This window comes from Anomalospiza imberbis, chromosome 10 (genome assembly GCF_031753505.1).
Source record: "Anomalospiza imberbis isolate Cuckoo-Finch-1a 21T00152 chromosome 10, ASM3175350v1, whole genome shotgun sequence".
In the NCBI taxonomy this organism is placed as follows: Eukaryota; Metazoa; Chordata; class Aves; order Passeriformes; family Viduidae; genus Anomalospiza; species Anomalospiza imberbis.
Window position 1 is genome coordinate 4153530 of NC_089690.1, and position 121896 is coordinate 4275425.

The window sequence follows — 121896 nt, forward strand, 5'->3', positions numbered from 1 at the left end:
TCTCTGATGTGGCTTAGTCACAGAACCATCCAAGAGCAGTGGCTGGCTGCATTCCAGCAGGAAGGCAGCAAGGAGCACACTAACAGGGTTTCAATTAAAAATAAAAAGTAATTTTTGAAGTGAGTGGATAAAATCTGTAATGTGTCTGGCTGTAGTGGAGTTAAGAAATGTCTTCCAAAGAAGTTTACAGACTTCATACTTTGTACACTGCTGTTTCAGTTAAACCAGGATGCCTGGATGTGGCTCTGGTTCTGAGACTTTCTGGGGTGGAAAATCTGAAGGAAACTTCCATGATTACATTTTTTCCAAAGATCCTTTGTACACTGCGATGTTAAGGGTTTGTTATCTTCTGTACTAAGCCAAGCAGAGATCAGGTTGGAATGCATCATCCTTCCAGTTGTCACACTACAAGCAGCAGCAGATGTGATTCTCAGTGCTTACACTGTTCTTACAGCAGGCCTGGCTTTGCAGCACATGGAAGCAACAATATCCCAGCTGCCCAGGCAGCCTGTGACACACCAGGTGTAGGCTCTGACAGTCATTGGAAAGAGAATTTACAGAATCTGTGCACAAGCTGTTGAACATTTCTTTCTGGGTTTTTTTTTTTGTTGTTGTTGTTTCCACAGGACCTGAAACCTCCCCTGATTCTACTGCACTTGATAATTCTTTCAACGAACAAGAATCCATTCAGAGTCAGAAAAGTCCTTTATCAGAGTCCATAGATGTGAAACCCTCTGAGATGTCTTTAGCACTCCCTCTCCCCATTGGGACTGAAGACCACCAGATGCTGCTCCCCGTGACAGGGAGCCAGTCCCCCTCATCAGAAACACTACTGAGATCTGCTGTGACCGGATATTCAGAACCTCAGTTTATTTTCCTGCAGCAGTTGTACTGACAGAGCAGTGCAGAGCCATCCAGGCAGTTTGGTAGTGAACTTGGAAGTGTTAGGTAAGATGAACACAATCAAACAACCAGTCGTGCTCTCAGAGTTGGACGTGTTCTTTGTTTTCCTCTGTGTAAAGACACCTGTAAGGCATTTCCATTGTGCAGTGCTGGGTTGTGCTAATCTACAATCAAATTTCTAATTGTGATTAACACTGATTTCCAGGAGATGATTCCGGCAACACACCTGCCTTAAGAATTCTCTGTTACATGTGTTAATGTGCTTTGGAGTTCTCTTCCCATGTTCCTGCTGATTTGATGTGTCACAGTGTCATTTGAGAACAGATATTTTAAGCCATAGTTGATAGTTTAGGAAGATTAGCCCAGAGGCATGGGGAGAAATCGTAATTTGGATGTAATAGTAAGCCTGCACGCAGGTCAGTGCTCTGCTGAGGTGCTTGCATAGATTTGCTGGCTGCCAGAAGTGCCATCTTCAGGTGGAGCCTGACCAGAGGGAAAGGTTTGGGTGTTATTTTCCTGACAAGAAAAGTAAAGGAGGGTTAATTTATGTCTGAAGTGTGGCAAGTGGGAGGGTCCTAATGGCATAGATACTCCTGGGTCTTCTTTCCAACAAATTGCCTTTCCTTGTTTGAAGTGAATCCAACATTGTTGTATCTTGTCTCAGATTTATTTTTCACATCCTTAAAACACCATGGGTTTGGCACAAATAGCAACAAAAGGAGAACTGGGACATGCATGTTGTAGATGAGGCAAAAAGATGCAGTGATTTAATTAGTGAGGCATGAATCAGAGCTTTAATTTTTTTTTTTTTTTTTTTGCTCTATTTCTGCTTCTTGTCCTGGACAGGAGGTACAAAAGAGGAGGTAAATCCCACTCTTCACTGTGAAAATAAGTGAACACTACATGAGGAGGCATTAAAGAATAGTACAACAAAGCAGACTGATATTCTTCCAGACAAGGTTTTGTTAGAGTTTGACTGATTTAATTAAAATTTTTTGTATTGCTTTACCTCTCATGTCACTTGTCCACAGTAACTGCACAAAACTGGTACCTAGCAAAGCCCAGGTAAAGACAGGCTTTATTACTAATAACAGACATATTTAAAAATCAACTTTTTAATGTCTTGGTAGGGTCATAAAAGACTAGGTGACAACAGAAATACTTTTCTACTCCATTTTGCCAGTTTGTGCCATAACAATTGCAAGCATTATTTATGTGTAATGAAACAGTCATGATACTGTACCAACAATGCATTTAAAGCTATCCTTTGTTGGTTATTTACTTGGTGCTAGCATTTATTTCCACCAATGCCTTGTGTCCAGATGCTGATAAATAGAAAAGCATAGAAGATACCTCTGAATTGATTCTGTTCTACATGGAGTAATAATTAATCTGCACCTTAATTAAATAGACTTGTGAAAAATTTTTCTTGAAGGATTTCATTTAAAGAGTCTGAAAATGGTCACTTGACTCCTGAGTGTGACTGTAATTTTTTTTTCTCTTCCTACATGTTTGTATTTGTAAAGTAATAGACCTTTTGCTGCTTTGTGTTGATCATTTTAGTATGGGGCATGTCTATAACCTGCTGCTTGGTTAAATTTTATGCTTTAATAAATGGTAGATTTGCTGATGAAGCCTACCATGGCCAGCAGGAGTACAGCCATGTTCAACAGGAGCATCCCTAATGCAGGAATCTCTCACACTGTCCTCACTGGAGATACTGCAGGGCCTTTAATTTCCTGCTTGTCTGTCCCACAACGCTTATGAACAGCTGATGTTCATAATGCTGGCAAATGACAGAGGATAAAGTTCTCTGGTATTTTATTTTTGGCATTTCCCCTTGTTTCTCCTCTTGTCCCTTTCAGCTTCTGTTGTTGGTGTAGCCCCTGAGAGATTCCTCAGCCTTTTAAGACTGAAGAACCACAAAATCAGGATCTTGACTGTGTGTAGCTTGTACTAAGCTTCCTCTTTGCTGTCTCTCCCTGAAAGTAGAGCAGAAACCTTGGGATAGACATAGCTTTAGTCATGGATACTGAGAAAGAAAACGCTGTACAACTGATAACTTGCATATTTAAACAGCTTTGGAAGACAAATTAATGATATGCTGCTGGTACCTGAGGAAAAGCAGCTCAGGATAAACATATCCAGGATAAGTGAACAGGAGAGAGAATAGCTCTGGAGAGAAACCTAAACAATAACTACATTCCTACATAGAAAATGCATTCCATAACAGTGTTTGTTTAGACTGGTTTTATATTTCTAAAATTATAGCTTATTACTGTATTCTTAGATTTCAGACTTTTTTAAAAAATACAGTGCTTAGATTTATACAGGATTTGTTTAGATACTTATAACAGTAACAGTTGCTTTATTAGTCATTTAGTTTTCTTTATAGACAAGAAGATATTCATTATTTTTTACAAGACAACAATTTTAACCTTTCTTAATAGAATACACAGGCTTGTAGTTTTGTCTTGGAGCAATAATTTAGTGACCTGCACTCTTTGAGTCCCCATCTGAGAATCTTGATTTTTATCCTCATCTTTTGTGAAGATATCTCAGCTGCTGAGGTATGATCTCTACCGACTGTATTCATTTACTAGAATATAGATTTTAAATAAATAAATATATATAAATATATATATATATATATTTGTAGGTGTGTTCAGGCTGTAGGTCTGAACCTACACCTGTACCTTTTGCCAGTAGGTGCATGGAAATCAGCTGCACATGTGAGTCCTAGGCTTAAGGATTCTGGGTTCATTTTGAAGTACAAGGCTTATAACAGTATTGGTAATTTCTGTAAGGGATTAATAAGGGAGAGCATGGAATCTTTCTAGGCATGTGTCCTTGCAAAAGAAAAGAAGGAATTTCAATAATTCTCTGAAGAGTAATACAAAGAATATGACATGTTTTGTCACACTGCTGTTTCAGTCAATTTTGCAATGAAGTTGGTGCAAGTTTTGCCTGAATAGCTTATCTGCATCTCTAAATCTCTGAACTGACTGTTTGATGGTGAGAATAGCTCCTTGTATCATATTTACTTCTAAATTAGTGCCTCTAAGTGGGCACAAAGCATGACAACCTTTCTGAAATCATGTGCTACAAAACAATTTTCAAGTACAGATGCGTCCCACATGAAGGATTTCAGGACTGTGATCCAGGAGAGGCTCAATAAGCCTTGCAGAACTAAGTTCAGATAAGGACTAATAACTGATTTTTTTTGGTTAAATTATTTTTAAAGTATCTGCCATGTATATACAATTTTTCCTCTGTTATTTGTATATACCTCAACTCTCACTTTTATAATTCCCTGGGAAGGGAGGGAGTTGTACATATTTAGCCTGAAGTGTTTTATGTTAGACTTTAATAAACTTGTTTTATAATTTTCCCTCACCTTGTGTCTCCTGTTTATAACTACAAGGGGTAGCAACAAAAGCAGGAGGGAACCAGTCAGACACAGCTCCTGTCACCACCCTGGCACGAGGACGATGGGGGCCCCTGGAGCACACAGGAGGATTTGTGGGACCTCTGCTGCACCCCTCCCCTTCCCCTCAAAAACTGGGGGTAAAATGCTGCCTTTCAGCAAGGTACAGTGAGGTCTAAATGCTGAAAAAATGGTTTTCAGAGCTGGATTATGTTTGCTTTAGCTTCTGAATAACTCAGAAAAACATGGCAAAAAGAATCTAGCCTATGCAAATTCTCTCACTCCAAAAAACACAAGATACATCTTCTAAGAATTTCAAGGTCAGAGGAAGTAAGAAATAAAAGTCTCTGGCATGGTCTTCTTTAAGCAATACAAGGTTTTGCACAAATGATTGTTTTAGTTTGCAGGAAGCTGTTTATACAAACTTTGGTAGGAATTACTCTGCAGCCCTTTCTTACAAAGGAATATCAAAGAAAACTGTAACACATGAGCTGTTTTTATGGATAGTGTCAGTAATGAAGAGGGTTTTATGGGCTGAACAAGCTGCTGTTAAACAAGAGTTCAGATAGAGTGCAAATACTTCAAACACATACACCAGCACTTTTAGATGCCATTTTACCTGATATGTTTTGATTGTGATATTGTTGCCATCTTATCACATCACTAAAACCAAAATACTGCTGTTGGTAGAGTTGGGTACCTGTTACCACCTCAGATTAATAAATGTCATTCATACAAGTAAATTAAAATTTAATTTGAGCAGTGAAATTAGACTTAACTTGATATACCTGACAAGGGAAAGAGATACATGTTAAAAAATACCTGTGTGAGTCTTGTAGTGGTATTCATGGCAAGAAATTCTGTCACCACTGTGACAGTACTGACACTATCAGAGTGTCACCTGCAATGGTCCAGAGCAGCAGCACTCAGAAGAGTACCAACACAGGCTTATCAAATGATTTCAAAATTTAGGAATGCTCATAGCAGATTCTTCTCAAGCTGCCATGTTTGGTGTACCCCCAACTTTTCCTTCTCTTTGCTGCATCTGTCCTGCTGAACAAGAGTTAAAATACAAGCTCCTCTCTAGGGCTGGTTGTTCACAGGGTGATGTATGGACTTTGTGCGCAACACAGTGACTGCAGGCTGGGAGGGCCCTGTGCAGGTGTGCAGAACAAACATTCCTGCTCTGGGCTTATCCCTGAGGATAAGCCTGAGTAATTTGTGTTTGGGGGTGGGGGCAATGAAAAAAATAAAACAACAAACCAACCAAACAACAACAAACCTCCACCTACACCAGCTCTCACAACTGCCCTGGTCATTTCAGCTGGGGAAGAGGTGTCCAAATGTCTTCCTGTTCCTACACTACCACAGTGATAATACAGACTCAGAACAGCAGCAGCTACACTGCTGCTTCCCAGCTATTTTTACTTTCTTACATTCTTCCCCTCATGCTTTTGCTCTTGTACATACAGTCACAGATCATTCTGGTACTTGATGCTAATATTTAACAGGGGGCTAACATTTAGAGGGGCAGAGGATTGCATTAATGAAAGGCTTGGAGCAAACCCCTGCTGTCCTGTTTGTTGACTATTCCTGTTCAGGAACATAAATTAAGTCACTTCTGCAGGAATGAGAAGAGTGAATGGAAGAAGGAAACCAGCAGAGTGATTCCCAAACTTACACAAACCATTAAACCATGTTTACCATTACATGCATATGTTGTCTTACTCATGTGTAGGAATTGCCACAGGGCTGCAATGATACAAATGTTTTTAGGCAGTTTTCATGAGATGAGAAGAAATGATAGCATCAGATTTAGTGGTGGTTTCTATTTGTAGTATAAGAAACAAGTACATGCTACAATTTAATCAAAATTCCATGTATATCCCAGCAAACTGGGTTCACCAGCTTTAAATTCTAGCATGGCTGTGGCTTAATGCTTAAGTTCACTTACCTTGATTTTAAAAAAGTCACTACCGGAAGAAGATCAAAAGGATGCAATTGCTAAGGAAAAGGAAAGAGTTCATGGAGAACAGTGCTAACAAATGGACTTACCCAAAGCTCTCAGCATCAGCAGGAATCTGACTGCAGAATGCCTGATCTGCTGCCCAGCAGCAGTCCTGGGTGTTGCTTTTGTCACTGTGCTCTGCCTGGCTACAAACCTTTCCATAGTCACAGACTTTTAATAGATGGAGCATGATTTAGCAACAAATTTTCAGGTCATTTGTTTGGTATTTTCTCTCTGTTGCCATTTCAAGCAGGTGTAGATTCCTCCTAGACTCAAACCCCAAAGAAACACCATGCAGCAAGTGTGATACTGATAGAACCTATTTTACTAGAAGCCAGGTAGGGAAAGCTCGGGCTCTGGGAGTGCCCACAAATGGGCCTTGCTCACAAATACTCCGAGACAGGGACGATCTCCAGGCCAGCGTTGGCGGCGCCGGGGGCCACGGCGGCGCGGCGCGGGGTCCAGTAGCGGTGCTTGGCCAGCCCGTGGGACTGCTCTGCCAGGAGAACCTCCCCATCCACCTTGTAGGGAACCACGTCTGTGCAGCCCGGCTCCAGGCGGCCCACCGCCATCAGCTCCGAGAACGCCTGGAATGAAGGAAACCGGGGATTTAACACGTGGCACTTCCTCTGCACTGCGGTGAAGGCTCTTACACATGGCACTTGGTCCCTTCCGTGTGCTGATCTCCAGGGAGTGTCATCCCAGCACCAGCATTTTATAACCACATTAAAAAGCCCAAATAAATCAGGTGTCTTGTTCACTAATTGCTGTAGTCTTCCCAACAACAGAAAGACAAATTAGAACACGCAAACCCCAGCCTTCTCAGATGAGTGCAGAACCAACACTTACCACACAGGTGCTTCTATCAATTTTGTTCCCCCAGATGTAAATATGGGAAAGTGTCATGTTGGAATGCATTGCCTGTGCAAGAGCTACAAGTCCTTTGCCAGTGATATTGTTGTTTACTATGGACAACCTAGAAAACAGAGAAAATGTGTGCCAAACCATAGAATTCCCATCTCTTAGTTAAAACTAATAATTTAACTATGACTTAGTCTTATTGTTGTATTTCATACATATATAGACCTTTTTTATTTGTAATATAATAATTTATTTGTATCAAAGCCAGTCCTACTCTAATATCTTTTTCAGGTTGCCAAAGGCAGTTGGCCTCTGGACTCATTCCATTTCTCAAAGCACTTTCCTGACTCTTGCAGCCAGGTTGCTCACTACTGCGTTCTCCAGTGTCAGTGACTTTGCTGCATGGTGGCCAGGTCTCATCTCTAGTCTGCTTTGAAGCCCAAGTCTTGGCATTTATCCAGGCTAAGCTTTGATCTTTGTGAAGTGGCAGTTATTTTTATATTAGTGAACCTGCAAGGCTTTCAGAGGCACCTCGCAGCCGCCACCTCCTCAGTCTGCTACTTAAAACTAATGGCTTCAGGTAAGACCTTTGATCAGCTTTTATGTCCTGCCGGTGGGGGCTTAACGCGGCTGCAAAAGACACCCTGATGGAGAGATTACAGCTCTTCTGGGTTCACCCGGAAGCGAACTTAAACAGAGGATTTTCTTAAGTGTTGAAGATCAGAACCAACAAATATAGTGCCTTATCCCAGCGTGGAATCTGATTATCTCAAAATTCTGGAGGCCTACAGCTCTTGTGTCTACAGCACCACGGGACCTGCGCTTCAAAGGCGCAGAAAGAGCCAAGACATCAATGGCCTCACCCCGCACCCTCTCAGAGGGACTGAAGCTGTGAGAGCTCTGAGCAGACCTGGGGCTCACCTCCAGCACCCCAGGGTGTCTCACAGGTCTTGGAGCAGCTCACACGGCAGCAGACACCGATGCTTACTAAAGAAATCCCACCCGATCTCTCACAGGTTTTTTTTTCCCCCCAAGAAGAAAAAATTGCCTAAAACATTTGGAACTTCCTGACTTTCCTGTGTTGATCAACACGAAGACGCGGAGCTGAGATGCCATTTCAGCCGCTGCAAAGTGCAGGTTTCTCACCTGCAGTCTCTGGGGAAGCTGTGCAAATACTTACGCCTGCAGAGTCCTGTTCCGCGTTGCCAAGGCCTCGCTCAGGTAAACGGCTCCAACGTCTTCGATTCGGTTTGCACCAAGATCCAGGATCTCCAGGGTTTGGTTCCTTTTTAGTAGCTCTCCCAAAAACTCCACACCATCACAGATTATGTTATTACTGAAAGAGAGATGCACATTTTTAATTTTTTTTTGTTTGTTTTTTTGAGTTGCTAAGAAAACTGATTTCTAATGTGCTACATTTAATCACTCTCACCAGCTAAGGTCAAGGTATCTCAGGCTGGAGTTTTCATAGAGGGCCTCACACAGTCGCTCTACACCAAAGTTTTTCATTTCATGCTTGCCCAAATGTAGTTCCACAAGAGAAGAATTACTCCTCAACATCCGAGCTATATGAACTGTGGTCTCCTCCTAGAAACATACACTCAATTTTATTAAGCTGGACTTTAGGATAAGATACAGCTGTGCCTCCGTAAAAGAGAGTTATGCAACTAACTGCAAGATCTATTCATCAGTGGAGTTCTATTTTGTATATTGTATGAAATAACCACAAAACCACATTTTATGATAAAGTTAAAAATGAAGAAAAAAAAAAAAGAGAAGAAAAATACTATAGAGATATTTGCAGTTTTACAATACTGTCTACATCCCTGCAAATATCAGTGAAGTATCAACATTTAATTATGTCTAATCAGTTTCCCTCCCTGATATTGCTCTTAAAAACTGAATGTTTGAGTAAGTCTTTGCTAACATTTGAAAGTATTTTGTAATGATGCTAATTATGTCATACAAGAATGAATTGGTCCAAGTTTTTACTTAATCTTGGAGATCTTTTCCAACCTTAAAGGTTCTGTTAATTGTATGCAAAAGAAACAGGACTTCTATGGGAAAAAATGTGTCCTGCCACTCTAAGGCAAAGAAGTTTGTTCAAAGTTGTCCTGTTTAGTTAAGAAATTAACTGAGTGAATACTGTGAGTCAAAAACAAAGGGAAAACCCAGAAGCCTCAGAAAATGATAGAGCTGAAGGTAGAAACAATGACAAATAGAGTCTCTGACAGGTCCAGACCAGGTCCTTACTGTTAGCAATAGCAGTAGCTTAAACCGACTTCCAGAGCTGGGATTAGGCAGATCAAGCCCAGCCTTAGAAAAGAAACAAAATCTGTTCAAACTGTTAAATTTACCTTTGGGAACTGAGGAGGGTCTGGCTTTCATGACAGTTTAATTTTGTTATCCTGCCATCAGGAGAACACTGATCCTGTCTCAGACAGGTGCCAGACAGGTGACTCCACCTCTAGCCAGCTCTGCAGCAGCACCAGCCACGCACAGAGTGAGACAGCAAAAGCACTCAGCCCAGAGAATGTGGGAATTGCTGCAGTGTCTTTCTTCCTTAGGCTCAGGTAAACAGCATCCTTTGTGCTCCCCCTTGTTTCCTGCTACACAGCGTGGCTCCCTCGCTCTGTGGGCCAGTGCAGGAAACTCCACGTTCTGACAGCAGAAGGAATACTTGCTTCTCCAACACCAGCCCCTCTCCATTAGCCCATTTTTTAATAAATGTACCAACAAAGCAATTAAAAAAAAATTAACCTTCTAGTTAAACAGGTGCAGTCAGTGACTGCACAAAACTCGTTACAGAAAAATAATATTCCTGCAATTTTGTGCAGTTTGTAAGGAATTCCAGAGAGCTGTGTAGTTCAGATGTCAATAAATACATCAGTACTGACTTGACATATGCCCCTCTCTCTGAGCTGACTCCACAGTCACTCACACACCTGTTGGCTGGGTAGCAAAGGACGATTTAGGTTTATGGCTTTGAGTGATTTGTTCTGTGTCAGGGCTATGGCTGTTGCTATCAGACACTGCAGGCCCTGGAAATGAAAATAAACTCTTTAGAGAAACCTGTTCAGTGTATAGATCAAGATACCAAATTGCCATTACTATTATTTCTGCTTCATCTACTCTGGAGGTAGAGAGATGGGACTACAGCAGGCAACTGCTTACAGTCACATAACAGATTTTCTGATAATACCAATGCCAACTGCCTATGGAATAGCAGAGTGAAATTAGACTAAGTAGTACAAATGACTTGGCAACTCAGAAAATAAAAAGCAAGAATAATGGATCTGAAAAATACTTGTCCATTCAATTGATCCTATATTTTGATTTCCCTGATTTATGAGGCAAAATCAGCTTATGTGTGTTCCCCTAATATTTATCCACCAGGTGAATTCATATTTAGTATGAATCAAGCAAATTTTGATTTTTTAAAAAAATATCCTTCTAATTTGCCCTCTGTTTTATATTTATGCTACTTTTCAAGTAGGCTGCTCTGTACCAAAGCCATCTCATTTTAAACCAACTCTAGCAACTCCCTACCAAGCACACACATACCAAGCTTTTGAATAAATCCCACACTGCCTACTCTTCCCTTGTTCATGTATTCATAACACCTTCACACTTTCTAAGGGGTATTTCTCCTTCTGGTTCAGAAGCAAATTCTGAATTTCCAGAAGACAAATGTAGGCTTTTAAAAGCAATCCACAACCTCCTGAGTCTCCCTGTGCAATGTGTAGGACGTCTCAGTGCCCAGCTCTAGGAGGAACCACATTGTCCAAGAGTAAATTTGGTGCTTTTCTACTCAATTCAGCACTGCTGTCCTTATGTCCTTTATGGCTCAAGCTCTGAGAGGAGCAGCAGAGCTATGGGATGAGTGACTTTCAGGGGTGGCAGCACTGCTAACTTTAGAAGGAAAAGATTCTCCAGGGAATGAGAAGTCCATTCTTCAAAATGAATTATACAGAACTCAGCTCAACAGAAAGGAACAGCAGAAAAAACCCTCAGAAAATGTGCAAGCCAAGCACCTGAATTCCTAGGGAGACACGATGGTCTAAAATATCCCCAGTTCTGTCTTCACAGGTGCTTTATGCAATGTGCCTTTCCAAGCACACATTGCAATATTATATATTCTGTTACCTCTGGCTGTCACAAAATCAATGACAACAGATGGCATTTCCCCTTAATTAAGCACTGCAGGACCCTTGTAATACCCTTGAAAGACTTATGTCTTATTGCTGATAATTTTACTGGGTTACTCACCACATCACAGTCTCCAAGATCCAACTTCTCTAAGGCCGAGTTCATTTTTAGCATTGAAGCAAAGAACATCCCACCTTGGTTTCCTATTTTGTTTCCAGTCATTTTCAGGTGCACAAGACTTTGATTGCTCTAGACAAAATTTTAAAACATATATATTCCGCTAAGATGGCCTGGAAAACAACGCTCTCCTTTTTTTTTATGTGAATTCTGCTGGTTATCACACAGAGACAAAACAACCTTCCAGAAGAATTGTGTCTAAGTGATAACACTGGCTCAGCTCTTGGCTCAGGCTCCCCTCAGTGGCACCAAATATGAGTCTCCTCATAGCATTTGCTCCTCAAGCAAAACTCCTCTATTTGAAAACTTTTCTTTCTCCCAAGTTCATGAATTTCATCACACTCATGAAAATAATCCAGGCAAATATTTCTGCCTAAATTGGCATCTGAGATACAAATTGCCTTAATACTGATTTAAATCTGGTAAGCCTTGTATGAGCCCAGCATTGTACATCTACTGCACAGCCTTAGTGTTTTGGAAGCCTGTCAAATTTAGTTGAAATCAGTTCAGGGTTCAAAGACTATAAAGGAGGAAGAAAGAGCTCATGTGAGTCTCCTTTCACAAACAACAAATCTTACACACAAGCCTCATTTCCTTGGGAAACCACATTAAAAATAACAAACTTGGGTTTGTGGTGCTGCTGTAAGGCAAAGTTTTGAAAACACGTCTCAGACATCTTGAATCAATACAAATATTGATGTCAAAGTACAGGCAAATTTAATTTAATTTTATGGGGCAAAAAAAAAGGAAAAAATGATGGCATTATCTATCCTGTAGCATAGCATTTTTCACACAGAAAAACCCAGGTGCAATAGTTGTGCTTTTTATCGACAATTACGTATTTTTATAGATAATGAAGTGTTAATGGCAGCACAGTGCAACTTCCTCTTGTGTGAAATCTGATTTCTGAAGTGTGCCTTGGGAAACCAGGCAATCCCTGTGACACAGCAACCTGCTGAATGGAGCAAAGACAGAGGCTCCTTTCAGCCAGCTCTGATGTTGGCAGCACAGCCAGTGCTGGTCATCAAAAGCAAAAAGATCAAAGGAGATGCCATTGCCTCAGTCTCCCAGGCAAATACTCACATGGAGTGCTCCTGCTATCAGCTCTGCCCCACTTGTGCCAATGTCATTGAACATCAGGTTCAGATAGTGCAGAGTGGAGTTCTCCTTGGGAGCAAACAAAGCGGGAAGCAATGAGAGGGTTTTTTGTTTTTTACAAAACACAGCTGTATTTTTCAAAAAGGAGGTACACATACAAAACTCTGCCCTTCGCAGCGTTTCAGGCAGTTCATGAGCTGGAGAAGTAGTTAAAGAATGCCAGATTATGTCAGGAGATGAGGGCAAGGCATAAAACCTGTCAAGGAGAGGGCCCTCACAGGGCCTGAGGAACCACCCAGGAGCCCTGTGCATGAGGCAGGTGGTCAAGTTCAGACGCATAAATTCAGGCATTCTGTGAACCTAACAGTGCCCCTCAAATTCTAGGAACACAGGCACAGGGTGACAACCCACTATTTTCCAGCTGTATCCCAGTGCTTTCACTGACAAAAAGGCTGCATTAAAATTCCCTATGTTTAAGCCTATAAAAAGGTGAACAGAGATCATAAAATAGCTGAAACAAACAAAGGCCCTGGCACACTTGGCACAACCATTACCCCCTTTGTTGAATTGAACTGTGAGCCTAAAAGCCCCATAGTTTATTCCATCATTCTTTTCTCAGGACACTGCAGCCAAATATCCAAAGGCCTTCTACCAGAAATTAAAAATCTCCACAGAGAATACAATCTGAGGCTGTAGTAGGATGGATTGGGATGTGATAGTCCAAGTTATTGGAATTTTGCCACACCAGCTCATTCTTGTCCCCAGTACAAATATTACTATAGACAAATAAATTACATGTTGCTGAAAGATAAACATCTCTTGGCACCTGGAGGAACATTGCCATGGTCTTTGCTCCAGCATCAGTCAATAAATTATAGGCAAGATCCAAACCTGAAAAAGATGAAGAATAAGGAACTTGACAAATGCATATCTGCATTGAACTGATCTCTGAACAAAAAGAAACAAAGATGAACTAAGGCTGAAATCAAGACTGATCACGTTTCCTTGTATTAGCACAGCAATGTCAAACACACAGGGAAAAATCTTACCTGTGACAAAGGCAGCTTGGCCCAAGACAGAGACAAGAACGCCAAGATCATCATCTGTAACTCTCGGCACAGGCACCAGGTGATTATTTCCAGCTAATTTTAATGTGATTCCTTTTGTACTTCTGCAGTAACATAAAAATGTAAGCACATGGGGAGAAGTGAAATGACAGAGAGAAATGAATTCTCTCTCCAGATCAGAGGTGTGGCCGTGCCTGCCCTCACTGGAGCTCTTGCACAGGGGATGATCCAGGCAGTACCTCAGCACTGCCCTTTCTGAAGGCACTGCTCATGCTTGTACTGAAAGCAGGAATAGCCAAGATGAAGGGAAGGCAGATGGAAGTAAAGATTATCTCAGAGGTTACCTCATCATCTTCTTTTTCCTTGCTCTTTCCTTTATTTACTTTATCCTGCCCTCAGGATCAAAACCTAACACAAACCATTTCATTTTCTCAGCTTTTTCCCCGCAAAGGACAATTAACTTTGATCCCAGCACTGTCCATGAGAAGAAGCAGTACCCAGACCCTTAATGAGAGAGAATTTGGGTGGTTAATAACTTGGCAGGATTCAGAGACAACTCAGGGAAGCATGAGCAGCTGGAAGGTAACTGGAGGCAGCTGAGGCTTTTTAAACAGGAGTGAGACACAAATAAGGGAGTCAGGATGACTAAACACTGGGCTTGGCTTCTTTAGGGGACAGAAAGGCACCGTCCTGTACATTTATCACTTTTTTTTTTTTTAATTTCATTGCTTGTAAAGCTGCCCAGAAAGGATATATAGCTACAAACTTCTGCCAAGATGATGTCAAGATGAGTCAAACCAGAACTTCAGCAGAAAATGTTAAATTTGATTTGTGTTTAAGCCTGAAACTGCATGAACTTTCTCATTTTTCAATTCCTCATCCTGCTACCCCGTTTAAGGCTTTCAGAAGCATCTGAAACACCCTGTTTGTTATTTTCTTACATTTCATCATTTCTATCAGCTTCTTGAAGCACACGAGCAATGAAGGGGTTTTCAGGCTGGCTCAAATTTTGACAGGCCTGCACATAATGCAGGTGAAGATCTGGAAGAACCGACATGACGTGCTGGAAAACAAAACCAAGTGTTATTGTATCATTTTGGCAGCCTAGCAACCAGGAGGGATCTGCACGGCGATACCAAAGGGCTCGGTCTGGAAAGGGTTAGAGCTCGTGGTGTGCGGTAACAGCTCCAGGAAAAGCATGAGGAAAACGGTGGGTGTGTTTTTGATGTGCTGCACTTGGTTAGAGCGCCGTGCTAATTATACCAAGGTGGGCCATTCACATCACAGTTGAACTTGATTATTCTTCTTCCAGCTCAGCATATTCTCTAATAAACTCAGAGATAAAAGTCTCTGAGCTAACAGAAAAGTGATCCCTTGTGGCAGCTGAGCCCCACAGGCCTTACCTGAGCGATGCCCACCTCTCCCCTGTCCCCGGCCCGCGGTGAGTTCGGTAACGGAGCCCGCTCCCGGTGAGGGTGGCCCGAGCCCGTTCCCAGGAGAATGGCCCCGAGCCCGTTCCCAGGAGAATGGCCCCGAGCCCGTTCCCGAGGAGAATGGCCCGAGCCCGTTCCCAGGAGAATGGCCCCGAGCCCGTTCCCGAGGAGAATGGCCCCGAGCCCGTTCCCAGGAGAATGGCCCCGAGCCCGTTCCCAGGAGAATGGCCCGAGCCCGTTCCCGGTGAGGGTGGCCCGAGCCCGTTCCCAGGAGAATGGCCCGAGCCCGTCCCCAGGAGAATGGCCCCGAGCCCGTTCCCAGGAGAATGGCCCGAGCCCGTCCCCAGGAGAATGGCCCGAGCCCGCTCCCGGTGAGGGTGGCCCGAGCCCGCTCCCGGTGAGGGTGGCCCCGAGCCCGCTCCCGGTGAGGGTGGCCCCGAGCCCGCTCCCGGTGAGGGTGGCCCCGAGCCCGCTCCCGAGGAGAATGGCCCGAGCCCGTTCCCAGGAGAATGTCCCCGAGCCCGTTCCCGAGGAGAACGTCCCCGAGCCCGGGCAGGGGTTGCCAGGAGCCCCCCGGGCTCCCTCCCCTGTGCGGGGCTGAGCCCCCGGCGCCGCCCAGACCCTGCGGGCGGGGCAGGGCAGGTTCCTCGCCCCACCCCAGAGCGTGCAGTTGCTCTGCGAGGAGCCTTTGCAAAGCTGTCCGTGGTTACACGGACCAGCTGCTCCTGCAGATTCCTGTGCTGGCCCTTTCCAGCAAATAAATCCCTCTGGTGATTTCACCGCTGCCCTCCTGGGCAGGAGGGGGTGGGCTCCATTTTCCTGCACTGCAGCACTGCCAGGAGCTGTCTGTGCTGGGTCTGTCTCGTGATCTCCTGCACAAACTTCCCCAGGTTTGAAGAATCTCCCTGACAGAGAGGGCTCAGACTGCCTGGAGGAGATCCCACACCAGCTCTGCTGCTGGCCCTCCCTGTCCCGTGTTTATGCGAGGAACACCACCTTACACACTGCGCCTGCATCCTCCACCAGTTAATCAGCGCCAGGACACTAGATCTGAGTGAAAAACGCTTTGATGCTATTCCTAAAGGAATGTGCACTCTGAAAAATGTATTTGTTCCTTTGTTTTACTTTTTATTTTATTGATACCTCCCTTTTGCACAATCCAAGTTCTCCGTTACAACCAAGTGTCACTTTTCCCTACCACAGTGAGAAGGGACATTGCACTGGTGCACACCTGAGCCTGGGTTCCTCATTATTGCTGGCATCTCAGTATTCAGGGAGGAAAAAGCAAGAACTGGAAACACTGACCTTTGTGTTGAATCATAAAGATGGAATCCTGACTGGAGGGATTGCTGCATTTTTTCGCATCTTTTTTTTCCTGTGTATGCTGGAAAATAAGAGCTGCATTTGCACAGAATCAATATGTCACAGAGTGAGCAAAGGGCAATTTAAAAATGGATATGATATTGTTAATGTCTTTAAATCTGTGAACATTTGCTGTTCATCAGATAATGAACAATTATTCACCCTTGGACTATGGTAAGAGTATTCATAGACATCCTTATTTTGGGCCTTAGAATACACTTTCCTTTTTTCTTAATGCAATGCTTTTTTTCCAAGGATTTTTTTTCACTGCAGTTTTCTTCTTGAAGATTACATTTACAGAAGTAGTAATTTATGCAAAAGACTCACTTTCAGATTTCATTAATTTAAATTGCTCTCAGCTGCACTATGCATACAAAGGAAATGAAGAAGCAGACTAATGTTTCTGCTGAGAAATAAAATTAAACCCATAAGAAATCTTTCCAGCACAGGAAATAACATAGAAGTCTTTGCCAAAATTTCCACCATACTGTGAGGTATAATGTGACATTAATGAGCAGAATTTTCTGTGTTCATCTATCAATAGTAATGCAGCTCCACAGATTTTTTTAGGAGATTTTTCCCTAAAAACAAAATTCCAAAGATTACTATTTAATTGACATAATATATCTTTTTAATGACTGTGTCTAGATACCTGTGGAGGTGAAGGAATTGCAAATTTTAAATGCCTTAGCCTTTCTGAAAATAAATGTAGTATCTTTCCAAAGGAGATCTTTCTTCTGGAGTCATTAGAAAGATTATAGCTGGGAGAAGATAAAGGAATTAAATGTCTGCCAGAAGACATAAGCAAATTGCAGGCAGGAACAATAGGAGGGGCAAGACCTTGTTCTGCTGCTAAAGTGAAATTCCATGGACTTCATCTGCTCCCAAATGCAGAATTGTAGGGACTCTTAATCTCTTTAGGTACATGGTGCAGCATCAGGCCAGAAATGTCAGAACAGGAATAATATCAAAGCTCAGCATTTAAAACTCATGTTGTCTCTCTGTGTTTAGTGATGATCCCAACACCATCACAGTTTATAAACCTTACTTATGCACTTTACCTCCAGAAATGATCAGTACCTTGTTTGGAAATGTGGACAGGCCACACACTTCTACCAGGACCTGCATTACCATCCTGTCTTACAGAGGTGTAAAAAGCTGTTTGAAAGAATCTCCACACTTTTGCAAAACTGTTCACTGATGTTTTGACAATCTGCAGTTACAGCACTTTGAATGACTGCAAGGTGTCAACTTCCTTAGTTGTACTGCTCGTCTCTGACACGGCTTGGGGACAGTTTGGGATGTGTCTGTGTATGGCAGGCTTATTTGAAAGCAGTGGGTCTGCAGGATGCAATTTCTGCCATGATTCTGGTTCTGACACAACATAACACCTTTGTTATTAAAAAGAACCATGACAAACATAATATTGCTATAATTCTTGCATGTCAAATTTATGTGCAACTATGTCTTTTCACAGCATTTGACAGGCAGACAGCTGTTTGTCCTAGACACAATGTCCTTGTCTAGTTTTTATTCTGTATTTCTCAGCTACTGTTTAAGCCCCTGAGTTTCATTTGCAGTGTACACAGAGCACCAAGCTGGACTGAGGCCAGCCACCGTGCAGGTTCAAAATGCAGAGTGGGTGGGAGCAGAACCCTTTGTTTAGGTCATCTGGCTGGTCAGAACCGCAGTGCTGCTCTCCCTTCCCTGGCCTCAGGGAAGGTGGTGCATCCTGAGGGAGTTGATGAGGAACCAGAGTTCCATCTCCAGGTAGTGCTCTCTGAATCTGCATCCAGGACATGGAACTCATTTCTGTTTAGCTCTTGATTGATACTGAAATCTCATTAACATGCTCACTGGCAGGAGAGAGCTGGGACTGCAGCAAAGTGGGATGGCTCTGTTCAGATTTTCCATTTCGCTGGGTAACTGAGGCTGTTTTGATTGTTTGGAAATGTCTAATGAAATTTTTTCACCCTAAGTGAAAGCAAAGAGGAACAGAGAGAAGGATGAATCAGAAACTGCTAAGGAGGAAATCATTGGAAGAGAGATTTCTGGGCAGACTGGCAGATTGACAAGATATTTAGTAGAGGTGATAAAAGGAACAAAAGCTTTTTAGTGGCAAAATTGGCATGACAGAATAATAAGAAAGCAAAGGATTGAGCAAGGCAAAGTTTCCCAGCAGTGGGTCTATCCTGGGCTCTGGAGCTGAGAATGAGGAATCCAGCTATGAAAGAACAAGAAACCCCAACACTGAATTTGAGTTCAGTTAAGAAGATGTCAGCAGAAAGTGGATAATAAAGGTAAACTGGAGAGAGAGGTTCAAGTGGGAAAGGATTAATTCAGAGAAATTCTCACAGAACAGAGAAAATATCAATTTCCCAGTTGGATCAAAGGTGAATTTAAGGAGGAAAGTCATGTGAAGACAAGTGATAAAGAGAACAGGTTGGTGTGATGCTGTTAAACAGACATGATGGTTTTTCCTCTTTAGAACAACTGTCCTGGCTTAAGTCGCTGCTTGAATATCTCTCTTGTTAGCCCTAAATGAAGCAGGGGCTCTTTGCTTTATTTCAGAGGTTTAGGATCCCACACAGCAATTCCCTGTTGCCCCTGACTGAGAAATGTGAGTTCAACTCACATTTCTCAAATCTGGGGGAGCCAAGTGCACTTTTCAAGTGGAACTGAAAGTGGAACCAGGAAGTCCAGGGTGACTCTTACATGAAATCATGGATTAAATGATCAATAGGTATCAGCACAGTCAGCTTCTGGTTATAGCCCTGAACAGGAAAAAGCTGATGTTGGACTGAAAGCTGAATATTGATCAGCATCTGCCAGGGAGAACTTGCTGAGGGGGGGCTTAGCAAGTTAGAAAGGTGCCACTGAGTGATCCTGTTGTGCCACTCCTCCAGGAGACTGCTGCAGCATGTAGAGTTGCTCAGAGCTAATTGAGCAGTACTTTATCCCTCAAGCTGCCTCAGGATTTCTCTAAGACTCCTCACTCAGTGGGCAGATCTAGTGTCTTTACTTCCTAAAATACCTTACCAATGAATAATCCCACCGCAGTCCTGGAGCTCACGTGTGGGTTTACATGCTCCATGACACATACTGTGCCAGAATTTGGCACTTATTGATTGCTCTGTAACCAAAATTCTTGTTGAAGTAGCAGGACATATTTCTGATTTAATGTACCATAGCTTTTTTCTTGCCCCGAGACTTGCAAAGACACCAATTAAGTGTTTCTTACCTTTATTTTATGCTGATTCTCTACACAGGACTCATCTACACTATGAGATAGCATCAAGGGCCAGAGCAGAGGCAGACCAGCTCCTTCTGTATTCTCCTTCCTGCACTAATCTATAATGTTGAGTTGTTGGAATGGATGCCAAATCTCCCACTTATGATTTAATTAATTCATAAAGAGGCAAAAGTTTGAGGGGAGAAGAAACTAAAATCTAAAACATGGAGGTTTCAAGTATTTTCACATTAGAGGTATTTTCTGAGGCCACATTCACACTGCCCACCCACCTGCATCAACACAAACCCCAGCCCCTCCCTCTGACCCCAGCACTGCTCTGTGGGCAGTGGCCTTGCCAATATTCACAGCGTGAAGATTGCGTAGTGTAAGCGTGGCCCAGAGATCTGAAAGGACAGTATGAAATGGAATGATCGATGTTGCAGAAGGTCAAAAACCAGTTTTCAATAACTGTGAAACTATTCCAAGGGATTATTAAAAACTGCAGTCTTCTAAGTCAGACACATGTAATGCTTGCTTCGTGTGCTGCTCCCAAAAGGCCTTTCAGACACCTCCAACCTTCATCAACAGTCAAAACGAATGTTTCTTTTGTTGGCTTGATTAAAGCCTTCCATTTTCTTCCTCTGGCACTCTGAAAGGGCCCATCTTTGCATGGCCAGCTCTGCCAAGGCTGGCAGCTGTGTCAGTGCTGCCAGCAACCCCCCGAACCATGGCCCGCAGTCCCGGCAGGACGACGGCCGGAGGCTCACATCCAGCTCTGAGAGTTCCTTGAATGCTCCTAAACCTTGGCAGAAAACAGCCCAGCCTTCATCAGAGATGTTGTTGTTATAACTCAAATCCAGCTTCTGCAATCTGGCTAAATGGCCATCTTGCCTCAGGGATGCTGCAAGAGATGACAGACACAAACACAATTAATAAATCCTGGTAACTGCTTTAAAAGCTTCTCAGAAAAGAGAATGCTATTTTAATACCTCGTTTCAGCAGTCAAACAGCAAGACTTAATTCCTCAGCAGCATAAAACCACTCGCTGCTGATCTCAGAAAGACAGTTTTATAACAGCTGAAGGAGTTTACAACACTTAAAGCACAGGCAGTTCAAAAGGAACAAAGTATTGAGTTAAAAGTGTGTGGTCACCTGAAAACCTTGGAGTCAGTTGGAAGGTGTTTACACCGAGTGCCAGTTGTAAGAGGCAGACAGACTTTACAAGGAGATTTAGAAAGAGGAAAGCAAAACTAGGTGAGGCTGCATGACTGACTACAACAGCCACCTCTCACTGTGGGAGGGCCAAATATATCCTAAAGGGGTCCTAAATATATGCTTGGCAAAGGAGACACCCATCGGGGGTGATGGTTTTTAAAGTCAAAAGTATTTGGGCTTCACCTCACCAGATTTCACATTCCAGGGCCTTACAGTTGTCACACAGCTATTGCCAATGTCAAACACTCAAACCCCTGGGTCAGGCCCACAGACTCAGAAGGATGAATATAAAATTAGCAAGTTTTTAAAAGGATCCTAGAATTTATTTCTTTAGCAGGTTCACATTTTCCAGTATTTCTTAGCAGCTGCTAAGAGGTGGGTGAAAACATTTCTGGTTTAATTGTCCCCCAGTAGTCCGACTCCAGAAACCCACCTAATGGTTGGGAGCTGGTAGCACTCCTGGCTGTCAGCACAGACATTTTCTCTAAAGTACTGAGCTGTAAAACAGCATCCAAGCAAAATAAAACTCCTCAGATGCAGCTTTAAATATTTGATATAAAAAACATTTTCTAAATTATGTATGCTTTCTTCAGGTTTTTGGGGTTTGTTTTTTTTCTTTTTTTTTGTTTTTTTGTATTAATAGATAAAAGTGCTTAAAGATTCTTTGCATTTTAGCCTTTTCAGCTTTTCCACTGGGCATGTCCAGGACACACAGAAAAATGAAAGCCCTTTGTGGGAAAAATACTCCCATATTCTCCATGTTTTCATTTGATTTATGCAAAACCCCACTGATTTATGCTCAGCCCATGGAACAAGCCCCTTCTGAGTTGTGGTCTAAATGCCCTAGTTCCTTTAGTGCTAGTAAATACCATGTTATACTTACTTAGAAGTGCCAAATCGTCAGCCACCAGGTTACAGCTGCTCAGTCTTAACACTTGAATCTCCGTTGCAAGCTTTAGTGCTCCCAAAAGCAGCTTTAGGTTCCCACCAACGCACTTATTCCAAGAAAGGTCTAATATCTCCAGTTCAGGAAGGTGAAGGGCAGCCTCAGCTGAAAAGATTAAGACCAACAACTTCTGCTTACTAAGAGAAAACAACATGGCCTCAACAGACACCTCACCTGCAATTCACCCATAAGTAAGATCCTAAGAGCCTGGTTGCTTGTGCTTGGAATAAATTATTTTATCCCAATGAAAGTCAGACAAAAAAAAAAAAAAAAAAAAAAAAAAAGGCTCTGGCTATAGAATCTACCAGGACTCTATGGAGAGGAGTTTTTATCTTTCTATTCACATTATTGCCTTGGCCTTGTTGCACTGAATTAATTTAATTTAACAGCTTGCTTTTAAACCATTTTATATCAATTTAAAGGCAGTGATTTTTTTTTTTTTTTTTGCTGTGAATTCACTATTTAAGGTGAGATGCTCTGTATCTTTTGACAGCTCTGATTTCCACAGTGTCACTCTTACATAACTGTAGTGGTATAAACATAATACTCTTTCTGCAAGGACCTCTGACCAGCTTAGCTTGCTACTGCTTCTGCTGGAGGCAGTCAAGTCTTACTCCAGGTTTAATGTCACGAGTAACAGTACGAAATACAAGTGCACAAGACACAGTAACTGAGAGATCCTGCTGTACTGAGATTTCATGTGCCATATGGAACACCTATCAAAGGCCACTAATCCACAGAGAGTTGCAATAAGTAGGCAAAAGAGGCTGAATTTACATATCCTGTGTTAGACTGGAGTTTTCTTCATGGCTGTGCATTATCTTTTCCACCACTGCAGTAATTTCTCCACTGCCCCATGCTGAACTCTACCCCAGAAATTTTCTACTGAAATTTTCACCTGCAGTGAGGTAAAATATCCTCAGTCAAAATTTTACCTCACTGAGTGAAGTGTTACATCCAGACTATGATTACAGCATAATACAAAATCATGTTTTTATTTTTTCCCCAAAATAAAGGAGTATATAAAAGCTCACTATCAGACAAAGGACTAAGAGAACTTCAACCCCTCAGGTGTACTAGAGGAAGGCATACAATTCTCTTCCCTTGCAACCTGGTCCCACAAAGCACTGGTTTCATCACAGGCTTTTTCACTCAGGACCTGAGGTATAATGTAACCATGATCCTTGGAGTTCAGCCAAAGGAGAAGGGAATGCTTTGTCCTACAGGGATTCACAGAGAATGGGCACACTTTAAAGAAACATTCCTACCTAGTGATGAAAGGGACTCTTCACCTAAGCCACAATTGCTGATGGTCACAGATCTCAGCTTTGGTAAAAACCTGAGCCTGCCCAGAAGAGGATCTGATGAGAGTCCTACATTTTTATTCGAGGATAAATTCAGCTCTTGAAGATTGGAGAGTAAAGGTATCACCTGGGCTGCAAAAACATGAAATATTTATTAGACAGTCACTGATCCATAACAAATGTGTAGTTATATATTTGCCTGACATAATTTCTTTTCTTTATAAATCAATCCAAAAGTCAAGGCCAGCCAAGTTTTTACACTCAAGTTCATGGTGAGTAATATTTTAGACCATAAATAGCCCTGTCATTTTCAGTAAAGCTGTTTCAGAAGTTAAGTATTCCATACTGTTTGGAAGGTTGTCACAACATGGCTTCCTGGAAATGTTCTGGGTGAAGTAGGGAATTTCCAAATGTCTTCATTGCTAACTGAAACTTCTTTGTCTTAATGTTATTATTCTCTTTTATAAAATAAATTAAAAATAAATCATGATTGTTATTACTAATACTGAATATTTCCTAAAGCTTCATCATCGTATCTTCAAGTTATCTTCTTTGTCATGGAAAATAGGACGTGGGCAATATAGGCTTTGAGTCATGGGATTTGTTGTTGTTAAAAGTAAAAACGAAGTTATGATAACAGGGAGAGAAAAATAAACTGTCTCACAAATGGATTGGGGAATGCCTTTTTCTTCACAGTAGTGTTTATAGTTGCATCAATTCAACCTGGAGAAAGCACACAGCAGCAGCAGTGCAAGATCTCCTAAAATCACCCTCTTCTCGGTGTGCTGCTCACCAAGGGAGTTTTAGGCAGTTATATTTCCATGCACATACCTACCATGGATCCATCCAACTTATACCACTGCGGGAGCTGTCCCTGGATATTTGCTAAATTATTGATTATCAAAAAAAAGCAGTGTTTGGTGGCAGTTCCCACATTCCCATTGTGGGTCTGAATCACGGCAGATTCAGGTCCGTAGTTCCACATGGGATGAGACACTCTGAGATTTCCTTTTGTTCAGCAAAAAAAAACATTCCATATTGATCAAGAAAGCTCTCCCCCATACTGCCTTTTCAGAGCTGCCTAATGAAAAAAGTACTGAGCTCAGCTCTTCTGCCAGGCAGAATCTTTTATGTCTTTGAGATATTTTCAGAAGACAAAACCAAGATCCATAATGAATTTCCTCAACATGTCCTTACACAAAACAGTCATGTCCTCTTCTGTGACACAGCACTGGTGAAGATCAAGGACTTCCAGATTTTTCAAGCTGGCCAAATGAGCTGTTGATGCTTTAAAGCCGCCACCAATCTCTCTGTTACATGAGATGTCTAATTTCCTTAGCTCTGTGAGGTGCTGTAAAGCAGTGTCTGAAATGCAAAAGGGAACAAACACTCTGGTCACTGGCTGCCACAACAGCCCAGGTCAGGGCTTTGGCATCTATTTTGTTCAACGTCAAAGTTTGCACAAGGTATTGCAGGCAAAGCTCCTGGGCTAAGCTTCAGGGTATAATCACAGCAGCCATTCAGTAATGCAGCAAAGCCTCCCTGTCCATGCAGCTCCATTCTTCTCTGGGAGAGCAGGTGAAGGTGAGGCCAGCTCATCCCCCACATCCAGTCAATCCTCAGCCTTTTGCAGAAATTACTGCTGCATGTGTTCATTAATGCCAGTTGTTTTGCCACATCCACTAGGGACAGACACAGGTAACAAGACCATTTCATGTGGCTTCACTGGACACTTTAAGTGGTAATGGTGAATTTGGATTTCCTTTGGAAAGCAGGATTAGCTTGTTAAAGGTTGGCTGGCCTGTCTGTGTCCTTGTCTATGTTCTGTCTGGGGAAAGAGGAAGCACATCCAGGGAGCCACAGCCCTGAGCTGGGTCTCAGATAAATGGTGTGGAGGGCGACTCTCCCCACTGACTTTCACAAGCTTGAGCTCAGGGGAGATAAATTCAGCTCCTGCTGAAAGGCCCTGTAGTCTTTTACCAATCCTCAAACAGCAAATCGTGATTGCCCATTAGTACTGCCAAACCATCAGCAAAATCCCACCTCATTGCCTTTCTTAAATGGTTTTCAGATGTACAGTTTATTCAGAATGAAAGTTTTCTGAACATAAAGTCTAACCTAAGCCCTGGAGGCTGTCTTGCTTTAATCCACACATGTGCAAGTTTAACTCTTTCAAGCCTGGCACATTTTTCAGATCCTGAGCAATAACCTTCATGCTGCAGCCAATGTTTTTGTTGATAGAGATATCTAATACTTCGAGGTTTGGGATCACATTTAGAAGTTCAGCTGTAGAAAAAAAAAAAAAGAAGAAAAGAAAAGCAGAATTGGTAATTGTCTAGAATACATGCAGATGAACCCTAAAAAAATACAGCACTATGATAAACAGGAAGACGTGGCCAGGGTTTGCCTGTATGTGTGGTTTGGACTTGCTAAGTTCCTGTTCTACCTAAACAACCCAGTAAAATAAAGACTGCATAGGAATAATGAAAATCTGTGAAAAACACTCATAAAAATAAAAGTGAAAAAATACAGGGACTGTTAGTAAAATGCAGAGGAATAAAAAGCAGAAATACAAACAGAAATAATTTTTTCTAATGAAAACATATAGGAATGTCTGTTACATATGGGGCTCCTCCTGCAGTGGAGATGAGAGCCATGGGGCTTCTCTTTACTGAGCAGACACCTTGTAAAACACACAATGAGATAAAAAGTCCACACAGGATTAAGCTGCTATGGTGAGAGGACAGAAGGGAAGGGTGGTCACTCCTTGCCAACTCTGCCTAAATTCCCAGTCCCCAGAGCTTCTTTCCAGTCCCATGGCTAATTACATATTCAGCTGCTTAATTTTAAGTAATTAGTGTTGGAAATTCTGGCACACATTTTTTGCTGAAGGTCTCAAAGGATCCAGAAACCCTGGACCACTGAGGCAGCCAGACTGTGGTTTAGGTCTTCTCAGCCCTCCCTCCTGTGATTAGAGAGAACAACTTTCTTCTTTGGAAGGAAGTGCATTAAATCCCCACATCATAAATACTGTTATAATGCAGAACTTGAAATAAATTAACTTTTCACTGATACTGAGCTCAATACAGCCATTATCTAAGTCAAATAAGTTCCATTTTTGTGAAGCCAGCCTCAGTCCAGCTCCACGGACACACATACCAAGGGATTCTCCATCCTTTGCCGTCAGGTTACAGTCCGTAATTTTCAGACATTTTAATTTGCATCCTTCCTGAAGTTTTTTTGTCAGCAGTGATAGTTTTCCACCTATGTTACTGTTCCATGATAAATCCAGTTCTTCAAGCTGAGAAACAATTTCAAATGCCTCTCCTGCAACAGAAGTCTAGAGTGATTCATTCTATGTATCAATTTCATTGCAAACAAAAATGCAGGTTTGGAATATATTAAAGAGGAAGGTTAGCTCCTTAATACTCAAATTACTTTATGATTAATGTCTTGCCAGGAAAATTGTTAAATAAATGAATTATTGCTTCTGCAGCAATGTGGTATAAAATCTCACATTGTCTAAGGAGCAACATAGATCACAAGTCATTGTCACAGTGCACACAAACCTGAAATTTATTCAGGTTCCCAAACCCTCATCAGGCTGTTTGGCCTGTGCTGGGACCAGAAAGTCCAGTCTACAGGGAAATCAATACAAGTGACAAGTCTGAATTTACTGTCCTGGAGAGTTCTGCTCTGCTTTATTTGGCAAATTTCCAAGATCCTCTGTACTGTGTACAAAGGTCATTTTGGAGGCAATGAAAGAATTCCTCTCACAACTATTTCTGAAACATGAAATTTTCATTTCTGACAGGAATTTCTAACCTGCTTCATAGGAAACCAAGATGAGCATTGTTTTGACTTAAACTAACTTTCCCATGATTTCAAGGCAGACAGAACTGACTTTTACTACATTCAGAAAAATCAGCCTTTTCAAGGCTTCACACACCTGTCAATGTGAACTGTGTTAGTTCTTATTTGAAATACTAACATCCCACTGTAAAATCCAGCTTCCTAACTTCCTTTCGTAGAGGAGGGAGGCAGAGCATATTTGCATAAGCTCCTTCCCAAAAATATCAAATAATCAGACCATATGCAAATGCAATTTCAAAGTGTCATACACAGTTTTTTGATCTAAAGTCTAACAATTGAGAATTGTATTTTAACAGTAATTTCCTTTCATGTCTATGTGGTTTTCATAATTAATTTTTCACAAAAGATTTATAATAGAGAAATAATTACTTCTGTAAGTGAATATCTGGGTTGGAGAAGAAAGGTCACGTCTCAGTTTTTATTTTTGCACTTATTTTAAATGATTGCCTCAGTGTTGAATACTGAGCAATGCTCTACAGTTGAGAAGTGCAGCATAGCCTGTTTCTGTTTGACAGGAGTACTATAGATTTCCAGACATATTTTCCTCCCAGAAGATAAATAAAGGAATATAACTCCAGGAATTGTTTCCTATCACGTTTCACAGTCAAGCTCTGAGCAACCACATAGAATAGGTTGATATTATGGTTATATTTCAGACATCGATTTCTAAGCAGGATGTGCTGAGTCCACAAGAGGCCACATTTCTGCAGAGAGATGTGGACAAGGTCACACAGCCAGGATTGGCCTAAAAACACAAGTTGTTTTCAAAATCACAGGCAAAATCGATGCAAACTGACTGTTGCTATTCCACGTGTCAAGGGCATCACATTTTGTCTGGAAATTCAAGTTCTGTGATCAATTTTGTGTCTGTCCCAGCAGAAGCTAAACCAAACTGGGAAGGAAACAGCACTGAAGAACCTGGCAGAATGAATCAATTGGAAAAATAACCAATAAAAATCAAAAGGGAAAAAAAAAACCCAATAAAAAAAAACCAACTCTATGAGAAAGGCTTGGAAAATAATTAAATAAATTTGAAAAAAATAGTAGAAAATTAAATACAGATTTCACACTCATCAGAAACACAGCAGTTATTTTCACCAGCTTTTGTATAGATGCTTATTTCCTCCCCAGAAGATTGCATGACTCACTTTTGATCTACCACCATATATGTAATTTTATTTCTGAACCTTTCCTGGAAAAGGCTTGGATATGAATGACATAAACAAAGCCCAGCTTTATAACTCACATCCAGTTTAGAGCTTTCAAAATAAGCAATAACTTTTATAATTTCTAATTGATTATGTTTGTCCTTCTTTTAAATACAAACCACAGATCCACTCCGGAGTAAACTCCAGGCCCAGAGGTGACTCTGTGCCAGAACCTGAGTGTGTAACACCACCTCAAAAACCTTTCCATCTCATGCTTTGCAGAAAGCAGGGTGCAGGCACCCCAAGCAAAGAAGAAAGCAGAGGAATACGCTTCTCCCAGACTTGAAAAAACACCAATTAATAAAGCTCTGAGGCAACACTTCTGGATTTAAGATTTCTCCCAAAAGACCATTGGGGTTTTCATGATGAGCACACACCTCTCCTGCAGCTCCAAGACCTAAGCTGACCCTGTTGTGATTGACTCTGCTTCTAGGCAAAAAAAAAAAAGCAATCCAAATGTAAAATATTCTTTCCTGCAAATAGGACTAGATTCTTTTCCCTTCAGAGTATGAAAGCTTCACACCCTGAGGAATGAACTCTGCAGAGCTACCTAAAGGTGTAAGGTCACCCATATGCCCAAGTTTCTACTGTTTCACAGCAGGAGTTTACTTTGCCCAGTGTGGAAGCAGCAGGAGTAGGATGTAGGAAGAGATGAGATGGATTACATTAGCCCCAAGCTGTCTGGAAGTAAATGTAAATGAAATCCTGCACCTAAGGAGATGACATCCTCAGCTGTCAGCCTGCAGTTGTTAAGTCGGAGGACTTTTAACAGGTTCACATGATGAAGATGGGCAGTGAGAGCTTTCAAAGTCCCTCCAGCACAACCATTCCAGGACAGGCTGATCTCTTCCAGCTCCGGGAGAAATGGCAGTAAAGAAGCTGTAAGGAAAGAAAAGAAAAACCTTTTCTGTTTGCACACCCTGGATATCAATACATCTTGAGATGTTTTCAACAACCAATACAGAATTATAAAGCCATGACAATTTGTACCTCACTTTTCTTATCTGTATCTTAAGTGTAAGGACATTCATCTGCTTCACGGACCTGGATGATTTCTATATTTATATATATTACATAATTGATATAATTTATTAATTAATATCTCTCAGAGACTTGGGACCATTAGATGACATGTTAATATGGCCTGTATAAAAGAAAGGCAAGGGAAAAGAAGAGAGGGAATAGTAGAACAGGCAAATAAAAATTAAAGAAATACATGAAGTGATTAGTTGAGTAAAATGTGCATTTACCTAGCTCTGTTATATCTGTTGCACTTAGTGCACAATTATTTAGATCCAGATTCTTGCTGCTGGGTTTCTTTCCCAGTTTCTCCATGAACTGGTTAAATCTCTGCTCACCAGATGGTGACTCTGCTTCAGAAGTGAGATGTGAAAGTCCATCTGAGCAACAAAGAAATAGAGCCCTGGTTACCTCTCCTAATAAACACAGGGTGTAAAATCTGCCTGAGGCTGCCAGGTGAAGACTTTAGAAAATTAATTAAATCTGACAATAACGCAGGCTCTATTTTTCATCAGTGTGGACCAACAACCTGACTGATAAGATCACTATAGATCAAAACAGTACAAAGGTTTTGCTGCATTTTCATATAACATCTGTGTAAGTTAGTTCCTGCTTTTCTAGGCTTTGCAAAGCAAAAACGTACAGAAAATAGTAATCCACTCTCTGCTGTGAGTAGCTGCCCTCTTATCATTTCCCCAAACTGACCCAGACCCGTTAGGACAAAGGACAGGGTTCTAAGCTTCAGCTTCCATCTCCTTTGAAAAATAGTTCCATTTTCTCTGGAGTGGATGTAAAGAGTGTCATTGTGTGTGCAAAATAACATCCATGAGGGATCCCCATTCCCTTCCTCTGCCCAGTACCAAGTGATAGGAAACATCTGCTCCTGTTGTCTTCAGACTGCTTTAGCAGGCCAGAGACCCATCTTAAATACAACAGGCCAAGCTACTGCTCAAAGCTCGGCTCTGAAACCAAATTAGCTCTGGAACTAATGAGCTGACTTCAGCACTGACTCTCACACTGCAGTCCAAGAGAGAAGTCACCCAAAAGCTTTACCCTTCCTCGGCAATGTAGATCTAACTCCTTGCTTAGCACCTCTCAAATCAGAGGGTACATCCTCAATAATGTTCCAATCAGAAGTAAATCCTGGCTAGAGGATAAACTGTAGACAGCAAGTACAGGATTTTGGCTAGCAAGAAAACAGCTGATTTTCTATGATATTAAAATATATACACATACACTTGTGTTTCATTATTGTACCAGTATTACCCTCGACAGAGAGATCTTGCTTTTCACTCTGATCATCAGCTCCATCGTTGTTTATTTCTGTTTCTTCAATTTCCCTTATGTCCTTGCCTTCAGATTTCCCAGAGTCAAAGCCCTTGAAGAACTGTTTGATGGCTGAAGGCTGCTCTTTCCTTTTTTCAGGAGCACACTTCTTTCCTTGGAACTGTTTTATTACAAAGTCAAATGGGGAACTCTTTGGGTTGTCCTCTTCATGTCTATCCTGCCAGTTCTGGTCATCTTTCAGGGGATCAGCAGACAGAATTAGTGTGAATTAGAATTAGAATTTGGTAATATTTACTCTTGCTTACCTTTTTTCATAATGGCAGATGCACTGAGAACTTGCCTTCGTTGCCTCCATCCAGCCATATACCATAGCCATGATACTAGTGTTCAAGAGCAGAGCATTTACAATCACAAAAAGCTGAAGCAATGTTTAAAAGCTGGCATTAATGTGTTGTCACAGCTGTATTCCTTAGAAATACGAAAATGGTACAAACCAATGTACCTTGATGTACATGCAGTAACTGAGCTGTAGAGCAATCCTGCTTTCCCTGGCTGGGATTTCCTGCTGTACAGAGGCATTATATTAAACAAAAAACCTACCTGTCTTTTCCATGGCTGCACCTGAGATTCCCTTTCACACTTTTCAGGTTTTACAGCACTTTCAGGGTTTGTGGGATAGGTGAGCCATGACATGCAAACAAAACCTCACTCCTTTCCTTAATAGGAACTTTCCGTGCAGTTTTCTCTCACGAGTTTCATGTCTTCATCAGTTTGACAGCAGCAGCTGTGCACAAGTGGTTTGTGGGCTCTTTCCTGATGTCTCTATTCCTCTGTTCTCTATCCCAAAGTCTGCCGTTCCTGGCGTTGAGGAGTCCATTTAAATGCTCCCATCAAGTCCCAGCTGAGATGGCTCTCAAGGCAGAAATCAGGAAGTGGCAGCAAAATCTTCGCCACTGCTCACACAGCAGTGCATGTCCCTGAGACAGCTGTAGTTAGGAGAGGCTGAGTCACCGTACAGATCAGATTACAAGAGTACCTGAAGAAAAGCTCTTTGTTTTCCCACCCCTTTTGTCCATACTGGTCAGCAACAGTGCTGGAGGCACAGCTAGTAAGAAACAGGGAGGACGGACACTCCTGATCATTTTAGGAGACACAAGAGGAGAAGTCACAATCATCTTCTGGGCAACACCATGATACAACATTACAATGCAATCATTGGACACACCTTATGTGTACTTCATACTCCAGTACACCTTTTTTTTTTTTTTTTTTTGTCTGTCTGTCCTGAAGTCTGATTTCCTCAATGGTGAACATCACAATTTCTGTTTGAACCATACTCATGGCCATTTATGCTGAATCTCTTTAGCCTTGACAATCTTTTTCAGTCTATGAGGTCTTGCCTTTTGCAGGCTAAACCAGCCAAACCCTTCTCCTCTCATGTGGCAAACTCTCCATTTCCCTTATCATTTCCTGCTCACCTTTGTCTGCACCTGGTGCAATATAATTTATACTTCCTTAAATACAAGAGACCATCCACTGTCTGTATACAGTCTGTATACACTAAAGACATATGCAAACTGGAGGGATTTTGGTGGGGAATGTTAAAGCTGGTAAACAAAACCAACAATTCATTTGCAACCAGCTGAGCAGACATCAGCCTGAGGAAGAGCTTGACTCAGGGTGAAACTAGACAAAGGATTCAGACAGGGTGGAATGAGGCACAGGGTGCTGCAAGGAGTCAACAGGGTAAGATGAGAAGAAAAAGTGAACATCAGGAAAATCCACTTGCCCATGAGAGGTACCACGCTGGGAAACATTTACAGCAGCTCGAAATGCACAAAACCATTGTGATCAACCATCTTTCCCTGTAGAAAAGGAGGACACACTTCTATTCCCAAACAGAAAGGATGTCCAAGTTGGCTTTAGGGTTTTCTGACACCAGGAGTGGCTGTCCTCTCTCTGTTTCTGAAATCAGCATCTCACTACAGAGCTGTATCCACATCAGGAATTTGTGCTAATGCACGTGTCCAGGCATCTCAGTTATGCAGACAGTAGAAAATCCCAGCATTTCTGTTGGTGAAGAACTGAATTTAACAGTCCTTTGCTTGTGCTTAACAACAGAGTGACTGGGAATGAAGCAGAGACCAAGCAACCTGTGTTTGTGAACATGTCCTGGGCCCTCCTGGCCCAAGACTTCTCAATGTCCTCTGCAGTTCAGTGAGAACAAGGAATGGGAATATTTGATAATCTGTGTCCTGTGAAACGGGAAATCTTTAAGCATGTTAAGCACCAATTACAGTGGTTAGGCTGGGCTAACTCACATGCTCTGACATCAGTATTTCAGGTGATGTGCTGCCAATTCAGAAGTTCTTTCACCACTTGAGTTGAGTTCTTTCACCACTTTTGAATGACGGTGACAATATTCCAGGGCACTCTGACAGCATCCCTGTAATCTGGTGAGAAGGGAAACACAGTGACCTGGTCTCCTCTTCCTAAAAAGCAAATCCTTACCTTTTTTCACATCAGCTATGAGAGAAGAGATGCCAACAGGATTATCCCCCCAAAAAAGCGAGGTGGCTGCACTAGGCTGTAAACATGAGCAGCACTTTGCAATAGGCCCAGGCGGAGCTGTGAACGTATCACGACAGCCAGGCCCAGCCATGCCCTGTTTGCTGCTCTTCCATCTCCTCCCTGGCACACTTCTGAACAGGTGTCCTGCTCCTGCCTGTCAGAGCCCTGTGTCTGCTTCCTGCAGCATGTCATGGACAGCACAGGGCAGGCTTAGCTTTTGGAGTTTAAAAATAATAGACGCCTTCCCCTTTCTATCCAGTTAAATGGCCTGTGACCATCTGCCAAGTGCTCAGTGTCACACTTGTTTATATCTGCTCTTCCCTCTGTCTAGACCTGGGGCAAGGTTAGGAACAGAACCAATTTTGGAACAAAATAGTTTAAGTTGCATCCCACACAGCATCCATCAGGGAGAGATTAATGTGGATTTTTGTACTTTGCCTCATTGTGACTCCTTAATCCGGCATATATTCCAAAGAAATAATGCCATTAGAGGATTAGTGCCACAAGTTCATTTGAAAAAAAGGATTTGCAAACACTGAAATCCTATATTCTATGTGCTTAACCACTGAGTATCATTTTGGGGATTTCCTCTCCCTTTAGTAGTGTCTCTTTCAATGAAACCCAAGCAAATCAGCAACTCTGTTTTGGATGGCCCTTATTATCCACTAAAGGAAAACAAACCCCCAAGCATCTGGTTAAAATAATAGAGAGCCTAAACACACTGGACTAAACCCATCCTTGCTATCATACAATCACAGTTACGTCAGGGAGGCATTCGGCCTTATATTTATATAGACTGTAATGATTTGTGATATTTATCTGTTAGACATTTTGATAATCTGAGTGCTGGAGCACTTAATAACACTGTGACCCTTGTTTGCTTCCATGGCAGTTCCCTTCCCCAGCTTTGCCTCTGCAGGATTCTCTTGCTTGGCCAGATTTGTTGGGGGAAGTTGTATGGAGCAAGGAATTGGTGGGGCTGGAAAAACGTTCATTGCCCCATGGTTGACTTTGGCAGTTCAGGTGTCACACTCTTGAGCTGTGCTGACTCAGAACACAAGTGTCAAGGGAGGGTAAGGGAAGAGTGGCCTGGTCCAGCACCAGGTTTGCTGCCCTCATCTCTCCCAGCCACATGCATCAAACCATGCTCTCCACAGCTCTCTCCATCCTTTCTCTCCTGCTCTGTCCCTTCCATTCATCCTCTGGCTTTGACCCTTCCTAGCAGAGGCAGGGGAATTCAGCCTTGCCCACACAGCTGGGAATCCCTCAGCTGGCATTGATGCTGTGCTGCTTGTGCCAAACCTCTGTGTCACCCACTAATTTGATGTTGACTTTCTTTATAGCCAGGTGATCCACAGAGCTGCAGGGACTGGCTTTAGGGCCAGACAAAATCCTTCAGAAGAGACTGCACACACAATGGGCTGGAAGGACCATTCCCCAGGGAGTGCCTGCCTGCCCTCAAGGGGCTGCACACTTGGCAGGACAAGGCCAGGTTCAAGGCTGGGTTGGACAGGGCTTGGAGCAACCTGGGAGAGGGGAAGGTGTCCCTGCCCATGGCAGGGGTTTGGAACTGGATGAGCTTTAAAGTCCCTTTGAACCCAAATCATTCTGGGATTCTGTGATAATCTTGCAAGGGCTAGTGCTGGATGAACTGGTTGTGTGCAGAGCTGTGTGACAGCCCCTGTTGTCACTGATTTATTATAGCTGCAAGAATTCCAACCTTTGCGTATTCCAGCACGAGCAGCTAAACACAAACTGTAGAATTCTACACCATATTCTTTTTTACAAAGCCGGAATTTACATTACCTCCTATTAAATAGTAGTGACAATAAGTAGATGGAATATGCATTTTGAATTCCATAAAAAGCAAGACTTATAGATCTACTGCAGCAAATGTACACTTATGCACCCAGTGCAGATACTTTTAACACTCAGATATCAAGTTACTCCTTTTAAAATGGAGCTACACAAACGCAAACTTAACTTTCAGTCTCTATTACAATATACTAGACTGACAGAGAAGATTTTCAGTCTGGAAAATTCTTTTTGGTTGAACTTCTGCCAGGATTAATCCCCTTTCAGTTAATCATTTACATGAATGGGCAATCTGCAGAGTTCATGCAAGGCCTGCAAACTATATTAATTACTAGAAATCTAATTACAAATCAACAGAGTCACAGGATCAGTGTTACCTCCATACGGTACCATCTGGTATAATGGAGCTGGATAGTTCAGCAAAACTCCCCATTACATTCTGTGGAACCTCAACCTGAATGTGTGTTGCCAGAGAGAGCAAGTTGATGCAGATATAGGAGCTGGTTATAAACCATTTTTAGGGTCATCCTTAATGACACCATCCAATCTCTGTATTCTAGCTGCTGTTTCAAAAGTTACTACTAAAAAAAGTATTTGTTCAACACTTTTCTTTTTGAATGCAATACCAATGCTGTCATTACTTGCCTTTACACATCCAAAAATATCCTTAATCCATACAAAAGGTAATGAAAAAAAATCACTAAATAAGCAAATATGAAAACATGTCTACCATAAAATGCTTTCATTAAAGGTATTATGTGTGTTGTGATTTGCTTCACTAATTATTACTCCAATTTAAAAGCTATGTCCAGAAATTCCATAAATGACAGGAACATGGCACAGTGCAGCTTCCATTAAAATTTAATTTTGCCAATACATTTTATCTTTCAGCAAATGGTCAGTTTGAAAGTTTTGACCAAAACCTATCAGTCTCGTTTTATACTGTGTTAGCCAAAAAATATTCAGGTCTTTGAAATCTCAACTTGTATGGTTTTACATCCAGACCTTCTAAACCATTTGGATCCAAGGTCACATAAAATCCAGTATTCTTTCCACAAACAGTGTTTGGTCAATTGACTTTTCTAAGGAATTCAAAGGAATTTTCAAGGGTTAGACATATTTCACCCCTGAGGTCCACTCACTGGCTTTTGGAATTGAGATCAGCCGCACTAAGTAAAATTGAGTAGCTTCAGTTTTGCCCGAAGTTTGGGCTCCAGTTCTCCCTGATTAATTCCCAGATTTCCCCTGGGAATGAGAGAGCTATGTAATCCACCTAGTCTCTCCAAATTCTCTCAAGAACGGTAGTAAATGTAATGCTTTTCCACTAAACAACCAATCATGTTGCAACCTGTTCCCTTTGCAGTATCTGCTGACCTTGTCAGTGTGAATTTAGTACAGGACAACACCAAAGGTGGGCACTTTTCAGTGTCCTGCAGCTCAGGAAGGAGCAAAATCATCTACCCTGCAACCAAGGGATTGGGGAAAAAATTAACTCCCAAGGAGTGTCCCAGCTTGAAGGACATTCTGCACAGCCCAGTCCATTACAGTGACACTCACACAGGTTTGCCTGTTCCCTCCTCTGGTTGTTTTTCAATTTCTTGTGGACCAAGACCCCATTTCCAAGGCAGTGTGACACTGTAAAATCTGGTGTTTGTTTCGAATCTTAGGGCACAGCTTCTGTTCAAGCTCATTCTTGGACTGCTCCCAGACTTTCTAACCCATCCATCAGACCACCCCCTCTTCACTTTGCTTCTGGCAACTGTGCTCTTCTAGATTAGACTTTTCTGGGGGAAACGTGGAAGGAAGTAAGGTTTAGCTAAAGAATCTGATATGTCTGAACACAGATTTAGTGTTGGAAAAAGACTGACCTGTGATAAATAAGCCATTTATCAAGTTCTGTCTCTGTTCATTTCATGATATATCTCCATTAAAGTGGAGATAAGTAGATTTTTATCTTGCTCCAGTAAACTTGGTAAGAAGAAACAGAGATTATCACTCTTTCACAGATTCCTCACTTAGGACAGACAGTGTTTAGAAAGAATGGATTAAAACCTGCTTAAGCTCTAGTTTAGCAGGTTCTCTACTTCTACAAATCCATTTCAGCACTGCATTTTGGTAACCAATATAATTCTTGAACTGTCTATTAATTATTAGACAATTATTAATTATTAGACAATAAAATTGCCTAATACAATTTTAACCTTCCGTTTTTGAAGACCATAAATCCCATCAGCTGAGCTGTGTCTGCCACTGACTTTGTTAAAAGGGAACAAAAGGGCACATCCTGGTACTTCAGGAATTGAGAAAGATGGGTAGTAGTTGACATTTCTTTGGAAATTAATTGAGAGAATCTTCTTGTTCTTAATTCAGCTTTAGAGTAATACCCAGACTGCCCAGAACTCATTAATTTCTGTTCATAACTAATTTCCTATATGTCTCTCTGTCTCTCCTTTGGTGGTTTGCCTTTTTTCCTCAGGTGAAGACACCCAGCAGGAACAGGAATGCTGAGGGACACACAGACCACGGTGTGATAGAGAAATGCTCTCCTGCCTGATGCCTGCAACATCCAGGCAAGAACAACTTGCTCTTCCCTGGAGAGGGACCACTGAAGCCTCTTCATGAGCGGTGCTTGTCACAGTTCACTGAAGCGCACAGCAATGCTGCTTCTGTGCCAGAATCCAAGGGCTACATGCCAGAGATCTTGTGAAGCAGTGTCTTTCTCTCCAAACTTCCCTCACTAGGTACAACATGGAAAAAGAAAATTGATCTTATTATATTGCTGGGTTTGTTTCTACGTCGGGAAGTAATTTTTTCTGATAATGAACTTTTTGTGGTTTTCCTGAGATGTGATTCACGTGGACTAAAACATCTAATGAAAAATGGATGCTGATGCAAGTTTTTACTTTTATTTATTTGGCCAACCCCACACCTTACATAGCATTTGCTTCAGCCTCACCCAGACAATCTTGAAAAAATTCCAGTAAGAAAACATTTTTCAAGATTACCTACTCATTACATTTCAAGTCACAGGCAGCTACGAATTGAGTGGACTGAACACAAGGTGAAAATGATCTTTAAACGTAGAATGCTCCTTTGCTTCCTTGTCTGCCTGTACATGCAAAGATTTGGACAACTACATGAAAACTATTCTCAGTTTATTTTAACCGGTTTCTAATAATTTAATTTTTTTAAAGGAAGACCTAAAATTCTCTTTTAAAACCCAGTAGTGGATTTTTAAAGCAATATTTCTGGGTGTGATTTTCTTCTGTATAAAGAAAGTCCAGGCAGCAACAAAATAGCCACGATGGGATTTAAAACAAAAATATTTAGAGACACAGTCACTTCAAAAACTTTAAATAATCCCACATTAAAACAAATATATTTTGTGTTATAAAAAAGAATTTGTTTTCTGTGAGGTTGTGCAGAGGTAGAGCAGAATTACACCCCTTTGCTAATGATAACACTTCCCCGAGGGTGATTTTCAATAGGAATGAGCCCATTTGCCCCAGGTTTAGGCACTGTGTTAGTGTTTTAGAGAGAACAAGGGGCAATATTTTCTTGTTGCAGCGAGCATCTGATGAATTTTAGGCAGGTGATTAAGGATTAACAAACATCTCATCAAGTGACACAGATATTGGAAGAAACTAAGCACTTGCTGACATTTCCAAACTTGCCATTTCTAGGCGTTGGTTCTGAGAGCCAACTCATGGCCAGTGAGAATTAAAGAGTAAATTGCCGGCTTGAGCAGTATAACCCACTGATCCCTGTGTTAGCCTCACAATATGCTTAACAGGATTTCCACCTTGCAGCTCCCCCCAATCCCATCAGATACACAGCTCTGGGGTATCCCACTTCTGGGATAACTCCTTGCCAAGTCAGAAGTGCACCTGTCTAAAAACCAGTATAAATAGGTAACACAAGAGGGGAGAGCCAAGCAATTCCAAACCTTGTCTTGTATTTCTTGTTGGAACAGGAAGATTTTAAGTGAATGCATCAAGCATCTTAAAAGCTAACAAGGGCTTAGCAGGTTAAATGTGAAATAGGTTTATCAGCTCAGTGTAGTGCTCTTCATGTAATTATGTTTTTACAGCCTGGTTAGGGGATGGTATTGGAGAAGAGCTTGTGATGTCAGAGTGGGGAGGGCTTAGGAGCAGGGATGAGAGCTAATCAAGACAAGTTCAGTTTGTATTTAAAGTCAAGTCAGCGTTAGTTAAGACAGTTTTTGACATGTTAATCTTGATGTGTTTTAAAAGCTGCCAAACACATTAGTGAGGCAGCCTGGAAGGAAGACTCATAGAGAGGGGACACACTTGGATGTTCATGGTGGCTTCATTGTACCCAAAACTAAGGTCTGCACGATAGACGTAAGTATAAATGAAATAAAAAGTGCTGGGTTTTTAATGTAGATGGTGATGAATCACCTGTTAAGTAATACCAAAAGGTGCATGATTTTTCAGATTAAATAGGAAAGGCTTGTCTCACAGCAGAAATGGAGCAGATCAAAGCAAATTTGTTTGTGGCGACTTTATTTAAGAGCAGCACTTGAGTAAAGTTAGGAATAGGCAGCGTGGTATGGAAGAAGTAAATGATGTGATTAACTCAATTCTGATTTCTCAGCATTCTGCTATAGGTATTCTTATGTGTAAATAATTCTGCATATTCAGGTGCAAATACTGTATTTGTTACGACATAACTGGATCATTTTAGAAATATTTCAAGATCTGTTTCACAGACAGAGGATTTTACTTTGGGAAGGCATGTCCTTGCATACTCGGTATTTTTCTAGAAGACTTTGGATTCAGATTGCATTTCTTGTTATGTATGTACAATTGTTTCCCTGTCTCATCTATCCATAACAAAATATTCTTAAAAGCTAAGTGTTTATTAATATATTTATCTTAATCTTTGTGCTAATTTATCTTTTAAAGTAAAACAGAAAAATCTCAATATTTTATAGTTATTTCCTGGAGCAGTGGATTTTCCAAATCAGTGTGCAATCAGAATTAATCAAGGCCATCATCACAAGATATATTTGGCTGCTTTAGTCTGATGTACCTACATTAGATTTACCCAGTGAAAATTTTGGCTATATATGTGTAGACATCAGAACAAACCCCAGTGCTGGCAGCTTTGTGGAACACCAGTGTACACAGTGGGATATTTTTTTTTTTAATATCTTAAGGTAATGAGGGTTCCTTACATTTTGTTATTATCTGACTACCTGGGCAGAATTAGCTGTAGACTGAGAAAGGCTTGGGCACTATTGCATTGTCTCTGGAGTGGAAAATTCAAGTTCCTTAGCTAGAGAACATGTGAATTTCCAGACCTCCACAGTGCAGCAGAATATGGAAAGAGTAAGGGAGGGAGGCAATCCTAACTCAAGTAGTTCTCTCATGGTCTGATCCTTCAAACTGGAGGTGAAGATGTTCAATCTGTTTGAGATGCTGAATTCTGAGCCTGTTCACAGGGTCAGGTGTGCAATTTTACATGCTAATCTCACGAGGGGATGAAGTTTGTATTAAAACCTGTGACTTCATACATGAATTTGGATAATAATAGTGGGTTTAGTATCTGACATCTGTGACATATATATATTCTAACATACCTGCAAATATTTTTTAAGACAGGTATGTACTGTATTTTGCTTTTTAATAAAGAAACTTGACCTGAAATTATTAATGATGGAAACTCACGTCATCTTGATTTTCTTTAGTGGTGGAAGACTCATCAAATGTAGGATTTGGAAAATTCGAGGGAGTTTTGCTGCAGTATTTAATATCCTAACTGAAAAGGGCAGGTACCAACGATTCAGTAAAATTTTCTAGATTCAAACTCTTAGCCAGTTAAGTTAAAGAATTGCTAAATTAAAATAGTTTTAAATGGTCTAACTAAAACTTGTTCCTCTTTCACCTACCTGGTTACTTTTGGCACTGAGAAAGTTGTCATTTGCACTGACGTTGCATCTAAAAGTGAGACACAAATCCCACTAAAATACAACTGCATCTCATTTGGAAATACCAGCCTGGCCCTCCAACGATCAGAAAAATTTCTGTCCCATGGTGCCCATTTCCAGTATTCAAAAATAAAATTAAAAAGCAACACATTTATTTTTAATGCTTTAAAAGTAATAATTATCAAAAAGTAAAAACCACAGTTTAGTTTCCTTTTAACTGACACTGCTTTTGCCGTATTTTGCAATCTCTAGGCTTCTGAAAGAGTCTAAGAAAGAGGATAACGTTTCAAGTGTCATCCCTAATTATGAAATAAATCCACAAGGAAAACAAATGACATCATGCTTTTATCTCTGTGTATATAACTGATGTAATAGGAAGACCCATCCCTTGTAAATGCCTCCCTGTGCCAGTTTGCCAGGATCCAGGGCGGGTGCAGTGTCACTTTCTCCACTATTTTCATTAGTTCTTGCCTAGCTATTGTACTTAGTTTTGTAACAGGAGTTGTTAGATCCCTCAGAGTGATCCCAGAGGAGCCTTTGGGTGCTGCCACAAACACAAATCTCAGCCCTGTGCCTGTGCAGAACCCAGTCCCGTGGCCACAGCGCCGAGCTGGGAGGGAGAAGTGCCTGGCACAGTTCCCACCTCAGCTGCAGACTGTCCTGGATCTCTGTGCCTCCGTGCCACATCAACCAGCAGGAACTCGGCTCCCTTTTCCCCTGACGCTGTCAAGGCTTTGCAGACCCTTGCTGTGTGTTTGTGCATCCCCACCTCTGTGTTTAGCCCATGCCTCAGCCTGAGTGCTGCCTCAGTGGCACAGTCTCCCCTTGCCCGCAGCCATTCCAAGGGGAACAAGATGAGCTTTTGTTATGAACCCAGCTTAGCTCCTGAAGGATTGAGTTTGCCAGCACTAAGCCTTGACTACTGGCTGAGAACAGTGTGCTTAGAAAACAAAGTGACTTGCTGCTCACAATTTTACCAATCAGCTGGCTCAAGAATGGGCAGGTCCGTGTCTCCCAGTCAGTGTGAAGGCATGCAACACAAACTCTGCTGGCTGACACACACAGTATAAATAGTTATTTTCCTGTCTTTAGGGAATGTATCGTTCTCAATCCAGTTTTAGGATTACACTCTAATCTCAGTCTCTGAGCAGTCTGTGCCCACATATCTAGGATTAGAATTTAGCCCCACAGCCTCTCCAATGGCACCTTACTCCAATTAAGAAGACGTATTTCATGCTCCTGTATGACATAATGCTAGCATAACTGGTTTTTTCCTTTCCAAAAGTTGTTTATTTTGCTGATTGTGCTTTCTGGAACAATTACAATCTCTAGTTTCATGACCCTCAGCATAGATTCAGAGCAAGAACCCTTTATCCAATAATTAATAACATTAAGACTATTAATAATATTAGAATATTTATTTTTTAAAACAGTACCTGATTTCTCAAGCAATCAGGTCAGCTTTTTCTAAAAGGGAAGCCAATGGAAATGCAAATGAGATTATGTATGTCTTCATTCATATGTTTCTCTCATAAGCATGAATACATGTTTATATTTTGTGTTTGACTGATTTGGCTGACACAAGTTTACCTGAGCATTTTAAAGAATACTCAGCTTCTTCCAGTCTGTGGAGACACTGCTATAGTTCACTATACATGGACTTTAAAGAATGCTAATTCCATGTGTTTGATGTAAATAAAAGCAGTATTTGTAAATGAAATCTCAATGCATTTAACTAAAAAAACAAGTCTTCCAACCAGTGTATATTATATATGACTAAACCATATTTTGACCAAGCAATTGATAACATCAACATGTAGACTGCTATAGACATGTTGAAACTGTTGCATGATTAGATTTGGAAATGCTTCTGGTTCATGAAGTTCGTGTCTTGCCACTTCTCATCTAATAAATTGAGACAGAATTAGTCCTGGGTGAGTGGTTCTGCCTGCTGCCAAGAAGGGTTTGCTAAGGGTAAGACTCTAAAGGCAGAGATTAACTTGTCTTCATCCCTGTAATGTGCTGTACAGCCGGGATTTGTGCAATAGGATCAGAGCAGAGCCATATATGAATCTAACACTGGACAGGTGGTGTGTATGAATTTATATGAACCCTGATGCCAGATTTTGAGCTCCTCTCAAATCCCAGCTAATAAATGTATCAGAAGTGTACTTTCCCTGTTCCCTCACAGATCCTCCTCAGCTGGTGTGGTTTCTAATATGTGAGTTGTTATGAAAAGAGTATGAACCTAAACTACCCTAAATTTGACCTGCAAGTCAGAACCCCAGCTAAGTAACTGAAAAAGGTGTTTTTTCCAAATGGAATAACATGGATTACTCAGGTTCAGTACTTCCTCCTGACACAGAGATACATAAAAATCTTTATATTAGGTTTTTAAGCTATTTATCCCACCTGATCATTTCAATACTTGACTAACAGGAAATTCAGGGAAATAAAGTAATTTAATACAGATAACACATACAAAACATGTCCTTTAAAATAAGTTTGAACCATATGGATATTTTGCCATTCAATTTAGAGAAAGAGATGAGAATTCTGGTGGAAATAACATCTCAACTTTATATCACAAATACCACAGTTATTTTTATGCATCTGAGAAGAAATTCAAGATAAGTTAGACAGGATTGATTGGCACACTAATGAAAAAACCAAAATGATTGCATGAAGCAACTCCAGTGAAAACCTCACTAAGGAATCAAACCTTCCTTTTGGCTTTATAATGATTCAAAAACTGGGTCAGTGGAAGCAGTAAGCTACAGCTTTAGTGGAAGAAGATACCAAAGAACTTTTCAAATCATATTATTCCATGAGTTTTTCAATACTATATCTTTTCCATGTGAAACCAAAAGACCACATTTTCTACCTTTGCAAGGATAAGTTGTTTATCTGATGCACATTGTCTGAAATGGTGGTCTGTGAATCTTGGTCATCTGGTGGATAATAATTGTCAGTAAATATGGATCACTTTGCTGTGGATGCTGCTGTAATCAGTACCCTACATTCTGGGAAAATGCCAACATTTAAATGAAAACCTCATATTTAAATAGAAGTTTTAAAGAAAGTTCTTACATAGTTTCTGCTACATCTCTTAAAGGAGGCAGTGTGAGACTGCCTGTCAACAGCCTTCACATCCAACACAAAATCCAGACTTATTTTGGGAACAACAGACTACACAGAGAACACCACAAGGATACTGGTGCTACTGGTTTCTAACCATTTACTGCTGCTTGCTTTTGGGTGGATGTCTGTCAGAATAGGCAGGGAATATGGGATCCCACAGGAGGGATTTGGTCCAGAACAGATGGCTCTTTTCCCACCAGGTTTTCCATGATTCTACAATTTAAAGTTGCATCATATAATTTTAGTCACAGGTGTGATTTTAGGGGGAAGCATAGAAGTTCTAGGAAGGCCTGATGAAGAAAGTGTCTTTTACTTGTGTGTCCTTTTCCCACACAGGGACATTTCTCCAGGGAAAAAAAAAAAGCACATTCACAACTTTGATTTAAACAGGAGACTGACACATTCTAGCAGTTCCTAAAATGCAAAAGTGGCACAATGTGTCAGTCATCTGAGAGACAAACATGTGCCACTATTAAAATTCTATATTAATTTTATTTTTTTCCCTGATTTACTAGAATAAACAGGTTGAAACCCCCTGGGTCCTTTTTCCATTATGCTACCTGAACCTCTGATGGTTTCTTTGCACCTTCAAAGAATCACAGAACAGTTTGGAATGGAAGGGGCTTTTAAGGCCATCTAGTCCAATGCCCCTGCAATGAGCACTGACATCTTCAGGTAGACCAGGTTTCTCCAGAAAAAAAGAGCCAGATAAAGGCCAAAGACCAGGCTGTAAGAAGGGCAGCATGAAGTTTAACATTTCAGTTTGCTTTGCAGAGTGTTCAATACAGAGTCTCTATCCAAGAAAGAAAAGCACCTAAATGGCTCACTGAACAATATGGTATGGCAAATACCATCATCCCAGTTTCCACCTATTTTTTGAGCTGTTGAAAAGTTTAGTCCAGCACTAAATCGCTTTAGTACTGAGCTTTAAAGTGCTTTAGCAGCTCAGAAGCACTTTGGCTGCTCAAATGCTCTTCATGAGCAGCATACAGCATCCTAAATCGCTTTAAGTCTAAAGTATCCTAAAAAAAAGGCAAATGGAAACATGTTCAGATACAAATGTCACAAACAAAGGCCATGGTGCTGGTCTGGGATTTGACAGACTTGTCTGTTGCCAGGAAGACCGGAATCTTGGCCAACACAGAACCCAACATCTACTCTTACAAATGTAAAGCACTTGTTATTTGCAGGAACACCAGTGGTATGGTCTAAATGCAGCCTCTTCTTTCAGTGTAAATGGCTGAAATTACTCACTTGTTTACCTTTTGGTAAACTCATTTTGAGACCAAGTATTTCCCTCTTACCAAAGAAATGGGAAATCCCTTAGGCACGTGAATTATATTGATAACTATCACTTAAATTATTTTAAACTCATCAATAGGTCAAAGGCAATAAAAGAAGCTATAATGATGAATCTAATTTATAAATGACTTGGGTAACGAAACACAGGACTTTCCTCTAATCTCATTTTTGGATAAGGAACAGTGTTCCTGTCTTTGCATTTCCCTCACTGTTACCTCTACCAAATGCTGGCTGAACTGGAGCTGTAACTATCTGCAGCATGAGAACACTTCAGCATTACATCTTCCTTCTTTCAGAAGACAGAAAGAATCCATTTCATCAGAGCTAAATGGGGATGGAAATACACCTCCTTATTTTAAAGAAGAATTTTAAATTATTTTTAAAATCTAATCATTTGCTGTGCAAGTCTAGTGCGAGATGAATTTACAGATGCTCCTGATTCAGCCTTCAGAGCCAGCCTGCTCCCTCTGCCAACTCCTCAACTCAAAGCATTCCATACCGGATAGCTTTTTAACCTCCAGACTCTGGGTTACAGGACTTGCTTCCTTTACAATTATTAATTATGTATATTTTAATTACATATATTAATTTGTCATTAATCTGAGTCTTAGTGGTTTTATCACTGTTTTCATCACTACAAAACATGTTCTTTTACCTTTTTTACTTCAATTTGGCAGTCTTCAGGGGCTGATGTCATTTGGAACAGGTAATTTCTACAATTTCATTCCATCTGCTTCACTTAGTTTACAGTAGACAGGGCTCCAAACCATTACAATTCTGAAATTAAACCAAAGCCACCTGCCTTCCCAAGTATGAGGACATCACTGCTCTCAGACACACCAGGGGCTGAAGGCAAAGGCTTGGGCTTAATTACCTCCTTTTGAGCAGGTGTTATTTTCCAGCATCCTGATTTTCCTTGCATTGTAGGATCCAACAACTCAGTGTAAGCAAGGGCAATATTTGCATTGTCCTGAAAGCTGGAAAAGTGTTTTCTACATGGAAAACACTACAACCCAAGGTCACAGAAGGGTCCAGCTGTGACCCGCTTAGCTGGGAAACAACCTGCATAACCTTCTCTGTTTCTCATTGCTGAATGTCTTATTCCTCTCTTTGGTGCTGCTGCTTCAGTTCTTTACAGCAGCAGAGTTGTTGCTGTCTCCCTGCAGCATGACTCCCCGGGAGCACATGAGGAAGATGTCCATCCTGGGGGAGCAGGGATCACTGGAGGAAAAGCACCTGTACCGGCTGGCAGGCAGCATGGCAGCAGGAGGTGAGCAGTAAGGACCCCCACTGCACATGTGGTTATAGCATTGCTGGCATCTACCACCTACAAGAAACAGCCAGCAGCAGGTTTGATGTCTTTAAAAGGTTATTTCAAATTTATCCTAGGAGTAACTGCAGAAATACTTTGCTTAAAGTAATTAAAATTAATACAGAGAGCTCTTGGAATTCAGTATTTGATTGAGATGCTGAGCATCTGGAAGACAAGCAAATGGCACACAAGAACTCAGAACAAAAGCCATAGCTGAAAATTATGATGTTCTGGCTCACCATTGTGGGCTTTTTCTTCTAGAGCTGCTTTCTCATGACAATGCACATTCCACGTAGTATGATTTTTCTCAAAATGAACCTGTATTAGAAATGAAAACCCTCTCAAGCAGAGAACTTAACATCCATAGCTATCTTCTGTTTCATAGTATTATGTAAATTATTATTCATTGTAATTTGTCCTTTGATACACTTGACTGAGCACATCCTATTTATTTTTACTGCAGTTTGATTGAATAAATCTACAGTATTTAAACGAAGTAGTTCAGGTGTCAGTGAAAACATGTTTTCAGTTGCTGCTATTAAAAAAAAAAAGGTGTGAATTGCACTAGAGGAAACAAAACAAAACATAACTTTTTTTTTTTTTTTCTGGTAAGGTTATACCGCAGCCAGAATCACTTCCTAAGTTACCCCACTGAGAGCAGAACTGTGTGTGCCTTGCAGAGCTGCGGCAGCGGCAGGAGATGCTGATGAGGAACCAGCTGATGGCAGTAAACCCGCAGCTGATGGGGCCGGGCCAGCAGAGGATGCAGGCGATCCCCGCCCAGTTTGAGCCGCGACTGGTGGACAGGTACCGGGCAGCAATTTCTGTTCCAGCACTGCACGTAATGGCTCTGTGTGTGCTGCCCCTGAGGTTGCAAAGACCTTTGGTTACTCTTAACTAAACAAAATCCTTTGCATATCTGAATGGGTTTTTTTTTTTCCCCTCTCAGAGATCTGCTACCTTCATCTGAAATGATGGCCTCAGCTGACCCCAGACAAATCCACATAGCATCCCACCTGGGACCCGCAGTCCCACAGCACCCCAACATGCCAAACCTGTTGTCCAACCGTGTCTATCCAGGCCCAGGTAACAAAGCACCCTCTGCCTCCTGAAAACTGGGACCATGTGGATCAGAAAGCCAACTGCACCTGCTAGTTTTCCATAGGTTTATTGGTAGTGTCAATAACAGTTTTGTTTATTTTATTTAGAAAAACAGTCTCACTTAGAGGTGGCAGCCTATGCCAGGTTAGGTCTAAGCATGTCCATTTTACCCTTTGTTAAATACAGTTCTCAAACTTTTGCATGTTTTTATTCCCTTTATTTCTTTTTGTATTTTCCAAGCATTTTCACACCCAAACAAAAGGCTATAGCTGAAAAAATAGCTCCTCGTCAACACTTTTTCACTACATTTAACTCTTCCTCTTATATGAGGATTGGCTACTTTATACAGATCATATGTTCTAATGATAATACCACATGCCACTTAATTCATGTAGGACAAATACAAGTCCTTTTTAATAAAGGCTCAAAATTAGAGGGCACAGCTCCAAGGGGAAGGCTGGACATCACAACTATGGCATTCATGTCATGCTGCACAAAAATTTACATATTACTTTATACAAAGTGAGCTTATGAGTTTTTCTTTGAGATGAGTGAATGTATTTTCAATGTACATCAATACACCAAGAAAAATTTCTGATTCCAGGTTTTTTCCCAGCCTTAACATGGATCTCAAGAGGAAATGTAATTTAAAATTACACAGCCTCCAGGTTGAAAGCAGCCTTGAAGGAGCAGGTTTGCTTTGCTCAACTGAGGGCTATTATTTTTTGAGCAGTTATATGTACTTCAAAGGCATATGTCACCAAATAAAACCACCCTCTGTGGTTAATGGCAGGTATTCCTAACTACAGATCTGATCCTGAAAACACCTGATGATGGACTTCATGTTCTTTCTACATATTGCCACCAAAACAATGACAACAAATAGGATTTAACTTGCAATCCTATCACCTTCCTGGTGAAGCCCACAGTTGAAGACTTACAAAGCTTTTTAAAGTGTCTCTGCATTGCTTTGGGGGTTGTGCATTTGCACGAGGAAACCAGTGAATTTTAAAGATTCTTTTATTCCCCTTCCTTTTAAGGATACAGCTTTCTGCAACCAGAATCCATGGAAGCTGTGGCCAGAAGACAAGAACTGGTTCAAAAGCAAAATATTGCCAGGTAATCAATAGCAAGCTTTGCTCTGTGGTGCATGCCAGGATTAAAGCAGCAAAGTGATCGAGATTGTTTTTCAAGTCACCCAAAGAAGCAGAGGGCCCTTGAGTATCAATTAAGGCCTGAACCTACTGACTTTCTGCTTGCCCTATTTTGCTTTTATTCTTAAAATGATGTAACAAAAATAAACAAACCCCTTTGCTTGGTTAAGGAAAAGAACAAGTTACAGCCACAGCCCTTGAACTGTGGATCCAAACACCCTGAAGTTACAAAAGTTCAGAAACAAATTCAAACTTTGCAGCTGTGTGGTATCACACACAACACTTTAGGCCTGTAGCTGGGCCCTTGGGATGAGCAGCTGTGTCTCCACCCTACCAGGGTGGGCAGCTTTCCTAGTTTGACCAAAGAGTTGGAATAGCAGAGTGACTGTACAAAGTCCAGTTATTTGTACCCATTTCAGTGTAGTCAATAGCTGGTTAAGAGACAACCAGTGCCTTCCCTCATGGCCACACCATTTCCACAGAGGAACTCTAACCTCAGCCACTCCCGGACTGGCTGCACTACTCAGCGGGAGTGTCCTTCACACAATGAGACTAAGAGGAAAGAACAGCCAAGTTCCGTACATTCATTGGAAAATAATTATGACGGAAGTGTTTTGAGCTCTTAAGTAAGCAAAGCTTGATTACTGAACTCTTCCAAGCACAAGATTTGCATCAGCAATGCATTTCCTATAGCTCTTCCCACATGGCAAAAACCCTGAGAAAAACAAGTGAAATAACTAGCAGCAAACATGGCCATCTCATACAGCCACACCAGAGCTGGTGCCACCTGTTCAGGCTCTTCCCTCAGCCCACCAAACAACAAAACTCCAACATGAAGCAGCTCACCTACACCTTAAAAACCTTTAACCCCAGTTTTTTGCCACCCTGAATTTCCACCCTGTTCACACAGCTTTCTGCAGCACAGAGCACCTTTAGGGCTGCACTGGCTCCTTTCAGCTGTTCCAGAAATCAGGAGTTGACAATCTCCTGCCCTTGGTGCAGCTATGCTGCTGAGCACCTGGGTTCAAATCCTTGTTCTCCAAGGGACTCTGCATCATCCCAAAGCTCTGTTTGCTGGTCCTGACAGGAACAGACTATCTCAGGTGGAGGAGGAGACAGGAATGTAATGTTTTCTGCTGTTTATTGCCACCTCAAGAGCTGGGTGGGAGTAACGACAATCAGGCAAAGCATACAAGGACACGGTACATAGACAAAACATTTCCTTTGTATCTCTGAAAGCAGAAAATCAGTAAGTTGGAGGTTGTTTCAAAGATTAAAAGAAGGCAGAGAAAAAACCCTGAATGGTGTGATCAAATAATTCCTCCTCATACCAAAAATCTGTATAGATGGCTTTTGCCCAAACTGTTCTCCTGACAATTTTACACTCTCCTGAAGATCAGACTCTCTGTGACCTGTTATACTCATTGCAGTGTTAAGAAAGCTATCTTGATGCACTTTAAAGTGCTTTACTTCACAGGCTCTTTTCCAAAGATGCAGAAATCCCACTGAAAGCTCCTCACAGCTTTAGGAGCTCTACCTTTCTGTTTGATCACTGGCCTCGCTCCAGAGAAAGCTGATGCAAAGGTTGGTACAGCAGAGACAAATAGTACTATTACAAATACAATACAAATACTTGTATTCTCTGTATCCCACTGGCAAGCCCTCCCATCCACTATGACAGGAGCAGGAAGCTGGCACAGACTTTGGAGCATTCATCCAGAAGGAAGGAAATCAGTTGAACACTTCCCACCAGGATCTCACCCTTTCACACTCTCAGAACCATGCTCAGGTGCCAGGCACTGTGGAGGGTTACTCAAGAGACTTAGCATTAGCTTACTCTGAATAGATGCACACGTTCCATAGATTAATATCATTCTTGTTCTTTGTAATTTACAATATCATTGGAATTTTGCATTTTTCTGTACAAATTTCTGAGTGATAATATAAATGAATTATTTTCTTTAGTGTTCAACCCTTATGACTCTGGAGACTGTTTTCCAAATGTGAATATAATCCTCATGTCTGGATTGCCAATATGCAAAGAACACTTTTTTGTCTGAAGTATTTTCCAGAGCCATCATATGGAAGATATGTTTTCCCTTTCTTTTAGCTTACTATCTGTATCTGATAGCACATTAAATACAGCCAGGTTTGCCATTCCATCTGCCGTTTGTACCCTCTCACACACAGCAATGTAGGGGAGGCACAAAACAAGCAGTACTCTTGCCTATTCGTTTATCTGAGTTTTATTCTGCTGCTGAAAAAAAAAAGAGGTGATGAAGGAACTGAGCTGCCCTAACTGCTCATGCTCTGTGTGTCTCTTAGAATGGAAATGGAGATGAGTGCTATTTTTCAGCAAAAGGAAATGGAGAAAGCCCATCGGAAAGGACTCCTGGGCCTGGAAGCCCCTTTCCTTTACCACGGGATGCCAGCGAGTCCCATTGCTTTCCGTGGCAGGCACAGACTCCCTGAAGGGCACCTTGCCAACGACCTGTATGTCCATCGTACCACCCTGGATGAGATCCATGGCAACAGCATGCTCATGGCAAGCAGCCCCTACCCACCAGTCACCACCCTGCAAAGGGAGAGGGGGCGCCGCCCAGGGAGAAGAGCTGGGAATCACAAAACTGCCGAGGGCAGTGTCAATGGCACAAAAAACCAGGCAGATGACAAATCCACGGACTCTGCCTCAGCTGCAGTGGATGATGAGAAAGAAGACAAGAAGGAAGTAGAGGTGGAGGCACCAAACAAACACGAGCAGAGCAAAAACCAGACTGAGCCAGCAGTAGTTGCCAAGAACTGCAAAGAGTTTGAACAAGGCTTGAGAAAAAACTGTGCTACTCATGAAATTCCTACTGAAACCACCAGCTGCAGCAACACAAATGAGAAGGAAGCCAACAGCTCCTGTGCTGCTTTTGATGACAAGTACCTGTACCCTTCTGCAATCCCATTCTCAGCGTTACCATATGGATTTCCAGTGCCCAACAACCCATTGCTACCTTCAGGTTTGTCAGATCTCCAGATTAGAGTGGTATGTTGATATAATCTGGTTTTATTGATTTGGTCTCTCAATTCTTCCCTCTGTTTAAGTGAATTTTTGGTATGGTAGAGTCATTGCAACCAAAAGTAGAATTCTAATGCTGCAAAGAGCAATATCTGTATTCAGTTCTTGTTTTAAAAAGGAGTTTCAATTAAAATAAACAAAATTACTGAATGAAGTTGTGAGTTAGCCTCTCTCTTCAGCCCACAACTTTTCTATATGTCCTAACTCACAGTAGTCAGTATGGACTAGCAAAGGCTTGGATTTGTTCCACTGAAATATTAGTCAAATTAAAGTAACAGTAAAGTCTAAAGAAGAAAAAGCACTGGATAATGCACTCATTAGAGGAAGTCCTACAGCATGATTTGTATGTGTAGTGACTGGTAGGTACAGTGCCAGCAGTAAATAAAAGAAGCCACGAAAAAAAACCCCTTCAGAACCAGGTTCTGCTCCTTACCTGGTGATTTTGTCTACAACTCCTCTATCTGCAAGTGACTACACCCTGCTGTTAATATATTAGGTTCTGAAAAGGTGTAAAAATTCTCATGATAACAATAATTTCCTCCTGATTTGCCAGCAAAATTCTACCAAGATAACTTCTGTGTTTCCTCCTCAAAGGAGCTCATGGCCTGATCCTGAATGGAGAAGACCTTTCTTCTGTTGAAGACATTCGCAAGTGGACAGTTGATGATGTGCACAACTTCATTGTCAGCCTCCCAGGCTGCTCAGATTATGCCCAGGTGATTATAAACATTCACCACATTTTCAGGTCTTTAGGACCATCTAGATTTAAATGTCAGCCAGCAAATGTAAATGTGGGAGGGTAGTTAATTGTCAAAAAATTACAAGTATAATAGTAATTTTCTTTGTGCAGTTAGGAGATGAATACAAAGATAAAACAGTAAAATTATTATTTCTTCTTTTTATGGCTTTGTTTATGTCTCAGGGTTAAGTATGAAAAATAACAACCAAAGTCTATTTTAGCACAATATGATGTGTTTTATCACTTCATCAGATATTTAAAGACCATGCTATTGATGGAGAAACCCTTCCACTGCTAACAGAGGAACATCTCTTGGATACAATGGGATTAAAACTTGGACCAGCATTAAAAATCCGCTCTCAGGTATGATCATTAAATGTATGACAAGGTGGTGAGTCACAGAGACATGAAAGTGCCAGAAAATGACAGAAGGGAATTTTTCCAAACTAAAGCACTTTCTTTTCCACTGGTAAGGTAACTGCCAGAATACTGGGAGAAAATAAATTACTCCAGCAAAGTTTTCTTTTGCTTCCCTGTATGTTACCATGGCATACAGGGAGACCGTAAGGAATATGACCATACATTTTTCAGGGACAGATTTTCCCTCTCTGCAGTTTTCTGCCCTTAATTTCATCCACTAGTATCAACTCTCTCTGTGTTTCTGTTGTTGCTGGTTATTTTCCTTTCTTTAACCCCTTGTACTCTCTCAGTCTTCTCTCTTTCCAACCACTGCCCCACTCCTGACTGGCAGTTTGCCTCCCCTTTGTCCCTGGGTGCTGCAGCACCTTGGTAGCAGGAGGATGCTGCTGTCAGGCCCAACAGTCCTAAGCTGGGTATTGACAAGCTCCTTCTACAACCTGGGCCTAGAAAAATATGAGAGTGAAAATGGAATATAGTTTTTTTTACAAGAATTTGATAACACTTTGAGATGCCTGGGATGTCCCTGGTGCTGCTGCACCAGAGTCAGCTTGATGTTTAATGGCTTTAACGGCAAGAAGTAATTGCTGCAATTGTGCCTTTGTCTTTAAAGGTGTCCCGACGTCTGGGCAATGTGTTCTACATGATGAATGTCCCTCTGTCCGTGCCCCTGCCTCCTGCTCCAGGGAAACCCTCGGAGCAGCCCTCTGACATGGCCTCCCCTCTGCACTGCAACAGCAGCGGTGACACCCTGGACAGTCCCTGCTCCCAGGACCCAGAAACCTCCCAAGCGGTGGAACAGATGGTTTCAGAAAGCAGGGAAAATCCATGTGACACAGCTGGATCCCAGGCTGACTTCCAGATGATTGCTTTCCAGAAAAGTTGAGCTAAATCCAGGACACAACGTGTTTTTAATAATCCAGGAACCTCTAGTTACAAAGTATTTGAGAAGAAGCTACAGCCTGAAACCACTGTAAGGCTAGGGCTGAAGGAAATAAATTGCCAATGCAGCATGAGGAAGTGTTGTACCTGAAAGGCATTCAGAACTGCAGCTACAGGTTAGTTCAATTACTTTCAAGTGCAATTCATTGAAAAGAATACCAGTAGAGTTTACAGGTAAATCGAATTTTTCATTGCAGACCAGAATTATCACTGAAAGCTGCCAGATACTCAGAGTGCACTGTGTGTCTTACAGTGTGTTCCAGTGGGCAGGTGAGAAACTATATGGAAAGGTCACAGCTTCCAAACATAGCTGACTTCTGCTTCTGTTGAACAAAATTTATGCAGAACATCCATATGGAATTCATTGGGACAGTATAGAACTACCTACAGAATATAGAGAAATGTACCCCAGACTCAGCAATTTGAGTTAATCCATTGCTATTCCAGAAATAAGCCCTTCTAAGTGCCTGGCAAGGGTATACAACTTATAAAGATACACAGATTGAACATGAAAATACCATGTGTGACAGCAATTTTAATTATTCCAAGGCATTCTTATCATCAGGGCTGGAATTTGCTTTTCGTGACTGCAAGAGTCATGAAAATGAGATGAGTCACCAGCCTCTGCCACTAAGGCCAGTCACTGGGACAGTGACATTCCCTGCAGGCAGCAGGCTCAAAGCCACCTGGTTCCTGCCAGCCTCTGCCATCAGCTTCACATCAGCTCACCAGGGCAAGACATGGAAAGCCCTTCCCTCAGCAGCACATTCAGTGTTCTTCACGTTGGAAGAGGCCATCAGTTTAGCCTGAGAGCTCCCTTTTCTCTGGAAAAATATGGTTTCCCCTCACTTCTGCTACTGATGAATCATTATCTCACAGCAAACAAGGACATGAAATTGAGCTTTTAGCTAAGGACAAATCCCCAGCATTTATTGTGATTCCTGTGTGACTTATCCTTGCTCCCTTTTTAGGAGTTTTGTCCTACATTGGTTTTCCATGCAGACTTTGGAAGTCAGTACACTTCCAGTCTCCTCCCTCAAGAACTCTTCTTTACTCCAGAGGATATACAAATATCTTTGACAAAATCTAGTTCTGAAATTGAAGCTTGATTAATTGTGGACCTGCTGTATGTTGCTACTTTAGATTCTCTCCCCTTAGTTTAGTTTGTGTGGTCTCAAGTACTGAACCCCAAGAGATATGAAGCTGTTTAGATGGTGAGTGGCTAAACACGAGGAGGGGAAGTATTTCCATATTCTATTTTTTTACTTTAGCCAGAGATAAATTGTTTTATGTCTTTGTTATATTTGTGCACCAGATAATTTGTGATTAGGTGTTTGCAACAGCAACCTTGGATGTCCATCTTACCATACTGTCCAAACTTTGCAGCCTTTGGAAAAATGGCAAATATCTATATTCTTTTTATTTTACAAAAACAATTTCTAACTTACCTTTTATACAATTGACGATCATGTTGACAGTGTCACGTATCTGATTAAACAGAGTTAATGACTTGGTTTTCTAATGGCATCCTACCTCCTCTCTGTGTGAAATACTCGACTCAATCCACATGAGACCTTCTCCACCCTGGAAGAGGAATCTCTGACACTGTCCAGCGGAGTCAGGCCAGGAGATGTCGCTGCAAAGCCACTCGGTCACCTGCTGTCCCTCCGAAGGGAAACGCAGCACACCTGAAATACCGGGGACAAGTTAAGGGCGAGGATATGACAAAACTTTACCTATTTTTCTAAACTAACAGCAGAAAAGCTTGACTTCAAGTCCCATATGCCAGGGAGGAAGGATTGAATGTGGGTCTGAAGCATGTGATTATTTTTGTAAATGGGTCAGACATGAACAATGCCAAAAGCTGAGCAAGTTGGGATGCAAAGTTTGCAGACTTGCATTACTTCTGCAATTAAAAAAAAAAAAAAAAATCAGACTATCCTTTGCACATACTTCTCAAAATGACAAAAGGAATTACTTCATAGCTTCCTGTACTGGGGGAGATGTGCTGCAGCAGCCAAAATGCAATAAGCCCTGAACGGTAAACAGCTGTGAAGTGAAACAGGAAGGAAAGGGATTTACCTAAACAGACATCATAGTTTCTATTTCTAATGGAGGAAATACCACTGGTAATGAATGTTTCCTCTCCTACAAACACTTCAGAGAAAATGAAAATAAAAGGTTAAAATAATTAAAAAGTACACAGAATCAGTAGATGGACCAATATTTCCAGAGGTTGATGTGTTTTCAGGAATTGTGTTTATGTGTAAACTTTGAGGCCTTACTGATTCTCCTGTTATTTTTGGACATTTATTGTTCATTCCAGCTGCAAGGGGCTTCAGGTATCAACCACAAGTACCTAAGAAAGGTGGCAGAACTCTGCCTCCTAATAACTTTCTGGTGCCTGTGCCACTACTGCATTCATTTTTTCTGCAATGAAACTCAAATCACAGTGGGATGCAGGTGATGTGTTTTAATACATGTTGCATCATTAGAAATGTTTCATTTAACATCTATTGCTGTGTTAGTCCATAGCAGTGATGCAGTTAATGAAGAAACAAAAATCAGTGTTTTTTATTAGGTGTTGTAGAAGTTCCTGATTTTGTCTGTATCTACAGTAAATGTGTGGACTCCTAGGGACAGAGAATTCCATTTAAAATTTTTTTTTAATAGTGCCAATGTTAAAGAAAGGATTAATAAAAAGGTATAACAAACATATGGCAAAATAGTCCTGTATCATAAATAACAGATTTAGAAAAGTCCTGAAGAGGAAGAAATGGCTTGTCTCTCCTACAACAACCTGGGTTTCTGGACTCATGTAAGTTGCAGATGATGATGATGTGGAATACAAACTCACATGGAAGTAAATAGATAATTCTCTGATCAATTTTCCAGGTGAAGGATCTCTAAAAAATTCTATAATATTGCAAAAGTCATGCAGAATTCTCACCAGGTCCAAGTCAGGCAGTCACTTTAATCCAGCACACAAACAGGACATAGGAACAGGAACATAGGTTCACAAGGTGATGGTATTTCAAGCTGACCCATACCCATGGGCTACCCACTAGCTACTTTATAAAATTTTATATTCTAAAACTTTATACAAGTGTGACTCTGCCACAGAACAGTTTTCAGAATGTTAAATTATCCTTTGAGTGTGAAACAGAAAAAATAACCCACTCTGGTTTCTAAAATCATCTCTAGTTTTTAACCTCGCTAGAAATTTCTCGTATTTTCAACTTTCCAATTACCCTCGTACAATGTTGATTGGTTGTGCAGTGTTTTGAGTCACCTTCAACATCAGAAACTTTACAGGAAATCATCCAAAACTAGATAGAGTTCTTGTTTTGGTACCTTGCCATGCTAATGTTCTACCTAAGCCCTTTATTATTTACTGGAAAATAACAAGTCTACTTTACGAGGCTGAGTGTTCATAGAATTACAGAATGGCTTGAGTTGAAAGGGACCTTAAAGATCATTCAGTTCCAAACCCCTGTGTTCATCAGGGTTCAGCTGCCTCTGATGGTTGGTTTTGATTAGCTCTTCATGCTGTAATAAATAGCTGTAGCTTTATTGCTATGGCAATTTCAGTATAATAATATATGCTATATTGAGAGAAAAGCTCACCTCTCCTTTCTCATTTGTTAGGCTCTGGGGGGTTATTGCAGTTGCCATGCTCCCTTCTTTCTTTGGGAAGGCTTTGCTCCTCCTATCACCTGTACTGAGGCCACAAGAACTACTCTGTTGATTTGGCCCTTATGCTGTCCTTTCCTTTGTCCCATTCCCAAGTTTACCCAAGTCTGTTTTTTTCCAGACAGACATTAGTTCTGCTACTATCCCCATGCTCTTCTTGAACCACTAATTTCCCTGTGGGTAAGGATGCAAATCTTTAATTCAGCCCAGAGTACAGAAGAACCTATTGTCTATGCTGTATGGAGAATGATGCAGTATTTTTCCCTATAGCACAGCAAAGGCTTGAATAGACATTTTGATTTATCAAAATTTAAAACACATATAGCATCTGTGTATGTGAATTACTGACATACAGATCAATCAACCTAAATGGCAAAACAGAAAAAGCACCACTGACCATGGAAAAAAAAAGAAAGCACCAAACCAACCTGGTTCTTTGTTGAAGCCTTGGCTCATCAGCCAATCTTTGCTGATTATCTTTCTGTTCCAAGGTTCCAACAGCTTTGCTGGAGGAGCACTGTGCAGCTGGGATTTGTGGGACTCCAGCAGTCCCTGAACACTCTGCAGTGGAAGATGGTCTATAAAGCACTCCCTGGCTTCTAGTTCAACCTGTTAAATGGAGAGATGTAAACTCAAGACTTGCATCCTAACATTAAAAATATTTTAAATTCAAACACTTGTAATCATAACAACAAATTTATGACTTTATAAAACAATAACAGTTAAGTTTTTAAGGCTATATCTTAAATATTGTAATTCTTATCCTCTCCTCCTGCCACTGGCAAAAACAGAGATATAAGCAAGCCTTTTTTATATAGACTTTTCCCTAAAACCTCAGCTGGTTCTTCCAGAAAATGTATTGATGTATTTTTCATTTATGTGTCCATGTACATGCTCACTGACTCCATCATGGTCTGATTGACAGTGGTCTTTAGAAAGAGCTGATGTGCCAACCCATATCAGGAGATGTATCCAGTTATTCACCAGTTACTGCTCAGATGAAATTATATTCTTACAATGAACAAAGCTGGTATTAGAAATAGGTGCAAATAATTACAGAAGAACCACAGTAATTAGTTCTTAGTTCAATTAGGATTTTTGACAGTTATTTGTATCTAATAATTCTGGGTTGTATAGAAATGAAAAGGAACTTGCAAGAGTGGAAGTATTTAAGAACTTTCTTAGTGAAAAATAATGATGGAGATTTGTCTAATAAACCTTTGTTTTTCTGCTAAATTAAAAGCTAAGTGGCCAACTAAATATTTATAAGCTTTTGAGATGGAAGTGACTCAAGATATGTCTACATTGGAATATGTTTCTGAGTTGTGACTCATGTATTTGTGGGTGGATTTTATCTGAACCTTTCTTGACAGTGTGTGATGCTGTGCAGTACAAGGCCCATATTCTTTATATTCTGAGCCCATTCAGTGTTGAAGCTGACTGGATGAAAAGGGAGGTCACTCCAGAGCCTGCAGCATGCTACCATCTGTAGATAACTGAGGAAATGGCTCCTAACAGATTGCTGAGGAATTCCCTTCCCTTCCCTTCCCTTCCCTTCCTTTCCCTTCCCTTCCCTTCCCTTCCCTTCCCTTCCCTTCCCTTCCCTTCCCTTCCCTTCCCTTCCCTTCCCTTCCCTTCCCTTCCCTTCCCTTCCCTTCCCTTCCCTTCCCTTCCCTTCCCTTCCCTTCCCTTCCCTTCCCTTCCCTTCCCTTCCCTTCCCTTCCCTTCCCTTCCCTTCCCTTCCCTTCCTTCCCTTCCCTTCCCTTCCCTTCCCTTCCCTTCCCTTCCCTTCCCTTCCCGGATTATCTGTGTGTCCAGAGGAGAAGCTTCTTGCAAGTTTGTTTGTTCAACACCACCTAACTCAGTGTCCTACCCTAGAGGTCAAGAGAAGATACCTAAATCAGAGCACAGGAACAAAGCAATAATGCATTCAGGATAATTCCTTTATTTCCAGGGTCCTATCTCCCAGACAAACAGAGGTGATGCCTATATTTAATGGTAGCTCATTAAGTATTTTCGTTCCATCAATGTATCCAGCTGGTTTTGAGCCAAGCTTCCAGCATCCATAATGCTGTATTTGATCACACAACCGGGGTAAAGAAGAGGGAAAAGAAGTTGATGAAATGCTGTTGGTTTGGCTTCAGTTGAAAGAGGAAACCACTCCACTTGTATGCAACATCCTTCTCAACAGTAATTCTGAATCTACAATAAACACAATGGCAGTTGGCTTTTTATGGGCTGTGTCTTCACTGCCTGGTTCTGCAATGCTTCTTTTTGCAGCCTGTCCCACAGCTGACAGACACTAACCCTAAATACAAGCTGTTTGAACCTCTCCTTCCACTCCATGGCTTCTCTCCTGCTCTGCCATTCTGATGACTGAGAATAAACATGTTCCATGTGTGACCCAGTCATGATCTGCTCTGTACTCCAGAGTGGCAGGAATTCACCATCCACAGCCTTACACATTCCCTTGCCCATTTTCCATCCCTCAGTCCTTTCTTAGAGATCTGCTTGAAGTGATGGGTTTGATCCCTGTGCTGGTCCATGCCCAGCTGTCCTGGGAAGAGCTTCTGCAATTTAGTGTTTCACAAAGATGAATTAAAATTTCTGAAGGGAAAAAAAAAATACATTAACGAGATATCCAAGGTGCTTTTCTGGCAGCAAGTAGCTTGATGTACTGCAGATAACGTACCATGCCAAAAAAAAACCCTGCAAAATGAAGAGCTGAGCATTGAAATTGGGTTTGTGAATCAGCAATAGATTCAAAGAGACAGAGGGTATAGAGGAGTAAGACCTTAAAAGAGCCCAAGAGTAGAAGTATAAGGGATGATGACCCATCAGGTGATTGCACCCTTCAGGAGGAGGCCAGACTGCATCTCCCATGGAGCAGGGAGTTTCACAGCTGAGGCTCAGCTTGTGCCTGTGCAGGGAGAGCAGAGGGGTCAGAGCTGCACCATTGCCAAAGCCCTTAGTGCAGCCATCGTGTATTATTAGCATCTGTAAGTTACAGATGGCTGAAACTTCTTCTGCAAGAAAGCCTCCATGTCAGATGTGCTTTTATGTTACTGTAAGTCAAGTACATGAAATCACTGTTAAAATTATTGCTAACTTAAAGCATGTACTTTTTAATAAATGCAGTCTGCCTGCTTTTTACGAGGCATTGTTTTATTGTAACCATAAAAACTTCAATTCCCTTTACCTAGAAGTTCATCTTTTGAATTACACTTTTCTAGTTCACTCACTCTGCAGTCAGTCAGCTTAATTTGTAACTTGTATAGATTTTCTGCCCAGCAACAGCAAAAGGAAAACATTCAACAGAAAAAGATGTCGTACCAGAAAGAGCACAAAACCTGGCACTGAAACGGAGGGGCAAATATGCTGCTGGAAGTGTTTTTAGGTTCTTAGCTGCCCAGTTTTTAGTCTGAGAGTTCCAAATCATAGGAAGAGAAAGGGGCAACAAGATTTGAGGGGACTTTACAAGACAATGCAGCACTGCACATACTTTTCCATCCCAAAGTGCCAGGGTGTGGTTTGGAAACACAGAGCCAGGATAAATGATTATACGCTTTGCTAACTCCAGTGACCTCATAGCACAAGTATGTGGGACAACCTCTGGCAAAAGGCCCTTCTGCTTTATATAGGCTGCTTTCTGAATCTAATTCTGTAAGTATATGGGGTTCAAGTAATGAGTTTGTTTAAATAAGTACCAGTTAACAAAGACGTTGCATTGAGCATCTTTAAGGCCTTACCTCCTGTTTCAGTGTGTCAAAACTTAAACAGACTTTTACAGCCAGAGCTGGAGCAAGGTCAGGGGCTGAGAGAGGAGAGAGGCTGAGGGGCTCTCAGTGGTGCTCTGTGACAGGACCAGGAGCAATGGCCGTAAAGTAAAACACAAGAAGTTCCACCTCATATGAGGGTTAATTTCTTCACATCGAAGCTGGCAGAGCACTCGAACAGGCTGTTCAGGTAGTTTGTGGAGTCTCCCTCTGCAGAGCCATTCCAAGCTCACCTGGACGCGTTCCTGTGTCACCTGCTCTGGGTGACCGTGCCTTGGCAGGGGAGCTGGACTGGGTGATCTCCAGAGCGCCTTCCGGCCCTGACAATCCTGTGGCGGTGTGAAGGGAGGGCGGTGACGGGAGGGTCTCTGTGGGGCTGAAGAACCGAGGCGAGGTGGTGAGGGCTGAGGGGCTGTGCCGGGCTGAGGGAGGTGGTGGGGGGCTGAGGCGGCATGAAGAGAATGAGGGACCGAGGCGGGATGGAGGGCACTGCGGCACCGAGCCAGGGCGCTGCGGGGCGGGGATGGACCGGGGCGCTGAGGGGACAGAGGGGAACCAAAACGGGCCGGTGAGGGACCGAGGCGCGTGGCTGAGACCCTGAGGGACGGAAACGGGACGGTGAGGGACCGAGGCGGGGCGCTGAGGGATGCAGAGGGCACGGTGAGGGACCGAGGCGGGGCGCTGAGGGATGCAGAGGGCACGGTGAGGGACCGAGGCGGGGCGCTGAGGGATACAGAGGGCACGCTGAGGGGCCGAGGCGGGGCGCTGAGGGATGCAGCGGGCACGGTGAGGGGCCGAGGCGGGGCGCTGAGGGATGCAGCGGGCACGGTGAGGGGCCGAGGCGGGGCGCTGAGGGATGCAGAGGGCACGGTGAGGGGCCGAGGCGGGGCGCTGAGGGATGCAGAGGGCACGGTGAGGGGCCGAGGCGGGTGGCGGAGGGACGGAAAGGGCACGGTGAGGGACCGAGGCGGGGCGCTGAGGGATACAGAGGGCACGCTGAGGGGCCGAGGCGGGGCGCTGAGGGATGCAGAGGGCACGCTGAGGGGCCGAGGCGGGGCGCTGAGGGATACAGAGGGCACGGTGAGGGACCGAGGCGGGGCGCTGAGGGATGCAGCGGGCACGCTGAGGGGCCGAGGCGGGGCGCTGAGGGGCCGAGGCGGGGCGCTGAGGGATGCAGCGGGCACGGTGAGGGGCCGAGGCGGGGCGCTGAGGGATGCAGCGGGCACGGTGAGGGACCGAGGCGGGGCGCGGAGGGGCGGGGCGCGGTGATGAGCGGAGGCGCCGCGGGCGCGCCCCCTTCCCGCCCCTCCGCTCGCTCCCGCCGCCTCTCGCGAGGCCGCCGCCCCCCCCGCGCGCGTCACCGGCGGAGCGGACGGGGACAACATGGCGGAGCGGCGGCGGCACAGGAAGCGCGTCCAGGTACCCGAGGCTCCCTCTCCTCTCTCTCTCTCCCTCCCCGCCCGCTGGCTTCCCCTCTCCGTGCTTAGAGCGGCTTCCCCCGCCGCCTTCCCGCCCGACGCTGTTGCGAGGTGGCGGCTGCGGGCGGCCCGCGGTGAGGGAGGAGAGCGCCCCAGTCTCGGGGCACCGGGAGCCCCTCAGGCCGGGGCCGGAGCCCGGGATGGCAGGCTCTCCTCAGAATTTTCTAGCAGCTTGGTAAACGCTGTGAAAACAGAATGGTGGAGCTCAAGTAGGAGCGTTTCGGGGCTGAGGGGCGGCCAGCGGGGCCCCCCGGCACATCAGAGGCGCCCCCGCTTCATCCCCATGGGCTCTGCGCCCTCAGAAGTTCTTCGTCTCTCCATGACCAAAAAAATGACATTCGCAGCTGTTCCCCATTTTTAATCGCCGTGTTGTACTCAGGATCTCTCCCGTTATCAGTGCTGAACAATAGCTTAGTGCGGGTAACACCAAAACAGCCGGGAGCTTCACCCAGCGTGTCCGGCCCAGGGATCGTAAGCAGAAGACGTGGGACAGATGGTAAAAGTATCTTAAAGGCAAACGTGCCCCAACCAGGAAGTGATGCGGGAAGGGAAGGAAATTTGTGTCTGGAAAACATAAACAAACAGGCGTGCCTATAAATAGACCTAATCAGCTTTGAGATCGTGTTAAAATGTAGTGATAACTGTGTGGTGACACTGAGAGGCAAACTGAGGGCTGCTTCGGTGTTTTCACTTACCTGGGAGCCCGGTATGTCGAGGGGTAATTTTAACAGGGAGTTTTACAGAGTTTTCAATGCATGTTTTGGGCATACTTACAGTATCAGTGACCATAACGCTTGTTGCTGTTATGTGTTATCAACACTCAGTTAAATAGTGTTTGTTTGGGGTTTATTGCTCTGCTGTAAGAGCAGATAATATTCACGGGAGAGATCACAGAGCCATTCAACAATGCATGCCTCATATGTCACCCTTCTGCTTGGCTGCCCTCTCTCCTTTCTCATCCTTCCCTTTCCCAGCCCACTTTCCCTTCCCCCAGGAAGATGGAGATCTGCCTATACCTGTAAAGGTTCCTTTTTCCCCTTTAATTCCAATTATCGAGGCAGGGGGAGAAATGCGAGGAATCATTAATCAAAATCTTGTTGAATGAGCCCTATCCATCACAGCATTCAATGAATTATGGCAAAACATCACAGAACTATTCTCCTTTTAACATTTTTATAGGTTGTCCCTTTCCAAGGATGACAACAGCTCTGTAAAGCACCCATCAAATCAAATTTAAACATAATTTAATGTTTGTACAACACCCAAAGGCTGTGGTCTTGCAGGCAGTTAAGCACATACTTAATTTCCAGCCTGTTAGCAGTAGAAGTATTTCCCAGATTGTTAGTAATTAAATCAATGTCTTAAATTTTTAAAACTTAAGGTCGTGGCCTAAATTTGTGATCTAATTATGCAAATAAATGTGTATCATCATAGGTTCCTAGTGTAGGTCAACAGCAATGGGAAGACCAGACAGTGGACAAAGAATACTGGTGAATGCCCAAGGGGTGTTCTTAATTGGTCAGTGAATAAAACAACTCATATTTCTCTTGGTAGTGGGTTTTGGATTTCATTTTTCTTAAGCTTTTTGAACTTCACTGGTATATTTGCAGTGTGATTATCACGTTTTTCAGGCTCATGCTGCAAGTGTCTTCTTTTAAGATGAAGTGTGGGATTTTTATTCGTAGGTACTTCTAGTGTTTTAGCAGTGTGTACTTAATTTAAGGTGATGTTGCCCCCCTAAAGAGATTATTTATTGTACTGCACACAAGTCTGACATCTGAATACCCTGTATTTCTTGACAGGAGTGAGGTTCTTGAGAAAAGTTGGTGTTTTTAGCTGTGGATGAGGCTGATGTAATGAAGTTCACTTAGAAAAACCATGGGTGCAGAACCTGGGTGTGGAATGAATTTTTGTAGGATTTTATGCCTGCCATCAGGATTAGAATCATGGAAGTTGGGTCAGATAGCTAGACATGAAAAAAGACTCAGAAATAGTTCAAAGTTCTGTCTAGGCTGCTCCACGTTTCCCATCGGAAGCAGTCACAGGAAGGATGTGTTTTATGGAATGCACTTTCATCAGAAGACACATTGCCCAATGTGTGTTGCATAGCTTAAACTCTTCCTCTGAAAGTTACACAAGTTGAACAAATTTAAAGTTCAGAAGTTTGAACAAAGATATTTCAGAGGTAAATTTCTCCAAGTGTCATTCCTGCTGGTAATTTAACTGTAATCAAAATGGAGATTAATTCAGACATGCTGTAGTGAAGGGAGGCTGGTCTGTAGGATGGAGATTGCTTACCCAGTGGCTCCCACATGATTCAAATGTCTGAAATCAAGAATGCTTGCTGTGTATTAAGGACTTACTGACAGAAAAACAACATATGTTGTCTAATGGCTAGTTTAATCTTTTTATTTTAGACAAAATACATCTCAATAGATGGGAGATGCCTTTGAATGCCTGTTACTCCAGCAACCTGATCAAAGCTACTTCGTGTCTTGGAACTATACTTTTTTTCCGTATGTGTCCTGAAATATTCACTTAACCACAAAATGTTCAGTGTTGTTTCCTTTGGGCCAGGTAACACGTGGCACTGTGCTGGCAGCTCTGCATTTTGACTGTTAAATAGGCATTAAGTTTTCATTACCTTGGCTGCATTCCACATGCACAGTTTTAGTCTGCCCGTGTCAGGTTTTGGGCTGATCTTTGCGTTGGGATTAGCAGCACTTGGTGTCGCACCTTGTTGCTATGTCCTGCACTCCAGAAATGTTAATGCACATAAATACTGCTCCTGAAAAGAGAGAAAACAGCTCTTGGGCAGTTTGGGGGTCAGTGTCTCACTGCAAATTGATGGCTGAGGTGGCATCAGTGACATTAATGACAGGTACTTTCCTTGTTGACTTTTTTCTGGTGATTCAAGTTCTGAGATTCTCCTGATGAAGGACATCTACTAATCATTAACTCTTGTAGCCTGCAGTTGTGTCCTGTTACAATTTGGGTTCTGCTGGAAGGAAGATGCACAGCTGCAGAGCTGCATTGCTGCTCCTCTGCTGCAGTTTTATGTGAATGACTCTGAAAAGGATATGCTGAAAGGACAATGCAATGGTTTTCCAGTAATGTATATTTTACTCCAGCTTGGCCATTTGCTTAATTTTCTTCATAAATTCTAGTAAAGATGAGTGAGATGATAACAAAGGGGACTGGTTAAATTATGTCTTTGAAAGCTGAGTGGTATCAGCTGATAGAGGAGGAAGAAACAAAGATCAAGGGGGCAAAAAAAGTAGAAAAAGGGGAATTAAAAGTAGCAGCCTGACTTGTCATTAAAACAAGAATCAGTCTTTTGGAAATCTTGAGTTACATTTTTGGAGGTGGGAAGGGAAAAAGTCAAAACAGCTGGCCTGGGGTTGGAAGGGGACTAAAGCTGGCATGTTCTGGCCTCAAAATACTATTCAAAATACTGTACATTGCTCCTTGGATCTGTTTTAGAACTCTGTATGTTTACAGAGTTCTGTATGTTTTGCTCAAAAAAATTAGCAGTGGTTAAAAAAAAGAGGGAAGAAAACAGATACTTCTGTTTTCCTAGGATATGGACTGCAAAACATCTGCTAATCTTTTTCTGTAAAGAAAAGTTAATGTTTTGTAGCCTACACGTGGCCACAAAATCCAGAAGAACTGGTCTCTCCACATGGCTCTGCCACAGTTCCTTTTGAGACCTGGGGCAGTCCTCGTACTGGTCATCAATGGGCAAGTTTATGTTTGTTAGTCACTGAAGAAAACAAGGATGTCCAGAGAGCAGCTCCTAACAGCCTGGTGTGTTTGTTTCCCCCTAGCCACTCCAGTCATGCCAATTTCTGTGCTTTTCCTTTGTCTATGGCATGTTGGTTTATTTTAGGCAAAGTACAAATACCTCAGCAGCACCCAGTACCCTGCCACAGAACATCCACTCTGAGATCCTGACAGTCAACAGGGAAGGGAAAAAGATAATCCTGCAGTTCAGCCCAAGCACTTTGAGAGAAGAGTGGGCTGATGCAGTTGTAGAGTCTTTATAATGAGGTGTGTGGAATGGAACCTGGGCTGACACAGTGTCATTTTTGTAGCTTCTCAGCTTGAAAAACAGGCACCACATGATAGATATGCTTAAATTTCTTCTTTTCCTTATCTGAAAACTGTATCAACTATTAGGCTTCAGCAGTCTGCTTTGAGGGATGGTGTTCTGAAAATCTGAGAGCAAAGAAATCAACTAGATATCGTTCCATTGTAATAAAACAATTTTGATGACCCTTTTGAAACAGAGGAGCATAAATCCTTGTAATGCTTTTGGCTGCACATGGAATAACTTGTCTTGCTAGTGACACTCATCATTTACTCTCTTCTGATTTTCCAGAAACCTTGTTTGTTACCAGGTTGTGGAAGGAAATTGGTCTGTCTTGGGTCATACCTGTCTTCTTGCAACTGTGACTCAAAGAGGGAATGAAATGAGTGCAGTTTTCAAACCAGAAATGTGCTCTGCCCTTTTGTCATCCACTGAGTGTTCCAGGAGTAGGAAAACCTGAATAAGTCATGCTTGGGTAGAGCTGAGGGGGAGAATTCAGTGGCTCAGTTCAGATGTTATTTTGATGTGTTCAGGCCTCTCTGGTGCTGCAGTCCCAGCTGGGGGTTGAATTAACTGGGAACTGCAGCCATGCATTGAAGTGCAGAAGGGACTGTGCTGTACTTTGATTTGGGAGATAACGGTAAGTTGGATTAGGACTTTCCCTTCACTTCAGTGAGTCTGGAAGGTCCCTGGGTTTGATTGTCCTTTTATGAATTCATATAGGGCAGAATTCTGATTGAGAATTATTCTTAAAAATTTAAAATGTCTTTGCATTTCTAGCAAGTCACTAGGCTGAGCACTGCTTTTCCTGTCAGCAGGTGGAGTTCTGTCTAGACAAGTAAGAAATTTGGTTTGATTTTATTTTTAATGGCCAGAGTTTGTAAGTCACCAGGGATTGTAAATCTCTAAATTGTACATGCTGTCTAGTGACAACATGGGCTACTTTTAAAAACTAACACAAAATTTTGTTGAACTGCAACTTTTAAAAGTTGTGCCTAGAGTCATGAACTTGCCATTGCTTTGGTTGATTTCATTTATTGATGGAATATATTATTTTCTGTCAGTCTTTTATTTTCACATTTTAACAGAAGCCTGGCTCTGCAAACAAAGGGATGAAAACAGGATGAAAAATGGGGATTAAATTGCAGGGGACACTTTTCTCAGAATGAGCTCACTTAAACTGTGGCAGTCTCTCTCACTGGGAAGCTTTTTTTGTTTGGGCTGTTATGAAACTATCCCTCATGGACAAAGCAACAGAGAGAAAGGAGCAATAAAAAAGAATCTCCTGGTGCCAGCCCCTGCCTGTGTAGTGCATCACATGACCCAGCAGGATCATAAATATTTTAGGAAGAAGGAGAAAAACCACCTTAGCAGAGGAATTAACACTGATGAGAATATCTGCAGTTTCTGTGTTTTACTGTCTGTGCTGTGAAGAACATTTGCCCTGTGAATTGTTCCAAACTTGATTTGCTGACAGGAATTACTAGAAAAGCAGTGTTTCACACACAGTTGCTGCCTGCAGTCCCCAGTCTGCTGGAGCCTTATCCCATGTGGCAATGATGGGACACAGTCACTTGTTTTATTTCAGTGCACTGGAACCCCTTTTGTTGCTGTTCAGCTACTCTGGTACCAAGTTTGGTGGCTTGGTTTGATTTACAGTATAACTGCACCATGTAAGAGGGCCTGAAACCACAGAACATAATTTATGTGCATGCATGCACTGTCAGGGAATAGTTTTCTTATCTGATGTTCAATACAGATTTTTTAAATTTAAAAATAAAAAAAAAAAAAAAGGATTGAACATGCAGAAGGAGGTAATATCCATTTGAGGACTTTTAGGATCATCTGGCCTAATTTGGGCACGTTTTTGAAACTACCTGGAGAGTGAGCATATTTCTGCTTTCATGTGGAGGATTTAGACTTCTAAAAAAAGTCTCAGAACTAAGGACTATGGAGTCGTTTGGTCATTTGGATACCTTGTGTCTGTATTATTCTCTTCAAAATTCTCCTCAGACAGGAAAAGCAACAATCTCCTCTAGAAGGATACTCATTAACCAGTTGGTTTTGGAAGTTAGCTGTTGAAAATTAACAACTTTTACCATCTGAATCTTTTATTGTGATGTAAACACATCTATTTCACCTTGCATTTCCATTTAGCATGCTGCTTGTGATACTATGATTATACATCTTAAAAGCAGTAATGGAGGTTGTATATGTTTATTGACCTTTAGGAAAATTTGGTCTTTAAATAGACTCTGAAACTTTTATTCCTGTAAATGACCAATCTGATTTGTGGTTGATATAATCTGTTTCTTCAGGCAACATGAGAGGAACAGGTACAGAAAAGGCACTGCAGTGTGGAAAGCTGTCCCATGTTTCTGTGTTACTCATCCACAAATAGCAGGGGGGGGTTGGAGAATTAAACCTTATGGATTGAAAGAATTTACAAAAAAGAATTTTGAGGAAATTAGTGTAAGTCAGTTTAATATCCCAGCCTATGGTTTCTTCCAGAAATATTTTTGTGAAGCAGGAACATTAGAAAGTTCTTCCATTCCCTGCTTGCAAATATTAGATCTTAATTTTACATAACTGAAAATGCCCATCTCCAAAATGCCTTATACATCTCAGAGTTCTCTTACCTCTCTGCAAGGTGGTAAAAGCACAGAATTTGTGAATGTGTGCAGACTTCTCATTAAACATTGGTTTTGATGTTCACATTTCATCCTGCTGTGCTTTCCTCCTGATGTTCTACTCTGTAGATTGGAAGAATCTCTTCAAGGATACTTTAAAGTCTCATTCTGTAGTTGTGCAGTAGGCAAATAAACTTTCTAGCCAAATCTTTCAGCTTTTTTTCAATGTGGTTTTCTCCTTCTCACATGAAATCTAAGCTGCTCTGTGTTCTGAGTGCTTACATTGCTGTCATTTCATACACACTCGTTCCTTACTCTGCTTTTTCTTTGTTCCCAGCTTCACAACTGTTTCCATCCCAGCTGTGTACCTTAAGCAGCTTCCCATGTGCTGCTTTTCTCTTAGGCCTTCCTTTAGTTTGCTCTTTCTACAGATCTGCTAAAGGAGTTTGTCCTCCTTACCTTCAGTTCGTCTGACTTGAGATTTGCTGCTTTTTTTCTTACTGTAGACAGAAAGCTCTCAGGAAAAAATACTTTACCTGTTTTCACATCCTTTATGTTTTATTTGTTATTTATATATTGCTGTGAAGTAACGAAGACTTTGCAATATCTGATTTTTTAAGCCCAAATGGGTGATTTTTTAATGTGTTTAAAACTGTATTAATAATTTTTGACTTTCCCACTGTAGGAAGTTGGTGAGCCATTCAAGGAGGAGAAGGCTGTTGCTAAATACTTGCGCTTCAACTGTCCAACAAAATCCACCAACATGATGGGCCACCGAGTTGATTATTTTATTGGTAGGGTTGCTTTTAACCAGAGAATTCAAGTTTCTTCTAACATTGCACTTGGAGGGTGGGAGAGGCTGTTTTATTTTTATTAGTAGTACTTTATCTAATAAGTACTGATCCTGCAGTTCGGTTTTGAAAACTTATCTAGGTGTTAGGAAGCCATAAAATTAATCTCACTAGCCTGGAGTAAATGCAATAAACCTTTCACTCCGTGGTTTAAAGGTGTGTGATGTCAAGAGGAATATATTTCAGAATAGTGACTAGTCTTACTTGAAAGGCTGAAAGGATGTGGAACATCACCAGAACAGACTGGTCATTGTGGTTCGAGGAACATAGACTAAATGTTAAAAATAATGTTGATTTGAATGCATTTTAATTCAGTTTTTTTTCCTCTAGCTTCAAAAGCTGTGGATTGCCTCCTGGATTCTAAATGGGCAAAGGCCAAGAAAGGAGAGGAGGCTCTCTTTACAACCCGAGAGTCTGTAGTTGACTACTGCAACAGGTATGACCCAGGCTACTTCTTCAGTGTCATTAATGGCTGTAGCTGTCCAGATGTCACAGTTATTTAGGAACCAATGTCACTTGGGCTTCGTGCATCCTAAAACCTTAGTGGTTGTATGCAAAAATAATGATTGTAATGATTTATATTGCTGTGATTGAGGGTGGAAATGGTGTAGTTTCATTATTTTTGTTCCTAGAACTCTCTCAGGCTTTCACTGCACTGCTTGGGGCAGCAAGGTGAACCAAAGGAGTTTCCTGAATTTTGCCAATATTTGAAGTTAGTAGGGTCAGAGCTCTCAAATCTCTCTGTCCCTGCTGTCTGAGGAGGAGAATTCTCTACTGCTCTTCCTGTTGGGAATTCAGCTGTGCTCCTTTCAAGGATGTTTCTAGTTGGTGACGACCTTAAGAATATCAAATACTACATCCTGCTGCCCTGCTTGCCATATATTTATATCTTTATATCTCCATACATAAATAGATAATATATGCACTTGCAATAAGGTCTTTTTATAGCTGACAGGAAGGGAAGACTTGGCATAGGTACCAGAGTTTCAACAGAGCAGTTCTGTTCATTGTGCATCACTTACCTGTGATCTTGATGAGCTGTATGTCCACTTCCTTATTTTTGCTATGAAATATGTTGACATGAACTTGAAAATAAATATTGCAGGAATTGCATTAATGGGAAAGATAATTAAATGGATCAGGTGGGTTGCTGTATCCTACATCTTGTGTGTTCATTTATATCTGCAAAATGCTGCCACAGAAAAGTAGAGTTTTTACCCAGTTTTGAACAGATGAACCAAAAAAAGCAAAGCAACAGGCAAGACATGGGATAAGTAGGTCTGGTGTGTGTAGCTGTAAATAGAGCAGATGATTGTGACCTTGCCTTTCAGTCATGCTGGTTGTGATTATGTTAGAGAGATTATCTAGAATGGTGTCTAATAACATAATTGAGTGTAAATGTTGTTCTCACAGCTGCTCTTAAATGAATCATTTAACTTATTTCATTTTAAGACTCCTGAAAAAACAGTTCTTTCATCGAGCACTGAAAGTGATGAAAATGAAACCTGACAAGGATACAAAGAAAGAAAAGGAAAAAGGAAAGGCTGAGAGTGGGAAAGAAGAGGAGAAAAAGAGCAAGAAGGAAGGTGGCAAAGATGAAAAAACGAAGAAGGAGAAAGAAAAGGAAAAGAAAAAGGATGGTGAAAAAGATGAGTGTAAGAAGGTAAGTACTGTGTGTAAGAGAAGAGACAAACCTGTAACAAATATATCAGAGGATTGTTAACATTGCACTGGCTCAGAAGTTGATTATTCTAAAATATGTCATGCTTTATTTTCCTGTTTTCATCTCTAAAATATGCTACTTTTTTTTTCTTTGTTACCTTTGGAATTTGTCTTATTTTGATCTAGGTCAAGAAAGAGGCATCAGTTGGCTTTTGTGTACCTTGTCATCTTTTAATGTGGGCTGAGTTACTCAAAACCTGTTTCTCTCCAGTGGCAGCAGGCAGGGAGGCTGTGTACATCAGTTACCATAGAATGACACATGTGCATGTGACCAAACATCCAAACCAGTGCAGCTGCACCAGTGAAACAAACAGTGTTTGGTAACAGGAATGTTTGGAACGTCACATTTGGTATGTGGGGCCTGTAACTGGCTGTGTAACAGTGCTCCATGACTGCCTGCTTCCTGCTTCCTTGCACTTGTGCTTCCAAGTTTAAACTACTACCGCTGTACAGATTTTAATGTGGTTTGGGTTTGTTTTCACTCCTGCTTGGTTTTATTACTTATTTATTATTAGGAGAACAGAATTTCTAAAATGCTGTGAAACTGCAGGAGAAACTTGATGAGTGAATATGGTGTTTCTTCTACATACAGTGCTCTGAATCAGTAAGAGTTAGTAGGATAGTGGTCCAAAGATATTCCCATTCAAACATTCCTAAGTGAAATAATGGCACATCTAGTGAGAGTTACAGTCTGTCTACAACAGTGTGGCTGTCCAGAGAAACCTAAATGGTGAATAAAAGAGTTCTAAACAGGACAATCCCACTGCAGTCCCAGCCCAGTGTAAGATTACCCAATCCCTGAGGTACTGCAAAATGCTGATGATGAAAGTAATGAACTCCTCCTTTCCACTCTCATCAGGGGAGGTACATTATTAAGTGTATGCTAATTTTTAAACTAATCATTATTTATTGAACAGATATTTAGTGGATTATATAAGCCAGTGAGTAGGAACTTGAATGAAACACAGGACCAAAACCACAAAGTTAATTTCTCACAATGAAGTAAGCAAAGAGAAGCAAACAGGAGACAGAGAAGAGGAAGCACAAAATCCAAAAAGAGATTGAGGAGTACAAAGAATAAATGGGCAGAAACTGATTCTGCCAGGATGTCCCTTTGGTAAATATGGCACTAAAACAGCAGATAATTCTAACAGAGTCAGTGGTGGTGAAGTGTTGTTCCCTGTTCTTGATCCCTGTACAGACTTTCTGTTAACAGCAGCCCTGCTTTGCTGGGCATTTAATCACACAGTGTAATCCTGAAGTCATAGTCTAGTCCTTAGACACTAAAAATGAGATTTCTCTTTACTTACAAATTTCCTTGCTTTTTGAGGTACCCAGTTGATAATAAATAAGAACAGGAGGAAATATAGTATCTTTACTTTAAAAAAAAAACAAAAAAGTGTGAACATGATCTTAAGTTTGTGAAGTTACCGGATTAAATATATTAACAGATACTGTAAATTAAATTAAAATATATCGCAAATATAAAATTTAAAACATTATATTTTGTAATTTTTATATATAATTTTTGTATATGTATTTTAATATATAATATTTTTAATATATTAGATATCAATAAAATATTTATGTTTGTCCTCAGGATGACACCCCAGGAACACCCAAGAAAAAGGAAACTAAGAGAAAATTTAAACTTGAACCACATGAAGACCAAGTTTTCTTGGATGGAAATGAGGTAAGATTTATAGGTGCTTTTCCTCTCTGGGTGTCACCATGCTTTTGTCAGACAGTACCATAATTTACTGGATTTCTGCAAACTCCTTCTTGACACGTTGTAAGAAAAATTAATGGCAGTGTGGTGGCTGATCTTGAAACCAGATTTTCAGATGGTTCAAGGAGGTTAAAGACAGGTAAATAGAGGATAGTAACTTTAAAAAAAATCCCAAAGAAAACTTCCTTACCAGTAGTTGAGGTGTTGGTGGCCATGAGGTGAAATGTTTGTCCTCGGGGTGGATTCAGGGGCTGGTGGAGCTGACCCTGCCTGGGACAGGAGGGTGGGACAAAGACTCCTGAAGTCCCTCCAGCCCAACTCATCCCAAAGCCCCTGCCATGCCAAAACTGTTGTAAGCCAAACAAGCCTTCCAGGACACCATGTTCAGTCGCAGGAGGGGAAATAAAAAATAACTGCCTGGCTTTGTGATCTGAGCGGACAGGCACCCTTTGGCATTCCTGAATGCTCATCCTGGCTTAACCACTGAAATTGTGGCCTTAAATACTTCCATGTGCTTTGCTGTTCTGGAAGACAAAGAATTTAATTATTTACCAGCTCTGTAATGTACAGAGTCACATTTGTACTTCCCACATTTGGGATAAGTGGTAAGTTTTACTGCACTGTCTGTGGCTGTACTGGAATCTCCCCCAGGATTCTTATGTTCCTTTGGTTATAAAACATACATGGAAGCAAATTCTGTAAATAAATCACTTGTGCAGAAAATGTGTTTCCCCTTTGTATCTTGATTTTACCTTTCTCAGGTCTTCTACACTTGCTTTGTTCGGTTTCATCCCATCTCATGTGGAATCACACCCAGCTCTGATCCTCCCTGTTATCTTCACATGAGGTGCCCATTCCAAATGAGGCTGCAGCACAGTATCTGCAGTACCACAGTAGTTACTGCTTGTCTTAACATCAGTTACTTCTCTGTTTATTAATGAGCTGACATTTTTTAACAACTGTAATTCACAAAAGCTTTTTTTAAGTAGTAGCTACTTTAGAGCCAATTCTCGTGTATTTGCATTCGAGCTGGGTTTTTCCCTTTCCTTCATTATTTAGCACTTAGAAACACTGGATATCACAAACTTGTTGCCAGTCACCATCTTCATCTTGCTTGGGCTCACGGAACAGCTGACTGGCAGCAGCTGCACCTGAATGCAGTTAACTTTGGCACCCTGTGGGAAGCAGAATGTTAAATATTTATTGCCTCACACAGAATCACCGCTGCCTCCCAGGTGCCCTTCTGGTAGTTGGTATTGACACATCTGCAGTGAGGGTTGCTGGTTTCTAGTAACCAGCAGCTTATTTTCATAGTTAGAAGCTCAGATTCAAACTGTTTAGTTTGCTAAGAAAAAAAAAACACAGATTTTTCTAGTTCAGAAAATCCTGCACTTTACCAAGAAGTTTTTCATTTCTGGTTGAGCAGCTCAGACTCAAATGGATCCACAGTTCTCACACAGACATTTGGCTCTGAGAGTTGCAGCTGTAGACGTAGAGGTAACAGTGCTGTGGGACAGAGGGTACAGGGCCACTGATCTGAGCCCAGCACAGGGCCTGCAGTGGGCATTCCAGCTGCCTCCTTTGTTCCAGGCATGCAATATCAGTGTTTTCTTATCAAAGCTCACAGGACTTTGTTTCCACTTAGTGGACTTGGGAATCTTTTTAATTTTTTGCATTTTTTTTTGCTTCATGCTGAACAACATTAATGAATAAAGAAAGATACAACCAAACCTTGATTCAGTGATATTTCAGAATCTTGCATTTTCCCATCAGTTCTGCTGTCTGATTGTTTTCCTCAGGATTACATCACCTGTCAGTTATCCCTCCTAGGAATCACAACCCCTTGCCCTGCCCAGGTGCTGACCAGAAGGCCTTTTTCTCAGCACCAAGCATTGCAGCCTGGCAGTGAGTGTTTGGGTGAGGGAATACAGGAGATGTTTATCAGAGAGCTTGTTCTGAGTGTAAACCATGTCATTTCTATTGTAGGTCTACGTGTGGATCTATGACCCCGTTCACTTTAAAACTTTCGCCATGGGACTTGTACTTGGTAAGTCAGAGTAGACACACGTTGTTTATTTCTGTTGCCTTAAGCTAACCAGTGAGTTGTCCAGTGGGCAAATGTGGGTTATGTAAAAATATGAAATATGTTATGAGTGATGCATTTCTGACCCTAGAACTTCTATTTGTGTAGAATAGGACAAATCAGCTAATTTTATTTTTTTAATCTAAAATAGTATAGATGTTAACTGAATCTAAGACACTACTTTGAATGAGCAGTAAACCTGGAACCTCTGCACATGTACCAGGAAAAACTAATGCTGCTTCTCGTGCCTCTGTCCTGCCCTCCCTGCTCAGTGATTGCCGTTATAGCCGCGACCCTGTTCCCGCTCTGGCCAGCCGAGATGCGCGTCGGTGTTTATTACCTCAGCGTGGGCGCCGGCTGCTTTGTCGCCAGTATTCTGCTCCTGGCCGTCGGTGAGTGTCGGCAGGCGGGGTCTGAGAGGCAGGAGGCACAGCCCAGCTCTTCCCCGAGCTCGGAGCTGGGCGCTGCCGCAGCCGGGTGGGTCCTGTGTGCGCTTCCCTCCGGCCAGCGGGTGTCACAGTTGTGCCACGGGAAGAGAGAGAGCTCAGGCTCGTGTCACTGTCGGTGTTTCCTGTGTAGTGCAGATTCGTTTCCTGCCTGTGTTTAAACACAAAAGTGCGGAACAAACCCAGAACTGCACACAGAAACGTTAAGAGGCGAGAATGGTGTCACCGGGATTTTAAAGCTTTCTGTGGCGGAGGGGTTAAGAGCTAAATGAGAGATAAGATCCATGGTTAGTGGGGTGGAGGAGACGCGGAAAGAACAAACTACTCCACAGAGCTATTGTGGAATGAGGGGTTTCCTCCCAACACCCCCCAGTCCCTGGCTGGGGGTGGGCATTAGCAGTGAACATCTCTTACAGCATGGTTGTACAGTGTGTGTGCCTTTAACAAAATCCAAACTTGCCTTTGTTTTCACACAGCTCGCTGCATCCTTTTCCTTATCATCTGGCTCATCACTGGAGGAAGGCATCACTTCTGGTTCCTGCCAAACCTTACAGCAGATGTGGGATTCATTGACTCCTTCAGGCCCCTGTACACCCACGAATACAAAGGACCAAAAGCAGACTTAAAGAAAGAGGAAAAAGCAGAATCCAAAAAGCAGCAAAAATACGACAGCGAGGAGAAATCAGATAGTGAGAAGAAGGAAGAGGAGGATGGAAAAACAGAAACCACAAGGAACTCGGGAACAGACGGCTCAGGAGGAGAGCGACATTCAGACACTGACAGTGACAGGCGTGAAGATGACAGGTCCCAGCACAGTAGTGGCAATGGAAACGACTTTGAAATGATCACAAAAGAGGAACTGGAACAGCAAACAGATGAAGGGGATTGTGAGGAGGAGGAGGAGGAGGAAGATACTGAAAGTGGGCCTTCACATGGAAAATCATAACTCACTGTGGTTTGGGACTAAGTATGTGCAAATGGTTGGATTTTCTTTGTTGGCTGATCACCAAAACATAGACCATACAGTAGCATCTTTGTTTGCTGAAATATCTGTGTTACCAAACAGTTTTATATCTAGTTCCTTCATTTTTTTTAACCATTAACTTGATTACTCGGTACTATGTTAATCATTAATATCCATTTACGGAAGTTTTATCAATTTGACAAGTTTTTTATTGATTGATAGATTGCCCAGATTGTCCTCAAACATACTGAAAAGCATCATTTCTGGTACTTGCATAACTCGTCAATTAGTTTAGCTTCTCAAACTTGCTTTTGTAAACCAGGTAAAAGTTGAATGACCAAATCTCAGATTATTCCTAGTTATCCTCATCTGATAGTTAGGTAAAGCCCTTCTTAGCCCACAGCCTTCTTGATATTTTTCTTGATTTTGTTTTCAAAAGATTATGAGAACTTTCCTGAGAAAACTAGTTTTAGCAGAAGCATTTTGCTGACAGTAGAGGAGCTGGTAGTGCTGAATTTGGCTGCAGTGTTCTCTGTTTCTCCAGCCTGTGTGCCAGCAACTGAGGAAATCCAAACTGGTTTTGTGCATCCAGTGCAGAGAGAGATGTCATCTCCAGCAGGTGAAGGAAGCAGCATGGTTTGGAAATGATGGCTGTTTTCTTTCTCCTGCTCCATCATAATTTGAAAACAAATGTATTCTGTACATAATTTACAAATAAAGCAAACCATTTTCTTTAACTGCTACTTATTATTTAGATATTTGATCCAGCATTCGGTTTGTATTATTGAAGCCATGTTGTGGTGTATCTATCAGAGAAATGCAAGTCGAGAGGACCTCACAGAGTATTTGTGTATGATTGGTAGCTGTTCCACAGAAGCTTTAGTTTTGTGCCAACATTCCATGTATTTGAGTAAATTGATCTTTATTAAATGAAAGCAAACACCAGAGCTGTATGGATGCCTTAATGTTGAACCTCTCTGTACTCTGGAACTGGAGTAGTTTTAAGCTGGAGAGGCAGGAGAGCGTTGGTCTGCTCGCAGAGCTGGGTGGCTCAGAGCTGATGTGAAATGACCATTAGTAACTTGTTTGTAAATCCCTCGGAGGAGCCGCTGCCTCTGTGCAGGACGGACTGGAGGTCTTGGCTGACTGAGCATGGAAGAAGTTACAACTCAGCCTCTTTCCTCTCAAGGACTTTATGGATTTGATTGTCTTCCCAGCCCACTCAGAGAAGATGAGGGTAAGATAATTTTTTTTCCTATCTTAAGTTGCTTCCCATCCTTCCAGCGTCAGCATTTTGGATGAAGATACCAATTTTTCAGATTGTGCAAATATATACATCATCATGGTTGCATTGATAAACAATTCATGGATATGGTGTATTTGCTTCTTAAATCCTGAATAGTTACTGCATAAGAAAACAGATAAATTGGATCACTTTTTTATTAATATAGCAAAAAAATTAAAGGACCCATTAACTAAACAGATTGACTCCTGGCCACTTGTGTGTTATCACTGATTCAAAGGGCTAACGAAGTCCTGTTGTACCTGAGTGGGGTGTGCACATTGTGATGGGGAGAGCAGAGCCTGCACTGGGGCATCACAGGGCAGCCAAGCCCTGGACAGGGTTTTAAGAAGTTAATGCAGTGGTTTTCAGTTATTTCAAGTACATTTCCTCTTCCATGTGAAATAACATCTTCAGGGCCATGCTGAGCAAATCAAGTGGAAACAGTGAAATAAAAACTCTAATGTTGCCCCCTGTTCAGGGGGTGTGTGCCATGTGCCAGCCCTGCCCACCTGGGGAGAGCTGTCTGGGTCTCAGAATTAACCATCAGACACTTGTGCTGTCACCTTGACAGAGTTCCAGGCTCCTGCAGCCTAGAAATGGAATTGGCCTTAACTCCTCCCTTGATGTGCTGTGAACAGCTCTGATCTCTGAGGTGGGGTAAGAAAGATCTGCTCAGTGGTTAAGGAAAGAACTTCATGACTCATTACTATAAGCTTGTTCTCCTAGAAATATCCCCCAGGTACTTCTGAAGCATTTTGGAATAATTTAATCAAAGAAGTGGTCACAACATGCCAGTACTAGTCAAATTATGAGTGGACCTAAGGTATCATGACAAACACTTCCAGCCCGAAGAGGAAATCACAAAAGGACTTGTCCACCTTTAGATTTTTGTATCAGGCATTTCAAAGTTCTTAATAATTTTAATTTTTGAGAGTCTATGGTGACCTCATGAGAACAAATTAACATATATTTAGTTTAAAAATTACTCAAATAACTACACTACTAAAATGTCCTTCCTGCAATAAAATTTTATGTTGGTCTTATTCCTCCCAGTATAATTTTCTGGGTTTTTTTCTTTGTAAGAAGATATGATTACTCCTGTATATTCTTTTGAACTAAATAATTACTGGTAAAACACAAATGAGTATTAATGCAGATCAGTATTTAGTAGGGATGTTACACTCAAGTGTGCCCTGCTCTGGTACAGATAGAGTAACCTCAGCTCACCTGTTGGGTTCTGGGGTCCTTAAACAGGCAGCTCTTTCTCTAGCAATTAAACAATTAAAATTATTATTTGATGAACTTGCTTATTTCTCTATCTGTAGAAAAGTTACAGTAGTGGGGAGGTGATAAGGAATTCTCAAATGGTAAAGTATGTTCATTGCAGCAGATCAGGGGAAGCATTTTTGTTCCCCTACTGTGGATCACACAGCAGATTTTTCTGGTGTTTTGTGTAATAAATAGGAGATAGATAGATTAGATGGATAGATAGATAGATAATAGTTATTTTGGCCTTTTTCTGTTTGAAATAACACTGACTGAAGCTCTCTGAGCATCGTACTGCAGGAAGAAGGGCAGATAAAGAGAACTGGAGAATGTCTCAGTTCCTCAGTTTGCTCTCTTTACACTTTCCCAGGACTCAGGAGGGGTGGCAGAAGCATCTGCCCCATGTAAACACTGAATGTAGACACTGTAAACATGAACTGCAGAAATGGAAAACACCTGCCAGGCTTAGCTTTCCTCTTCCTTCCTGCAACCCCCAGCAGTTCTCACTGTGGCACTGAGCCCCATGAGCCTTGCCAGGGTTCTCTGCAGCTCCTCTGAGGATGTAATTCTTTCCTAACGGGGTCACAGGGACAGCAAAGCAATGTTCCAGCCTCACAGCTGGCATAAAAAGCCCTGAGCAACAGAGAAACATCCTCTTCCAGCTGCAGGGGATGGACGGGCAGCAGTTGGAAGCCCTGCCAGAATCCCTCCTGGACCTGTTGGCAGAATCAGCTCAAGTCAGCTCAGTTTTCAGAACAATCCTCTTTCCTCTCCTCTGCCCTGCCCTGTGCCTCCCTCAGGCAGCTGCTGAGCTGGGCGCCCCTTGCAGTGTCCATGCCAAAATTTCTATTTCCCACTCCAAACATAAGCAATTTACAAAATAAAATACACCTGGAAAATGCCTGGAAAAAATAGAACAGTGGAAAATGTAAGTGTCAGTATGTGCATACCTGTTTCCCTCCCTGGAGAGGCCATGGTGAGGACAAAGACACCTTTTAGGCTCTGGGACACCTAAATGAGCTCTAGGTCCCCAGGGCCTGACTGTGGATGACACAGCCCAGCTCTTTCTAACAGGGACTGATCCTTCCCCTCCCTCACATCCCCAAAATTTGCCTTCTCCTGACTTAGATCAAATCTTCCAACAGGAAATTCTGTACATACTATTTCCTTGAGTTTTAGAAAGGTTGTGTTTTCCTTACTTATATTTGAGTCTAAACTCTTCAAGCAGTTGTACTGGGATAAATTCAGAGTAGATCCACAAATCCGAGCCAGCACAAAACCAGAGCAGGAGACAGATTCTGGAGAAAATTTCCTGCTCACACTCAGTGTTCAGGACCTGCATGTCTGCCCTCTGCTCCTTCTACCTTTTCCCAGATATTCCTTTCCCAGTTGCTGTGGGAAGAGAGGGCTGTATCCCTTATTCATTAGCTGACATTTCATCCAGCTACTTCTCAAGCATTTTTAAAGCCAAACCTTGAATCATGCATGTTTGAACACCATTCTTTGTTACACTCTTTGTATAAGAAAGTCTGTATCAAACATTTCCCAAGATCCAAAGCAGCTGAGATGCAACTTCTCAGTGGTTTTCATGCAAGGCTTAGCACAAACAATAGTGCTGGACTCACCTTTTAGCTCCTGTTAGGAATTACAGTCTGTCCTGGGAAAGAGTCTCCACCTACTCGCAGCACTGCTGTGATAGATGTGTTGACTTTTAAATACAGCAGAGATAGATCAATTCTCTTGGAGACCTTTAGTGAAGGAGCTGGTGACATTTAACTCTGCAGCCAGGCTGACCCCCAGCTCACTCCAGGGCATTCCTCAGGCTGCTGAGGTATTTTGTCTAATGAGAAGGACTCACTGATTTGATTCTCAGCCTTTCTGATCAACTCCTCCCTACAGAAGCAGAATAAAACAGGAGATTTTTAGCTGTTTTATTACTGTCAGGATAAGCTGATGTTTGCAGAACACTCAAGGCCTGGGACTCTGGTTTCTAACAAACTTCTACAAGGCCAAGGTACTTAATTGTTGAGCATCATTTATGACTGACTCTGACCAAATCCTGCCCAGGGAGCAAGAGCAGAGTGGTGAGAGGTGGTCCAAGGCACTGTGCCCTTCTCACTCAGAGCACAAGGAGAAGGGGGAAACAATCCTGTCAGTGTAAGTGAACTGAGACTGAAGCAGCTGCTGAATGTTTTCAATAGACTTCCTGGTAATGGCTGGTACAATTTCATTAGAGCTCCTCGTTTTATTTAATAAAGCATTGGATTATTTTATTTGTAATTCAGCAACAGGTGCAGGAAAACAAAAGGCACATTTCCTGATAGTGTCCACAAAGAGTCCATTACTGCCTGGCTGACACAGAGGCATTTGCTTTGCCGCGTGTGGTTTTTTGTGGGTTTTTTTTTGTTTTTTTGGTTTTTTTTTGCATGGGAAAATAATGATCACAGAAAAAAAAAATGTTTTGTGATAAAAGACTTCTGAGAGATGAATTACTTTAGAGTTAGCAACAGCACTGTGCAAACGGTTTCAGTGCAAGTTGAAGTAAAGAGGGAACAGTCCTGGGTAAACACTGTTACTGCTTTAGATAAAGATCAAAGATTTTCTGCAGGTGGTAACAACCATCAATCCTCATCAGGTACAACAGAAGGCAAACACAGAAAAGGCTCGGCCTGTGATCCCTGGAAGTCCCCTGGAGCCTGGATCTCGTGAGGGATGGAGGTGCTTAGGAGGGAGACCCTGGCAATTTATCATTGCTAATCAATAAAAACACAGAGCAGAGCCCCAGGTGACTCTCACTGGCCTTCACAGTAAATTCTCATTTTCTCTTTCTGACATGTGAGTGTTCAACCAGTAATTAAGCTGTTTCGATGGGGTTTCGAGTTCTTCACACTGAAGGTGAGATTGAAATTACATCTCCCCCCTTTTTAGCTTCCTTTTAAATGAAAGTGCCACAGCAGAATTTGCTTAAAATTGAAGTCTACCAAGAAGTAGTAATATACTAAAAGGTTACAAAAGATTTTTAGCTCTGCTTTGTGAGCAACACAAAGAGAGTTTGATCACACCCTGCACTCCATGTTTGCTTCAGTGTTAATTTTAGTTTTGTGTTACAGTGACCAGTAAACCACGAACTGGGTTTTTACAATTACTGGTTCACGTAATGCAGTTTTTAGGGCCTTGCTTTTACCATCTTTTTTCCAGTTCCTTGAAAAAACATTTGTGTCAAAGACAAAAACCCACCAACACTGCAGTGACACCACGAGCAGCAGGAAAGGTGACACCTTGTGTGCACGGCAGGGACACAAACCAAGGAAACACCACTCCGGCTGACAGCAGCTCTGTACGGCATTTTCTGGATTTTTTCGAATAAGCAGGATTAGAATTCTATTTTTAAAAAGCCTTCAAATTAAAATTACATTGGAAATGTGTTTCTTGCTCCTCTACAAGATCTTCCTAAGAACAAACTTGTTGCTTTTAAGATGAGCATCTCAAGTGATCAATATGAAGATCCACCACAGCCTGTCTGTGCTGTTGAAAAGGTTCTTGAAAAATAAAACATCTTGCAAATGGGATATAAGTCAAGCTTTTTTTTTTCTTTAAAAGTAAAGTTTGTTAAAAATAAAGTTGGTTAAATAGTTTACTGGTTACATATTCTATTAGTTAAATATTCTATTAAAATTATAAAATCTTAATAAAGTCTGTCTCTCTGAGCCCTGCAGCCTTTCAGGACCAGCAGCTCCACAAACCACTGGCCATTGCGAAACTCGGGTTGCTAATCCAGTGCTGACAAGGCACAAACCCTAACAGGGCATTAAACAGGCTCAGCTGGGCTACACCCAGTTAAAGGCACAGCCAGGGAAAAGGGGAGGATGCAGGCAAGGCTGTCAGACTGGCACTCATCCCACAGACAAATGTGCTCCAGAGAAGATTCCACAGGGACGTTCCAGCAGTCCACTGCCCTGGCTGTGGGCCATCCTCCTCCAGAGTGAGTCACCCCCAGCCCCTCGCTGGGAGTGGGAATGTTCATCATCATCATCACCTGCAGAGTTCACAGCGTGCAGCTTTCCCCACACACGACACCAAAATGCATAAAATGCATTCATCTCCCTGTCTTTGCCCACGGGGCTTGAGGTGTCCCAAGATGCCAACAGAAATTGCTTGCAACGCATAGAGGTGAGGTTTAAATTTATTCCTCTGCTCAACACAATAAAGGCCCAGGTGACAATGAACTTCTGAAGCACAGTCTCAAACAGGAAGAGCAGGGGGAAAGTAAAGAGCTCTATCTGCACAGGAAGCACAGCCCACACCTCCTTGTAAAGGAGTTGTACTCGTTATTTGCACCTGTCCCTGTCTGAAGGAAACCTCCTGCCCTAATCCAGGCAGCAGCAATGTGCAGGGATTCTGCTGGTCCCTACTGCTCTTTCTCAGTGACTTCAGAGGCTGCAGTGACCCATGGGGCTGCAGTGCTGAGCTCCAGCGCAGCAAGGACAGGGCAGAGCCCAACCCCTGCTCAGTGAGGACAGTTTGTTCAATCACTGCTTCTTTCAGAAAATTTTTGTTAGATTTGAAATTAGAGGTAGTCCTTTTTCTTGTTCCTTTTCCCTAAGGAAAGGACCATCAGGAAACAGGAAAGTTCCTTTCCACTGAGTTGAACAACAGAACCAAAAACATGAGCAACCAGCAGCAGGAAACAGCCCTGAAGAAGGAAGGAAGCCTCTATGCAAATATCTTAAACAGAAAACACAGAACCACTGCTTGAGCTTTTAACATACAAACAGCTTTTAGAAGAGATTCTCTCTATTATTTCCTGTACCCCTTTCCTCGAGGAGGAGTCTCCTGTCTTGTTTTTACACACAGCTGCCTCCATGCAAATATAATTCCTTAAACCTTTCTATTGCTGCTCATGGAGATAAATGCAGCCTCTTTAACCAAGCAGGATGGGCTCAAGATATTATTTAGCACATGGTGCTTGTCAAGTATCTGCAAATTTTCCTGTGAAGGAAGAGGCAGCTCCTGACTTAGCAAGGACCTGCCAGCACCAAGCCCTGCATTTGATTTCCAGGATATCCCTCTTGTACCTCTGGGATGGAAGATGAGATACAGCACTCAGGAGCAGAAAACAAGAGTAATCAGTGAGTTAAAAGCAAACTTTCAAACAAGCACACAGTGGTGGAGGGGAAAAGGGAAGCTGAGAAGTAGACACAACACGAAAAGGGGATGTAATGTGGGCAGAACTGTGCTCTGTGGGCCCCACTGAGGAACTCCCCCAGAAGGCTCACTGAGCACAGAGCTGACTCAGGCTGGAGTTCACACACTCATTGCAATTTTTATCAGCAGAAAAAATGTCTAAAAACTGTCCCTGTGTCCTCCTGGCTCCTCCTTCCCAACATCCAGGCATCTCCTGACACAGGCCTGTGCAGCAGTTTCTGCAGTCAGAAAGAGAGACATGAACAGAAACAAACCCAGACATCCAAACAGTTCATTTGCTCCTACTGGGAAAATCACTTCCATTGCCTTGCCCTGGGTTAGAACTAAGAAGAAAACAACTATGAAAGCATCAGTATTCAGATACTTGTGGGTGGACTGGGTGCTCAGAAGGTGCAATACCTCTGTCAGGTGTAAACATATTCTTATTACACTCCAATTTGTGCGACAGTCCTAATAAACACTGTGTGAATAAACAACTATGGCCAGCATGAATGCTGCTGAAGATTTCTTTAAGCTGTCAGGTTTTACAGAGTACTGATCATCTTGTTTTTCCATAAAAAACCCCAAACCTAACAAACAGCAGAACCTTTTTCCCCCTCAAGTTCTTTAATCCTTAAGATGAACCATGGAAGGGGGGAGGAGAGGGGCAGGAAAAAATAGAGGGGGGGAAAAATCACAGGTTACATCTGAATTTCATTCCAGAGAGTTAGTTGCTTTCAGAAGTCCTGCCAGCCACTTGATTCTTTTGTACACACAGATCATCAAACAATACCCACCGTGTGGGCAAAGGCTTCCCAGAGGGAGCATCCCGTGTTCCCTGCCATGCAGCCAAGTCCTGAGGGACCCGAGGGCTCCTGCTGAAGCACCCTCATGCCCCACCATCGCCTTTTTCCTCCACACACATCGCATGTTTGGAACCCAAAATATCTCTCTGCCACTTTTGTACGGATCTGGGCATCCCACCATGCTGCTCTCGGCAGTGGGGCACCATGAGGCTGCTTCACCTCCCATTGCTAGGGGATCAAACGCAACACGCGGAACCTGTTCCCCAGGGCAGTTATTTTGTGTTATATGTACCGCGTGTCATATGTGCTCTGTGTTATATGTGTTATTTATGTGTGCTAAATGCTATGTGTTACATGTGCTCTGTTATTTGTGTTATTTATGTGTGCTAAATGCTATGTGTTACATGTGCTCTGTGTGTTATGTGTGCTAAATGTTATGTGTTACACGTGCTATGTGTGTTATATGTGTTATGTTTATTGTGCTAAATGTTGTGTTACATGTGCTATGTGTGTTATATGTGTTATTTATGTGTGCTAAATGCTATGTGTTACATGTGCTATGTGTGTTATTTGTGTTATGTTTATTGTGCTAAATGCTATGTGTTACATGTGCTCTGTTATTTGTGTTATTTATGTGTGCTAAATGCTATGTGTTACATGTGCTCTGTTATTTGTGTTATTTATGTGTGCTAAATGCTATGTGTTACATGTGCTCTGTGTGTTATGTGTGCTAAATGTTATGTGTTACACGTGCTATGTGTGTTATATGTGTTATGTTTATTGTGCTAAATGCTGTGTTACATGTGCTGTGTGTTATTTGTGTTATTTATGTGTGCTAAATGCTATGTGTTACATGTGCTCTGTGTGTTATGTGTGTTATGTTTATTGTGCTAAATGCTATGTCTTACATGTGCTACATGTGTTATATGTGTTATTTATGTGTGCTAAATGTTATGTGTTACATGTGCTATGTGTGTTATATGTGTTATGTTTATTGCGCTAAATGCTGTGTTACATGTGCTACATGTGTTATATGTGTTATTTATGTGTGCTAAATGTTACGTGTTACATGTGCTATGTGTGTTGTGTTATGTTTATTGTGCTAAATGCTGTGTTACATGTGCTACATGTGTTATATGTGTTATTTATGTGTGCTAAATGTTAAGTGTTACATGTGCTATGTGTGTTATATGTGTTATGTTTATTGTGCTAAATGCTGTGTTACATGTGCTATGTGTGTTATATGTGTTATTTATGTGTGCTAAATGTTACATGTTACACGTGCTATGTGTGTTATATGTGTTATGTTTCTTGTGCTAAATGCTATGTCTTACATGTGCTCTGTGTGTTATATGTGTTATGTTTCTTGTGCTAAATGTTACGTGTTACATGTGCTCTGTGGGTTATATGTGTTATGTTTATTGTGCTAAATGCTATGTGTTACACGTGCTATGTGTTATATGTGTTATGTTTACGTGTGCCATACGTTATGTGTTATATGTGCTATATGTTATGTGTCACGTGTGTTATATGTGTTCTTGATAGCTGTTACATGCTATATATCTTCTGTTACGTGTGTTACGTGTGCTATACGTGTTACATTTGTTATGTGTTACCTGTGTTATGCCCTGTTTCCCTCGACAGGAGCCCGCCCTGCCGCTCCCCGCCCGCCCGGTCCCGCCCGGTCCCCGCGCTGGGGCGGGCGGAGGTTGCGGCCCCGCCGGGCGGGACGCGGAGCGGCGGCCGCAGGTGGGTGCCGGTGTCGGGCTGGGACAGCCCGGGCGTCCCCTCGGTGCCCCCCGGGCCGCCTCCCTCCCTCTGGCTCCGGAGAGGAGCAGGAACCCGCCGGGAGGGCCGGGGACAGCGGCGGAGCCGCGCCGGGAGCGGCGGGGACGAGGAACGGGAGGCGGCGGCAGCCGCGGGGTCCTCAGTGCAGGATGGGGGCTGTGCCGGCACGGCCCAGGACAGGCGGTTCCTCCTTACTATTATTATTATTATCATTATTACTATTGTTATTATCTTACTGAACGGGACCCTGTTTGCGCGCAGGCTCCCCCCTTTCTGCGGGCACAAGTGCAGCATCCAGCACACGAAGACAAAACACCGGAATCGAGCCGTACGGTAAAGACAGATCAGGTTTCAGAGGATGCACTTGTGCAGATGAAGAGCGAAGCGGCCAGCCCAGGTAGGCTTGTAAACAAACTCCATGGATGCTTCTCAGGTTGTGCTGCCAAGGACTTGTAGTTGCTCTAGCTCTGCTCTCAGGACACTCGAACTCAAACGTGCACTAGCACAAATGTTGACTGACTCTGGAAACTGGTCACAAAATGCAGGTGTCTGCTTAAATCGAAGCAATTCGCTGTTAACACAGAGCTACGAGTCAGTTCCTTTTTACAGCTGCCGTGGCTCCTCGACTCTTCTTTGCTCTCACTGGGATCATGGACACCATCCTGCTTCTTGAAGGAGAGAGACAAACTGTCCATGCTGTCTTGCTGCCATACACAGAGCCACCCTATGTTCATTTTCCATAGGAATTTATACTTGGAAAAGAGTTGTCATAAAGAAACTTGTGCAAGTCTGAAGGGAAAACCAGCTGTTCTGAGGTCTCTGTCATTGTACTTAGAGATGAACAAAAAAGCCCAATTCACTAATGGAGCCCTTGTGCTTTGGATTGTCTTGGAGTTCCAGGATTTTTCCACCAAAAAAGGAGGTGATGCTTGATGCTTTTTCTGCTTTCAAGATATTTCTGCAGTCTCGATTTCCTACAGATTCTACGAGCATAATGAACTGTGAGGCTGTGCTGCAGCATCTCCTGCAGTGTCTTGTACGATTTCTGTGCTGTAATTTTTCAGAATATGCAGGAGCTCTGAAACCTCCATCCCTCTGGCCAGCTGGACAGAAAGACCTCTCCATGCCTTCTAAAGGAAAGGAAGATAGTCAGCCTTTTTTCCTAAACCTTTCCTTGGATCATTAGCTAGAAAAGTAAATTATGCTGATCTTTTAACTCTTAAGAATGTTAAAACTCAGAAGTTAACTCTCAAAATTTAGGCAGTTGTTGATAATCTAATGATGAGAAGTGAGGCTCTTTTCATTAAGGGGCCTGAAAAATTCAAACTGGGGAGTTGCTATGATGTAACTAATTGGTAGAGCTACAGAGAAATAAATTTCTACAAATTTTTTTTTTTTTCTTTCCAGAGATGAAGCACTGTGCCCTGTGACATTTATTTTTGCTGATTTCTCCACCGGAGGATGGCTGCCAGACTCTGTGAAAATGGTTCTGGTCAGTACCACTGCACCCATGCCAGCCAACCTCTTGAAATCAGCTACATGCTGGTCCTGATTATGCTTGGAAAAGTCTTCCTTGATTTCTTCATGTTGCAAATTAAGCCAAGACCTGTGAAAGTCAGTTTTATGGGCTACTTCTGCCTTTCAGTGGCACTCCTCGATTTCACACTGCTGCTGAGCATGTGTTTCATTTTCTGTTTTGAGGACTTTGCGCTCTGGGGCGTGCGCTTCACGGAGTACCACATCTGCCTCTTCACTCAGATCTCTTCTCTGACCTACGGCATTTTGCCTTACCCCGTGTATCTCGTGGCTGCTCTGGATTATTACACCACCGTCTCTCAAACATCCCAGCTCCCTACACGAGCTCGGAAGTTACTTTATGGATTAGCTGTGGTGGTTATATGGATTTCTGGGTTTTTTTGCACTCTCCAAGTTCCTGCTGTCTCTGAAGAGCTGGAGATGCAGAACAGCGTTTCCCCTTCCCAGTGCCCTCTCTCTGGCAGCCGGCAGAGCTCCTCGGTGTCGTGGGCCATGGTGCTGCTGCTGGGCACGGCTCTCCTGGCTTGCTGGAAGGAGGTGACAACCATGCTGCTGTCTGCCAGGCTCCTCTCCTTTTCCAGCCAGCCTGTGCTGATGTTCCCCTACGTGCCTAACAACAACAACACTTGCTTTAAGTGGCAGCTCCTGAGCAGGCTCCTCCTGTGTTTCCTTGGCACTTGGGCACCGTTTGTTGTTCTCCAGGTGGTGGTTCTGCTCCTGGGTGTGCAGATCCCAGCCTATGTGGAGATGAACGTGCCCTGGCTGTGCTTCATCAACAGCTTTCTCCTGGCAGCAGCCTACTGGTGCCGGTGCCGCGATGTGGAGCTGACAGAGGAGGGGTGGTGCACAGACCCCTTTGTCAGCTGGAAATTCTGCTTTATGCCGTTCAACAATGAAAGCCCAAAGCCAGCTGATAAGCCAGGCACAGTAATTGTCATCTGTTGATGAGCTGCCGACTGGAAAGGCTGCGAAGCAGAACTGTGGTGCTGGGTGGCCGGGTCCTTACAGACAGGAAACATCTCCAGAGCTTCACTCCACAGAAACAAGTCCAGTGTCCAGCAATACTTCAGTAATATTGCACTGCAAGCACTGCCAGGCCAGGAAATTCAACTTCAAATTACATGTTTAAAAAAACACTGCTTATACAGGACACGTTTTCAGTTAAACTTGATTTTTGTGACTAGAATTCTACAGTTCCTTTAAATGGAATTATCTCAGGTTTTACAGTACAAAATGCAATGAAGTCTGGAAGGCTGGAGTTACATACAGATGCTGACCTAATGTTCAAATGAGTTTTTGAAGTGTATTTTGTTGTTAAAATGTGAATTTTTGTCAGCTTGATGGAAGGTAAGGGTTGCTGTCTGTTTAACAAAAAATAACTTGTTTTAGTTAAAGTTACAACTCCTAGAGAAATAGAAATGTTACACAGTACAAAACCAGTGCAAGATGTGCAACTTCCACAACCACGGGAGAGGTGGTGTTTCATTGTTTCTTTGCTGCTGTTCCTCTAAGGTACATGAACATATTAATAATTAAATAATTAAAGCAACAAGCATATAGGTTAGCTGCTATACATAAACACATGCCCAAGGTTAAAGAATGGTTCAAATTAAAATATACCTTAGTTTGAAGCCAAAATTACTTTAAAATAGTTAAATATGAAGTGGGGCTACTTCAGCAGGGAAAGAATTAGTCAGGCTTCTAGCAAAAATACTCTCAATTTTCATTTTTTTCGAGTTTTACAATGGACTCGATTTGATTTTGTGTAAGAGAAATAAATGATACACAACTAAAGCAGACAAATGAAATTAGCATTTATTTCTGAAGCACTAAACTCACAATACAATGTTGTATTGAAATAGAAACTAAGTAAATGATGCTGTAGGTTGGTTAACTGTCCCCCAGACCCACAGGGAACAATGATTTCACACAAGAATACTCATTAAGAAAACTCTGCAGATAACAAAAGGTGCAATTACAAGCAAGTTTAAGCAGCATAGTATAAGGTGCTTTGTTTCAGCATTTGTAGGATGGATTTATCCATTAACAGACAGACTGAAGAAATGTCACTTTTACAGATCATAACAAATGAGAGAATCTAAAATTCATTCACATGCTAGGTGGTAATAGGAAAGTGCTTCTTAAAAAATGATTCACAAAGTAAAGATCATACTTTTACATAGCTCATTGTGTGCTCTTCCACTGTAAAATTTCAATTTAGGGTAATAATTTATTTTACTATATATCAATTATAGAGATAGATTTAATTGCAGAATTTAATTCTACATGGGTTAAATTTTCTTATAAAAGAATATTGCAGTATTTCACTCCATAAGAATACACAATCACATCTCAGTCATAAATTAATCTCTGATTTCTGAAACATACCAAAATCCGATTATTTTGATTTTTTCACTTCACCCCACATAGTGCTTCTTTCACCCACAGTCTGCTGTAAATTTCTTTGAGGTTTCTGTGATGTAATCAAAAGGGGACAAGCATTTTTCAGCAGTAGAAAATGTTTGGGAGGAAAACTTGGTTAAAAGGCCATCAAAAGGACAGTAAATTATCAAAAACTGAATTTTAAAACTAGTGCAATAAGAGGAGGCAATGCTTAGCAATATAGTTTGAAGTGTTTGGCACCACAAATTATTTCATTTTTTATGCTGGAAAAAATGAAATTGGAGGGAATTCTATTTCCATGTAAAAAGCAGGAAAACTCATGCAATGTTAACTGGAAAATCAACCCTAAGCAATCTCTCCCTGCTCCCTCAAACTGTAATTGCTGTTAGTTAGTGCTGGAGATGCTATAGGATAAACCATGGCTAAACACAGGGGTTTGACACAGCATTTCTTCAGGTTTTATAGAAACTGGACACCCACTGAAATAGGGCTGACAAAATATTTACAAAATTTAATTCCATTTAAAAATCAGCAAATACATCAAATCTAAGAATGCACCAGGCATTTCAGAATCATGAAGTAACTAATTCCTACGGACTCGGCAGGCAGGGGGAAATTCCTCTTTTGAAGTTTGTTCAACACCAGATGAAGGAAAAGCTATTTTCAAGTTCACTTCAGGTGTGTTTTGCATGGTAAGTCTCACCCTTCTGAATCACTAACATGCACAGAACTGGAACTGCAACCAGTTGGGTGAGGCTGCTGGCATGTTTTATTTATCAGTGTGGTTCAGCTTTCCGAGCCCTAATTAAAGTTTACACAACCCCATCTGCCCTAATGTGCCAGAATTCCTGTAGATGCTGCAGTGCTCCTAAAGCCACTTGAAGTTTTTAACATTTTTTACAGGGAAGCCACAACAGGCAGCCAAAGCAAATATTAATGGATTGATGTTACATCACTGTATTACTTGTCAAATTTATTCTTTCTTACTTTTTGTGGAAAAGTGCCAAAGAGCATCAACTTTTAGGCTGTCGCCTCCTTTGAGGAGGCAACAGTGGCACTGCAGGTCTCCAGCAACATCCAACCATGGCTCCTGAGCCTGCCAAGGGACTGTTTTAAAACATATTCATGGTAATTCTCTTTGCAAGCCCACTTTTATGCTTGGCATTCATGGAGGGAGACACCAGCTGTGCAGTGATCTCCATCCTACCGCCTTCCTAACAACTGTCTTTCCCTCTGCATTTTTTTTTTAACCTGGTGCTTCTGGCCAGTCCCAACACTGGTGCCTGGACCACCCCTCTCTAGAACAGGGGTGACAGTTTCACTGCTAGAGAGGACAGAAGCTGTGCCAGGACGGTGGAAATATCTGAAATAAAAGAACTACAGATAACCACTGCTATATCTCCTTTCTACATCACTTCTTGTGCTGTGCCAGCAACTAATGGCCTTACACCATTCAAATACCTTACAGTATTGATATTAATGCTAACAGCAGCAAAAGTGTTAACCCTTTATGGGAGACTTTTGTACTTTTCTCATTTAAAAAATCTCTTACAAATCAACATTGATTTTAATGAGATAGTCTATGTGTTTTCAACTCTGAACAGAGTATTTGGCACTCAATGATAAAACCCTTCATCTTTACACACATCTTTCCTGGTCAGTACTGGCTTGTTCATTCTATAACACAAAAGACTACGTGAAAAGGAAGTTGGGTGTGCAGAATCCCTCGTTCTTTCTAAAAATGAATTTGGCAGCAAAAAGCTGCCAGAGGATGGAAGCATCCTGGCTGGAGAGTGGAGGACAACACAAGCCTTCCACAGGCTGCCCAGGCTTCACTCACAAAGCAGATCTACCTCATGAATCAAAGACATTTGTGCTTCAAGCCTAATCCCATAATCAGCATAGATATCCTGATTATTACCGAGCAACAACACCACAAACCTGTCAACAACCCTATGTAGCCAAGCAGTGCTTCATAAACACAATTAGAATGCTCCTTCAGTGTTATGTATTGCACTTAAACAGTGTTTATGATCACAATTCTACGAATGCACAATTGTGCTCAAGTTACAATTACTTCTAGATGAAAAAAAATCTTTTAAAATTTTGTTTTTTCTAGCTCCTTACTCTACAGAGTCATTTGGATAATTCAACAGGAATACTTGCCGGAAATTTAAAAATTTTTAGCTTGAAATCTGTTCATTACACTGGCTCCCAGAACTGTGCTTCAGAAAAGTTAAATCCATGGCTACAAAAGCTGGACTATGAGCTTACTCCATACCTGCAATTACCAGCATATTCATATCTCTGAACTTTGCTTTTTCCCTCCCACTTTGCTGTGAGAGATCAGAAAATACTATGCAACCTTCAGGTAAATGAGCAGGTGTGTGTTTTAATGCAGAGGTTACACAAACCTAAACAGCAGCTTAGGATGGGGCCTGGACCAATGTGGAAGTGCTGACCATGGGACCCAGGGGATAAAACAGGACACAAAACTCCACAGCCCCCAGAGCTGACATGCAAGAGAGCAAAATGCCACTCTCAGAAATTGAGTGGGGAAGGAAATGTCAGATTTACAAAGAGATGAAGATGGTAAAAACAAACCAGGCTGATTCTCACAGATAAGGGTACTGTGTGCTCACTGCCTTGGTCCTCAGTTTGTGCCTCAGGCCCTGACTCCATCAGTTCAGACCAGGGACAGCTTCCTGAAAAAGCTTCCTGAAAAACCCACACAGCTGGCACTGGAGCATCATCACTGTCTCTTTCTCAAATGTCACCATTTGCAAAGCCATCCAGGGGATGTAACTACATAGAACCTTTCAAGTCTAAATAAACTCTCATGACTAAAGGCAAAGTCTTTTAGAATTAATTTAATTTAGGCTCATCTTAAATGAACTAAGCATTAAATTTAAAGTTTCTTTCTTCTCACAGTATTTCCTGTCTGAAACTACAGCTCACTATACAAGAGTGACTTGAAAATTAATTCACTATGAGCAATTAACACTTTACACCGAAATTATTCATTGATAGCTCTGCTCATACCTGTTCCACTCAGCACTGAACAGAAACAGTGTATCTAAAACAAAATACTCCCAAATATTAGCTTCTCTCCATCTCTAACAAACTAATTTAGGTGAATATTAAAAAACTACCCTAGGTTGATTGTTTTGCACTGTCATTATCTGCAGCCTTAAACAATCAATGAGGAAATATCTGGTTAATGATGACAAATATATTTCTAAGTATATGCTAACAGGACATCTCTATACAATACTGGTGAGAAAATAACTCTGCAAGCTTTTATACATGCTGAGTTTTAAGATGAGCAGTCTCAGTACAATCAGAACTACTCATGTTATAAATTACGGGGATGTCTAATTATTTGCAAAACCAGGACTCAACACAGCTGTCACTGAATTTTTTGATCACTCAGAACTGTAGATTTGTCACTGTGTAAGAAATCTGTTGAGCTCTTGAGGTGGAAGTTTCTGCATGGATGTTGTGATATTAGAATGAGAACGTCCATCTGAAACTGGCATTAGCTGTAGCTGCCATGCCAGGCAGCGACACACCACACTCAGCCCAGTCTCACACCAAACTTCCATTCAAATTACACTTCAGTGGTTTTGTACCTGAATATTTCCTTACACTTCAAGATACAGAAATTATTCAAAAGCTATCACAGATCTGCCCAAACAGTTGGTTTTATTCCATCCTTTCCTCTTCCTGCCACATCTGCAGTTACAAAGGACTCCATCTGTTCTATCCAAAAGACTGGATTATTTTTTGGACAAAGCACAGGTGGAAGTCAGGGGTTAAATACCTGCTTTCACAGGAAAAAAATGAGGAAATGGATGCTTGCAAGACACAAATCTTCTATTTGAAATGTCTCATTGACAAAAATCTAGCAAAGGCTTTACCCTCCATCAGGAACTTCATTTCTGGAAAAAAAATGATGGGTTAATGGGTGAAGAATGGATTTACAATGCTGCCTTTCTAAAACCCCTTTAGACACTCTCTGGTGAGCCAGAACAGCTGGCACTTTAAGTCAGTGGAGGTAGCCAAGCTTCCTCAGGGGAGTACCCCGCTCCTGCTGCAAGCAGGGATGCTGATACAAGGCAGATGGATCAGGAGAGGCTGCACACCCCTTTTGATCATCCATGTGCAATTCTTTAAAACCCCAAAAAACCCTGAAGCTGAGAAAAGTGTCACAGTTCTGTTCTACTGGATGAAATCTTGACAGATACCTTCAGCCCAGCGCTCTGCAAAAGGGCCTTGCCCTGAGCTAATGCTGCAGTTTCCATTAAGGAGTAGGGTAGGATGGAGAGTGGTAGAGGAAAAGGAAGGGAAAAAAGCCATGGAATGTATCTCCCTTCTGACCTATCCCTACAGAAGCTGACATACTGCAAACAATACTGTGAGGGGGAGCCTGCACCACCAGAAATCTGAATACAGAAAGCAAAATCCCAGGAAATAAAGAGAATAAAAAAAGATTTCTTGTAGACATATCCTGTGGGAACAAGTGTTAAAATGCAATTAAAATCTTTAATACTACTTCTTTTGCAAGAAGGTACAGCCTAACATGTGGGAAAGCCATGGGAAATGGTAGTATAAGCCTCGGAAAACCTCACCTATCTGAACAGCAAGTGGCTGGTACATAAAATGGTTCTGGAGGACTGTTACTCTAAGTATTATATTGCTTTTTTGAGAAAATCCATAAGCTTCCCAAGTAGACTTCAGTTGCACTTGGAAATTTTCCAGTCTACTTTCACATACAAGTATGATTTTAAAAAAGAAATAAATTTTATTGACACAGCTACACTGGCAAACACTCCTGCACAAGTGCACTTCTATCATTACAGGTTGGTATAGCCGTGTCTGCTTTCAAGGTCCAGTTAATTGCCAAAATCACTGAAGAATAAAAAAAAACTTTCAATATGCATAAGGCCCACATTCTAAGCTGTTGCATTTATGAATATTTAAAGCATAACTCATTATCTGTGGCTCTCCCAAACCCACAGGGAATGTTACATACCAGATGAACAGGACCAGATGTGCCTTACTGGGGTCTGCTCTGAGCTCCTGGCACCTGGCAGTGATTCTGGCTGAGCTGGACACAAACACTAGCTGGAGAAGCTCTCCTGAAAGCTGTCTAATAAAGCAAAATTAAAGTAGCCATGAAATTCTCATGCATGTAACACTGATTAACTACAGATCTAAATAAGACCCCTAAGTCCACATTTTCCAGTACACCTTAAGCCATTATCAAACCACATTTATGTATCCCTACTTTTTACATTGCCTAAGAACAGTACAATCAGAAAACAGATTAAAAATTAGCCAGTGAGATTTCTGTATAAAAATAATAAAACTTTAAGACAAAAGCTAAAGGATAAATATCTAAGATATCTTTAGTCTTCAGTTAGCTCATCAAAACAGAACATATCCTTTAGAACATATGTTACAGATATGCTACACTGTGCATCTTACAGAAATGCTACAAATGGGAACCCACTGTCTCCATCATTTGAATGTCTTTCAAATGAACATTAGCAAACATTGGAATTTCAACTAAGTTTATTTTACAACAGTAACTGAAAATAGAAAAAAAAAAAACTAATTAGAAAGTGCTTAGCAACTTCCCTCCAAAATAAACCCAGGCATCAATTCATCCTCTAAAGCTTTGGTGCCATTTGGGTAAGGGTTCTCACCACATACCAGCGTGCAACTGCAACGTGTCGTCCTAACTTGCAGCTTCAGTGGTTAATAAAAACATTAATAACAGCTGCTATTAGCAAGCTCAAACAGTTGTAATTAAGAACAATGATTCTAATGTTGATCTCTAGAAGGTAATGGTAGAAAATCTGTTAGTGGAAACAAAGCAATAGTGTAGTTAAAGGAAAATGAAGCACAGATTTTTCTGTAATTCAAATTTACTCTTTAAGGTCATCAGTTAAATAACAGACATATTAATCTGTCTGTCACAAACCTGCCTTTTAGCCAGTGTATGTGCATTGACTCCTTTTGATCTAGGGCAGCAGTTCTCAAACTTTAGGTCAGTTCCTCTCCTCTTCAGGAATACTGTACAGCCCCCTGAATACCTCCCTACACAATCATATATTATGCATTAATTTGCATAAAATACAAAAAAATACATTATTTGCAGACACATACACATATTTAATTCAAATATACACAATGACTATCAGCACACGTACCCTTCTTTCCCTAAACAAGAGCTTAAGGATCCAGGTCTGTACATAAGGGGAGTGGAGCTGCAAAAGGGAGAGAACAGAAGGACAAAATACATCCAAGAGCATCTGTGCACAGGTGGTGGGGAAGCAAAGGCCAAGAAGGTGCTGCTGCCTCAGAGCCCAGGCAGCTTCCAAGAACATCAGTAACTGGGGAAATGTATTTGTTCCACACAGTGTGAGAGAGGGAAGATGGAGTGGGACACTAAAATCCCACCACCTGGGTCTGCAGCATCCAAGACAAAATCTCCTGCCAGAGGGACAAAGCAGGGCCCCTGGATATTTCTCTGTCCTGGTCCTCCCAAATTTGCCCTAAACCAGGACATTCTCCCAGAGCTGGCATTCCTCCTGCTGACCTGCAGCTCCAGGCATCCAGCAGCTGCTCCTGCATAAGCTCTGAGGGGGCCTCACTGCTCCTTCCTTAGAGTACTGCAAGCACAGCTCACACTGGCCACTGGACAAGGAAAAGGTGCTTGGAAGCTTCCAGTGAGGCAATGGGAATGCACTACAGGGAAAGACACGTTAGAAGAGGTAGCAAGAAAAAGAACATCCGAGTTCTGCTGTCCCTTCTCTACCCCCAGTCTCTACGGCAACTTGTCTCAACATGAGCTGGTCCTGGCTGCAGTTTTCAGCCCCTCACATCCAGGCATTTGGGAACCTGAGCCCCGAGTGCTCCCACACCTCCTCAGGGTCCACTCTGAACCCCCATTTGAGAACTGCTGGTCTAGTTTAACTAGCAGCATGTGAAACTACAAACCTAACACTTAAATGCCCCCTTAGTGCATAGCAGCATTCAAAGAGTAAAGTAACATGTGCTTCAGTTACCTCTGGCAGGAGTGTCAGTAGCCTGATCATGAGGATTTTGATGAGACATCTACATGATTTATAGTATTTTTACAGACTTCAAGAAAATACTATAGTGGCAGAGATGAGGGTAAGCCTACACGAGGAAAACCAGCTGCCAACCTACCCCTTACAAACAATTTGCTCAAGACTAAAACAAACTCAGAGAGCACAACTAAATGCATAGCATTTTACTGGTACTAGTGCTTCCACAGGGCCTGTGGACACTTCTGTTAGTTCAGTCCAAACACTGCTGTATGTGGGAAAAATCTTTCAGAATACAGCAACACAATTTAAATGGTGTCTAGATTGGGGTGGGGACTGGGGTGTTAATCATAACTCAGAAGATGAAGTACATGTTAGGGAATATCTAACCTATCACAGCATATTTCACTTCATGTTTTTCCATGAAAAATTTCAACTCAAAGCATTACTCAGGCTTTACTATAAACTTATTAGTTGTTGAAAACTACAGAGGACTCCTGGTATAATCAAAGGAACATTTTAAAGTCTTTATGCGGGGAGAGCCCCACCTACATAACAAAACACCACAGTAACACTCATGCCACAGTGAAGATGTTGGCATATTACTGTTGGTTCTGTCACTGAGAAACTGTTGTTCAATCCTTCATGTTCACCTCCTAGGATTCTTTCAAGGAATTGATACGTGCACAGATTTTCAATGCAGGTCCAAGCTTAATATTCATTGCACTCATAAGGTGATCCTCCTTCAACAAAAGGAGAGCTTGTCCATCAATTTCTTGTGCTCTAAATTCATCTGCAATATCTTGACAACCTAAAGGCAATAAAAAATATGATTACTGTTTAGAAATGTCCATTCTTAGATCCAATATCCACACCAGAGCTTTTCAGGAACACATTTTCCAGTGCTCATCTCTTTAGCTTGTTGAACCTAAATTACATAAAGTGTTCAGTATTATGATGGGAATTCTGAAATAATATGAAAATAATTTTTACTACAGCCTCTAATTGCACTGTATTTATTGGAGAACTACTCATTGGGAATTTCAAGTCCCAGCAAAGGCAGAATTTTCATTTCATTAAGAGGAACAACCTCTCATCATTGGAAGAGATTGGGAAAACAGCAATGAAATAGCAATCAGGAACATAATTCAAGTAGGTTCTTTCCAACAATAAAAAGATATTATTACCTAATTCTATAAATGATAATTATATTATACTGCTCTGTGCAGTGAGAACATCCAAATAGCTACAATTTTCAAAAGGAGTTATTTCCATCTGTGTGTTACACCACTGAGCTAAGGAAACAAAGTTTTGAAGTATGGGCTTTGGCACAATCATCTCATGAAGATATTTAGCATTTGTTATCAGAATGAATATTCTACACACAGCAGTAACTCAAGTCACTGCTCACAAGTGCAACTTTAAACTGGTTGGATATTTTTCCCATGTTAAACTCCATTTCTCAACGTAAAATACCAGTCTCAGGTTACTGAAGATCACAACATAAAAAAAAAAAAAGACTCTACATGGGTTGGACTGTCCCAAGCAACTGAGGGCCCCTTTCCACTGAAGAACACTGTGGAAATAAAGGTTCCTCCAAAGATGTTCTGGATATGTGCAGAGCAGAATCAGCCAGTTATGCCTGGCTCTACGGCAGCTCTGTCAGATGGATAAATGTCTTCTAATAACATCCATGATAGCACTCATTATCAGTTGTTTATTGAAGCTTCTTTCCCCCAGCCATGCTTTTAATGGGGTTTTAAAATACATTTGTGTTCTCAATCCAGCAGTCCCTCCATCTGTCTCAGAGCCTTTCAGGCACACTTGAATTTGTGCTCCACCTTCCATTCCTGATGTCAATTATTCCTCAAGTAAGCTTATTTTTTGGCATTTTTACATTATCCCTTTTTAAAAGTATACTATTATAGAGATATGAAATTACTGTGAAGAACTTTTCTACCTAGATGACAGCAACTCATTTCATATTCTCTTGTGTGTTCAGATTTAAATTCCATAAAGAATAGATAGCCTAATTTCCTGATGGATTTACAAATGTGTACAAGGCAAATGGAAAGGAAACGTGGAAGGAAGTATCAACATCCAAACCTGAATTCATTTGGACTATTACTGTGTGAAGGTTGTAACATTCAAGGTTGGAGAAAGTTAGCTTTTCATGAAGAATAGAGCACAATTTTTTCCTTAATGATTTGTTAAAGAGACCTCAGGTAACAATCAGCTCTGACATCATCATAAAGGTTTTCTTATTGAAGTGCCAACAACAGATAAAACATCTGTACGTCAAGTATTGAGTATTTCTGGGAAAGGTATCATGGCATGTCTGATTTGAGACCTGCACATTGTGATTGTCAGGCCACACCATTTACAAAGAGTCTCAGAGATCAGGAGAAGCTCTTACATTTAGGAACAAAACTGGTCCTACTGAAATAGGAAACCGGATGTTTGTTGTTGCCAGTTTTTTTCCTTTAAGCAATTTCCGTGCAACTTCTTAAATACTTTTTATCAAAGCCATTTTTGGAAAAGCAGAGCATGGAAGTTGAAGGTATTGCAGTTCCCACATCCAAGCACATCTGGGTATATTCTTAACTTTTGCAATTGCTTGTGCAATAATTTGGCCAAAAGAAAAGGGTGGAGAGCGGGTGAAAGGTCATTCATCTTGCAACTGAAGACAGAAAGGAGAACAATTCTGCTCAGCTTAAGCTGTTCTGTCTCTTCCCCCAGAAGAAGCAGCTAACAGTGCAAGTGTCCTGGACATTGACTTCTCCACAAGGCTCCAGAGGAACTCGGGAAAAGCCTGACAAGGACACAACTCCATTTCAGCTACAGACTGTGCAGAAAGCTGTAAATGAAAACAGATGTCCCTAATGTTCATGGAAAAGTGACAAATCACCATCTCCTAAGGCATGGTCTACACATGGCCTGCACAGACTGCACCAAGTCGATATATAATATAAAATGCCATAAAGAAAATCACCTATATTATTTCCTGCATTAATCCATCTTGGAAGTATATGATGAAATATTTTTTCAAGAGAGTGACTTGAAAATATACTGAAAAGAATAAACCCCAAAATTACCCAAAAACCCAAATGCAGCAATACAGCAATAAAATTCTGGCAGGTTGTGAATATAACTTTAAATATCTATTGAACTTCTTTAAAAAAAAAGTATTTGAGAAACTAAGCGTTCATAGGGAAAGGAATGAGTAATTACAATAAATTCTCATTACATGTAAATAAATGCTTGTTTAAAATCAAAGATCACCTTGTTTATAGAATACACAAAATTAAACCAGATCCAGCAGCTGGTGAAATATTGTAAAGGTAATGGTTTCAAAACAGAAACCACATTTTAAGAATAAAATTTTTCGTTTCATACTTGCAAGTGAATTGTGTTTATGCGGCACTTCCATTACTCTAGCACAGGAATTATCATTTCTTGAGAGCCTAGGATTAGTTATTGAATTAACTAGAGCCTCAAATCCATACAAACAGTAACTGAAAACAGCAGTGACAGAGCTACACCCCATAACACAGCTCAAGTACAGAAACAGGAATAACCACATCCATCACTGCAGGTTCTGAAGAAGGAGACAGTGTTACTGAATTGCAATAAACTATCAGAAGAAAGGTACTTCAAGGATAACTTCTGCCAGTTTTAAACATCTCTTATGCAATTCTTTGCCTGACCTACTAAAAAAGACTGTCTGTCAAAATGCATGTGTATGACTTAGCAGTGAAGATATATTCCTTATAGGTTAATAGTCCAATGGGATTCACAAAAAATGGTATAGCATTCCAGAAAAAGTAGAAAATTAGGAACAAACATAGCTTGGGTTTTAATGGGTAAGCAACAAAAATTCTGCTATGACTGCTACTGTGGAGATCTGCCTTGTTATCTGTAGGGGTTAGTGTCTGATCAGATAAAATGGCATCCTTGGGAAAGGTGGGGATTGAAGCTTTAAAGGTTATGATAGTTGGGAAATGATAAATGCCAAATAACCTGAAGATGACATAAAGGTAACAGTGAATATTGATCTATAAGAAAGGTTTGTGAACAAGGAAAAACCATATTATTTTTTCTGAGAACAAACTGAGACTAGCAGTATACAGAGTTTCTAGGCAGAAGATCTCTGAGCAAAGCTATGCAAAACAAAATTTAACTTTATAGCAGAAACTTGCTTCTTTTTTTTTAATGACTTGTATCATGACAGGTCTTCCAAACTTTTCAGTTGTATCAAGGGAAGTAACACTGCTCTTGCTTTTTCTACTGAATAAGCAGCAAGGGAGGAAGAAAGAGAAGAAGGAAGTGAGAAAGGAAGAGAAGAAAGCAGTGTAACAGGGAGGAAGTGTGTCTGATCTCTCTACTGACCTCTTGAGAGAAGTCAGACTGAAGGAAGGAACAGCTCTAATCTCCATCAGCTGGGATGCAACAGCAGAAGTGGGACTAGTTCTATCAACATGGGATTTGTGCTGAAGGAACAAGCAAGAGGAAACAAATCACATTCCGGTCTCTATCACCAGCTAACACTGCTGCTGTTACCACATCACCTCCTCATCACAGTGCTGCTATAAAGCAAGGAACTTCATTGTTAAAACCAACGGAACAAGTTCTTGCCCCTTCCATACCAGGCAGAGAATGTATAAAGGCCCAGACTTCATCGACAGTCCATACTGAGGGGTCAGTTTGCACCACCGGTAAGAGGTCGATGCTCTCTGGCATTTTCCGCATCCTCAGCTCCCGGAGCTCCCGCTCCCTCTCCCTCTCACTCTGCCTCCGCAGGCGCGTGGTCATGGCCGTGGGAACAGGGTCTTCATGAGGAGCCAAGTCTTCTTCTGCAGATGGATAAGTAATTGGAAGCTGGAAAACATAGTAACTACAGTATTAGGCTTTATTTGCAATTCCCAAAGCAGTGCCATAGTTTTAAGCAAATATTCCACAGACCTGTCTAAGAAAATGATCTCGTGATGCCCCCTCAGGGCCGCTCGGCCGACGCCCGCGTCGCCCAAGACTTTGGCTATCTGACTTCCGATTCCAACGACTGGTCTTGTCTGATGGAAACAGCCCAAATTTCTTAGTGCAACTAAGGCTGTGCCTAAAGAAGTAAGATATATTCAATAATGCACTAGGAGGTTTTTGGACTGAATTCAATCAAGTAACCATGAAATCACAGTGTTGTAGAAATACTGCTTAATTACAACAACAGCTGTCACAGAAATACAAGAGAAAGGTATCTCAAAGGCCATTTCATCAAAACCCTCATCTCGTTGTGGGATCAAGTACATCCAGATGACCCCTGGAAGATGTCTGTCCTTCCCATTCTTAGAAATACCTTTGCATTTTATCGCATAGTACAGTTCTGCTCTGAAATGTCCACTAAAAACCTAAAATTACATTGCATTTCCTGGTTCCATTTTCTCTACCTAGCTGATACCCAGTCAAAGGAGGATAGAGGCAAAAATCCCATGTTAAGATTAAAGGACTAAATCTCCTTGAGATTATTTTGCTGGTGGTGTCCCAAGAAGTATCAAATCAAAAATATATATTCCCACTACCTAAATGGGAACACAGCAGACACAATGACACCAAAAAAGAGCTAAGTGGCAACCTGAAATGAGAAACTGTTCCCCGTTTCTAAAATTTATGGTATTAAACATCAACTTTCCAGTTGTTATAATGGAAGATTTTGCATTCAGAGGTTGACTCTGAATTCTTGCTCTCTTGACCAGGAGAGATTAATCCATTAGCCAGATAATGATAAACAATAACTACATAGAGTTACCTTTTGGCACAGGATGTGGAGCAGAATCTTTTTGACCGCAGAAACTTATTGGGATATCCCATTTTTCCACAAAATTCACACTTCAGAAGATCATTTTCAATTTCCTCCAGTCCCTCTAAAGAAGGAATGAGGAATAAAGTTAGTTTCAATGACACAAAACTATGTTCACATCTCTCACCTCAAGCAGACAAAAGATCTTCAAATATTTAACACATTCAATTAAATATTTTGATTAACAGACAATTATGCAAAGCTAAGCAAGTCATAGATTTCATTCAGTCTAGAAAAGATCTTGAGCAAACTGAACCTTAATGAACCTTCAATTAAGTTATTCAATGAATTTAATCAGTTTTTTGTTGCATTTCAAGCCATCCATGAGCAGGTCTGCCCTCAAACATAGCAAGCGATTAAAAAAGAAGGGTTACATTCATCATGAATTCCTTCATAAAGAGTTCATTACGAGAATCAGGCCTTCCACCGTATAAATGCAAACTCTCCTGTAATGACATAATGAATTAACCTTTTAAAGTACTTTGAAGAAGCAGCTGCTACAACCAAAGGGACTTGTGAAAGTGAAGAAAACATTGAATCTCGAATATATATAACATTCAATCTATGAAAAAGATAATCTGCATGCAACAAAGAAAAGGATTATGATAACTGCTGATTTACAGCTTATTGTTATACAGTATTTTTCTCTTATTGGTGAGGTGCGATGGCCCTTTTCCTGCTCTACAAAAAGCACTAGTGCAGCAAAGAGCTGGAAACACTGAGAAGGGTATTTGAAGGGTGTTTCTGCCACACACAGAGTCATACCCTGATTTACTATCAGAAAATCTCCTCTACTCACGTGATGTGGATGTGTCTCGATGTTGGATGTTTCCTACCAGCTCATCTAATGAGTAGCTATAAATTCTCTACATAAACCTAACACCAGCTGTAAGGAGCTATACCAAAATTAAACCCAAAATTATGAGTGTTTGGATAATTCCACAAAATAGACAAGCTGTCTGAAATCTGAGAAACAGCACAGTGTTCATACTGAAGAGAAAACTGAATTAACATCTAATTAAACAAATTATGGACAAAATAACTGCTGCAAAGAGTTTTGATATGGAAAAAGGAACAGAACTATTTTAAGAGAATGAAAGAAAGACTTGCATTAAGACTAAATTTAAGCAGATCACCAAAACCAGGTCTAGTGCAATAAGGACACAAGCTGTGGGAAAGAAAATCCAGGGGTGGCTAAAAAATTCTGAACTTTCAAATCTTAGATGAATTTACACAAGTTATTCTGTGTGTTCACAGCATAACTTGAGTTTTCTGGGCCAGGCCAGTTTGATTCCCATTTCATAGCAGACAGAACTGGAGGGGGGAAATGGGCATTTAAACAAAAACTACAAACCTTCTGCAATCATATCCTCCATCTCTGTGTCTGATGAGTTGTCTGCATGTTTTGTGTTCTGCAAGTCTGATTCAACACACACCACACTCATGATCTGACCCTCCACCAGCAATCTCTTCTCTGCAGGCTCTTCCACCAGCAAAGATGAACGACTGACCTAGGGCAATAAAAGAAAAGCAACAGTGAGTAATTAACATTATTCACAACAGTGAATAATTAAAAACAGTATTTGTGACTTAACAGTTGTAACTGAGAAGATGATCAGTTTCTACTTCATATCAATGAAGTGTAATTACATCATGCCAAAGCTTATTTCTCAAACAAATTAAGACTCACTCCCGCTCTGCAGTTTACAATTATATTTAACAAAGGGAGAAACACATTATACCTACAGAAATGAAGGAATGGGAAAATGAGACACAAATTAGAACAACAGGCTTTAAATTGTCAGCTTGTGATTTAAAATTGTCAATGGTAATTCTTACTAGACACTGCACTAATTACACCTAGCCCAGTTAAGAGCTTGCAAGTGCTTGAAACAACAAATTGTAGCATTTTAAAATTTTAACAGACTCAGCTCTGAGGTTCAAATTAAGGTATCACTTAAATAGAGGGATCTAGGAGGCAGATAAATATAAAAAAGTTTTTCCAAATGGTAGCCTAAACCCACTCTCTGTAGTTATCCCCAGATACAGCCTACTACTCAAGTCACCAATCAGTGGAGAAAAAGTCAAAACCAACATCTAAAACATACTTCAAGATCTAACTATCAACCAGCCACAAATAACATCATTCTTACAAAGAGTTAATTTCAAAGATTACTAGTAAAAATTCCTAGCAACTTTTAGACTTACAGGAAATGGCTCCAACCCCTCCTGAATCACAAAGCCTTCGATGACGTGGGTCAGGATCTGGGGTTTAACAATAGCCTGTGGAGGTTTATTTTCTAGGCTGGGAATGCTACTGGGCATGGATGTGCTGTTGCTCCTGGTCGTTGCTGCTGGAAGCAAAAGAGGTGGTGGTGGAATAGAGGCGTGGGAAGGATCAGATGGAGATTTAATTACTGAGGCACTGACTGATGATGTCACTGAAGGCAGTCCCCCATGTTCTGCAAAAAAATAACAAAATATATTACATTTTATCACTTATGTCCAACCACTGGCTCAGAATCAAGAAGTAAGAGGTGATGAATCTCCGAGACTCATCTCTGCACCCATCAACACAGACTCTTCCCTAGGCTTTACAGATTCCACTTTTAAAACAAGATGGCTTATCTCAATAGACTATTCCACAAACACACCCTCCTCATGCAAACATTTTCCTTTACTCAGTACCTGCTAACTACAAACACAGTTGGCCATTAATTACTTACACAAATCACAAAACCAAAAGCTATCTTAGTTTGGCATTTGTCCTCACCTGACAAAGGATCTTCTGAATTAAGAGCCTCTCCGTTGCCCAAGGTTATGGCTGGTGGGGACAAGGTGGGTGGTGTAGGTGTTCTTGCCATGTGGACACAATCTGAGTCCTCGGGCATCTCCTCTTCACACACATTCTCCACTTGGTAAATCTGCATCCAACAAACTATTGCTTTAGAGAGATTTCCATTCTATCTTAACACCTTAAAAGAGTTGCATAAATACAGTTTTAAAATAAATTACCAGGTCATATATGTTAATCTTTTAATAAAATACTAGTTCCCAAAATGCATACCAAACAATGAACTCTGAGGACATCACAATATCTATAACAGTAAAATTAAAGTATTTTTTTACAAACAGCAATACATAAAGCACAGTTCTCCAATCAAACAGAGCAGAGAACTTGATTTTTCAGTATCTTATGCGTATACTTTACTGCTATTTTTATTTACACATACATTTGATGTTATTTAAATGCAACTGCAAAATGCAAGTTTAATGACCAGTCTGCAAATTGCTGTATCTTGTACAGCAGTGTAATCAAGCTGAGTATTTCAGAAGAGTACACCAAGACTATCAAGCATTGGGGGTTATAAGAGCATTAGGAGTTATAAAGAGATTTTAAGGTCTCTCCCTCGAAAGTATTGAAATAAATTTACATAAATTCCTGACAGTCAGTTTAGCAGATTAAAATGTAAAACACCACCCTGTCAAAAGCAAACCTGGCTCCTACTCTTTTGCCCAATTTTCTCCACGAAATACCAGAGTTGAGATTATTACTCTCTTAAAATAAATTGAAAATGAACAGCACACCTCCTTCCTTAGCCTGTTGATAGCCTTAAAAAAGCCTGCAACAGCCAATGATTCTTTTGCTCATCTTAATCTCATTAGCATTTTACCACTAAAGCCCAGCAATGCCATCTTAAATGCCAGCCTTATTTGCATAATATTTTATTTTCCTGTACACAATTTTAATCCAGTGATTGAAGGCAAAACCTTCAGTTACAAACTGCAGACATCTGAGACAAACACTGAACCAAATTAAATGGTGGTGATGGGAATTGCCAAAACACCATCAAAATTCCCCTATTCTTTTATGAAGAGGTTATTTTTAATGTTAGTACAAAATAAGTAATCCAGAAATCTATCATCTTAATGACCTGATATGCAGCTTCCACCTAGTATAGATTGTTCTCCTAATCAAAATCTATTTGTATTGAGGTAAAAGTTTACAGTCCTCACGTCACATTTACCAAAATTCTTTACATAAGCACTGTCATATATTTACTTACTTTTTTAAACTTCAAATACATTGAAATTCCATTAAGAAACAAGATTTTTAGATCTTAAATTTACATTTTCCTGATTCCTGGTTGATATTCTTGACTGATGATCCATTACAAAAAGCCAACCAAAAAAACCCAAACCAAAATATGAATCGGAAGGAAAAAGTCAATTATTTTCTTAAAACTCAGTTCTGTAATCAATAGGTTTCTTGTCCTCTGTCTAGCACCTGATTTAGGTCGCTTTGAAGTCAAGGGGCCTGACTCACAGCTCTAGAGGAGGCCAGGGAAAGAATAAAGGATGCAATGTTATCACTCACCACTGGAGTTTCAATCGGAACTGACGGCTGCACCTGCAGATTTACTGCGACCGTCTGTGGCGGTGGAAGAGTTTGAAATGGCAGCTGGACCAAAGCCTCTGCAGCAGGAAGTTCTTCCTCAGAAACCAAAGTGTTTTGAACCAAAACCTGGCCCTGGGACAGAATTTCAGGCTGCACTTGTAAAGACTGCACAGACTGCAGGGGCAGCGGTTGAATCTGGGTTGAGGATGCCGAGAGCTGAGGCGGAGCTGCCAGAGGGATGGGTGCGGATTGCAGGGCTGGATACTGCTGGTGCGGCGTGGAGGACACGAGCTGCTGGCCCGGGGAAACCAAGCTGGGCGGCTCCACGGCCCCGATGTGCACGGCGGGCGAGGGCGGGAGCGGCAGGTGCTGCGGGAGGCTGAGCGGCTGCGACGGCCGCACGGGGTTGGCGGCAGCCGCCTGCGGAGCGGCCGGCTCGGGCTGCAGAGCTGCCGGCACCAGGGAGCTGGCCTGGGACTGGATAAGGGCTTGAGGGTGAATAATTATGGTGGGTGACTGACTCGGGGAGTGGGACGGCGGAGGGGACACCACCACTGACTGCTGAGCTGACTGGGACGGGGATGGAGAGAGCGTGAGAGGCGGAGGATGGACGTGGAGAGGGGAGCAGTGGGACTGGACGCTGCTGGGGGCCGGAGGCAGCGCATGGCCGGGCAGGGGCAGACAGTGCTGCGATGGAGGCGGCTCCTGGCCCGGAGGAGTCTGAAGGGCAATCGGCTGGACTTGCTGCTGCTGCTGCAGGATCAGCTGATGATGGGAAATCTTTGGAGGTGGTGAATGAAGTGGGATCTGCTGATGTTTTACTAGAGAATGAGGTTGCAATGGAGAATATGAAGCTGTGAGGGAAGAGAAAAAAAGTGACAATTAGTATCTCTTTCTTCAAGTTCTGAAAATATTGTAAAATACCTCCAAAATTGTCACTTTAAAGATCAGCACAATATTTTTAACACTTCCAATATTTGTTTAAAAATATCTTCTTTGACAGCACACAGAACACAAGAACAATTAATTAGGGGAGTATATCAATTTCCAAAGCAAAATGCAGCAAGGAACAAATGAATATGGCCATGTTTTTTACATATAGGTACTTTCTATAAAGAAGTAGCTAAACGTATCTTTTTGCTGCTAGGTCTAAGATTATTGCTGATCCAGCCTTATTTAAGAATTTCATGCAACTTTAAATGGATTTAACCTTTGCTTTGAAACAGACTGGAAGAGAAATGATAAACACAACAGGATTTGCTGATAACTGTGAAGTTAAACTTCAGATAATACTATGCTAAGAGACTAAATAAAATTCCAAGAGTTTAGTATAAATTTAAACCATTGAAAGCATTTGCCTGAACTGGAACAAAGCAACTGAGAGGCACAAACCTAAAAATAGTGCAGCTTCCAGAGAAATCATCACCTTTAAGTGAACCCAGTGACTCACCAGCCATTTCTTACAGCACACACACATTTTCCTCCACATGCAAAGCTCTTCTTGCTTTGTTTTGTCCACTTGAGAAACAACTCATTTATGTAGGTTCTTTGATTTGTTCTGCTACTAAGTATGGGTTTTTTTTCTTACCAATGTGAGTTCTGAGAGCATTAGAGTCCAACACCTCCAGAATGTCTGCCTCCAAGCTCCACTCTTTCTCTAAAAGCTGTCACTAAGCCAAGCTACATTCCACAGAATTCAGACCAATTGTCTAGACTACCATCACTTTTTCAAAATAAGAAAGCTAAGATGCAAATACACTGCATGCAGTGTAAGTGCCTCTCTAACCAAGTACAGGGTATTTTATCTTGATACAAAATACTAAAATTTTAGCACTGTTACCTATGGGTTTATAAAAGTACTTGATATAAGACCATTCTCATGACACAGACAACACAGAAAAAAGAAACAAACCACCATTAAAATGGATTTAGATGGGAGCGAGTGGCTTGAGGTGGTTTCAGCCCACATTTTGCTGCCCAGAGACGGGATGGCACGTCCTGACAATGAACATACAGAGACCAGGAATGAGAATCACGTTTGTGCTGTGACTCAACAGGGTATTGCAGTTGCTATACTGTGCTTGTATTGTGACTTAAGAACATTCCTGCCTCTGCTTAATCAAAATCCTGTGCAACATCCAATACCAACAAATAAGTGAATTTACTAATAAAATCTGAGCTCTGTTCAGGTGGAATACCTACAATAACATGGTCAGAGAACACTGAACTCTGACAGAACCGTGACCTACAAACAGTTTCCTGTAGGTTGATCCCACCTGGTGTAATTAAGTGGTGGATGCTGGATGTCCGTGTGACCGGCGTGCTCCGGCACTCCGGAGCGGGGCTCTCGCCTTTCCTATTGCTTTCTGAGGGATCGGGCTGGCTGCCCTTGGAGCTGCTGACAGCCTTACTGGGGCACAGGGACTGAGTTTGACTGCTGCTCTTTGGTGGGCCATTCTGTGAACTTGACAACACACCCAGCTTCTGACTGCGCAACGTCAAGTTCTGAACCTGGGAAATGAGCAAAACATGAAAAATCTCGAACTCTATAAATAGCTATGATACATATCAGGCAAAAACAGCAAAAAAAAATTACATTTTGTAATGCTTCTCATCCCATGTGATCACAAGAAGCTAAAAATCTGCATACCAAAGTATCTTTAAAGCCATAAAATTCAGAGAAGGATAGAGATCTTTATTACTTTAGTGATAAATACCAAGTCTTTTTTCCCTTATTGGATTTTTAAAAGAAATGAAAATTGTTAATTAATTTGAATTAAAACTTTTATTTTTCTCTTTTAGTGTGCCTTCAAAGTAAGTGACACGAGGCATCTTAAGCAAAGGCAATTTTATTTTTACAGACACTGCAGAAGTGCAGTGGTTTGTGAGTGAGCTTCCAGACACCACCATAAACCAGAGCCTTGGGTGGTCATTGGGACCAGAGTCTTCTCTACCACCTGCATGCTAACAAAACTGAGACCTTTGTTTCTATATTAACCTCCAAATTAACCAATATTAACCTCCCTTGTCATCATAACACCACCAATGTAACATGCAACAAAAGGTTTGCTTTCTGAAATGTACACCAGTCAGGGATCATTTTCACTGAAGTCTGTTACCACACCCAGATTCTGCACGTAACAACCCCAGATCTCCAATCCCAATGAAAATTTCATTTTCAAGGATAATGCCTACCCTTGTAGCACTAATTTACACCATTCTTTACATGAAAAAGAGGACTAATTATTATCACCATTCCCTATTTTGAATACATAATCCCATCCCCACTCAACAGTTAGTACCTGTGTAATGAACAGGCAGTTTACATTTCACTTCTCACTGCTCTGTGTGTCACCACAGGGCACATTCAAACCCAAGACAACTGCGCTTGCTTCCTCACTGGAATACAGAATGCATTTACTGCCATCCTGCCCCAGTGAGGACAAATCCTTCAGCACACCTTCACAGGTAAGGTGACTCAGCTGGAGTTTGGCAGAGCCACCCCAGCAGCTCATCTGCTCTCTGGTCTGGGGTGACAGTAAAGCAAGAAAAACTAAAGCACAACATTTCCTTACTTTTCATTTTTGTCCCACTCAACAGGGCGGACCTTCAATAAGTTTAGACAAGCTCACCTGAGTAGCTGCAGACTGACAGGAAGATGAGGAGGATGAGGAGACAACAGGAATGTCAGACTGGACAGCAGCCACAGTGGTCGCAGGAGTAAAAATAAGCTGTTAAGCAAGAAAAAAAATACATGGTAACAGACTGAAATTTTTAAGATCTGTGAACGAAATGCAGTATCTTAAAGAGATACCATACTTCCACATACTGATGTACAGCTTCTAAGATTTACTTTTTTACTTTTAGATTAATTTATTTAAAGAACTATTTATCATGGTAATTTTAGTAAACAAAGAAAATAATAGAGAATAGAAACAAAGAAAACAAAAGACAATAATGTAAACCAAATATTATATTTGTTCTGCATGTTGAGAAAAATCTTTGAGGTAGATAAACACAGCTATGAACTTTCATACAAGTACATAAGAGGACTTTCCCTTCAATACTACAAATTAGTGGAGGAAAAAAAAAAAAAAGACAACAGAGCAGCCCAATATCTACTGTATTTAAGAAAGAGAGCTTAGATCTTCCAGCAGGGACAGACCAAAGCCAAACTTGGCAAGGACTGTAATCAAAACTCACCATCTGAGCTCGTAGATACATTTGCGCCTGGCTGGCACTCAGGGTGGGAGAGGTGCTGCCCAGCAACATCGTCTGTTGGGTGATGCTGCTGCTGGTGGTGTTGGAGGTCTGAGAACGGCTTATTATCTGTGCAGGTGTAGGAGAGGTGGAGAGGTTAATCTAAGGAAACAAAAATATTGCTTCTGTCATGGAAATTCCATCATCCTAGGGTCTAAAGCCAGAAAGCCCTTGACAAAAATGGCAGGGGCAGTTGGAATCTCTGAACTGCGATGATATCAAAAATATATTGAGCCAATCATCACAAAATTGGATTCTGGCAAGATTGTACACTTTTATTCTTAAACTGCAAGCAACCACTTTGCAACAACTAATAATAAGCAGTTACGAGTATAAACAATGATATGAAGTCTGAAAAATATGTTTCATAGAAATATACATTTACTGAATATGTAGAATGAGATTTCAATATTTTAAGAAAAAACACCTGAAGTTCAATATTTAAGATCTTTTAAATGTTTATATTAACTGCCTTGACTGGTATCTTCTATTATGCAACCTGATCAGGACACTTTGTGCCACCACTTACAGACTTTCAATCCTCATTTCATATACACACACTGAAAAACGACTGAAGACCAAGACCTTTTCAGGTTAAATGCTTAAGAACCACTCTTTAGCATCTTCTTTAAAAAAGAAGCTGTTGTGTCTTTGCTTTTTCTTTTTTTCTCTAACCAGTCTAACAGAGTTAAGTGCCCAGCTCTTTTTCACCACTTACTTAAAGGATTTCCTTGAAAAACCCCAGCCCAATTATTTTGTTAGTTTAACATCAGACATCTTAATAGAATTTCCCTCTGAAATTTAATGAATAAATGCTTTTACTTTTAACAACTGTAAGCCAAGCCAAGCTATGAGAGCTTAAAAAAATACACAGTTAAATCACTGAAGCTATGCACTGGAGTCATGAACAGCTTGAGGGTATGATTAATAAGCAGGATGTCTGTAGGACTAACAAATCCTACTTCAGACAGCTGTAAAACTGTACAGAAGATACTGTGCATGTCTGACAATGGCACTTAAAGAAACACAGCATGAACTGAACACAGAGCCGCTCACAACTGAAACCTGAGCACATGCCTAGAATATGGGAAGTGAAACTGCAAAAAAGATGAATGATAAAAGATGATAATAAAAGAATGAATGCTATAAACATTTAATCAGTTTCATAAATATATGTGAGCATTGACTTGGATTCTTTAGATTTTGTGCTATTTAATCCCTGATACACAGTTAAGATTTTCACCTGCAGTAGTGCCCTGAATAAAGAAACTAAGGTAGAAAATCCAGTAAGAAATCATGTAAGAGATGAGAGCTCAGGAGTGATTTCTGCAGGAGTTTGAACAGCCACTGGTGCTTGTGGAGTAAGCAGCTGCCCCTCGGAGCATCAAGAGGGGTCTGGGACTTGGGAAGCCAACACTGGCCACCAACAATCACACACAGGCCCAGCACTTACTACAGAGTCATCATACTGCTCACTGTGTCTGTAGTATTAATTTTAACAATACAAACTGAAATGCTGTTAATATTTTCCGGTTTTCCCTGTAGCCATATAACAACCAAGCAGGGTTGGGAATGGAGGGAGGGCTTGGTGCAGTTACGTACCGAGGTCTGCGACATGCTTGACTGCTGAGTGACACTCCCAGTGGGGGAAGTACATTGCCTCCCACCTGACAGGCTTGCCTAAATAGCAAGAATATGTGTCAAATAGTGAAATCAGAAAGTGCTTAAGTGATGTTCATTTTATTGCATAAACCATCAGAAACAGCCCTCTCTACCTTTACCTTTCTCTGAGTTAACAGTAAGATGCTTTACTCAGTGGAAATTGTTTTCAGCAAAGTGCACTCTGCACTATGGAATGCTACCTGCAAGGTGTTAAGTTCCTTGAAGTCCTCCCAAATTTCAGGCATATAAGTTTTTCAGATCAAGACCTGAAGAAAAATGATCAGAGGTAAAGTCTGCCAAACTGCTAATGATGGAGCTAAGAGATTACCTCACCACCTATGGTGCTCAGAACTTAAAATACAGTATCATAAAAAACTGTCATTATTAAAACTCACGTAATAATTTTATTGTGATTAGAATCTTCTAAAAATATATAAATGCTGTACAGAACAGCCTCACATTCTGGAATGGTAACTTATGTATGCACATCAAGTGTCTGTCACAGGATGCTATTCCAGCCTTTCAGATGAATAACAGGGACAGTGATTTAGGTTTCTGTATGAACAGAAGCAAAACTTCTCAGCCTTTCCCAACCTGATTTTCTTTGCTCTCCTTTAGTTACTGTATATCCACATAGAAATTCATCACAACAAAAAAATTACCACAAGAATATTTCCACAATCTAATGAAAAAGGCATAGAAGAAAAAGCCAGGAGCAAAAATGAGTCAGTCCAGTTCTGACACCAAACAGCCATATCCCTGAGATCCATAACTCCATTTAGCATTTCCCTGGGTAAAATCATTAACAACCACCTCTCTCTGCAAGATCATAGTCTCAATCCAAGGCAAACTGAGGTCAAAGGAAATTTTGCCACTGCTTTAATTCAAAATGGGTCTCCTCCAGTGATCACTGATGTTAAAAGCTGTGTTTCAGATATTAAATGTCATTTACCTCCTACATTTTCACACTCAGGGTTAAAATTTAATTTTGCCATTACTTATAATGCAGCCAGATGTGAGGCAAAACACACTAAGATGCCAGATGTTCATTATTTTTTATTTCACTAAGATACAATGCCATTCATTGCTTCCCCCACCAACTTTTAGAGAAAATCATGGGATGAAGATTGAAGTTGTCTATTTTTAATATTTATTTTATTACTGCTTGATGGTTTACATGATGCATTATAATGTATGCAATAAAGCATGGAATGGTTGCCTACTGGAGCATCTATACCACTGGACAAAATCCTCCAAACAGTTTGGAGGATGATACAATTCAAAATAACAACAACATTAAAATATAACAGTGAATTATCATGAGGCATTAAGCTCAGGCACTTAAGCTGTTATTACATTTGACAATGACTGTAGCCCTGCTCTAGACAATTCATGATTCTTTTTCAGCAATCTTCACTCTCACCTGTGGAACAGTTGCCAGACTCTGAAATTGGGTACTGCTTAAGTGCTGCTGCTGCAGAGCAGCAGTCTGCAGCATTAGATGCTGCTGTTGGGCTGCATACATCTGCTGGAGGTACTGAGCAGCTGAGCTAGGAGGACGATGCAAGGCCTGCTGAATAACCTGTGATGAATCAGTAGGTAATTAATTACAATTACAAAGCACTCACCATGCTGACATGATCTTTAAGTTTACCCTTACAAGGAAATCAAGCCAAATAAATTTTTTCACGCCAATTATGTCATACTGAACTTGCTCCCTCACTGGTCTTGACCAAGTCACAGAGTATTGTCAACATCAACATATTCACATTCTCAAGGACAGCCTGACAATATAGCATCACACCCAACACATCATCCCAGCCTCTCGGCTGCTTGCCAACACATCCTACATCATGTTCTGCTTTTTGGGAGATCAGAGTAATGTGTGAGAAACCCAATTATCAAAAACAACAGAATGGACTGTACACAGTTCAAGGAGACCTAATTTAAAGAACAGCAAGAGATGGCTGGATCCCAAGCAGGACTTGCCCACACAAATACCTTGGATCCCTCTAGTCAAAGTTGGTCAAACAAAAAGCTTTATTTTGCAAAGGTTTATGTTAATAATCTGCACCCTCAGCAAATGGTGAACAAAGCAAACTTTCTATCACAGCATTTCCCCCTCTTATTTGGGAGACAGGCCTACCCTGAACTATCCTTAAGTGCTCTGAGACCCTCCAGTAAACACCTCCTGAAAACCAGCAAGGCAGCTATTGAGAAAGACAATAGCAATAAAGAACGAAAAGTTAATCATGTGTGAAGTACTGCACAATGCCTGTGTTCAGAGCTCTGTACAGGACAGGGAGGAAGCCCCAGAGCCCAGTACCTGGACAGCATGTCTGTCAGAGCCGCTGTAGACCGAGATCTGTGGCAGCGGCGTGCGGGAAGTGGACGTGGTGGTGACGGTCGTGGTGGATGCAGAACATGTCGTTGTGTTGGGTTCATTCTCCATAGCTGTGCAGCGTTTGTCCAGCCTGGCAGGAGTGACACACAAGTGGTTCACAAGCAATGCCAGAACATGCTGATTTTAATGCAAAAGGATGTTTTGCTGAGACAGAAAAATGGACGATTTTCAAAAGGTAAGTTACACAGAATCACGGAATGGCTTGGGTTGGAGGGACCTTAAAGACCATCTCGTCCCACCCCCTGCCATGGCAGGGTCACCTTTCAATACACCCGGTTGCTTTGAGCCCCATCCAACCTAGCCTTGAACACTTGCAGAGATGGGGCAGCCACAACCTCTGTGGGCAACCTCCACAGGGCCTCACCACCCCTATAGAATTCCTTCTTAATAACTAATCTTAGTTTGTAGCATTTGCTATTACTTGATGCAATCTCTTGAGAGATGTAGTGATAATCTTCTAAGATCCATAAAAAGTAGCAATAAAGAACTAATTTAGGAATACATCCAAGATTTCCAGCCAGCTACACAGAACCAGTAGCACCTCCCTCACCCCACAGCCCAGGACTGAAAATGCTGGCTGACACTGGACACTGAGCAAAACCTGCTCTTGGCAAAAGTCACCAGTGAAATGCTCTGTTTGGAGAGAGAGGGAAAGGATACAGGAAAAAATCCTTTTAACAGCAATACCTCACACAATACAGTGAGAACTAAAGAAAAAAACTACCTATTTAAGCACCTCAAATGATCCTCCCTAGTCTTATGCGGCTTCCCTCTGTTGCAGAGCACAAAATGTCATCTTTATAACTGAAATGAATCACAAAGCTCGATATATGTTATGGGGGTGTTTACTGCAGTTTCTTTTCCAGTCTTTGTATTATGATTAACAGGAAATCACATAGTAGCTGTTTATTGCTTTCCAAAGGATGCCAAAAAAAGGGAGGGTTGAGAAGGTGTGTTTCCTTCTTACCATAAAGAGGGGCTCAGAGAAATAATCAGAGAGAGCTGCAATGTACTCGAAAAAAAGCAGCTTTGCCAAGTTCTTAACAAGCCACCCATTGGATGCTGCATCAAATGGGCATATAAATCAGAAGTTTCAACTCACACAGCTGGAAGCAGAGCAGGACACTGCCAGGCTGCCACCCTCACCTCCCAAAACACGACTGCTCTGCAAGCAGAGGGCTGCACACGATGCTGCAGTTCCTGGAGACCTGCAACAGCTAAACTGTAACACACACGTGGTCACCCAAAGACCTCTTGTCTACCCTTGTATTGGACACTTGCATGGACTGTGCCATGAAAGAAAACTTGTGGAAATCAAGGATGCTTTGAACATAGAGATCCCTGCTACTAGAACTGAAGAAAAAATATGATTTAAAATGCAGGTCTGTTGTGCATTACTGATGCCACTTGTGTACCTACATCAGGGCACAAGTTAACACACCTGGGTTCCCACTCCAACTGCAATAAACACAGCATCATTTCTAAAACCACTTTACCTTAATTTCACATAATGAAAAGCATATTTTAAAAAATCCTGTCTCCTTAAGTGGACATTAAAAGCACCTCCAAATACTTACAACCTACAACTTGTCTAGCTACTTTTTGCAGAGTTATACAACCAGTTAAATTAGCTTAAAATTAACGTCTCATTTTCTTCATTCTCAGCCACGTTTTTGGTGTGTTATAAGCGAGATGTGTAACATATCCCACTTAATAATTATTCCATCACAAGTTTACTCCATGAGAGCTTTTAATCCTTTCGCTCAATTTTTTTTCAAAAACAGTATTGCCATTGCTCAGGTTGTTCTCACAGAGGACATACAATGAAAAAAGGATGTACAGTAAGCAGCTTCTAAATTTTTGCTCAGCACCTGCATCTCTCCTCTGACACCACACCTCGTGCAGGCATCAGATGCTAACTTGTAAGAAAATTAATTTTGTTTAATGATGAAGACCTTGCAATGATGCTCCCTGAGCAATGTTAGCTCAAAACAATCTCCATAACGCAAAGTAAGTTTTAGAAAACACACTGATTTGAAACAAGCACTACACATTTAAGTGAGCCCAAAATACAAAGCACAACAGAAAACTCTATTAAAAATACATATTTATTCAAGCAGTAACAGTACAAGACACCATATAAAGTCAAGTTACATCGTGCATAAGGTAAATATTCCAAGTTTTGTTTCTTTATATTTTTCTTGGTCAAAGCAACAACCTGAAGTAAAAAAACCTACCTGATGTTCCATACCAATTAACAAGCTACCCTTACAGTGGACATACGAATGTCATTACTCGTGTTTTGGAAAGTTTCGGTAGATACCATGGTAATAACAAACCCTGCTGACAACCCACATCCACAACCACAACCATCCACAAGCACATTGCTTATTTATTTATTTTTTTTTAATTCACAACCTCTCCCTGCAACTCCAAACCACAAAAAACCCAAACTAAACAGAAATTTCCTCCAAGCCTAACCCCTACAGGCATTCCGATATTTGACAGAGAGCTCCGAAATACTAACAAAATCATAATAATAACGAAGGTATGCTCTGTGGGGATACACCCCACGGCATGTGGAGTACCGGGCCCGCGCTGAGGGGCCCCGCTGCCCCCTCGCCGGCCGCCCCCCGCCCAGGCCGGCCTGACCCACCCTCAGCCCCCGCCTCGCCCAGCCCGGCCCCGCCACCGCCCCCTCAGGACACCAAAGGCGGGCGGGCGGGCGGGAGGGGCCGGCCCGGCCCGGCGCCGGGGCGCGGTCAAGGCGCGGGTTCCCCGCCCCCGCGGCCCGGCCGGGGCCCCGCGGCTGCCGCTGCCCGCGCTCCGCGCGCCCCGCCGGGACACTCGCCTGGGACGCGCCGCTCAGGGCGCCGCTGCCGCCGCCGCCGCCGCCGCCGCCATTTTCTCGCCTCCCTCACGGGGGAGGTGCCGCGCGCGCGCGGGGCGCGGCCGCCGCCGCGCACGTGACGGGGCCCGCCGCCATGTTGGCGGCGCCCGTGAGGGGCCGGGGCTGAGGGGGACCCGCGGCGGGGCCGGGGAGTTGGAATGTGCGGTGTTTTCAGCCCAAGCACCCTTCCGTGTGTAACAAGGCAGGGAACCTCTTTTAAGAGCTTCCTGCATTTAGCCGCTGCTGCTCAGACACTGTCAGCAGTGCATCCATCCTAATCACGGCGTGAGCATCTCAGCTTTCCTTTCTGAGGCTCTGCTGGCTTCCTTCCACCCTTCCTGCCACTCAGCAGCTCAAAGCACTGTGCGACTGTGAGTTAATGACCTCTGGTCTCTCTTGCATCATGCCTTGTTGTTTTAGCACCTGATACATACAAATCTCTCTACTGTGAGTACAGGGAGCCTGTATTTGGATGACTTTGGGAGGTGCCTTCAGGCTAAATCCTCTGTGACTCCCACAGCCGAGAGTTCAGGAAGGCTCTGGACAATGCATTCAGGCACATGGTGTGGCTCTTGGAGATGTTCTGTGGAGGGCTAAAATTGGACTTGATGATCCTGACATTTCTTAGGCCCTCACCACAGAAGCCAGGTTGGGGGATCCCCATGGAAGGGTCAGGGATGTGGGGGCCACACTGGGGGATCCTGGAATGGACTGCTGGAATTCCATTTGGAATGGAAGGCCATTTGATAGAGACTACGCAGAGAGATGGTGGAGTCCCCATCCCTGGAGGTGTTCAAGGAACAACTGGACATGACATTCAGTGCTCTGTTCTGGCTGAGGTGGGGAGTGGTCAAAACTTGGAACTCAATGATCTTGGAGGTCTTTTCCAGCCTAAATGATTCTTTGGTTCTAAGAAGAGGGGGAAAATTGCCAGATACCTAACAGCTAGTTGGGATAGCTAAGTTCTTTGCAAAGAAAAGAGACTCAGCAAGTGTCTAACAAAACTCAAATACCTGCCAAGGCATTGGAGACGAGCTTAAACTGTTGACAGGTGAAACAGTTGCACTGAGCACAGGTAAGATGCCTGTGACAAGTAGTGACAATTCCACAGGTCTAATGCGGATGCCTCCCTTTCTATAAAATATGACATAATTCAGCAGGAGAAAATGGGAATTTTCATAGGTTAAAAATAAAGATGCAGGGAAATTGATGACCCATTTTTAAATACTCTTGGAAATCCTCTAGGAAAAAGAAAACGTCTTAGAAGTCTTGGTCAATATAAGGGTGAGTTCAGATACACCAAGGTAGATCCTGTTGTACAAAGGGGATCTAAGACTGTGGATGCTGGGTGAAGCAAATGATTTTTATCTGACTTAAAAAAAACACCAACCCCTGCAGGAGAGTCGGGCAGCATGACAAAAAAATGGTACTTTGTAACCATAATCAAAGTAAACAGCAAATAAGGCTTTAAGTTGTTTTACCACAACCAGGAGGAAGAACCAAGTGTGTTGATTGGAAAGTGCAGACCTCATGTAACAAA

General features: G+C 41.7%; 7 protein-coding genes and 1 long non-coding RNA gene across 34 annotated transcripts in view; 4 read left to right on the top strand and 4 right to left on the bottom strand.

The window, feature by feature from the left end:
* The window catches only part of MYNN (myoneurin), an 8478-nt gene extending 6834 nt beyond the window's left edge, over positions 1-1644 (top strand). The window contains exon 7 of the mRNA XM_068200246.1: positions 627-1644. Coding sequence (XP_068056347.1) covers positions 627-895 — 269 coding nt within the window. The 3' untranslated portion in view covers positions 896-1644. The remainder of the gene's footprint in view (positions 1-626) is intronic.
* Positions 1645-3824: 2180 nt separating this feature from the next.
* On the bottom strand, positions 3825-27521 carry LRRC34 (leucine rich repeat containing 34). 2 transcript variants are annotated; one of them, XM_068200256.1, is made up of 11 exons: positions 27517-27521; positions 14632-14750; positions 13673-13794; positions 13450-13514; positions 12609-12692; positions 11469-11597; positions 10145-10240; positions 8632-8786; positions 8380-8535; positions 7188-7314; positions 3825-6925 (listed from the first exon to the last, which is right to left on the bottom strand). In XM_068200256.1, the coding sequence occupies exons 2-11, from the start codon at positions 14745-14747 to the stop codon at positions 6722-6724; spliced, it is 1254 nt and encodes a 417-aa protein (XP_068056357.1). In that variant the 5' UTR covers positions 14748-14750; positions 27517-27521; the 3' UTR covers positions 3825-6721. The 2 variants fall into 2 exon arrangements, with proteins under 2 accessions (XP_068056357.1, XP_068056358.1); XM_068200257.1 differs by lacking the exon at positions 27517-27521.
* Positions 20050-61882, bottom strand: LRRC31 (leucine rich repeat containing 31). 8 transcript variants are annotated; one of them, XM_068200250.1, is made up of 13 exons: positions 61784-61882; positions 60082-60381; positions 58203-58383; positions 31171-31556; positions 30550-30730; positions 29514-29663; positions 28975-29142; positions 26342-26509; positions 25301-25468; positions 24380-24547; positions 23147-23314; positions 21816-21983; positions 20050-20618 (listed from the first exon to the last, which is right to left on the bottom strand). In XM_068200250.1, exons 4-13 carry the CDS (start codon positions 31261-31263, stop codon positions 20299-20301), a joined length of 1752 nt encoding a protein of 583 aa, XP_068056351.1. In that variant the 5' UTR covers positions 31264-31556; positions 58203-58383; positions 60082-60381; positions 61784-61882; the 3' UTR covers positions 20050-20298. The 8 variants fall into 8 exon arrangements, with proteins under 8 accessions (XP_068056351.1, XP_068056349.1, XP_068056348.1 ...); XM_068200248.1 differs by lacking the exons at positions 58203-58383; positions 60082-60381; positions 61784-61882 and adding an exon at positions 47312-47415; XM_068200247.1 differs by lacking the exons at positions 58203-58383; positions 60082-60381; positions 61784-61882 and adding an exon at positions 47312-47361 and having other exon boundaries at positions 31171-31704.
* Positions 45056-45686, bottom strand: LOC137479554 (uncharacterized). The gene is made up of 2 exons (XR_011002337.1): positions 45491-45686; positions 45056-45323 (listed from the first exon to the last, which is right to left on the bottom strand). It is a non-coding gene; the product is annotated as an uncharacterized lncRNA (long non-coding RNA).
* On the top strand, positions 46275-56366 carry SAMD7 (sterile alpha motif domain containing 7). The gene is made up of 8 exons (XM_068200255.1): positions 46275-46622; positions 47345-47471; positions 47614-47750; positions 48806-48884; positions 51245-51924; positions 52578-52699; positions 52975-53085; positions 53753-56366. The coding sequence occupies exons 1-8, from the start codon at positions 46520-46522 to the stop codon at positions 54023-54025; spliced, it is 1632 nt and encodes a 543-aa protein (XP_068056356.1). The 5' UTR covers positions 46275-46519; the 3' UTR covers positions 54026-56366.
* A 933-nt stretch (positions 61883-62815) lies between the features above and the next one.
* On the top strand, positions 62816-79023 carry SEC62 (SEC62 homolog, preprotein translocation factor). The gene is made up of 8 exons (XM_068200306.1): positions 62816-62969; positions 70434-70542; positions 70930-71035; positions 72052-72262; positions 73922-74014; positions 76037-76097; positions 76406-76525; positions 77056-79023. The coding sequence occupies exons 1-8, from the start codon at positions 62934-62936 to the stop codon at positions 77523-77525; spliced, it is 1206 nt and encodes a 401-aa protein (XP_068056407.1). The 5' UTR covers positions 62816-62933; the 3' UTR covers positions 77526-79023.
* Positions 79024-88110: 9087 nt separating this feature from the next.
* GPR160 (G protein-coupled receptor 160) lies at positions 88111-103267 on the top strand. Of its 5 annotated transcripts, none has more exons than XR_011002478.1 (3): positions 88111-88269; positions 89280-90920; positions 103190-103267. XR_011002478.1 is itself a non-coding variant. In XM_068200268.1 (2 exons), exon 2 carries the CDS (start codon positions 89334-89336, stop codon positions 90351-90353), a length of 1020 nt encoding a protein of 339 aa, XP_068056369.1. In that variant the 5' UTR covers positions 88111-88269; positions 89280-89333; the 3' UTR covers positions 90354-95264. The 5 variants fall into 5 exon arrangements, 2 of the variants coding, with proteins under 2 accessions (XP_068056369.1, XP_068056370.1); XR_011002479.1 differs by having other exon boundaries at positions 89280-90755; XR_011002480.1 differs by lacking the exon at positions 103190-103267 and adding an exon at positions 101630-101730 and having other exon boundaries at positions 89280-90755.
* On the bottom strand, positions 91206-120473 carry PHC3 (polyhomeotic homolog 3). Of its 15 annotated transcripts, none has more exons than XR_011002476.1 (17): positions 120318-120473; positions 117389-117536; positions 116486-116644; positions 115003-115080; positions 113344-113502; positions 112773-112871; positions 111417-111651; positions 109120-109994; positions 107515-107665; positions 106950-107203; positions 106096-106252; positions 104691-104805; positions 103853-104003; positions 103537-103768; positions 99544-99701; positions 97801-97916; positions 91206-96959 (listed from the first exon to the last, which is right to left on the bottom strand). XR_011002476.1 is itself a non-coding variant. In XM_068200260.1 (16 exons), exons 2-15 carry the CDS (start codon positions 117512-117514, stop codon positions 99547-99549), a joined length of 2946 nt encoding a protein of 981 aa, XP_068056361.1. In that variant the 5' UTR covers positions 117515-117536; positions 120318-120473; the 3' UTR covers positions 91206-97916; positions 99544-99546. The 15 variants fall into 15 exon arrangements, 9 of the variants coding, with proteins under 9 accessions (XP_068056361.1, XP_068056362.1, XP_068056359.1 ...); XR_011002475.1 differs by having other exon boundaries at positions 91206-96963; XR_011002474.1 differs by having other exon boundaries at positions 97801-99701.
* Positions 120474-121896: the final 1423 nt, after the last annotated feature.

Bases quoted from the DNA above. Each gene is read 5' to 3' on its own strand.
- LRRC34 (XM_068200256.1), bottom strand. From the start codon at position 14,747: ATGTCGGTTCTTCCAGATCTTCACCTGCATTATGTGCAGGCCTGTCAA. The intron at 13,515-13,672 runs GTAAGATTTTTC...CATCTTTTTCAG, and splicing joins CCAAGCTGCCTTTGTCACAG to GTTTGGATCTTGCCTATAAT. The intron at 7,315-8,379 runs GTAAGTATTTGC...TCTGTTTTCTAG, and splicing joins CGGAACAGGACTCTGCAGGC to GTTGTCCATAGTAAACAACA.
- SAMD7 (XM_068200255.1), top strand. From the start codon at position 46,520: ATGACTCCCCGGGAGCACATGAGGAAGATGTCCATCCTGGGGGAGCAG. The intron at 47,472-47,613 runs GTACCGGGCAGC...TTCCCCTCTCAG, and splicing joins GAGCCGCGACTGGTGGACAG to AGATCTGCTACCTTCATCTG. The intron at 52,700-52,974 runs GTGATTATAAAC...TCACTTCATCAG, and splicing joins GCTGCTCAGATTATGCCCAG to ATATTTAAAGACCATGCTAT.
- SEC62 (XM_068200306.1), top strand. From the start codon at position 62,934: ATGGCGGAGCGGCGGCGGCACAGGAAGCGCGTCCAG. The intron at 72,263-73,921 runs GTAAGTACTGTG...GTTTGTCCTCAG, and splicing joins AAAAAGATGAGTGTAAGAAG to GATGACACCCCAGGAACACC. The intron at 76,526-77,055 runs GTGAGTGTCGGC...GTTTTCACACAG, and splicing joins TATTCTGCTCCTGGCCGTCG to CTCGCTGCATCCTTTTCCTT.
- LRRC31 (XM_068200250.1), bottom strand. From the start codon at position 31,263: ATGTCATGGCTCACCTATCCCACAAACCCTGAAAGTGCTGTAAAACCT. The intron at 23,315-24,379 runs GTAAGGACATGT...ATGTTTTTGCAG, and splicing joins AGAGGACATGACTGTTTTGT to CCCAGGTGATACCTTTACTC. The intron at 20,619-21,815 runs GTAAGTATAACA...CATCTCTTGCAG, and splicing joins TGACGATTTGGCACTTCTAA to CATCCCTGAGGCAAGATGGC.
- GPR160 (XM_068200268.1), top strand. From the start codon at position 89,334: ATGGCTGCCAGACTCTGTGAAAATGGTTCTGGTCAGTACCACTGCACC.
- PHC3 (XM_068200260.1), bottom strand. From the start codon at position 117,514: ATGGAGAATGAACCCAACACAACGACATGTTCTGCATCCACCACGACC. The intron at 115,081-116,485 runs GTGAGAGTGAAG...CTTGCTATTTAG, and splicing joins GTCTGGCAACTGTTCCACAG to GCAAGCCTGTCAGGTGGGAG. The intron at 112,872-113,343 runs GTGAGTTTTGAT...CTTGCTTAACAG, and splicing joins TGTATCTACGAGCTCAGATG to CTTATTTTTACTCCTGCGAC.